This window comes from Anabrus simplex, chromosome 4, assembly GCF_040414725.1.
Source record: "Anabrus simplex isolate iqAnaSimp1 chromosome 4, ASM4041472v1, whole genome shotgun sequence".
Lineage (NCBI taxonomy): Eukaryota > Metazoa > Arthropoda > Insecta > Orthoptera > Tettigoniidae > Anabrus > Anabrus simplex.
Genome location: NC_090268.1, coordinates 306,140,378 through 306,284,556, shown reverse-complemented (window position 1 = coordinate 306,284,556; position 144,179 = coordinate 306,140,378). Strand labels below are relative to the sequence as shown.

Here is a 144,179-nt window from a genome sequence, read left to right as displayed (position 1 = left end):
TCCCTTGTGCACCTTCGTGTTCCCTTTCCAGCACATATCTAGCTGTTACTGGCAAGCGGAGATCTGCGTGTGTTCGGTGCAATAACAAAATACTTGAAGAAAACTGGTGAATATATTTAAAGAAACAAGTGTGTTTCTTCTTTTCGCGCTTTTCTAAGCCCTTTCCCTCATTTTATAAGCATTTTACCTTGTTATCCAATTGTTTTTATCCGATGCTGTAATACCTTATGTACATTGTTGATGGCCAAATGTACTAAGAACGAAGGTCATAAATAAATACAATTTTTAAAATTATGTCTACAGCGACTCTGGTATCCCTACTCCATCACATATAGCGGTGAATTGCCTTACAAATTAACAACTGCTTACCCCACAGCAACACAGAAGTCTGCATTGATATTGATAGCGCCCCATCGAATTCAGTTTCATTCGCTGAGTTATTTCTACGGAGTACGTGGCCTGTCAACAATCATACATTCATCAATGATCTGCATTTAGGGCTATCGCCCAGGTGGGGGATTCCCTATCAAGCCTTTTCTTCAGTGTTCCCACAGAACTTGGAAATTTATTGAACATTAACCGAGCAGCTCGTCTTTTTACTTCAAAATCTTCCTAGCACAAAGTTAGCCAGAATTTCGCAACACCTCTTTCGTCGGAAATCACCAAGAACAAATCGTGCTGCTTTCCTTTGGATATTTTCCATTTCTCGTATCAAGTAGTCCTGGTGTGGGTCCCATGCAACTGGTGTCTTACAAGAGACTACGTCCTCTCCTTGCATCATTACTACAACCCTTAAATACTCTCATAACCATGTAAAGAGATATGCAACTTTTCTTTACAACCTCTTTAATGTGATTACCTCGATGGAATCTTTATATTAACACCTATGAACACCTAAAGTGATCCCCCATGAGGTACTATCATCCCTTCAAGACAGAGAGGACTTTTTCTTTTGGTGAAACTTATAGCCTGACTTTTCATTCCATTCACATGCTGTTCATCTCACAACTTTGTCTAGGTCATTTTGCAGTCGCTCATAATCCTGTATCGTGACTTTATACCGTATAACATCGTCCGCAAAATGTCTTATTTGTGATGCCAGATCCTTACTCATGTCATCGCACATATACTTAAGAAAATATATAGGTCCAAAAATACCGCCCTGAGGGATCCCTCTTTAAATCATTACAGGATCAGATAATGCTTCGCCTAATCTAATTGTCGAAGTTCTATTTTCTAGAAATGTAGCCACTCATGCAATCATTATTCTGTCTAGTCCAGTAGCCCTCTTTCGTCAGCAGTCTTCCATGATCTACGCAGTGGCGGTGGGCTCTCAGGAGCACAGGAGCACGTGAACACCCAGTTTTATTACATATTTACGCATTCATTCTTTTCTTTCGACCTGATTTCGACAATCGATCGAAAGCATTCGACAATCGACTTATATCGAAGCTCCGTTACACCGACAGTTGTTCGTTTTGACTGACAGTGCAGCGAGCACACTGGATAATGCGCTATTGTGCTGAAGACTATACGCATGCGCAAAGCAGATGACGTCATGGTTTGCTGCACTGATATTCCCATTAGCGAGGAGCACGGTAAGGTACGTGCCTTGTCGTCTAGAGCCACCCTCAACCCAGTGGCAGTATTACAGTTGACCACAAGGGTCCGCCACCTCCCCTATTATGGTCAGCCACAGCCTCCCAGGAGCTACTATTGCATTACATTACCGGCAGATTTCGCTAGTACCCTAATTCTGAATAGGCATTTTGGTGTCTATTCAGACTCTTTTCCAGAAAGAGAACTGAATACAGTGGCGCATATGTATCCCTGCCTAAATAAGACACAGCTGAAGACTGAACTAGAAGTATTGTATATGAGAAATCTTTCAGAAAGATGATGGGGCCATTTTCATGTTGCAGTTTCTGCTTGACAATGAACTAGATAGGGACACATTTCCACAAGTACGGTATGCGAATTACTCCGAATTGTTGTCACAACCCCAATTACGACAGCGGAGCCCGAGAGGTGTTTTTCTACTTTGAATACGAATTAAAACATTTCTGAGGAACACCATGACTGGAGAAAGACTGTCAGCGCTGGCTATGCTTGCTATTGAGAAGAGATTTGTAAACATCATCAGTGACTTCAATCGTAAAGTGATTGAGAAATTTGCGCGATTGAAGGACAGAAGGATTGCTTTCCTGTACAAATAATCAGCATTTACGTGAGTTGCTAATCTAAATCCTATCATTTAAATAAGCATGATCTAGTATTGTTGGTTGTACTGCATGCTAAATTGTTTAGAGTAGTGGCTATAATTTGCAAAATGAGAATAATTACCATGTGAAACAGTAGAACCTGACTAACCGAGATAATGTGGAGACTATAGGGGTCAATTCGGAAATAATTATTTTTAAAAATTTACCGGTAAATGCGGTACACATTCCTTCTATGCTTCTCGTCATATCCAGGTGAACTTCGTGCTGTTTAAAAACCAGGAATAGTGCTCGCATCCTTCAGTGTTCGCAGTGCAGTAAAGCTATTATGAATTTTGCTACTGTTCTACACTAAGACAGCCTGCCCGCGGTGTAGGGGTAGCGTGCCTTCCTCTTACCCGGAGGCCCCGGGTTCGATTCCCGGCCAGGCCAGGGATTTTAACCTGGATCTGAGGGCTGGTTCGAGGTCCACTCAGTTTACGTGATTACAATTGAGGAGCTATCTGACGGTGAGATGGCGGTCAAAAAAGCCAAGAATAACGGCCGAGAGGATTCGTCGTGCTAATCACACGACACCGTGTAATCTGCAGACCACCGGGCTGAGCAGCAGTCGCTTGGTAGGCCATGAGGTTTGGTTTGGTTCTACACTAACACCCAGGTGAAATTCGTGCTGTTTGAAAACCAAGAATAGTACTCGCATCCTTCAATAATCTCAGTGTGGTAAAGTTATTGTGAATTTTACTTTTGTTCTACATTAACAAATTAGTCTCGTGTAAAATTTATCCTCGGTTACAGGGGTTCTACCAAAGTATTTGTGAAGAAGGAACCGTACAAGGAACTGTTAGTGAAATGATTTATGTACCTATGTTACTTTTTTGCTGATTTGAGATATGAACAAAAATGTTGTGAACCCCCTAAAAATTTTATCACGAGCCGCCACTGGATCTACCCTATCAAAATCCTTGGGTAGATAAATAGCGACACATTCCATCTGGCCCCCTAAATCTAAAATATCTGCTATATCTTGCTGGAACCATACAAGGTGAGCTTCATTGGAATAACCTTTCCTAAACCCGAACTGCCTTCTATCAAACCATTTAGTAACTTCGCAAACGTTTCTTATATAATCAGAAAGAGTATTTACCAGAGCTTACAAACAACGCACGTCAAGCTAAGTGGCCTGTAAATAGCCGCTTTATGTTTATCGCCCTTCTGGGGCTACTACTGCAACTCTCCATTCATTTGATATAGTTCCTTCATGCAAACAGTAATTAAATATTTCAGAGATGGTACTAAATCCCAGCCCATTGCCCAATTCCATATCCCTAGAAATCTTATCAATTCAGCTACTTTTCTAGCTTTCATTTGTATGTTTCTTGTAAATGTCTTTCCTATCACAGGTACTTCAGTAATTCGCCAGTGTTAGTCGTTTCCTCTTTGTTTTATTTCTTTATTTCTTAATCCGTTTACCGTTCAGGGTTCGTTTTTCCCTCGGTCTCAGCGAGGGATTCCACCTATACCACATCAAGGGAAGTGTCCAGGAGCGTGAGACTTTGGGTAGGGGGATACAACTGGTGAATGGACCAGTAGGGCCTACCTCGCCCAGGCGGCTTCACCAGCTATGCTGAGCGGGGCCTTGTGGGGGGATGGGAAGTTAGGAAGGGATAGACGAGGAAGAAGGAAGGAAGGAAGGAAGGAAGGAAGGAAGGAAGGAAGCAAGCGGCGTGCCCTCAAGTTAGGTGCCATCTCGGCATTCGCCTGGAGAAGTGAGAAACCACGGAAAACCACTTCGAGGATGGCTGAGGTGGGAATCGAAAATCCCCGCCTCTACTCAGTTGACCTCCCGAGACTAAGTGGACCCCGTTCCAGCCCTCGTACTACTTTTCAAATTTCGTGCCAGAGCCGAAAATCGAACCCGAGATTCCGGGGGTGGCAGCTAATCACACTAACCACTACACCACAGAGGCGGAAGTTTCCTCTACCTGAGGCATCCATTTCCAAAGGGTTCCTTGTCCACCTATATGAAAAATTCATTTTATTGTATTAATGGCTTCGTCTATGCATCATCTACTGATTGATACTTGTCTTACAGAACCAAAACGGCCCAAAACCATCGAAAATTGCATTTGAATATCCTATGCAGTTCCAAGGTGACCCTTGTCCAATGCCAGAAATCCAATATGGCAGACATAATAATATACAGTAACAAACGGTTGCTTGTCCCATTGCGAGGGTAAGCAAGCTGCACTACTGAGTTCCAAAGTGACCCTTGTCCATGTGTTTGATATCCTATTACCAAAATGGAATTATTAACTATTTGCTTTATTTCTATGAATAGGCTTAATACGTGTTTTCCAGTTGGCAACATTGCTTTCGTAGATAAATAAAATCAAAACATTCTATTTTCAACGAACAGGAAGCCTGTAATGTCTATGTGAATTATTGGTTCGAATTATGTGAGTAATTGCAATGTGCTTATGTGTTTTATACTTCATTCATTATTTAGTGTACTTTATTGGGTTCATAACGAGAATTCTGGTTTTACAATGTAAGTCAATATTAATTGCAGACATGATGCAAGAATCAACACGCAGTAAAAATGAGGTTAGGCGAGAAGGAACAGTGACACCGTGTCCTAAAGGAAAGGCCAGAAAAAAAGAACGAAATCCAATGTTATGAAAGAAGAATGTGCATAAAAGAACTCTTTACTCCTCAAAGTGCCTCCCGAAATTACCAGATTGCCAACACAAGGACTGCAAGGATCTCCACTCCACTCCAGGACTGATGAAGGATGTTGCTGATTCAGCTGAATAATTGTGGATATGTTGGTTTCTAAACAGCAATATAATCTATTTTCAAGTTTTATGAATAAATTACGTAACATTACACCAAGAATAATTGTTATTCTTATCGTTAAAACAGTAATTTTAATTCATACAGAAACAAAGTCTCCCTTGTCCATTTCATACTGTTCCAATATGGCCCTTGTCCATCTTGCAGTTCCAAATGGCACCTTGTCCAAGTTATATTTTTTATTTTACGAAGAATCGTTGAGTTCTATAAGCTGTGATCCCTCCAAAAGGCTTCCATGATCAAGAGTAAAAGGTGTGCAAAATATTATGAGCATACAATAAGCAGTATGTCTGAAAAATATTTTTCGCGTTTTCCCAACAATTTCATTTCTTGGACAAGGAACCCTTTGGAAATGGACGCCTCACCTGAACATTATTATCATATTAGATGGAAACATGACTCCGTCACTCACATAGTTACTAGGATCGCTAAAAGCGTGTGGAAACGTGTTCAGTAAATATCTCGAAGCAGGGTGCTAGCCTTATTAAAACCCGTGTGAAAATTTGTTAGTTAAGAGGCCTATATGAATTGGTTAGTCATACCTGCGCGCCACGGCTTATAAATTGTCCAAGATGTCCAATCCTATTCGGTACCTAGTATTCTGGAATCTACTTATTACTAGTCCAATCAACCGTTGCTTACGTTAAAAGTAGCGTGCGATTACAATAACCCACGGCACGAACCATATCATACTGGGCGAGTTGGCCGTGCGATTATTGGGCGCGGCTGTGAGCTTGCATTCGGGTGATGGTGGGTTCGAACCCCACTGTCGGCAGCCCTGAAGATGGTTTTCCGTGGTTTCCCATTTTCACACCAGACAAATGCTGGGGCTGTAACTTAATTAAGGCCACGGCCGATTCCTTCCCACTCCTAGGCCTTTCCTATCCCCTCGTCGCCATAAGACCTGTCTGTGTCGGTGCCACGTAAAGCCAATTGTAAAAAAAAAAGAAAAAAGAACCGTATCATTTCTCATACACTGTAATCAAAGCCTTGTTTCCGTCGCAGGGAGGATAGTGTAGAGACTTAGACTTATAGTCTAGTAACCGTGGTAGAGATAAAATTCGCTACGCGTCTCTAAAGGCTCATAGTTGATTAGACATAAATGTTGTATAACACCCGCTAGCCATCACCTAAGTCAGACATTCGTACCACTGGCTGTCTTTCACCGTTCATGTCAACTCTTCTTGGTCAATAGCAGTTCTTTACCGAACCAATGGTAGAAGAATCACAAAACCTAGCGAGTTTGACAGCTTCCTTCATATTAATAGAACGTTGTCCGACTCGTTGGCTGAACGGTCAGCGTACAGGCCTTCGGTTTATAGGGTCCCGGGTTCGATTCCCGGCCGGGTTGGGGATTTTAACCTTAATTGGTTAATTCCAGTGGCACGGAATTGTCTTAATCATCATTTCATCCTCATCACGACGCGCAGGTCGCCTACGGGAGTCACCTGGCGAGCCGAACCCGTCCTGGGATATCCCAGCACTAAAAAAAGCCATACGACATTTCATTTCAATGGACCGTTGGTCAAATCGGCCGGCCCGCGGTGTTGGGGTAGCGTGCCTGCATCTTACCCGGAGGCCCCAGGTTCGATTTCTGGCCAGGTCAGGAAATTTTACCTGGATCTGAGGGCTAGTTCGAGGTCCACTCAGCCTATGTGATTTCAATTACTGAGGAGCTATCTGACGGTGAGATAGCGGACCCAGCCCAGAAATCCAAGAATAACGACCGAGAGGATTCGTCGTGCTGACCACACGACACCTCATAATCTGCAGGTCTTCGGGCTGAACAGTGGTCGCTTGGTAGACGAAGGCCATTCGGGGCTGTTGTGCGATGGGGTTTGGTTAGATTTGGTTTGTCCAATCGATGTCTTCTTTCTTTGAGGGATGGAAACTCATCTCTCTCCTCAAGTCATGGATTTGATGACCTTAATTGTAACTCCAAATAAACTGAATCATCATTCACAATAATTCACGAACATTCCTGTCACAGTCTCCGATTGAAATGAAAATCCGCAGCCTGTTTCCAGTCATTCGACTCGGGCCAGGAATGGAATGAATGAATCTCCGTCTAGCGGCGAGGATAGGAATTGTGCCGGCTGTCGAAGCCTGTCGCACTCATCTGGTGCAATGATTAATGACTGACGGATGAAATGAAATGATTTTGGAGAGTGTTGCTGGAATGAAATATGATAGGGAAAACCGGAGTACCCGGAGAAAAACCTGTCCCGCCTCCGCTTTGTTCAGCACAAATCTCATATGGAGTGACCGGGATTTGAACCACGGATTCCAGAGGTGAGAGGCCGGCGCGCTGCCGTCTGAGCCACGGAGGCCCACTATCTCCGATTAATCTACCAAAATACAGAGTAGCACGTGAGAATACTTATCATTCTTCTTTCTTGGACCTTTCTTTCAGTTGTCTGGGGGTAGGCACTTATGACGTTAATTAAGCCCAGTTTTAAGACCAGGTGCCCTTCCTGATGCTGACTCTATATGGAGGTATGTACAGTATTCACTGCAGTGTGTTTCTGTGGTGGTTGATAGGGTGATGTGCTGATTGTAGAAGGAGATGTGCATTAAGACCATCACGAACACCCAAACCCCGAGCTAGCGAAATTAACCAAGCGCTGCTAAACTCCCCCAATCAGAAATCGAACTCGGGATTCTGTAAACCGAAGGCCACTGTGCTGATCATTCAACCAAGGAGCTGGACAAGTGAGAATATATCCCTTTCTAGTATAAAAATCCAAAATACACTATGAAGCACAACTTCCATTTCTCGACTCGTTGGCTCCCCACCCCTCTGCGCCAGCCGGAATAGCTACGCTAAGACTGCATGAAAAATATACTGTGGGCCGGAGTTGTTATGATGTAGGGCGCCAAGGTATCCTCTTCTGAACTACATTAATAATCCTTGCCGTGCCCCAAATTCAACTGGATTGAATCCACAATGTCTAACTATTGATGTGACAATAGAATTAAATTAACTCATTCACGTAGTAAAGAGCCGACTAAATTCACTGTAACTCGATTTAAACGTTCTCCTATCCCAAAGAAGGTGTGTTTGACAGTAATAAAGCACCTGTCTATACACTTTCTAATTGCACTATGTGCTCTTTAATTATTCCAGGTTCTACCTTCCACAGAACATTTTCTTTATCGTTATCTTCATTTCAATGAGCCCAAAAACACTTCCAAAACATTCTTTCTGTTAATATGAATCACGAAGCGTACAGATATTTCAAAGAAATCGTCGATGTAATAGATTGTGTCAATAATCCCCACAATCTCAGCTTTCTCAAAGTACTGATTAGATCAACAAAGGGAGATACCAACAACCAACTCAATCTTTGTCCTGAACTGACATTCCAATAGAAGAGCGAGAGAATTACAGATCATCACTTGATATGAACCACAATCGGGTCTATAAGGGATGGCTTGAGTTGGGTGATATTGGGAAACTTCAGACACGACGTACCATATTCAAAACGCCAACATTAGGCCTTCATTTTCCACTGCCTCTGTGTTTGGAAACTACTCGCCCGATGCAATCGCCACTTCCACTCGACTCGACCGACCAATTGCCATCGTAGGCTCAAGGCGCATCAAGCGTGTAACCACTTGGTTCTCATCAGCACGGCACGGCTGAGCTACAGAGAGGTTTATCCCTCTCACACTGTTGATAATCACGTCTTATTGTGACGTATTCCATCGATGTGACACCCCTATACAATTTATACATTAATTCAGTAACAACACAGCTATTAGATGTCACGTGATACAAGAGTTGAGCTGTTTATTTCACTTGTAGTACTAAAATATCCTATTGCCATATATATTACAGATATTCACGCCAGTTTATCGAATGCCGAATTATTAAATAAAAGCTCTTTAGAAGCAGAAGTCACGATAACACTGCAGTTTAAAGTACCAAAAGAAAACAATAAAAATGAATGATTGACTGCGGATTTGTATTTCCCGTCGTTGACTGTAGTTGGACTTACACAATCAATAATAATAATGGATAACACAGTCAGTTACTCCCAATCCCCAGTAACTTCGTGGTCACAATTAAACTAGTCACATTTCCAGCTGCATATACAAGTATTCTGATAAATTGTTACTTTATAATACTATGCTAAAATCAGGAATTACCTCAGATTATTTTCAGAAAGTACAGGCATGTTAATGAATACAGCTAAATAATGTGTAAAATTTCCTCTCGGATACCAACGAAATTGAGTAATCACATTACTATATATCTGTAATGTAATGCAATGCGGCGGCAACCGACGCACTGCATTGAAAAGCAAATCAATAGATAATTATTTCCATCACGCACAGGTAAACATGTTTGACAGTTTAGTAGGCTAGATCGCCGCTGTGATGGGAGCGCCATTCAGCGGCCGTGGGAATCATGCCAAGTTGATGGTGTCGTTTTCATGTTGCACCGACTATACAGTACTTGTAAACTGTCACGACAAGACCATAATTATAATAGGAAGCTCTCTGTAACTAACTTCTTCTTCCAATAAAAGAACTCTGGAAAAATCTTATTCTCTGCCAAGAAGAGTTCTGTTGACAGACATGCCTCTTGTCTTTTATTTCAATTAATTTTTCTAGCAGTCCATCGAAGCAATAATAACAGTGTTGTCTCAGGTGGCTCCACTAATAAAATTTTACGTTTTATGACCGCTTTCTTACAGTCATCAAAATAAGTACTTTCACTGCAAATAAACTCCCCCGGTTATCCTTTGCAAACGACTTCTTCTTCTTCTTTTTTCCCTCCGCTTTTCCCACATCTGTGGGGTCGCGGTTGCGAACTGAGTCGCACATGTGGATTTGGCCATGTTTTACGGCCGGATTCTCTGACACCAGCCCTATATGGCCGGTTGTAATTACCATTGCGTGTTTCTGTGATGGTTGGTAGTGTAGTGTGTTGTCTGAATATGAAGAGGAAAGTATTAGGACGAACAAAAACACCCAGTCCCCAGGCCAGAAGAATTAATCAGACAACCGGCTGCGAATCGAACCCGGGACCCTTCGAACCGAAGGCCTCAATGCTGACCATTCAGCCAATGAATTGGACTATCCTTTGCAAACGACTACAGCACATAAATACCCACATTCCATATAAATACTGCGGAGGAGTTTGGAATTGAATCGAGGCTTCAGGCACTCTGTGATTATAAATTGTAAACTACCATATCGATCAACATTCTGATGGTCATTTTTTCTCCACCAACAGGACTCCAACCGACTAACCAAGTGTCAGACCATTATGGCCACCAGGCGGGCTATATGGAAGTTATGATGGTTCTAGGACATTTCGTACCACGGACATTTCGTACCACCGGACATTTCGTACCACTTGACCGGCGGATTACTTACGAAATGTCAGCTAATGAATTTTAAATATTTAGAAGAGAATATTCCGTACCATTTGAAGTATGGAGAAATGAAAACGATGTCCTAATTAATGTATTCATTTGTACTGTATATCCATTGTTCACTACTAGCGCAGAAGCCTCCGCACGGTGTGACCACTACTGATGTTAACCTTTCTTCGGCCGCAACTGATCTGATTGGCACACGTGTTAATTCTTATTTCGTATTCGTCATTCGTGGGGACTAGCTACTTCCACCTTTCAGTAGTTTCCTGTTTCCGCGAGACCTTCAAGCCCATATCGGCCAGTTCATCAGAATCTTTTATTTTACTTACGTGATAATGAAATAATGCAATAGTTTATAAATATTCACAACAATGGTAATATTATCCATCCTTGTGCTCGTCAGGCACATTGCGCCCGAACACGATGTATATTTCTATTTATTGTTTTGTCTCAGGATTTACACTTTAAAAAATCGACTTCCTTATGATAATATTTACGTAATTATAAGTGATAGGTATAGTTCAAAGGGCAGTTGTTAAAATAATGTAGGCTAGAAGTTTTCTTCAGCAAATGTTGTAAATTATTTTTGTTTCTGATTTCTAAAGTGAGTCTGTTAGGTTCATTACGCCTGCTGGCGTGGAAATGGAATTCCAATTTGACATCAAATGGTAGGGATTGTTCTCGTGTAAATATTTGGGGATTACGGAGAAACCGTTCGCGGGTAGCTAACGACCTAGGTGGTCCTCAAAAAGTGGTAGCCTACGGTATGTCCGTGGTACCAGTTATGATAGTTTAAAGGTGTTACCTCTCTGTTTGATAGTTCGGGAAACAGAAAATTTATGTTTATATACAACACCGCGAGTAGTTCAAACAATAGCCACCATCCCCCAAATGCAAGCTGACAACTACGTAAACCAAACTACGTAGCAGCTGTGAGCTGGTTTCCTTCGGGGAATTATTTTGTTAACATTGCATTGACTGTTGTTTGTTGTGAGCCTTTATTCGGGAGATGGTAGGTTCGAACCCCACAATCGGCAGCCCTGAAGATGGTTTTCCGTGGTTTCCCATTTTCACACCAAGCAAATGCTGGGGATGAATTGTAAAAACTACGTAGCCACTCGCTAGTATTATTATTAACACTTCGATTATCTTCTCATGTCTTCATGATTTTTCTAAATCCGTGATTTCTTTGCAATTCAAAATAATCTTATAGACATTCTTTCACCTGTAAGAACTCCGTAAGCAATCGTAAATGACTAGGCGTTGCTGAACTTTAGAATGCTCGCTATTATTAATCTTTAAGTAGGTCAACATTTCCCTCGCAAATGAGGCACAATGAATTGCCTGATGTAAGAAATCTCAAGAGTTGAGTGATGTGTCTGCGCGCTTGGCTACCTCCACTACGACACCTTACTTCATCATGCACTCACACAGTACCAGGATCAGGACTAATTACTACTAAGCCTCAATCAACATTTTAGTTTCACTCCAGATTTAATGCTTAAGCTTAAATTCGCACATACAGTGAACGCCCTCTTGACTGAGCTGGTGAATAACGTCACTTGAATAAAATAACATTGGCAACCAGTTCGTTTCAATCTGAGAATAGTAAGACTAACCGGACATGGAACTGATCGCCAATGTTATTTTATTAAACGGCACATTTTATGAGGACATTTTAGACATTTCAAATGTAACTATTAATACATTTATTGGTGATGGAATTTAATTTCCAAAAATAATTTCTAACAAATTTTAATTTGTGCTGGTACAAACTTTATTCGTATTGGTTTACTACAAGCTGTAGCACCTAATGTTGAAGGGACAATCACTTAGCATGTGCATGATTACATTTTATCCACACCTCACATCGTTCCCCAGATTCTGAGGCACGTAAGTGGACATGCTTCTCCCTGTCAGCGGCTTCTCGTAACCTTTTCACTTCCTTGCTCTCTGTGGCCCTTTGCAGTTTTTTTTTTTTTTTTTTCATTACTGCTGATCTAGATTTGATGTCTTCCCGCTGTATAAAATAAAGCCAAGTATTGGGTTAATATTGAAGTCTGACTCATTGGCTGAATGGTCAGCGTTGAGGCCTTCGGTTCCCGGCCGGGTCGTGGATTTTAATCGCCTCTGATTAATTTTCCTGGCCTGCGGAGTGAGTTTTTGTGTTTGTCCCAACACTTTCCTCTTCATATTCATACAACACACTACACTACCAACCGCTACAGAAACACGCAATAGTGATTACATCCCTCCATATAGGGTTGGCGTCAGGAAGAGCATTCGGCCGTAAAACAGGGCCAAATCCACAAGTGCAACGCAGTTCGCAACCGCGACCCCATATGTGTGAGAAAAGAAGAAAGATTGGGTTAATATTTAAGCAATACTGACAGATGTACGAAGCCTTTAAAACGTCAACGAAACGATCTCCATAGCAACCGTCTATAGAGTTAGTTTCTGCCTCCTTGGATTTAAACACGACTGCCACCATCTTGCTTTTCACTGTATCGGAAAAAGTATAGGAGAAAAATTCTAAATAAATGTTGCCATGATCTATTTTCGTGTAATACCAACCGTAAAAGAAATACATCGAGTTTTTTTTTTTTTTTTTTTTGCTCTAGTCCCTTCTGAAACACCTCTCCCTGCTGATTTTTTAAATAAGATCCTACTTGACCTTATTCTAAACTAGAATAATAAGTTCTATTAAAATCCATCCATCAATTTTCCCGTGATTCTGTAACAGACACAGCCAAACATTAAACTAAACTCGACATAGATCATTATTCATTACAATAATGTCAGTATTCTTCTCAGAATACACAATTAACCGACTAGAATGACTCGGCCACAGACAGCGGAGAACACTTTTCTTCTGTCTTCCGTTAATTAAGCACACTTCCCATTCATCAGTTCCTCATAGCAGGGATCGAATAACTTGAATACTATGATGGACCTGTATATATACATTTTTTTGTTAGTGGCTTTACGTCGCACCGACACAGATAGGTCTCATGGTGACGATGGGATAGGAAAGGCCTAGGAGTTGGAAGGAAGCGGCCATGGCCTTAATTAAAATACAGCCCCAGCATTTTCCTGGTGTGAAAATGGAACCACGGAAAACCATCTTCAGAGCTGCCGACAGTGGGATTCGAACCCACTATCTCCCGGAGGCAAGCTCTCAGCCACGTGCCTCCAACCACACGGCCAACTCACCCGGTGAACCTGTATATCACGTACCAGCAGTTATCATAACATATATGAACCATGCTACCGTCTATCGGAGATGAGTGACAGCAGAAGAGACAAAGCCCATCACAACAAACATTTTTTTAAAAATTTGCTTTACGTCGCACCGTCACAGATAGCTCGTATAGCGGCGATGGGATGGGAAAAGGCTAGGAGTGGGCAAGAAGTGTGAAAATGGGAAATCACGGAAAACCATCTTGAGGGCTGACGACAGTGGGGTTCGAACCTACTATCTCCTGAATGAAGGCTCACAACAAACAGCAGTCAATGTAACGTTAAAAATGAATTCCCCGAAGGAAACCGTAATTTAATTTCATCTATTGCAAGTGTTAAAAACATTTAAGCGCTTTAGGCCTTTTCAATCGTGAAATTACCAGCTTTTCGCCCCAGTGTGGCTGAGGACTGCCACACCTTTCCGACACGCTGGCGGCTAGTGGGACGAAGAGACACCACAGCAAGCCCTTTTTGTAGGACAATGCGGTGACGGAACACTAGGGGAAATGTGTTCCTCCAGTTGTATACATGTCTGTCTTTGGCTTTTATATGAAATCAGGGCTTTTTTTCAGGGGGAACGCGGAGGTAACCGTAACCCTTTAAACATTTCAAGACTTTTTAAGAAAAAATTTGGTACATTTCTATCTAGTCCGGCAAATATAATTCCGACTTGCATCAACGCACTGTTCACAATAGCTGGAGAAGATTTCAAGTAATTTACGACTTAAATCGACCTACTGAATCAGTTTCTCTTTGTTGGCAACTCGGCACCATGCAAAATAAGTAAAATGATTTAGAAATACTGAGTGCAGTTACCACCTTGACATGTTGACCACAAATAAAACAGCGTAATCAATGTTTCTATAAACATGTCAGCCCGAAAAGTGACGACCGGACTGTGCGTAATTGCCGAAAATTGTAAGATCGTGATGTTTTGTCGACTACTACAACTGAAAGTACCCCTTTTTTATAGAAATAAAAACCTAAAAACCTAATTTCACGGCACTTAATCTCCTTGAAAGGGTGACCGCTGCTCAGTCCGAAGGCCTGCAGATTACGAACGGGCGTGTGGTCAGCACGACGCATCCTCTCGGCCGTTATTCTGGGCTTTCGAGACCGGAGCCGCCATCTCACCGTCAGATAGCTCCTCAATTCTAATTAAGTAGGCTGAGAAGACTTCGAACCAGCAGGCACGCTACCCCTACACCACGGGGGCCGGCATAGAAATAAAGCACTGCATAAAATAAATGAATTCCCCGAAGGAAACCATGATTTATTAATCGATTGCAAAGCTCTTTACGCGTGAAGGGGTACGACGGTCCTCTTAAAGGGTAACCCCCTCTCTCAAGCCAGGGGGATTTGGAGCGGTGAATGTGATGTATGAAGAAGGTACGGGGGTTGGCCGCCATGGCTTATCCCTATACTATAGGTATACTCGGAGTCAACGCCGCTTACATTACCCGCCAGGTTCAGGACGAGAACCGAGATTGAGAGGAAGTGTTAACACGCGGAAGGATATTTTCCATAGTTCTTCAGTTGATTACCAGTATAACATCAAAGGGGCCACTTAGGACTTGAGATGACGCCGCATTAGTACATGAGAATTAAAAACCACGGAAAACCATTCTCAGGACAGCCGACGGTCTCTCGAATACAGAGGCGCAGAACCACGGTAGAGCAGTGGCCATCGCTCCTTAGCTCGGATGGTCGGATGGAATGCAGAGCTGTCGGACCACGGACCAGCTGTGACCACTAGTAGGCCGAGACCTACTCTGCATTCGCCGACGACCGTAAGAGAAACGAGGAGTGTCGGAAAATATTATCCTGCGTTCAGGACCTCCGACAGCGGTTCAACATCCATGATACAACTCTGACAGGAGAAACATCACCAACGTGTTATGTGAGGAGATGGCACCAGATTAATAATAATAATAATAATAATAATAATTGTTACCGTGTTTTGGTGGTAGGTAGAGGTGTAAGAAGGTGCGGGCGTGAATGGGTCTCAAACTACGGAATCAAAGTTAATGTAAAAGTTAACAAGGTTATATTTCCTTTTCAATATTAAGTAATAACAAAGAACAGGTACTTAGTAGCCGAAACACAATTTGAAATGTACAATTACAGGGATTACAGAGTTTGGGCTTCGAGCCCTGAGTTCACAATTTTTGAGCAACTAGCCCAACTTTCCGATATACAAATTTTAACAAAGGGGCAGAAGACCCCAATCAAACCCTGGAGCACTTGCTCCAAATTACACAGTAAAGCCTCCTCGAGGCATACAACACTCCGTTTCCAAAAGAGCCACACGCTCTTTAATTTAAGCCTCTCCTAGGCCACACCAAACTCCACCTTCAAGTTGTCCTCAACGGACATAAACACAGGGGTAAAATACCCAATCTACTGAGGTCTGTTAAATGAAAAGCAGGTTAATTAAATGACCTCTAAAACAATTTGAGAGGAGGCGAACTTGCACTCCTAATACACTTGGTTTTTAAGACCTACTTTGGCACTAGGCCGTTATTACAAGGGCTAATCCCATACTACAGAGGTGACTTAATAGCAATTTACATTACATTACGGAAGAATTGGTTGAGAGAATAAGTTCACCTCAAGACGATGTGAGTGGGAGCTCGAGAGGGTTAAGCACTCTCTATCCCGATATGTCGTTTTAAAATAGAATAGATACCAGTTGTTTTTACATTTTAGGAAAAGGTTACATGGTTGAACGCTTAGAACCCGCCCCGAAAGTTAAACTGCTGAGCAAGAAAAGAAAGAATTTATTAATCGGCCATTACCTTATTGTTGACCGCCGCCGAGGAAAGAGGCGCTTCCCGCCTCCTGCTATGTACTTAATACACTGAAAGATGGAACAGAAGTGGCCCGGAGACCCTAAAATCAGCAGTTTATATACTCTCGCGGAAGTTTCTAGGCGTTAGGGGAATGAAAACACCCGCCCACAATGTTTTTATTGGATAGGACCCCGCAACAGATACAAGTTGGGGGAAGATACACCAGATTGGTCAGAAATTACTAAAAGAAATTCGGGATTGGATAAATCTAAAACAAGGGGAAAAAGAGGGGTATACAGCCAACTTAAACAATAACAGAAAGAAATTTAACAAGAAACAAACTTTTGAAATAAAAATTTCTCCAACAAAATAGTTCTTTGACTCCGCACTAGGGTGCGCTATTGTTGATCTTCAGTAGTGTCCTCTAGAAGAGAAAGTTCACACTTCTTACTTCAAGCGAAACAAAAACACATCAAAAGTGACACAGTTCAAAAACTCAAAATTTTCCACGTGGTGACATCTTCTGAGAAAGTAGAGAATTAATAGAGTAGATAAAGTTCAACCTTCCTCCAGAAGAGGAGTTTCAACTGGCGCAACTTTTAAATAAACGGTGTAGAGGTGTACCGCCCGGTACAATAATAATAATAATAATAATAATAATAATAATAATAATAATAATAATAATAATAATAATAATAATAATAATAACGGCGCGTTTATTTATTTTTAACGGGTGTATACATAAGTCTTTTCCAGTTTCACTAAGAGATGGCGCCAGTGAACCGCACGCAGCGTATGAATTTGACACATACAGTACGTGTTCGTTCGTCTGACATTTACCTACCAGCACACAAAAGTTGAGTCCACCAAACATTAGCGTCTGTGTTGTATCGTTCAGTGATCATGTGCCTGAAAAAGAACATCTGCGGCACGCATTGTTTTTCTTATTTAATCAAAAGGAAAAAAGGCTGTGGAAAGTCATCGTTTGCTGGTATAAACATATGGTGAACACGCTCCGTCGATTAGAACATGTGAGACATAGTTTCGACAAATTGCTTCGGCAAGAAGACCATGCTTTGTGTCTGGTGGGACCAGAGCGGTATTGTGTATTATGAACTCTTGAAGCCCGGCGAAGCCGTTAATGCACAACGCTATCGCCAAAAAAATTATTAGTTTAAATCACGCATTGATCGAAAGACGACCGCAATGGGCCAGAAGACATGGCAAAGTGATTTTTTTACACGACAATGCACCGTCTCACACAGCAAAACCAGTGAAAGACACCTTGAAATCGCTTGGATGGGACATCTTTCCGCACCCGCCGTACTCTCCCGACCTGGCGCCATCTGACTATCACCTCTTAGCATCAATGGGGCACGAGCTCGTAGGTGTAGAACAGCACTTCAGCAATTTCGAGGAAGTTGGGAAATGGCTCGACGAATGTTTGCCATAAAAGGCAAGCAGTTTTTCTGACATGGTATTCATAACTTACATGAAAGATGGGCGAAGTGTGTAGAAGCCGATGGCCAATATTTTGAATAAACAAAAAAAATGAATTTCCCTTGAAAATTACATGTATTCTTTACCACAAAAACCGGCAAAAAATTATGCATACACCTGGTATGTCACATATTAGTATTTATAAGGACGTAAACACCCGAGCCTTGCTACTCAGAGGGAGAATGTGTATAAAGGAGCTCTCGCTAGATGGCTTTCTAGTCATTCTAGCCGTTAGAATTGATTATTATTTTGGCAACATTGATCATGGTAGATGGGTGCATACTGCTAAAAAAAAAAAAAAAAAAAAAAGCTCTTGATGGCGATTCGTCCAACGGATTGAGATGTTAAGCCTTGAGCAGTACCCTTAGTGTTATTCGACAGGAGTAGACTATGTGCCAACACTGGGCTTCACGCACATCCTCCCTCAATATCATCCCACATTCAGACATGCAGGTCGCCCACGGACGTCAAGTAGAAAGTATTGCACCAGGCGAACTGAACATATCCTCGGACACTCCCGACACTAAAAGTGATAGGATAAATAAATAAAATAAACTTCCACATAATTAAATTACCAAAGTCAGTGTATGGGTGGAACAGTGGTGGAGTGTCGACCTCCAAATCCCAAGTTCACGGGTTCGGACACGGCAGAGATAATAGGATTTTTGAAGGACGGAAAAAATCAATTCGACACTGCATGTCTTGCGATGTCGGTATGTAAAATGTTTCTGGTGGCATATTTGGTGTTTACTCGCCCAACACAGGTTCACTTTACTCTGCCATCTAGTGGAGTAAAACGGGACGTCGAAATTCACGCGCAGGCAGCATAGATGGCGTAAAATTAAAATGCCCGCACACGATAACTGAGGCCATACTATTATAATTATTATTATGCCATAGTCGGTGCTCAGAATCCCCGGAAGTATTTATTTGAACATGATAGGGCCGATATGCCTCGTACGAATGCTTTTTTCGGGCTCAAGTTAATAATAATAATAATAATAATAATAATAATAATGAAGAGAACTCATGTCCCCAAATTCCTAATAATAATGTTATGGTTTTACGTCACACTAAATACAGTTACGGATTTCGGAGAAGCCGAGCTCAAGTCAAATTTGTAAACCAAACCGAATTTCGGTTCAGATTTTGAAGTTCAGGGGCCAGGTCGTCATCATATTTACGATCTACGGAGGTGTATGTGACTCCTTACTGCCCTTCCGAAGATATTCGTGAAATATATGAGTCACATGTAGAAGATTGCATTGAAGCAATTGGTGTATTGCTGTAGCCAATGTACACATCTTGAATCGTACACAACAAAAAACACACGATACAAAAGATGTGTACGTGGTCGGCGCAGCCCGCCATAGCGAATCCATAGAAACCATGTATACGCTCAAATATTTTTCCATTGCCATTTCTCTCGAGTTGATCCTGTTCAAACTTCAATGGTAGGCGTGCAACCTATCATTAACTGCTATCAGTCTGCCTGTTCCCCGTAATACAGACGCTGTCATTACTGATAAGTCCCTAGTTATGACAGGAAATTCTGTAACTATTTATTTTATCTCTGTAGTCTCTTCGATACCGCATAGATAAAACCTAAAGTTAAGTTAAGTGCACGACAGTCCGTGGTGTACTGGTTATTGCTAGGTGCTAGGAATATCTTAGACAATAAGCACGTTTACTTGTATGAACAGAACCTGTCGTTAAGTCTTCATTCCGGAGGCTGGTTGAATCCTCAAATAACAGCACCAAGGATTTTACGAATATAGAAAAACCTCAAAATCCGTTGACGGCGCCATAATGAGGTGTGCCGTACAGAGCATAATGAGGAGTGAGGTAGTTCGTCATTGCTTTGCTCACTGGGTCGTACAGTGTTATTGCAGCACGACTGCCCCAATGGGTGGCACATTTCGTAACATCCAGACGCACTAGTCGTGCTCAGAATGGCATTACTCAGTATTACCCATACCTCAGCAAGTCATAAATGAGACAGACTGCTGAACGAATTGGGCGCGCAACTATCAGCTTACATTCGGAAGACAGTGAGTTCGAACCCTATTGTCGGCAGCCCTAGGCATCTGCTGGGGTTGTACCTTAATTAAGGCCACGGCCGCTTCCTTCCCACTCCTAGCCCTTTCCTATCTCATCGTCGCCATAAGACCTATCTGTGTCGGTGCGACGTGAAGCAGATTGTAAAAAAGAGACTCAGAGTTCAGTAATAATAATAATAATAATAATAATAATAATAATAATAATAATAATAATAATAATGCCTCAGCTACCGTGTGCAGACATTTCAATTTGACGCCATCTGGCTGTCTGCTCGTCAATTTAGACGTTCCGTTTTACTCTAGGCCCCCACTAGATGGCAGACCGAGTAAACCGAAACTCTCTTGGGCGTCTATGGCTGAGATTTTAATGAATTTTGTCGGGTAAACACCAAATGTGTCACCAGAGATCTTTTACATGCCGACATCGTACGACATGGAGTGTCGAATGGACTTTTTTCCGCCCTTCAAAAATCCGACTACCTCTGCCGGGTTTGAACCCGCTATCTTGGGATCCGGAGGCCGACACTCTACCTCTGATCCACAGAGGCAGCTTGAGAGTTCAGTGCTCAGGCCTGTGCCAAGAGACAGGTGCAAAAATACTGCACCCGTCAAGAAATGGCAACAGAATCTATGTAAAAAATGGCATATGGCTTCTAGTGTCGGGAGTGTCCGAGGACAAGTTCGGCTCGCCAGTTGAAGGTCTTTTGAGTTGACGCGCGTGGGGCAACCTGCCCGTCGTAATGAGGCTGAAATGATGACGACTACACATACACCCAGCCCCCGTGCCAGCGAAATTAACCAATTATGGTTAAAATTCCCGACCCTGCCGGGAATCGAGCCCGGAACCCCTGTGACCAAAAGCCTAGCACGCTAACCATTTAGCCATGGAGCCGGACAGAACGCATAACGCATGACTCTCAAACAGAAACTGTACTTCAATCGATGGATGCATAAACACGAATCCACTTTTTGTCAAAATGGAGTTAAGGGCAGTCCAGCATTCTTAAATTGTGGGCGTATGATCTGACACAAAAAACACGAGTTATTTTGTCCTTTCTTCGTATTAACCTTTTGTCAGAAACAAATGTATGCTCACATGATAGAAACGATGTCCATGCATAGGATAGTATTGCAAAACATCTCTGAACCTGTCGGTACTTACGAGACGGCTTATTATCCTGACAACTGTGTTATTCTTATTCTGAGCGGGACATGCACCAGAAGAGTTTTGTAACACATTCCGGCAGCTCTGTTTTAATGTAATCAACCAAAAAAAGTACAGACTTTACCGAATCCTTTGTGGGGTGTACCTTCATGGTATACACAAACTTTAGACTAATTGCTCTTCAATCTGTGACGCAGAATGCTTTAATGGAAAGCTGGTGTAAATAAAGTGCTTCCCGGACAGGTTATCTTTGGAATTTGAATATTATGCATGTAATCGAAACATTAAACTGCCACAATCTTATTTTCTGCACACTTCTACTTTACAGTATCCGTTCATTTATCACTATTATGCAATTATACTCCATTACAAATTAACGTTCTGTAAGCAGTTACTGCCAATAAATATTCAATAGCTAAATAATAATAACACAGCTTTCTTGAAAAATATATAAATTTATGTCCTAACATGTAATACATTTTCATACCAACATATTGCGATAACAATATGAATCCGTAAAATGTTTAATAAAATATTTAACACCAACAGTAGACTGTATCATTTCGACCTTTTTTTGCAGAAAGTAAGTAGGCTAAGTACCCGGCCTTAGTATTTAACTACCGTACCGTAGTCATTAATGCTACACTGTCACAATCATAAATAATACTGGTTACTGAACTAGTTGGGCACGCAACTATGAAGATGGTTTTCCGTGGTTTCCTATTTTCACACTAGGCATCTGCTGGGGCTGTACCTCAGAAGAAATCTCGACTGTCCACGAGAAAGGCTTCTTAAGAATTTCACCTTATTTTCTTGACACGGCATAAGCCCAAAAGCCTATACAGTATAATGTCTTTACCGTACCGTAATTGAAGATATTCCTATGTTCGCCATTTTGGTTCCAAATTGTTTTAGGCTTCTATTGTAATATTGAGGTACATGCCCTATGTAAAGTATAATAATAATAATAATAATAATAATAATAATAATAATAATAATAATAATAATAATAATAATAATAATAATAATAATAATAATAATAATAATTGTACCAGGGGTACACCTTCCCCGGCTATTTACACTGTGCACCTTCTCTAAGGCCATTTATGCCAACGGATTTGAACTTGTAAACTTCCAAATATTTTGTCGTCTACCGTTAGATGGCTACACCATCGATTTGTAATTACTTGACAGAGTAATGTTTATTTTGAAGTTTATTAACCTGGTTCTGAGGATCATTTTTAAACACCGAAGTTGTACATTACCTACCTACCTATTTAATCTGGATCGGTCAAAACTGGCTAGAAACTGCCAAGAGCTGAATCCGGGCCTCTTAGACTAGAGAAACAAAGTGTAAAAGGTATGTCCCCAAGGCAGAGAAAGAATAACGTAGAGCAGACATCAATTAAAACGAAAAAGGTTTATTAACATAAGCTTAGCAAGAAAAGATTAAGATATGGGCATAGAACAGGCAAAATGGGAAAACACAGGGAGTCGAATACTCACATGCATAGTTTGTGAAGATACAGTATATCAATCGCAATCGAGTCGTTTGACTTATCAAACTGGATCCCATGAAATTTTACACTGTCGCAACGGAGGTATCATGAAAAGTGATAAAATGATATTCAATAATTACCAGACAGTGGTAATTAAAAAGTGATCCAAAGTATTTCTTTTTTAGGGACCAGATGTCATAAAGAGGTGAAAGTAGCAACTTTCACACAAGAAAAATATTATCACGGCTCCCTAGATAAAGTCAAGACTTTTATAAAAATAAACAGAATAAGAATAATGATAAAAGAAAATATCCATAAGATACTGAAAACTAACACAGGTTTGATAACCATACTACACCCACACACACTCTCTCAGAGACCAAACATGCGAAGCAGAATGAATAAATGATATAATATCAAGACACGTTAAGATAAGAATCGTAACAGCATGACAAGAATCAGTGGATGGCTCATGAGCTTGATCTGAGAGCACAGATGAGAAATCTGGGTTCCGCAAATAGGCCTGGCTCACCTAGTCAACACCATAACCAAAATATCTTACACGCCGCATGTCACGCATTCATATCGCACATCAAGGCGAACATGAATAGTATAGTATCAGGATTAAACCATATTACAGAATATAAGCTCAAGCCAGACGTCGAAGCCGAAGAGAAATAGAGGTTTCCAATCAAAAACCCACAAACAAACTCAGCACACAAACGAAACAATCGGATCAGTGCTACCTTTCGCTCAACGTAGGAATGATAATATACTAAGCAGACATGAAAAAAAGGAAGGACACTGAAATAAGTGTGCAGCAAATAGATAAAAGAATAATACACAGAACAGGGATCTCTCAATAAACAAAACCAGCATAACTATGGTAAGCCAAGGAAGGATAAATAGGATAAATACCTGGAGACTGAAGAAATCAATTGCATTGATTCTAAGTAATCATATTCACTGACCCTGAACTGAGAGAGCCATACAACGTAAAGTATGAATCTTTTTGAAACACCATTTATATGAGATGAAAATCATCTCGTAGACTAACGTCTCCATCTTTTTTATCCAAGCCATTACTGTCCCCAGATCAGAGATCACATGAATCAAAGATAAGCTAGAAAGAAATGCTTTGGCAATCCTCCGTTACATGCGGTGCCATCTGTCTAATCGGGATGAACTACACGTCAAGTTAGGTATAGAGAATACTAACCAGTCACAACTGACTGCTCTATGACATCGTAAAGAATCCGATATCAGTAAAGTAAGATATGAAGGTAATGAATGAGGTGCGACACAGTTGTCAACACTTCAGCTAGTTCCTTCTCGATCGTAATCAACCTATCAAATACTTGGAAATATGTTCTCTAGTCAATTAAAACCCGGGGTGTGTACAGGAATCCAGCCTATCAGTAAAGAGTTCTGGAAGTTTCCCCTTTATGATACTATAAAAGCAGGGTACCTTAGGGCCGTTTTGTCTGAATTGCTCGAGTACTTGGGAGTGTGACATGACCTAGGGAGACAGGGCCGAGGTCTGCGTGAGGAAGATCTAGCGGCACAAGGTAATGGCAGAATTTACGACATGTGATGGCTCCTACGGATAGTTTGAGGGGAAGGTTTTAACCTCTTTTCTTTTAATGTAATTTTGTAAACTGGTGGTTTCAATGTAGAATTTTCGGCAAGTCTGAGGACTCTGGTTCTATTCCGTACTGGGAAATACGTTATGTAAGGGAACAAAGAGCGACGACCATCTTCCGTTTTCCATTCAACCTTGCATTGGGTGACTAACGCTTTCAACCTCTAAATTTATTAAATCTTGTCTTGGCGTTAACGTTTCTCCTTTAGACACCCCCGTGTAGTATAGGAATAGCCTCTGTATTTTCGCCTCCTTGCATTTTGTTTACGGCCGGTTATGTGCAACCATTTTCTTTTTCCATTAAGGCCATGTAGTATGGACAATTACGCCTCTGTGTCTCCTGTATTATTTTTATGGTAACTGTTTCTTTGATTTTGGTTCCCTTTTGGAACAGTGATCAATGCTATTGTGGATCAACTGATGAAAACTTTAAAGTGAGGTCACACGATATGGCCTAGTGTAATTTCAGTGTATCAAAGGAAACTGACCGCCTCTGCGAGGTTAGACTAGTGTATTTCGGAGCTCAGACCTTCTTGGAGGAAATCGTGCTCTTGTAAAATATCGTATCTGTCAGGAGCAATACTCTTTTCTATGTAAATTTACTGCCTGGTAATTATCACTAGTTTTTAACTAATTTTCGGACTTCTAAGTCCCCGATATTGTTAAAGCTAACGAGCTCATTAATAAATTGTTATATTGTATGTTATTCATTCAGATCTTCTATCTCTCGATTTTAAACTAGAAAAAAGAAAAGGAAATAAATACAATTCCCAAATTTGTTGTGTTATGTTCTGGTCCAGAATCCAGGCGCTTCTTAACCCTCTGTGAATCACGGAAACCTCGGAAAACAACAACAACAATAATAATAATAATAATAATAATAATAATAATAATAATAATAATAATAATAACTTTGCTCAAATGGGAATTCGGAGATAGAAAAAGGGGAGGAAGATACGGAGAATTCTAGGGGATGGATTCACATTCCACCTGAGGTCAAATAAGGAGCTCTGTGAAATGTTCGACTGAGCATGAAAAAGAGAAGACTAATAAGGACAACAGGTTGGCGAACAAAATTCTCATCCTCTAAGAGAAGTCGAAGTTACAACCTCACTGGATTCAGGACTTGAAAAGTGCGAATTACATCGGAAGATGTCCGGAAAAGAGTGAGTTTCAGGACGCCAGACGCTGGGGTAACGGATCTCGATCTCCCACGAGGGAAACCTAAGAGTTCTGCAGAAGAATGGCTAAGATGAAGTCAGAGGCTGAAGGATCTCTAGTAGGAAAGTAAAAAAAAATATAAAAAAAGCAAAAAAAGACCTTGAAGAAGGAAAAACTGCTGTGCCTCCGTAGCCCATAATAATAATAATAATAATAATAATAATAATAATAATAATAATAATAATAATAATAATGAACTGGACAAAGAAACACTTTAGGAGCGAGTACGCAAACTGGAAATAGCCTACCAAACATCCCGGGCAATCTACAACAAAAAATGCCTTTCCCAAAACACCAAGATACGTCACTATGAAACAGTTCTGAAGCCAGTAGTTCTATATGCAGCTGGAACCCTGTCTCTAAATGCCAACAAAGGACTCCTTGAAGAACTGAAGAAAAAAGAGCGCAAAATTGTGAGAGGAATCTTGGGATCAAAGTACAGAAATCAAAGAGATCCAACGAAGAAGTCTACAGGAAAATAGGGAAAATTACTGACACAATCCCAAAAAGGCGGGCACGATTTTACGGTCATCTGAAAAGAATGGACGGAAAAAAGTTAACTAAGGAGATATTTCACTTTTTTTTATTCAAATCCCAAAGCCACAATTCCCTGGTTTAGAAATATCAAAGAAGACTTGCAAATGCTACATATCTCAGCAGAAGATGCCCTTAACAGAGATTGCTTCCGCAAGAAAATATTGACGAACGGGCTAAACCGAGACGAGCAACCGAAGAGAAGACACGGTGCCCCTTGGACAGAGGAGCGTAAGCAGGCCCACTCACAAAGAATGAGGGAAATTTGGGCTCTAAAGGCCAAGATCAGTGTCAAATGCGAGAAGACAACGTGGTCCATGACGGCCCCAGCGAATTATATATATAATAACTTCGTGTCTCAAAATACTATCGATCTGAAGAGACGGCAGGGGTGCTGTATCGGAAGAACTATAAATAGGTCTCCCATAAGCTAGCACTCTTAAATTGCGTAGAGCTATGAACCTATGACATGCAATTGTCCGTGTGAAATTAAAAATCTAAGAATACTTTGTATGTGTTTATACTAAAACACGAGCTTGTCTATCCAGTAACAAGTACTAAACAGCGACAGTGAAAGTAGGAGTACTACTTGCTGTGTATGCGTTCGGGCTGTGCAAGGTATAAGTGGCAAAGTGAACTTTGAAGCAATATTGGTGCACATGAAAGAACAATTAACAAAGCAAGCAGTTGTTTAATCGCGTGCAAATAGTCGACTAGTTTATCTGTAGTAATCAAACTAAAGCTCTAGAATTTGTCTTGAAGAGAATTTGGAGCTCGAGTAATATTTATTTCAACTATTTAGAGAATTACGTACAACGTTAAATAAGTAATAACAAGAGTGGATAAGTATAAAAATAGAAAAATCAAGTTTGGGTGTAACCTATTCAGAGAACAAAACTTCCCGCACGTAAATATACGGTTTAATATTTTTCATTTAAACTCTTTGGACCGAGGAGTGCGACAAGCTTCGGCAGCCGGCACAACTCCAATCCTCGCCACTAGAGGGGGGCTTCATTCATTCCATCCCTGATCCGGTTGAATGACTGGAAACAGGTCGTGGATTTTCATTTTCAAACTCAGTCTGTTAATATGTCGGCTGTCGTCTTCTTCAGAATAACAGTTACGTCCAGGTGATTGAGTGTGCTGTGATTAAATCCATTATTGTAGACACTGAAGAACTTGCAACACTAATTAAATGTACAGTTGAAGATCTCCAATAAGGATGTAACCAAAAAGTATTTAAAAGTGAGATTTCAGTGGAAATAAGGTGTATCATCATGCCTCTATGCTGTGGTGTCATCTCATCTTATGTCTTACATTTGAAATTCAAGCCGGTTCAGAGCCAGCAGAACTTTGTCCTCGGTGTACGGCTCCACAGCTAAACGGTTGGCGAGCTGACCTTTGGTCATAGGGGTCCCGGGTTCGATAACCCGCAGGGTCGGGAATTTTAACCATAATTGGTTAATTTCGCAGGCACGGAGGCTGGGTGTATGTCTCGTCTTCATGATCATTTCATCCTCATCACGACGCGCAGGTTGCCTACGGGTGTCAAATCAAAAGACCTGCATCTGGCGAGCCGAACTTGTTCTCGGACACTCCCGGCTCTAAAAGCAGTACGCCATTTCATTTGTCCTCGGTGGTGTAAGGATGGAACATCAGTCAAGATGGTGGACTGTGCTTGTGTTGGTTCATCACCAGGTGTAATAGATTTTTTAATTAAAGACCATAGACGAAATCACATCTGCATTTTCAAATATTTTCTTGACATTTTCATTGTTATTTTTATTACTACACTAATATTATTTACTATCATTTTTGTTCCAAGCTCATGTACAGGATTTCTCCTCTGTTATATACAAACGTAAGACAAACTTGCAGATTATTTTCTAGTGTATCACTTCCAATTCAAACATTATTTGTAAAACCTTAAGTTATAATAATGTCCTGCTCTGTGGTGTAGTGGTTAGCGTGATTAGCTACCACCCCCGGAGGTACGGGGTGGTACGAGGGCTGGAACTCAGCCTCGGGAGGTCAACTGAGTAGAGATGGGTTTGATTCCCAACTCAGCCATCCTGTAAGTGGTTTTCCGTGGTTTCCCACTTCTCCTCCAGGTAAATGCCGGGTTGGTACCTAGCTTAAGGCCACGACCGCTTCCTTCCCTCTTCCCTGTCTATCCCTTCGAATCTTCCCATCCCTCCACAAGGCCCCTGTTCAACATAGCAAGTGAGGCCGCCTGGGCAAGGTATTTGTCCTCCTTCCCAGTTGTACCCTCGACCCAAAGTATCACGCTCCAGGACACTGCGCTTGAGGTGGTAGAGGTGGGATCCCTCGCTGAGTCCAAGCGAAAAATCGACCCTGGAGGGTAAACAGATTAAGAAAGAAAGAAGTTATAACAATAAAATATTGCTTTTGATATATGAACTCATCTGTTCACTTGCATAAGCAATTGATCCAAGTAGTGTATACCATGAAATAAACCCCAAAAATAATTTTCGTCTCTCCTGAAAAATTACTGATTTGTTGCTTACATCCTTATTCCGGGGAGGTCTTCAATTTATTACATGTTTACTTTCAGTGCACACTGATGTATAATAACAATAATAATGTTATTGGCTTTACGTCTCACTAACTACTGTTTCGGTTTTCGGAGACGCCGAGGTGCCGGAATTTAGTCCCGCAGGAGTTCTTGTACGTGCCAGTAAATCTACCGACACGAGGCTGACATATTTGAGCACCTTCAAATACCACCGGACTGAGCCAGGATCGAACCTGCCAAGTCGGGGTCAGAAGGCCAGCACCTCAACCGTCTGAGCCACTCAGCCCGGCTCGCTGATGTTTAGACCAAGTAAGCTATTCAGTGCGCCATTCCAATGAATTTGCATAAAAATCGCATATAGATGTGGTAACATGAAAATAACACAAAAACGATAAACTTGTGGCGATAGGCAGCTGTGATTGGTTGAAATTACTTGTATTGTTATACCAGATTGGTCACTGATTCATGAGCTACAGTAAATTCGTGTTCTAACTGGTAACGAAACATGGAACTGCATTGTCATATAATATTCATAGCACAGCGTAGGATATGTTGGCCGGCCCCGCGATGTAGCGGTAGCGTGCCTGCCTCTTACCCGGAGGCCCCGGGTTCGATTCCCGGCCAGGTCAGGGATTTTTACCTGCATCTGAGAGCTGGTTCGAGGTCCACTCAGCCTACGTTATTACAATTGAGGAGCTATCTGACGGTGAGATGGCGGCCTCGGTCTAGAAAGCCAAGAATAACGGCCGAGAGGATCCGTCGTGCTGACCACACGACATCTCGTAATCTGCAGGTATTCGGGCTGAACAACGGTCGTTTGGTAGGCGGTTGCCCCATGGGGTTTGGGAGGGGGGGAGGTAGGACCAGTTGTTCGGTCTTTTGCTTATTCCACATGTCACTTTCAACATAATAAAGTTATACAGTTATTAGTTATATGCCTCCATGAGTCACGAGCGGCTACTGGTATAGTACTCGTCTGTCGGATGGAGACGTAAAGCCTGCCGCAGACCCCTTGGTGCCATTCGACAGGAGTAGGTTATATGCCGGCACCGGGTTTCACCCACTTCCTTCCTATCACGTCCTCTGATTATGTTCACGTCAGGAAGGGCATCCGGTCGCAAAAACTCGCAACGAAGATTTACTTAGGTCGAGTCATAAGTCATGGCAACTAATTTTTTTTTCCTCTCGAATAGTAGACAACACGGAAAATCTAAGATATGCATTTGGAAACGTACGGCATGTACTTGCGTTGATGCCACTAGATCAGGGATGGCGAACCTTTTCCAACTAGTGTGCCATTTTAAGTCCGGTTCATTATTCTCACCTGTTGACTGTGCCACTTGTTTTCCATTAAGGGATGTCTACAATCTACAACCCCCCCCCCCCGAGACTTCCTTTCCAAATTCCCGATTATGTTTAATAATATGCTATTTATTTTATTTATTTATTTATTTATTTATTTATTTATTTATTTATTTATTTATTTATTTATTTATTTATTATACATATATCTTGTAAATACATTTGATTGCATGGCTGTACCTCAATTATGGACACAACGGTTTCCTTCCCACTCGTAAGCCTATCCCATCGTCGCCACAAGTCCTATCTGTGTCGGTGCGACGTGAAACAAATTGTAAAAAAAAAAAAAAAAATATTAGATATAAAAATCAAAAGTACTAATATTCAGAATGGACTTCACTTCCTCCATTAGCTTCATTATCTTCCCATGTTGTAGTTTGTACGCTCAACAATTAAACTAATTTCTCCCTCATCACATTTCCATAAGGAAATCTTTTAAAAAAACCCAGCTATCCTTGTTTGTAAGGTCCCATTCATGCTTTCATCAAAATATTCTGCATACATGTGGGAGTTATCCAAATTAGCTTTCAACTGCTCCGAATCTTCTTCACTCATTTTTATTATTCTATCCTTGACAGCAGTTCATCTGGCTGGCATTCCTTTAATTCTGTTAATTATTAGTTGTTTGTTAGGGAAGTTTTCAAATAACGTGTCGGACGTCAATAAGAAACTTTCTTTCAACAACTCACCGTCAGAAATCGGTTTCCCATGCATGCTGTACTGTGCAGCCTCACCGATATTATTCCTAGGGTGGAAATATGATACACAAGAACTAGTTTGTTTTGTGTAATGTGCCATATTTTGTGAAACGAACTCTCTTCTTTCTTCATTTGAAATGGAACAAATATCTGAATGACCAGTCTTGAAATTGCGCTTTACATTAAATATGGGGGATAGAATTGTTTCCGAACACAGGCAACATATCTTTTTATCAGTCCGAATTCCCTTGGCCAGAGTTTTTGAAAAATACGGTCATCACCACGTTTGTTAAGTTTCTGTTCTTTTCGGCACTGAAAACATGTTTGCGATGCCCGTATACAAAACACCAGTAAACGACACTATCTCACTTGACTTTCGGAGCTATCAATGTAGCAGTGTTGCCATATTGCACGTCCGAATGGAACTAGTATTTAGATTTTCGATATTTATTTCTTACACGTGAAACACTATAAGATATGCATTGTCTGTAGTACGAGACGTATATGTAAAATAATATTATGTTCATGTGGCGTGCCACCGAAATCGTGTTCGCGTGTCACCTAGTGACACGCGTGGCATAGGTTCGCCATCTCTGCACTAGATGGTGTATGTAAACAACAGTGTGGGTCTAAGCATGCCCCCAATTTCAGTGTGTGAGTGAGAGCGTCACAAAATGGAAGTCAACAAGCAAGAGCAACGATCGTATATTATAATAGCAGTTCTCCGTGGCAGAAATGCACGCCAATGTCATGCAGAGCTGCGGGAAGCATTAGGTGTGCATGCCATACCCTATAGAACAGTGGCGAGGTGGGTGGAGACGTTCAAACGGGGTAGAATATCAACTACCGATTTGCTTCGCCCAGGCCGTCCAGTGTCCATGGACAAAGATGTTTATTACAATTCCTTTTTGTTGTACCAATTGCGCCGTGCAGTGCGAACCAAACGTCCAGATCTTGTGGACAACGCCTACACGATAACGCGACAGCTCACACAGCAGCCATCGTTCAGCTTTCAATGGTTGGGATGGAAGATTCTTCCACAGCCGCCTTATTCGCCTGATCTGAGCCCATGTGACTATGATCTAATCCCCAAAGTCAAGAAGCCATTACGTGGATAACGGTTTGCTAACAAAGAGTATATCGTAACAGCATGTCGGAGAGAGGTGTTGCACGTTAGCGATACACATGCAGCGAATGGTATTCAGCGCCTGCCCCATCGCTGGCAACGCACAGTGGAAACCTTGGGTGATTAATTCGAAGGTCTGTAACCAATGGAGACCTGTCCTTTGTACGTAGTCTTGTGTATTTGCTGTCTATACCGTAATGAAACAATGTTTACCAATGGCCTGTGTTCTGTCACTTCCGTACGAGAATCTTCTGAAGTCAGAATTTGTCTTCAGGCACTATGCATAAGTACATGCCCTATATTTCCAAATGCATATCTTAGATGTTCGTGTTGTCTCCTGTTCGCGAGGAAAAAAAATAGTTGCCATGACCTATGACTCGGCCCTCGTATCTCACCTCAAATCCGACTCCGTAGAGAAACGAGACAAGAGTTGGACATACGGTACATAAAAGATAAATCGTATATAGTGAACCGGCTCGTAATTGAGGAGTGTCTGTTGAAAAGGTGCTATTTCTACTTCAAAAAATTAATCAGTATTTCGTCAACATGTATAACAGTTGAATATTGCCATGATCAATCCAGACCACGAAGATGTACTGTAATTCCTTAAAAGTTGTACCAATCCCGATCATGGACACGTTCCATGTGCCTTTTGTTCTACGTTTCTTGCGCTTTCACCACAATTTTCTTAAGGTGGAAATAGCACGTTTTGAAAAGACACTCCTCAATTATACCTCCTTTTTCCACGATTATTACGAAGACTACACCTAGCAGAAAGGAATAGCGGGTTCGTGTCGATCACGCACAAGTGCACTTAGGCCATTTTCGTGGCAAACGTCATCGTCACAACGCTGTCGATACCTCACGAGGACATCACAACGTATTAATAACGAGCAATTTCCCACGTGTCGCAAAGATCTGGTGAATCCATATTTTAGGAATTCTATGAGGTAAGCTTTTCCAACTTGTCAGGCCTCTTCGCATGATTTGACCAAAGAGCTTAGCTGACAGCACTTGGAAACACGTGAATTCTCAGCTTTACGATAGAGTTCTCTGCGTTGTCTATGGCATTCCCACAAAAGCCTATCAACATCATGGATATAAAATTCAGTTTGTTCCGTCTTGTTTTGGACGTTATCAGGTATTAATAATGTTATTGATTTTAAGTCCCACTAACTACTTCTTGCCGGCCGGGTCAGGGGTTTTTAATTGTTAATGATTAATATCCCTGGCCTGGGGACTGGGTGTTTGTGTTGTCCTTAATGTTCTTTTCCTCACATTCAACACTTTACACTTCCGCCATTTACATAATACACGCAGGTTCCTCACATATGGTTCAAGTAGGGGCAAAATCTTCATAGGTCGACGCCCCGAAAAACTAGCATTAAAAAACTACTTCTTGAAGGTTTTCGGGGACGCCGAGGTGCCGGAAGTTTGGCCTACGGGAGTTCTTTTACGTGCCAGTAAATCTACCGACACGAGGCTGACGTATTTGAGTACCTACAAATACCACCGAACTGAGCCAGGATCGAACCTGCCAAGTTGGGGTCAGAAGGCCAGCACCTCAACCGTCTGAGACACTCAGTCCAGCATTATCAGTTTTAATATTATGATAATTATTTGGGGATATTAGGTCGTGTAATAATAAATAAATACCAGCTGACGCGTTTCAATCCTGCGACCAGGATCGTCTTCAGAGCAACAACAAAGCAAAATGGCCACGGTCTCTCCATAGTAACCAGACTCAAGATAGAGAGACCCTGTTAGAAATATCGTTCATTCCAGGGCCTCCAGAGTCACGGAGAAAGGTGTTGACGAGTTAACTATGGAGGGTAGCCATGATCTACTCAGTATATAGCCGTCACCTTTGTTAAAATCATTCGGGCGTTTAGCAATTTCTATCGCCTCACGAATGATTCTGGGAATAAAATGTTTCTCTTTACAAATGACAGAAGTTGCATCAAATATTATTTGATGGTCATTATGTATTGCATGTTCTGCCACAGCAGAATACCATTGCTGAAAATGAATGTGCCTTTGGGATACCAGCAACTTCCTATATTCCAACAGACTGCAGGAACCCTTCTTACAATAGCTTTATAGAAGTAGGCAAAGATAGAACAAAAAAGAAGGAGAGTTTGCCGGGATGTACCTTAATTAAGATCATTGCCGCTACCATCCCAATCCCATCACTTTTCCATCCTTGCGTCGCTGAAAACCTTCGATGATTTAGTGCGACGCTGAACCACTAGAAAAAGAAGTACGTTTTATTTCTCTCATCATCGATGTTTTTTTTTATCACACTTTCCTTCTTGGGGAAGCGGGGCGGGGGGCGTTTTGAGCAACGAGAGCGGTGTACGAGCAATCGTGATTTGTTGTTTATTTTTTAAAACAACTCCCAGTGCCATAATGAGCGGGCGGGAATCTTAAACGTATTGACGAGATGACAAGATCTGGAAATTAAACTGGACAGCGTGGACAGCACTGGTACGTTCTTAAATCGGAGATCGGATCGAATTGGATTGGAAGGTGTGTAGAGCCCTATGGGGAATTACACAATAAATGAATAATTCGACACAGATTAATAAACTCGAAAGACATAGTTGTAACATTCATTGACTTTAAAAAAAGCTTTTCACTCTGTTGATAGGGAAACCCTAGTAAAAATAATCCGTGAATTTGGAGTTTAAACTAAACTGGCAAACCTAATTCGTGAAACCCTTACAGACACTATCTCGAAAGTAAAATTTATGGGTGAAATACATCGACCTTTCAAAATAAATACAGGTGTCAGACAGGGCGATGGTTTATCCCCACTCCTTTCCAACTATGTCATGGAGAAAATTGTAAGAATTTGGAATGAAAAACTGAAAGAATTCAAAATATTGCCACTCGTGCTGAAAAAAAAGAACAAAGGTGTTGCAATAAATTGCCTAGCATTTGCAGATGATTTTTTCAGAAAGTCTTACAGATGCAGCAATGCTAGTCAATCTCCTTGAAAAGACAGCCAGCATGACAGGCTTGAGAATCTCTGCCGAGAAAACAAAATTTTTGACGAATATAAAACGTGCCCCGAAGTTTTTAGTAACAGATATTGGTCAAATAGAAAAGTTAAAGAAATTCAAATATTTGGGTGAGAAAATTCAAGAAAATGGTTTAGTAAAATCTGCTATAGAGGAGAGGATACAAAAGATGGAAAGAGCGTACGGTATAACTAAGAATACTTACAACAAAAAGGGCTTATCAACAAAACTTAAAATAAAGCTCTACAACACAGTAGTGAAACCAGAATTCCTGTATGCCAGCGAATGTCTAGCACTGAAGTACAAACTTGATAAATTAGAAATATTAGAAAGAAGAATTATAAGGAAAATATTAGGTCCTCTAAGAATTGCATAGTTTTGGAAATTAAGAGTTAACAATGAAATTGACCAGAGCATAGAAAACATATCAGAAACAATAAGAAAAAAAGGAGATTGCTATTTCTTGGACACATTTACAGAATGGATGACAGTAGACTAACTAAACGAATCTTCGAGTACCTTTGGGAAAAGAAATCTACCACCACTTGGATTCAAGAAGTCAAGAAAGACCTGGAAAGGAACAACATACGAGAAGAAAGAAATATTTTTAGGAAGAAAGTCTTACAAATGGAAGGATTCCAAGGGAGGAAGGAAAAGAAAACAATCACAAAGTGGAATGAAGACAAGAAAAAGAAGCAAAGTGAAACAATGAAAAAATACTGGAAGAAAAGGAAAGAACAACTAAGGAGGAAGAATTGAAATTGTAACGTGGTCCTTAGAAGGCCCGAACGCAAGAAGAAGAAGAAGAAGAAGAAGAAGAAGAATGCCAAATGCAAGTTACAGAAACAGTACAGTAATGAACGGAACAACAAGTGGTATCAAACATATACAGATACGGTACTGTGTAGGAACTTATCAGTAACGTGAGCTGGTGTAATATGGTGGACAGGCTGATAGCAGCGGCTAATAGGTTCCACGCGCAACATTTGAACAGGATCAACTCCAGAGAACAGGTTGTGGTAAATAGTTCGAGCAGCTGAATGTCTTACAAGACTGGATCCATGAATGCTTACGTAGGCGACTGAACCACGGTTATTTTTAATTTTATTTACGCCAGCCAACGACACGGGGTGAAGTAAATTGCCCCTAATGTAGCTGTTTACCTTTTCATAAGTACGTAAACCGCCTGCCGTTAATTACAGAGGTTATACGTAAACTTTCTTCCACTTGTCTATGATTTCAAATCTTCAAATCCACAACAGAGTACTCACACAGTATTACGTGTTCATGAACCGAAATGAACGAGAAACTGGCCATTTAAATGTAACAGCCTGCATACTTTTTGCCAATTTGCATTTAAGTACTTGTAACATCACTGATCTAGTGGTCAGTGTCCCACACGGGCGTCCCGCTTTTTCCTTTCTTCTTCCTTTCTCTGTTTGTTATCCGTTCTCTCTTTGTCCATACGAACTAGGAAATGCAACAGTTAAATACAAGGTATATCACAAATGAAATGAAATGGCGTATGGCTTTTGGTGCCGGGAGTGTCCGAGGACATGTTCGGCTCGCCAGATGCAGGTCTTTCGATTTGACACCCGTAGGTGACCTGCGCGTCTTGGTATATCACAAACTGCAGGGTTCGGAATAGACTGCACGAGTGCAGAACGCGCGAATTTAATGCCGACGTTATTGTTTTTTCATTATTGCCCAAAAAACGTGCGGAAAGTAGGGAAAAGTGACATAACAACTTAAAAGCTAGAACAATAACCATACATAGACAAAAACAGATAACAGATAAGAGAAAAGTATAATATTCGGGCGGTGCCGCACCTAGACTCACTGACGCTGACTGTAAGACCAGAGGTTCTACAGATAAGCATGCGCAAATTGCCAACAGGCATGCAGGCTGTTAAATTTTAAAGGTTATTTTCTGGTGAAATAAGGGTCAGTAGTATAAACCCTCGAACATGTGTATCTTCATTTTTGACGTAGATTAAACTACCAAAGCTTGAACGAAATAGGTGACCCCACATATGTGGCCTCTCATCTTTAGCTTTGACAGTACGAAAGTGACTGATTTATGAGCGATCGTACTAACGCCACTTATTTAGCCAATCCCAGTGCAGAATGATGTGAAATATGGCTTGTATGGTCAGTTGATGTAGGCTTATATATTTCAGTGAGCTTGCTAGACTAATATGTAACAGAATTTTCTGGCTGAGGAAACCAACAGTAAACCGCCTCACTTTGCCTGTACGTCTTTCCAGTTACACTCAGGTTTCCTATGACAGTTGATTACGGAAATGCTAGGAATTCAATCACCCTTTGTTTAAGGATGCGACATATAGAAGTACTTTACAAATATTAGTGTATATCAGTTTTTACATTCTACTAACTACGTTTACGATTTTCGGAGATGCCAAGGTGCCGCAATATTGTCCTGAAGTTCTTTTATATTCCATTACATCCACCGACACAAGACTAACGAATTTCGAAACCTTCAAATACCACTGGATAAAGGCGGGATCGAACTCGCTCCTTAGGTTCTGAAAGCCAGCGTTCTGCCGTCTGAGCAACTCATCCCGGCACAAGTATCCATGTATGCTGAGTACTCAGCCCGATAGATGGTTGGATCCTTAACAGCCCCGCCATCAGCTGTCATGGATGGCATAGGCGTCACTGTAGAGGCATTCTTAGGAAATGAAGAGTCAGGCAGTTTTCCGCTGATTTCCTCACCGAGTTAGAAGTTACTGTTACATATCAGTCTATCAAGCCCACTGAAATGCATGCACCAACTGACCCTGCGAGTGGCATTTTCACACCATTCATAGCAGGGACTAGATGCATAAGGAACTGCATTACTAGCATCGCTCATAGCTAGTGTTGGCTACTGAATGTATGATTCGAAGCAGTGTATCGATTCATCCAAGTGTCCGAGTGAATCGATTCACAGGAACGGCGAGCTCACGGCACATGATTCAGCTTACTCCCAGCGGACAGTGCAGAGTGGCGCACTCACTGGACGTTGACGGGGAGCCGAGCTTCCGCTGCAGCGAGACAGTGAATCAGTGAATCATGGCACATCGAAAGAATCGTGAACGACCGCGGCTCAGTGAGACACATGATACACACGGCTCCTTATCGGCTCACTGGACACGCGGCGAGCCGAGCTTCCGCTGCAGCGAGACATACAGTGAGCCATGGCACATCGAAAGAATCGTGAACGACCGCGGCTCAGTGAGACACAAGATACACACGGCTCCTTGGCTCACTGCAGCGAGACATACAGTGAGCCATGCTACACTGAAATAATCGTATGCTATAATGGACTCTCGAGCTCAGCTCATTTGAAAATAATACCCATTTGCATTCACTGTCCTCTTCTTACAGGGAGGTTTAAATAATAGATGGATTTATTTGCAGTGTTAAAAAGGTAGTCACAACATAATTCTGAAGTAGCTAGTAAGTAGGTAGGCTATTAGGTTATACTGTTTATTAGTTTAATGAATCTTAGTATTATAACTTAGTTGACATTTGACAATTAAATTCGACTCTAGCCTGCCCTATGACTATGAGTCATGCTCATGACCACTCAAACGTCCCTGTTTTATATTGGGAAGAATGGCTCAGTATTCTCTCAGTTCATATGTCACATCGTTGCACAAGACTTCAATCATATGTGGACAGACGCAATAACAGTATGTTGAATCAGAAAACCAGCGGGCTACTGTACATCTCGGGTAGCCTATACAAAATATGACTATGAAAAAAAAAAAAATCCTCAGCTGATAGAAAAATATTTTTAAAAAATGACTGAGCGAGTTGTCGTGCGGTTAATATCGTGTGGCTATGCGCTTGCATTCGGGGGATGGTGGGTTGGAATCCCACCGTCGGCAGCCGTTAAGATGGTTTTTCCGTAGTTTCCCCATTTTCTCACCAGGAAATGCTGGGACTGTACCTTAATTCAAGTCATGGCTGCTACCTTCCTAATCCTAACCTTTCCCACCCTGCGTCACCGGAAACCTTCGATGTATTAGAGTAACTAGCATTTTTTCTAAGAAAGGAGTTCAGAGTATGAAGACCAGATGGCAGCTGCGAGCACTGAATGCTGTTGCTGCTGTCTTACCAGCACATACTACACAGATGCAGTAGGAGCGGTGACCAATGAGCCGTGAATCGGATCACTGTATCGATTCAGTAACGTGAACGGAATCAAATGAATCGATTCAGTAAAATGAATCGAATGTCCCATCACTAGCTCATACCTCAGTCAATTTCATATCGTCAAAGATAAGCATGGGACTGAGACAGGTCAATGAACGTAACAAATATTTGATCTAGCCCATACCAGGAGACATAGTGTGCTGTAAACACTAGGTCTCGGCAGCTAAGGCATACAAGTATACATATTATTATTATTATTATTATTATTATTATTATTATTATTATTATTATTATTATTATTATTATTATTATTTTATTCCCATTCATAGAGCGCTCTGGAACGTGTTCATTGGAGAGATGACTTTCGCCTTCCTATTTTTCCAAAATCTCTTCACGAACTCACTGTGTTGCCTCTTCCGTTCTTCTGGCCACTTTGTGCAAGTACTGCTGCTTGTTTTCACCATAAATGTGTGTTTATTTACTGAGGTCCTAAGACTTTGCGATGTTTCATTATTGTTCATTCAGGTCGACTCTAGTTTCCTCTAGCCAATATTTATTCTCCTATTTTGGAAATTATACTGAATAATCTTCTTCTGAGTCTATCGTTATCCAGCCTAAAAATATGTCCAAAAAAATTCAAACGTCTCCTCCGTGCAGTACTGATAAAACTATCTGTGTGAATGTAGAGGTCTACAGTTCGCCTTCTGATCCAGATTCCATTTTATTATTATTATTATTATTATTATTATTATTATTATTATTATTATTATTATTATTATTATTATTATTTTGTTAACGTTGTATAAGGAGGAGAGCGCTCAGCTAAGCTGTTCATGCATTGTTAGTGAAGAGATGTTAACGCGGTGCGCACATGTTCACATCTTAGCACTTGCAGGCCGGTACGGAGTAGAACGCAGGACTACAGGTAATAAAACATGTTTTCTTTATCGTCCAACTAGGATTAGACGCGCCGATCCACCACTCAATCGATTGCTTTTTGGAGACGAAGGTTATTCTCGTTATAAGAATCAAATTGCTTCTTTAATTGTTGTAGCCCACTTTCTGAACCAAGAATCTAAATTTTAAATGACGCCTGGAAACAAGCATCCGGTTTAGCGGTAATCATTGACTCTAGGCAAGGAATAGTGTCAGACCACTTCTGAACACCTGCGATCAATATACAGTTAAGGGACGTAGACCATATTACAGAATTATGTAATCACCGTTTCTAAGGGCAAGTTACCGAGCGAGTTGGCCGTTCGGATAGGAGCGCGCAGCTATGAACTTGCACTCGGGAGATGGTGGGTTTGAAGCCTACTGTCGGCAGCCTTGAAGATGGTTTCCATGGTTTCCTATTTTCACACAGGCAAATGCTGGGGCTGTACCTTAATCAAAGTCACGGCCGCTTCCTTGCCACTCCTAGACCTTTTCTATCCCATCGTCGCCATAATGCCTATCTGTGTTGGTGCGACGCAAAGCAAACTTGTAAAAATAAACAAGTGACTTTGTTTTAAGAACTTTATGAAGTATCAGGGTTATTATTTGTGCCGCTTTATTCTGTTTTCTCTCAGAGTAAAGAGAGCATAGGAAACTTTTACAAGGGTGTATATAAATTGGTGTCCATAAGTTTCAGGATGTATTCCGGACACTAAAACATTACAGAAGTTCATATGAACATGTGTCCTAAAATCCTTCATCAGGAATTTACATGGGTTTATTGATAATGGTACATGCGATACATTTAACTGCATGCATTTATCGAAATTGCTCGAAGTGACCTCTGTTGAAAAGTCGCGGAGTGTATTTGGTCAAATCAATTTCGGATGCGCTCCTTCAGAACATCGACATTAGTTACAGCAAGGTTTCTAAATATCCACAGAAGTAAAATAATCCATTGGATTCAAATCTGGCGATTGAGCAGGCCAGTAAATGGATCCCTTTCGACCAATCCATCTGTTCGGAAACTGGGTATCGAGATACTGGCGAACTATCAGAGTAAAGTGAGGATGAGCATAAACCACATTCGTCGGATGACATCTAGAAGTACATAATCCCACGTACGTTTTAGTTTCGGCAGGCTGAAGAACCTAACAGTTATAAATTAATTGAGTCGAAAGTGAAGAGAGATGGCTTCAGATATCACAAAAACGACAATCAGACAAAACAAGTTGCTCTGAATAACATAAAAATGAACAGAAGACAATCAAACAAAAATCCAATGCCATTACCAACTAATTGTAAAGAAGAAACTGGAAAAAGTATTACAAGTTTGAGGTGAATTACATAATCATTGGTCACTACAGGGAATTACTTTGATAACTCCCTAACGAAGGACTTTTGAATCCATGTTCATACGAACTTTTTGTAATGTCTTGCTGTCAGGAACACATCCTAAAATTTATGTACACTAATTTATATACACCCTTTATTTCTCTAACGCATAAACTGGATTATCATTGGCCTGACGTGTACTAGCAATTAAATGCTGTACTTACAACTGTACCTTGGCCAATACTTTATTTCTTCTTCTTCTGCTTCTCTGGCCGATTATGTACATACTCGCATAGTGTGGACATTCCCGAGTCGGGACGGGCTCTTCTGATCCAAAGAAAGTATTCCGTCCGCTTCAGTAATATGGGCCACTGGGATGTCTTTCGTCAAGGAGGTTTCAGCTGTTTACCACCACATTGCTTTTGGGCGTCCTCGACCTCTCTTTGGTTCAGCGATGGCAAGAGCTTTATGCACATGCTGACTATTTGACATATCCGTACTAGCAGAATTGTCTTTTCTCCAGTTTCTCACTAATAGCAGTGATCCGCGCACGTACTGAATACGCACTCTGGTCGGTTGAACACACGCAGACCACCACAGCATTTCCATCTCTGTGGCGTGCGTTTCCCGGTCGTGCGTTTTCTGCCTAATCCCGAATTCGAAGCCATACATGAGGGCAGGTTTGATGACACTCTTTTAAATTCTTCCTTTAAGCTTAATGCGCATTCGCTGTCGTACAAGACACCTGTCAACGATCGTCATTTCATCCAGCAAACATTGATGCGCTTCGTGACATCGCCGTCGATTGTGGCATTGGTGTTAATCACAGAGCCGAAAGACCTGAACCTTTCGGTCATCAACAGTGATTTGCCGGCTAGGAAGACGGTGTTATGCGGATCAAACAACTCTGGCTCTGAGAAGTTTCAGAACGGTTGAACGGTTGAACCTGAGTCTGTTTCTCTCTGGTGATGCTCTCTATTGTTCTAAGGCTGCTCGACCTCTTCACGCAGTTCACCGACCAGAACAATATAATCCACAAGTATAGTAAGGTCCATGGTATCAGCTGTTCTGTCAAGTAGTTAGTGACAATGTTGAACAGAATTGGACCTAGTGCCGATTCCTGACGTACACGTACGTCAACAGGAAAACTTTCAGACACACCTGAACCAGCTTTCACTTTGGTAGGGTACGAATGTGCATGTCCTGAATCAGCCTTCTCCTCAGGAACGTTCTGGTGTCAAAGACTTTCTCCACATCGATGAACATCCTATGGAGTTAAATAGCGTTTCTCCATCAACATCTAGACTTAGAGAGTCTGAATAGCAGTGCTGGTTGTCATACCAGATGTGAACCCACACTCGTTCTTTCCCTGATTAGCCACGGCTATTGCAATAAAAAATATACAAACTAATTTATGTATGGTAAACAGCGTGGTAATAATCGTTCATGTAGCTTTTTTGTTGTTAACGATATGTACAAAACCTGCAAGAACACAGATATGCCATTCATGCACTAATTGCAAATAACAAAACAAGCGGCAAGTTCTAAATATTTACTCTTCACCCTTCATTTATTGCTTTCCTACAAATGTAATATAATCATCATCATAGTCCGACTCGTTGGCTGAACGGTCAGCGTACTGGCCTTCGGTTCAGAGGGTCCCGGGTTCGATTCCCGGCCGGGTCGGGGATTTTAACCTTAATTGGTTAATTCGAATGGCACGGGGCTGGGTATATGTGTTGTCTTCATCATCATGTCATCCTCATCACGACGCGCAGGTCGCCTACGGGAGTCAAATAGAAAGACCTGCACCTGGCGAGCCAAACCCGTCCTGGGATATCCCGGCACTAAAAGCCATACGACATTTCATTTCATTTTTCATCATCATAAGTCGTGTAACTCATTGCTGAGCGTCGTGACCCCATTTGACTTCACATAATATCCTGGATTAATCGGCGCCAACTTTGACGATGTTCAGCTTCTCTTAAAGCCTGCTGAAGAGTCAGACCGGTGGTACGCAGAACATGATCAATCCACCTGCTCGATGTCCTTCCTCGTGGTCTTCTGACGAAAACTTTGCCTTCCATGATACTGTGACCGTTCGTGGGACGCCTAACTCGGAGATGATAATAAATTTTATAATTTCGCTCGACTAGTATTCAGGGGTTTACATGATCCTCCACTCAGGGCATGGCCCTTCGGAAAGGAAGCGGTCACATCCAATCAATAATTAGTCCGATAATAATCTGACATCAGTTTCAAGATAATAGGTTCACTAAAACTAAGCATAAATGAATATTTGCAATGAGAAATTGGAAGTATAATAATTTTAATAAAATGAAATTAACTGGCTACAACTGAACAACTGAATATGCAACGTAAAAATATATTAACTTTGTGCATCAATACCGCACCGTATTAAAGAATCAAGTCCATCTTGAAAAATAATTGTCAGTCATTAAGTTAAAATCACATCATTACACAACACTGTTTCATTTAAATAAATATAAATTGATATAATGGAAAATCAGCAATTTCAGTCACAAATCGTTCATCTTGTTTGTTCATTTCTGACGTATTACTAGACGAACCTGTCCTCCCTGCTCTACTTCTCTTATTACTTCATTATAATTACCTAACTAACTGAGTAATAACTTGAATTTTCTAACAGCGCATGATAAACACCGAAAATCCATCAAATACATAATAATATCAGTGCTCCATAATCGATTAACTGCATGTCTCCGTCCAACCAACGGCATCATGTGGCTGCACCTGAAAAGGTACTATCTACTGACATAAATAAGCAAACTATCAAGTGCCAGACGATCTGCGTTGCATCGGCTCCATTCCATCCTGCTGAAAATACTTCTACAGCGCTGACTTACTACATCTAGCAATACCACAAGTTGATCTACAGTACAGGTGACAATAATCTCACAATATAATTATCGTTCGAGTAGCTTGTCGAAGATCCTATTCGTATATTCGTAAATACATTCCGCTACCCATGTGATACTAAATTAAACTCATGTCAGCTCGCATGCCGAACCAAACTCTTCGAAAAGCATTCAAACAACGCTACGAAACACGCTCATCTAATAAACTCAAATATACGCGGCGGAAATATCTCTCAATACTATTATCCTAACCATTGGCCATCTCAAAGAATTAAATTACTACCGCAATTCACCACAATAAATCATTCTCTGCATATACCGTCAACTATACCTTTAGATGACCCTACATATTTTACGCTACACAATGTCCACCACATAATGAGAAATCATCATTCCCTACATAAATGAGCTAAATATCTTTGAAGAGCTTCACTATTATTCATACAACCATCACTGAGTCGATCCACTAAACATATCACAACACTCCGCGGAATTATACATTATCATAAGATCACCACTTTAAATATCTCACACATCAGCACATCAAAACTTACCTGTGGCATTCAAGATCACACACGCCTTATAACTGTTCCACAAACACCGAAAACAACGCAGGAAAGATCGCCTAACCCTAGTATTCACCAACGGAAAACGATATTCTAATACACGTAGTAGCATTACATGACGTTACCAACACCGTTAGCACGTTAGAACATTCAAGTCATTTCATTTTATATCACCTGTGTGACATTAAAAAAAAATCTACTTCTACTATAAGCATCTACAAGTAAACAAGAAGGGCAAGGTTCGACTACTCATCTGACTTCTTCGTTTTTCCATGGGTATTGGTCGTCAGGTTATTTCTTCAGCCATCTCATTCATTTCGGCAGAGTGTGGATCCACCAGGATCCTACTGGTTTACTCGGACATCTCTTCTATATGAACTTCCTTATTCACAAATATAGTCAACATCTTGAGTTCAACCTGAAACTTGAACAGAATGGTTAGATTGAATTCGTACAGATTTTTTTAATCCACTGTTATAGATTAATACTGGCCTGTGTAAATTTTATATCGCCCAAAGCTATATTTAGTTTGTAAACGTATTTAGGCCTCAACTTCTTAAATTTTATGAGCTTTAATTCGCATGCAAGGGCTGAGCTTTCTATTGCTTCACGATCCTTTGTACTCTTCAAGAATTGACATTTAAAACAAATTCAAACCAAATACTTTAATACACCAATACCGGACAGCTGTATCTCAACAGCATTGAGTGGAGTGCGAACAGCGATGGTGGTGACATCTAGCGTGTTGGTGTGAACTACATACTTGTCTGTGCTACAGCTGAGAGGAATGCACTACACTCATTGGAAATATTTTTGTTAAAATAATTGAATAATCACAATAATTAAGAATGAAATTTTAAAATATGAAATTTCTCCTTCATAAACCTTCAAACGAGCATTGTGTTAGCCGTGCCTTTCGCTATGTCTTAAAAATTATAAAGCAGAATCTGTTTGAGGATCCACCCAGCCTCTGGGGAAATACTTAATAATTACACTCTCCTCTTCTTTCTAACCTTTTCTCAATTACCTAGCGCAGGATTTTGTATGGACTTAGCCTAGTTTTCCGGCCGGATGCCTTTCATAACAGCAATCATATGTGGAGGGATATATACCGTACTCACTAGTGTTTTTGTGGTTGTTTTTTGCATGTGTTGTATATACTTGAAGATGCGCATAAATACGAACACAAACCCATAGCCCTCGATCTACAGGAATTAACAGACGCGATTAAAATCTCCGACTTAGCCGGGAATCGTACCAGGCCCTCTGAACCGAAGGTCAGTACGCTGACCATTCCGTGGTGGTGATTATTTTAAAAGGAAGTACAACTGGACAGTCATCCTCTATTAACACTAATCAGAAGGGAAATGGGCCGGCCCTGTGGTGTAGAGGTGGTGTGCCTGCCCCTTACCCGGAGGCCCCGAGTTCGATTCCCGGCCAGGTCAGGGATTTTTGCCTTTACCTGAGGGCTGGTTCGAAGTCCACTCAGCCTACGTGAACTGAGGAGCTATCTGACGGTGAGCTAGCGGCCCCGGTCTAGAAAGCCAAGAATAACGGCCGAGAGGATTCGTCGTGCTGACCACACGACACCTCGTAATCTGCAGGCCTTCGGGCTGAGCAACGGTTGCTTGGTAGGCCAAGGCCCTTCAAGGGCTGTAGTGCCAAGGGGTTTGGTTTTAGAAGGGAAATGGAAGAAGTCCAACACTCAAAAGAATGAAGGTATCATAAATGGGGGGGGGGGGGGGCACGAAGAGCTAACCAATCAGCCAAAGAGCCAACGGGGATAGATAACCTAACAACATCCATGATTTATTAAGATTTTGGGAAAGAGAAGAAGCTGTAATTAAGAAACAGTAGTTTGGTCCATTATGTTGACTTCTTTCTTTCTTTCTTTCTTTCTTTCTTTCTTTCTTTCTTTCTTTCTTTCTTTTTTTCTTTCTTCTTCTTCTTCGGTACGGCCGATCTTTCCGAACTCTACAGAGCAACTCAACCTCACGCTGCCATCTCGCTTTTGCCGTTCTTTGAATTTTCTGTTTTACCTCTGAAGACAAAAATACATACCGGTAATATATAACACATATTGGGGTTACGTGAGTGAACTACGATGTTCCTGACAAGGATGAAGGGTCCAGAATTTCCTAAAGTGTCTTTCACAAATTAATGCATGAAGAATTAGCATACACACGTTTTAAGTTAATTGGACTGGTGCTCAAGCCTATGCCAATAATGCACTGAAATAATTTTCTTACGCCGGGCTGAGTGGCTCAGACGGTTGATGCGATGGCCTTCTGATCCAATTTGGCAGGTTCGATCCTGGCTCAGTCCGGTGGTATTTGAAGGTGCTCAAATACGTCAGCCTCGTGTGGGTAGATTTACTGGCATGTAAAGGAATTCCTGCGGGATTATATTCCGGCACCTCGGCGTGTCCGAAAACCGTAAAAGCACTTAGTGGGACGTAAAGAAAATTATTATTATTTTCTTACAGTAAAAGAAAAGGTGACTGGATTCGAAACTCATGGCTTTAAATTTTCAATTTCAAGACTACCACGATAACCATTACGCTACAGACCCGCAAGTTTTCGATTGTGAAATTTATGGCACTGTTTAACAATATGGACCCTCAAGCTTGAGTATACTAGAGTTGCATATTTGTTAATATTATTGGTTTTACGTCCTACTAACATTTCAGTAGGGTATTTGATTGAATTTCTTAATATAAGGGGCATAGAATGTAACCTCAACACAGATGGAAGGTCATTATTTTTGTAATACTTGCGGTCCTTATTTCCCACGCCCATTATCTTGCTGGGTAATTTGTTCAGCGCATAACACTTTTCTTGGGATATAACTGCAATGTAAGATTATTTAGTGACAAACACTGACACATTATAAACAACACGGCAGTGCGCCAAGAATCATGCAGATGGCAATATGTTTTTGAAGAGTTGGTCACACCAAGCCATCTAGGTAGCAGCACTATCGGCTTTCTCGCTGAAAACAGCAAGCTGTCCGGTATTATCATATTAAAGTATTTGTTCAAACTTCATTATTTCAATAAAAAACGAGGCTGCTTTTCATAAACTACATGACTACGATCCTGACTGACTTTGACATTGAGGAAACGTTATCTTAGAGATTCACAAAGGAATGCAGGCTACCATTGTTTATTCTTCTCCACCTGAAATACGTCATACCACACGCCTGTTAGATAATTAACTGTATATAATTCCGGCTCAATCCATGGCCCCCTTGACGTCTGTTATACTAGATGTAATGTCTGGCCTATCTTCTTCTCAGCTGTTACTGCAAATATTTATTGATACCCGCTTGTGACTACACGGTTTTTCACGCGGTCCGATGTGTACCACGGGGTTCCGAGCTTGATCTATCGATTCTCATCCAAAAGATCTAGTATCAATTCGAGAGTTGTGTCGGCTCATATCTTGCGAATATATAAATTCGCCGCACATCAATAGTTTATTTTACCACCATGCCGTCCACATGCATTTATCATTCCTATGACCTTCAATGACTCCCTGACATGTAATTGCACGTCATTGGAAGGTCATAATACATTTCTCCAGATTTTCAATATCACGTCTTACAATATGTCCTAAGAATTGGACGATTATCTTTATGACGCGAGAGGAGAGACGTTCGGAGATATTCAGTTCTTGAATAATGGATGCATTCGTTCTTCTGTAATATATTACATTCTAAATATATGTATTGAAATGTTAAACTACTCTTAATTTTTCGAAGTTCGGCTCCTTGACTGAATGGCCAGCGTAGTAACCTTCGTTTCGGAGGTCCCCGAGTTCGATTTCCGACCGGGTCGGAGATTCTAATCTTAAATGGTTAATTCTCTTGGCTCGTAAACTGGGTGTTCCTGCTGTCTCCAGCATCCGTGCAACTCACACACCACACACAACACCATCCTCCACTACAATGAAACACAGTTTCCCCACACACACACAGCAGACGCCACCCACCCTCTTCGCAGGGTCTGCCTTACAAGGGCTGCACCAGCCTAGCAATAGAAACACAGTATTATTATTACTTTATCGAAATTTTAGAAATGGTTGTATGTAAGAAAAATATAATAATACTGCATCGTTTAAATACTTAGGAATCATTCTTCAATCTACAAGCCCAGCTTTCACACTGCACATGAAATAAACAAGCGGTAGAAGGAACCAAAGCCATGTATGTGATCCCAAAGCTTCAGAACTTCTTAGTAAATATCATATTTCAATTGCACTATTTACTGAAAGCTTAAATTCACCCCAGTTCCGTGTGATATCCAGTTAACTGTAGTTAACCTGAGAAGACTGGAAAATATTAAGGCTAGATAACTAAAATGAGTGTTCCAGGTTTCAAAATATAGGGAAAACCGAGTGATGTACAGTATATATTATAATAGCCAATGAGTCATTCTTCTTGCAGGACATACAGTCTACATTTCGACTCCCTGATACTGCCGCATCGATCAGCAAGACGACAGAAACCGCACCAGATTCCAGAAGAGTTCTTCAACGCGGATGCAGTGAAGGCCAGTACCTGGACAGGGCCTAACTACAAGTTACGCCACATATACACATGCATCGGCGTCCATGGGTTTCACTGGAAGATGCCAGGTGTATGCATAAGTTTTTTCCGGCTTTTGTGGTAAAGAAAACACGAAATTTTCAATGGATATTAATTTTTGTTTATTCAAAATATTGGCCATCGGCTTCTACAGACGCGGTTCGAATTCCATCTAATGCATGTGAGATTTTTGAAATGAAAAGTCATTACCCCGTGGTTAAGATTCCGCTTCGAAATGGATGTCTCGTGGCGCAAAACTATACGCTCGCTTTGTTTTTTGCGAAGAACTTTGCCTGGAATGTCTAGACCCTATAGATGTGAAAGTTGGAGACTGGGAAAATGCGAAATGTAAAAGTTGGAAGCAGCAGAGTGGAGAAGAGTGACCCGAACAAGCTGAACACAGTGGAAATATAACGATCAGATTCTGAAGGAAGTAGATGAAATAGAAACCCGATCCATGAAATCGAAACACGGAAGGCACAGTGACTTCCTTCGCAACAGCGTGAGTTAAAGTCGAAGGCATGCACAATTCAATTATACTGATTTCTACGCAAATTATAAGTAATTTAACATAATCTGAATACTGTAATTAATTTAACATAACGTTAATACTGTAATTATAATGGTATAATTAATTTAATATAATTTTTATAAAATATTAATACAATAAAATAAGTTTATGTGTTAATGTTTAAGGCACAATTTTCAAAAATTAACAAATTATTTACACGTGGAATCCAGCTCCCACTCCTTTATCATGAATTCTTCAATTATGGCACTCTAAAAGTCTGTGATCACCCATTATCACAATGCCAAAATACAACTAATAAACTCATTTCTTACTGAAAACACTACGCACTTCACATACCAACCGGCAAGGACATTTTGAAGATTGCTCAAGACAGAACTTTACTGCATGCAAAAAAAAAATAAAAAAAGAATTCTCTGTTAATAACAATAACGCATCATTACAGTTTTAGATAGCTTTTGAAGGGAAATGAATCAGGGTGACTGAAACAATCCTTATCTGAAATATACTCGTAACTATTTCTCCTTTACGTGGAATATACGGGCCTCTTTATTACTGGACTTGTGTAAGGTTGACTCCATTTCCTTCTTCTTGGTAAATAAAAATGTTCCGCATATCGGAGACTTCTGCAGAGTTGCTTTCTTTATTCGTCTGCAAATATCTCACCTTTTTCTGTAGATAAATGCAAATGTAATCTGTATATATCAAATCAAGAGAACCGCTCCTGTATTTCGCTACTTCATCTGAGGTGCTCTTAATTTATCACGAGTTAAGTTCTAATGAAAGTTAATATTTCATTTGTACCAGTGGAGATATTTCTAAAGTGTGCTTTTTTGTTTGAGAGCAGTGTACTGTAAAGAACAGAAAAAAAAGATATTGTTTGCTTGTAAGCTTTACTCTCCAAAGTTTGATTGTGAGGCGGTATTTACGGTATAAGGAAAGTTTAAAGTCTACAAGACTCGTGTAGTGTCCGCTTGAACAAGAAAGTCAACAGCTTGAATCTGGTGTGCGAGTTCGTTCTTTCATCTCCCGCTCTTCATTATATCTTGAAAACAACGGGAAGGTAACAATGAAAGAATAAGGCATACAAATATTGATAATAATAATAATAATAATAATAATAATAATAATAATAATAATAATAATAATAATAATAATTTAATAGAGAAATTGAGAAATGTACACTCATGTTTGACCATGAATTAAATTTCACATTTCAGTCTTTGCTGTAGTCTGTAATTGTCCTGGTTCTTTTCGTGCATGTTATGATGTGATATCTACTACACTTCTGCCCACACAAAGTACACTTACAATCTTCGTCTGGCTCATGGAACTTCTTGTTTACGCATATATTGTGGTAAATAATGGCGTATGGCCTCCGGAGAGGCCTGGTGTGGATCTTTTTTTCGTAGACGGCCTATTAGGCGACCTGCATGTCTGTGAAGATTACGGCCCTACCTAGGATGATTTCTAATGCTGAATACGACACACACACATCCAGCCCCCGAGCCATTGGAATTAACCAATTAAGGTTAAAATCCCCGACCCGGTCGGGAATCGAACCCGAGACCCTCTGGACCAAAGGCCAATACGCTAACCATTCAGCCATGGAGCCGGACTATCTTGTGGTGAAACCCGCGGCGCTGCGTGTTGCACTCTCTAGTCCATCTATCGTCCGTCGTCGCTGGTGAGGCGTAGAAGTCAAGGTCAATTTCACTTTTTTTTTCCTTTCCCTGAGCCAACGGCCGTAGCCGTGTTGAAACACCGGATCCCGTGAGATCTCCGAAGTTAAGCAGCATTGGGCGTCGTCAGGAGTTGGATGGGTTGCCACGCGCTGTTGGTGGGAGGGGGGGGGGGGGTAAGGGAACGGAGGAGCGGAAAGGAGCTGGCCACCCTACCGCACGTAAACTCCGGCTCAGGAACACCTCTGCGGAGGTTCGGACCTGCCTTAGGGCAGAATTACCTTTCCCTGATGTTTACTAGTGCCCTGCTTGCTTCCGTTGATTGTAGGTAGAACTGTGATCGTATGTCTTCTATGAAATTCGTCTCCCGCATCATTTCGTATACCATCCGGGATGGCGCTGTCTTTCCAACTTCATGAACATTGCTTTTATTCTTTCTATTCTCGTCAGGTCTCCGATCTTCAGCTTTTCCCACACGATCTCAATTCCATATGTTATCACTGGCGCTACTATCGTCTTGAAAAGTCTCATCGCCTTGTTAATTGATAAGTTTCATATGTTTTGGATGCTGTATGAGGCTCTGATTGCTGCTGCCGTTCTTTCTTGAATATGTATACCAAAGGACGCCGCAGTTGTCTGTAGTGTTATTCCCAAATATTTGTAATTTCGTACCTTTCGTAATGGCTTTTGGTGTAATGTTATGTTGTCTTTGGGCGTTGATTTCCCACGTTTTCTGAAGGTCATTTGTACTGTCTTTTCATTTTTCTGTAGGCTGTTTTCCTCCGCCCAGGTCTCTAGTCTGCGGACTGCCCTTTGCACATCCTCCTTTTCTTTCGCTCCGATCACCATGTCGTCTGCGTATAGGATCAGCTCTGCTTTTGATCTTTCCTCTACTATACGGTTCACATCTGCTGTGTAAATGTTGAAAAGTGTGGGACACATGGGATCTCCTTGCATAACTCCGTTTGTCTGTATTATGTCTTCAGAAATTTCTACGTTGTTGTTTATTCGGATTATGTTCCTTTGTAGACATGCTTCAATTATTCTCACTAGTGGGGTCTTTCTCGCCGATTGTCCATTTCATTTTCTCGATTAGCTTTCGCCTGTTGATTGAGTCGAACGCCTTCTTGAAGTCAACAAAGACTGCGTGATATTTCCCTCCTTTGTGTCTCAAGGCTTCTTCTACCTGATCTATTAGGTATTTCACTGCCTGGACCGTGCTCCTGCCTTTCATAAAACCAAATTGATTTTCTGGAATGTGCTCATAGAAGGCTACCAATAATCTTTCATTTAGTATCTTCGTGAAAACTTTAAAGGATGCGTTTTCTAGTGCTACTCCTCTAAATGAGTCTAGTGATGTTCTGCTCCCTTTCCCTTTGAACAGTATCTTTAGAGTCGCTGTGTTCCATCCCTCTGGTATTTTCCCAGTCTGTATACATTTGTTCATTAGGTCTTTCCACAATTCTTCCATCTCGCCGAGTGAGTCTTTTAAGTGCTTCATGTAAATTTTGTCTGGTCCTGCGGATTTCTTGTTTCTCCCTCCTTGTATTGCTTTCCTAATTTCATACGTTGTTATTGGCTCAAGAGCATGTGTGGGTTCTCCTGTTTCTATGTCATATGCTTGCTTCAGCCCTTCCTTATTCAGTATGTTCGAGAAATGATGTTCCCAGTTCTGCATATGAATTTCTCCTGTTGCGATTGACGTCTTCGTTTTCAGCGCTATGTATGGGTCTGATTTTGCTTCATCGGCTTGTTTCCTTTACTTGGCAGATACTATTGTTCTGTTTAACTAAGCCTTGACACGCCTATGAACAACTTAAAGAAACATTTATTTATTTATTTATTTATTTATTTATTTATTTATTTATTTATGTATTTATTTATTTATTTTTCTTTGCGTTTAGGCCATCTGTGGACCACGGTGCTTGTGTTCTAGCTGTGTTTTTGTCGTCGTCTGCCCCTTTTGGCGTACTGGATTGTATTCTTAGTGGCCTCTTGAGCCTTCCTGTTGGCCCAGTATTCCTTCATTTTCTCCCTGAATTCTTTCCTGCGTTCCTCTGACAAATTCCCGGCTCCTTTGTGACTAGCTGATGTAAGGGATGTTAGGAAAGGTTCAGTTTTGACCATTAAACGGTATGCATTCCTGTCAGTTATGGCGGCTTAATTAATATTAAGCTCTGCAAGATCTTTGTCCACTTGCTTGGTCCAGGGGAATCCAGTAGCTTTGCCTTTGTTAGCAACCTTGAAGATCTTGTGGGATAATCTATTAGGATCCATTCTGTGTAGGTGTCCATAGAAAGTCAGACGTTTTCTTCTGATGGTATCTATGAGGTTTTCTTCAAAGCTGGTAGAGCTCATTGTTGGGTTTGTACTATCGCATTCCATCTGGTAGGATCCTTGGCCCTATTGTTCTGCTCAGGAATTTCCGTTCTTGCACTTCCAGGGCTCTCAGTGGGACCTTTTTAGTTAGGGATAGGCATTCTGCTGTGTAGAGGACTGATGGTCTGACTACTGCATTATAGTGTCTCAGTTTTACATTCTTTGATAAATTCTTTGAGGCATACAGTTTTCTGCAGGCATGGTAAGCCTTGTCTAATTTGATTTTTCCTTTGTTCAAGAGCCATCGTTTCACTTAGGTCCTACGATATGCACTCTCCAGGGTACTTCACATTTTTAGCTCTCTTGATATGCGTTGTATCACTGACTCCCATTGTTGTAGGGGCATCTTTGATGTTGGTGATAAACTCGGTCTTTCCAATGTTGATCAAGAGATCCGCTTTAGCTGCCGTAGAGTGCAGTGTTTGAAGCTGCATAGTGGCCTCATGCATGTCGTTTGCTAATAAAGTAAGGTTCCATATGCTTATGATCTTTTCCAGGACACAGTTAAATAATATGCATGAGATACCATCTCCTTGCCTCACCCCTGCTTTGATTGTGACGCTCTCTGATGATTGACCTCTAAACTTAACTTTGGAAGTGGTGTTGTGCAGGGTGGCTTGCACCAACCTATTAATTTTTTCGTTGAGTCCCAGTTATCTTAAGGTGTTGAGGAGTGTGATTCTATCCACGGAGTCATATGCCTTCTGAAAGTCGACAAAGATAGCTACCCAATGCATCTTTTCTTGCTATATTGAAGGATGGTCTTCAGATTTTGTGTCTGTTCGGCACAAGACCTTGCAGTTCTGAACCCTGCTTGATATTCTCCTCATTCTTTATCCAGTTGTCTTGTTATATGCCGTTCCAGAATCTTGGAAAAAACTTTTCAACATTTCTGCTACTATTCCGTCTTCTCCAGGGGCTTTGTTTTCTTGAGAAGTTGAATGGTCTCTTTTACTTCTTCATAGGTGGGAGGAAGAATGTCTTTGGTGTCCGGGTTAGTTGGTTCTCTAACTGGGAGGAGTTGCGCAGGTTCTTCAGCATTCAAAAGTCCTTGGAAATAATCAGCTAGGGTCTTGATGCAATCATCGTCACTGAGGCACAGTGATCCGTCTGTTCTCTGGAGGTGTAAAGTTTGGGGTGTGAACTGGGTCGCCTATTGTTTTATACCTTTGTATAAGTCTCTAGAGTTGTTTCTACCAAAATCCTCCTCGGCTTGTTTAATCAGTTCTTTGTTGTATTTTCTTTTCGCCCCTCTTATGATGCTGGAGGTGTTCTTTCTTTGTATAATAAAGGCTTGTAGGTTGGCTTCGTTTTTATGATGGTTCCATTTGAGCCATGCTAGTCGCCTGGCTTCTATAATGATAGATCCCCAGGTGGTAACCAATCCACCCCCGTTCATGACGGGACATATAGGTCGTCGGATTCTGGTGGACCTATACCTTCATGTGACCCAGTCAGAACTAAAAGAAAAAGGAACATCACATACCTAGCTACGATCAATATTAACTCCCTGATCAAGACCGGGAAACTTATTTATTTATTTATTTATTTATTTATTTATTTATTTATTTATTTATTTATTTATTTATTTATTTATTTATTTATTTATTTAGTTAGTTAGTTAGTTAGTTAGTTAGTTAGTTAGTTAGTTAGTTACACTTTTACAATCGGCGACGTTAGATCGATGATGATGATGATGATGATGATGATGATGATGATGATGATGATGATGATGATGCTTGTTTAAAGGGGCCTAACATCTACGTCATTGGCAATGGTACGATATGAGACGAAATGCAATGACAATTTAAAAGTTTAAAATTCATCCAGTGACTAGAATTCAAAACGTGATGATGAATGAAAGGACAAATATGAATTTAAAAATAACCAGCGGAGCCAATTCAAAATACTGAAAGTTAAAATAATTATAAAATCAATTCACTGACTATAATTCAAAAAGACTATGATGAACAATGATGAAAATGAAATGGCGTATGGCTTTTAGTGCCGGGAGTGTCCGAGGACATGTTCGGCTCGCCAGGTGCAGGTCTTTCGATTTGACTCCCTTAGGCGATCTGCGCGTCATGATGAAGATGAAATGATGATGAAGACGTCACATACAGCCAGCCCCCATGCCAGAGAAATTAACCAATGATGGTTAAAATTCCCGACCCTGCCGGGAATCGAACCCGGCACCCCTGTGACCAAAGGCCAGCACGCTAACCATTTAGCCATGGAGCCGGACATGAACAATGATTATGAACTTAAAACGATCAGTGGATCCGACCCACGAACTATAGTATTACAGACCAAGGGACTGCTTCCAAAGCACAATCCTGAATCGATGACTCTTGTTGTCTAAGGGGGTCCAAAATCCAGGTCAACGGCCCCTCATAATGGTACTTGCCGCTAATAAAGTAGAACCATGGTATTTCTGAAGTTGCGGTATTAATCAGAAGTAGAGTAGACTAGCGGTGTTCCAAACATTATGGTACTGTACTACTCATAAGTATTGTACGTCGCACAGGTAACGCAGACCTATGGTGTTTCTCACATAATGGCGCCACTCGTAGGCAACGCAAACCCATGGTGTTCCTCACATAGGTGTACTAATCATAGGGACTCGTACTATCCCGTGGTGTTCCTCACATAGTGAATACCAGTGGTGGCTGGTGGTACCTGAAGCTGTGTGTTGCACCAACATGTACAGTGGCACATTTGTATACCTTACAGAAATAGCAAGAAACTCTATTATCGATAAGTAGTGAACTACATTCCTACTAAAACTGCAATATATCTGGCAATTACAACCCAGGAAATAAGAGGCTAATTATACACTGTAACTACAGTTACTCTTAATAATAATGTCATTGGCTTTATATGCCAGTAAATCTTCTGACACGAGGCTGACGTATTTAAGGAACTTCAAATACCACCGGACTGAGCAAGGATTGAACCTACCATGTTGGGGTCTGAAGGCCAGCACCTCAACCGCCTGAGCCAACTCAGCCTGACACAGTTACTATTGGCTCACTTTAATTGAAAATTTGCCGTCCTGTTTTTCTCTGAAGCAATATTGTGGTCTGGTATGGCGTGGAAAAGAAATTATCCAGCAGGTTGGCCGTGCGGTTAGGCTCGCGTAGCTGTGAGTTTGCATTCGGGGTATAGCGGGTTCGAACACCACTGTCGGAAGCCCTGAAGATGGCTTTCCGCGGTTTCCCATTTTCATAGAGGTAAATGTTGTGGCTGTGACTTAATTAAAGCCACGGTCGCTTCCTTCCAACTCCTAGCCAATTCCTATCCCATCGTCGCCGTAAGACCTATCTGCGTCGGTGCAACGTAAATGAAATTTGTAAATTTAAAACATGGAAATTAATTACCTTTGCGAGAGGAGAGAAAGTAGGAACGAAGTAATCTCCGCAGAATGGCGCAATCTTACGGGGACATTTGGAACTGTTTCTCGGTAGGGGACTTGCTAGTCAAGTGCAGCTCCCTGAGACCGATACTGGCGAGCATGCTACCTGATGCTATGCAGGCCTAGGCTCGACCCTGCTGAGGTACATTGTACCACGTTGCCCGCTAGGGAGTTGCCGTAGGAAAGCAAACCCCCCGAGTTTGATTCGAAGCCAGCAGCGTCTGTTGGTCCGTTACGAAGCATTAGTACAACGAACGACCGAAGATGGTTGATTTTAACATGTTTTGGAGTATATGTTAGGTTTATTAAACTAAAACATTAGAAATACCACGACAAATTAAGTGCAAAATTATTGGGAATTGTGCAACACTGCAACAATACCACGCACCGTCCCTGGTGAATACTAATCAAAGGCAACGCAGACCAACGGTGTCGCTCGTATAGTGGTACTACTCACAGGCAACGGCCAGACTCGTGGTGTTCCTCAGATAATGGTACTAATCACAGGCAGGGTGCGAAATCGCGGGGAGGGGGAGGGAGGGATTTCGCCCTCACCGACAATTTTATCTCAAAGCTTCCCCCACTAAAATTGCCTGGGGGAGGGGGATTCTTTCATTATAACATAATGAAGAAAATGTAGAACACGTATAGTTTATCACAAATTAATGATTTTTACTGTGCATTTTTTCATAGAAACGTCAGCAATAAATCAAATGACTGCCAGACCTTAAGCAAGAAAACAACGCAGCAGTGGCAATCAGCATCTGCAGGCTATTTTCTATGTTGCATTCTGGCAAGTCCATCTGAAATGGGGGCAAAAATGTAAATTACGTAGGCTACTTGAAGCTCTCCTCCCTTGTCGTTGCTGTAAGTAGCTCGAGCTTACACCACTCCTGTACTTCTTGGAGAGGGCGTGTTTCCGATAGGTAGCCAATAGGACAATATTCACTTAAGGTGTGTACAAACCAACAAATGTGTTCCCTCAGCACTCAGCCCTGGTAGACGAAGGTTCCGCTAATAAAGCAATAAGTCAGGACAAATCGCTCCTCGTCTGACTTTTCATAAGAAAGGGACAGTCTATCATAAACGTCTCACCTGGTTGGAGTAAATTTCTAATGTTTATCATTCTTGTTATCACAACAAAATTCAAACAAACAGGTCTACAATTTACATTTTTCTGAGGGAGGAGGAATTTTATTTACAGGGGAATTTTATACCTCCTCCCCCGCCGGATACTATCTGAAATAAACACCCGTATTTAGGCCTATGTTCCTTCTCCCCCCCCCCACCCCCACCATTTCTTTCTGATTTCGCACCCTGATCACAGATAATGGAAACCCACAATGAACCGCTTTTGGCTGCTACTAATCACAAACTTATTGTGTACCTAACATAGTGGTAGGGCCTACTACTCGCAAGTGAAGGTGACCCATGGTTTTCCCCGCATGATGGTACTAATCACAAGCAGTTTCACGGTTCTAATTCAATCATCCCTTGGTCGCCCCTTTTAGTCGCCTGGTACGACAGGCAGGGGATACCATGGATGTATTCTTCATCTGCGTCCCCACCTACAAGGGGTCCACGTTAGATCTCTCGGCCCTCTCTTACGCTTAAATACAGAAGGTAACAATAAAAGGAATAAGGCATACACATACTGATAATAATAATAATAATAATAATAATAATAATAATAATAATAATAATAATAATAATAATAATAATACATTTAATAATAATAATTTGAATTCTTAAATACAGGTTGAATTAAAATAAATACGGTGATGATGATGATTGTGATGATGCTAATGGAGAAGAGGCTTTACCATTCGAACTGTAGTTACAAAACAGGAAATATGGACTGAAACATAGTTCTGCACGTAGATTACTGGGGGTAATAACGGTGATACTAACGATAATAAAAACACGTAACTTATAATATGCAAATTTCGTACCAGACTGATGGTCTACATGACAGTGCGTCGTATTACAATTATGTCATTAATGAAATGAAATGGCATATGGCTTTGAGTGCCGGGAGTGTCCGACGACAAGTTCGGCTCGCCAGGTCCGGTCTTTTGATTTGACTCCCGTAGGCGACATGCGCGTCATGATGAGGATGAAATGATGATGAAGACGACACACATACCCAGCCCCCGTGCCAATGATGGTTAAAATTCCAGAACCCGCCGGGAATCAAACCCGGGACCCCTGTGACCAAGGGTTAGCACGCTAACCATTTAGCCATGAAGCCGGACATGTCATTAATGAAAATACAGTACTTATGTACCACTGGTAAAAAATATATAAAAGTTATGACGCCAAATTCAGGCGAGAGAAGAGTAACAGCAAAGGCTTCTCGTTCTTTACGAAGCCATTTTCACGCCAGGCAAATGCTGGGGCTGAACGTTAATTAAGGCCACGGACACTACCTTCCCAATCCTAGCCCTTTCCCATTCTTGCGTCGCTGAAAACTTTCAATGTGTTAATGCGACGTTAAACCACTAAAAGAAGAAACTTACCAGGAACTAACTGTTTACGAGCAAGGTTCTGTCATTCGGCTCTGTCGCCAAGCCCAGTGTCACGCTAAATTTGACTGTACATTTATTGTTTATCAGTTCAGATACAGTGATTTCTTTCGTTCTAACGTGCAATTGAAAAATAGGACTTGACGAAAACTGGTGTAAATACCTAACGCAACAGGAATGTTTATTTAAAATGTTTTTTTTCTTGTTTGCTCTGTTCTAGGGCAAATGTCCTAAGGACGAAGGCCATAAATAAAGCCACTCGCTCAGTAGTAGTAGTAGGAAGTTAGTAGTAGTATCCCGCTCATGATTGAACACATATGCCTAAACGAGCTTCATAGAGACGGAGTGGGGAAAGAGGAAGACTACAGTCATATAAATCGGGAGGACGCGATCCAGCAAACCATTAACAATATTATTTACTTTTGAAGCACCTACGAATATTTATACAGCTCTTGTGGTAGATGCAAATGGGATGGAAATGGTCAAACATTTCTAATATAGCCAGAAATATACCATTTACTATATTCTGGTCCTGTACTGAGTTCTGTGTCACAATAAATGAATACTGAGATAATTGATCTGTACAAAGAATAGTTGAATCGTAAAATTAATGAAATAGTGAGTACAATGAGTTTCACTGATCTTCTGAAACTTCTCTTGTCGAGGTAGCCTCAGATTAAAATAAGAAATGCACTTTTATGTAAAAAAAAAAAAAGATTTTTAGTTGAAGCTCCCAAAATCTCCGTCCGGGTTGTACCGCGACAGGTTGATGACGTGTCGAATAACTTACAGCTGCGGTTTTCAACCGTGCTTAAGGTGTTGTCCGGTGGTATCCAACGAGGTGGATGGCGGTGAATGTCTTGAAAAGCAAGCTGCAGCTGAACACCATTCAGTGCCTTTCTTCCCACTCCTGATGTTCTGCTCTGAATTTTCAGATTGACATGCTTTGCCAGCAATACTGACAGAGTGTGAAAAAGAACATAGCCTATCATTGAATTTTCATGTGATACTATATTGAAAAAATATCTTCTAAGTTCTAAATGTTTGATTAAAGCACGATGTGACCACCCCGAACCCGCCAAGATGACAATCAAGTTCCTGATGCTCTTTTCGACGACGTATTTATGGGAGCAAGGATTTTCAGTATTTATATTCATCAAAGACTACTATCATAACAGATTGCGTATGGAGCATGACTTACGGCTAATTGATACTGAGCAATACCTAGTGTTATATAAATAAACTGGTTTGAGTGAAGCAATCTCATTTCAGAATTGCTCTCTGTTATACATATTCTACTCCCTTTTTTAAAATGACTTACCTAGCCATTAACAAAGAATATATTACCTCTCAGAATTCGATTCCGTCTTTAAAAATTCGTTTTTCTTTATTGTCTTTAGAATTTAAGTAATAGTGATACCTGAAAAAGACTAAAGCAGTAGAGGTGGTTTTTGAGACAAGAAAGGTTGGGAAACGCGGTTTTTCTTATTCTGTATCGAGGTGACTGATGTACTCCTACTCGATCCGCGGTAATCAGTCTCCTCAGGCAGCTAAAATCCAGTCGCCTCGATAAATAATATTTTAATGTATTCGAAACGTGCGTCCGCAACTTGTACATAAGAAGAATAACACGATTCAACCCTCACGTAATAATAAATATATTCGATATTTGACAGCATGGAAAAAAACAAATCCTTTCGTTATAAATTCTTTATCTCCAGCAACTCATTTGTTCGTTAATACAGTCTACTCCCTGTTACTCCGGTATAGGTCACGCAGCTTAACAGCAGACACGCAATAGATAGAGTAAACGGCCATCAAACCTATCAAAATATTTTCTTGATTTTCTTAATGTGTTTTTGTTATAGAGGGAGTTTCATCACGAGCAATTAATTAACGATTAGCTATGCACATTACTGTTTAAATCTACCATCGTGTGGCTAATTTTAAATGAACACATGGTTAAATTGTTTTTTCAACTTACAAAATTCTTAAAATGTCGTTTGTTAATTTATAAAATTTAAGTCTGAAAACTGAAACGAAACAAATTTTGCAACATTTTCGTAACATTACATTTTCTACTGGAAATCACTCATAAAAACCATGCTTCTCTCTTTTCGATCTTGTATAAAAATTCAATCGAGGAGATAAAGCAATTGTAAATTAGTAGTAATCAAAGGAAATCGTTTCGGAAAGGGTGCTACTAGATTCTCTTCCTTACCTTTAGGGGTAAAAAGTGTCATTTTCAATTATTTTTTATTCATAAAATATAATTTCTCCTTCAGGGTGGACGTGGTTATATTATCTCTGCTACTTTAAACGTTATGTTTGCAAAATGTCTGTATACGTCACTTGTTACTTCCTATTCTATCGTATGTTTGTTGTTCATTTTTAATCATAATTCAATGGAGATTGAAGACTTTGTCATGAAATTTTCCAAAATAATGCATTTATACATTCTAGGATGTATTAGTACTGAAAAAATAGAAAAATGTATATGAAAGTTAACGATTAAGAAAAAAACATTAGCCCATTATCTTGGATATGGTAGAATTTATTTTTGACATCTCTGGACCATTCTAATAAGAGATATATTCAATGAATTGTAATAACAGTGCAAAACACATTTAGCTGCAAACTTAACAAGCAAATTTGATAAAACTTTAACAGGTAATAACGAGGATTAAAAAATATTAACAATTGGGCCAAAAAATCAAAATCGTTTTATTGGTCGTTTTTGCACCTTTGATATATTATTAACATTATGCCGAAAGAAGGAAAGCACAAACTCAGTTTTAATGCTTAAATTTCAATCAGCTCTCAAATGTGACATTTTGTAGCCACGCCCCCCTCTATACTGTCAGCGACTCGATTGAAACTTAAAGGAAATATACTTGATCTATCTTGACCATCTTTCTGAAAGCACCCAATACTTGAAAAATAATGTTTTGTCCGCACTGCACAGTTCAAAAAAATTAGGGGAACATGTTTTTGAACGTATGCCATGCTCCACAAAACAATATCTCACACCCAGGTATATTACCAACTAAACCTTTATTCTTTACCGTTAATGTATACAAAAGAACACCGATGGATTCGCGTTCTTTTTCAGAACACACACGGAAATGCCCAAATAGGAATGAAAACAAAGTGATAACAGTCCTCCAGGGTGGGTTTTATCACAGTTGGAGAGCTTCAACATGGTATATGTCCACCACGAGCATTTACCACAGCTTGGCACCTACGTGGCATGCTCCGTATAAGGTAACGGAGGTCACGTTGCGGTATCAGGTCCCATTCTTCAATGAGAGCCTGTTCGAGGTCTTGGAGAGTCTGTGGTGGAACAGGACGCCCACGAACACTTCTGTCAAGCCTATCCCACACATGCTCGATGTGATTAAGGTCGGGACTCACTCCTGGCTATTCCATCTCTTGAATGTCCAATTCTCGCAAGACAGCTCCAGTGATGCGCACTACACGAGCCCTGGCATTGTCGTGCATGAGTACGAATCCAGCACCAACACCGTATGCAGTAACCAACACATTCTGTAGCAGTATCTGCTCGATGTACCCCGCAGCGGTAAGATTACCACGGACGACGACAAGATCCGTAAGGCCATCAATACTGCTGCCACCCCACACCATCACAGAACCTTGTCCGAATCGGTCGCCATCCTGTACAACATTTGGCATGTACTGCTCACCACGGCGTCTCTATACACGTTGACGTACATGACGCTGTGTCAGGAGAAATCTGGTCTCGTCTGTGAACAACACAGGTCTCCATTGGCGAAGTTGCCAGTTGACGTGGGTACAGGCAAACAGACGCCGATCTGGGCGATGTTGCTGCGTTAAACGGGGCACTCGAATAGGACATCTGGGTCATAAGGACACTTCTCTTAACCTGTTCCTTACTGTCTGGTCAGACACCGTGACTACAGTGACCCTCCTGAGGTCTTGTTGCAGTTCTCTGGCAGTTGCTGAACGACGCCGCAACGCACAGATGGTCAGATATAGGTCATCCTGTGGGGTTGTAATGCGGCCACGATCTTGTCCAACCCTCCTTGTGAACTGGCCTGTCTCATTGTAGAGATTCCACAAGTGGAATAACTGACGGAGAGACATTGAGATCCACAGCGACATGACAAAAAGTCCATCCTTCCTGGATCAAAGTGACAGCCCTTGCGACTTGAACCTCGTTAAGATGTCTTATGGGATGTGCTGGTTTACGTACAACGTGCTCAAATGACCGCAGTAGTCCGTGTACCTCACAACGACACAAGGACGCACCATTATTCACTTTGTTTTGAGGGGTCACCTGACAGTTTAATGCATGGCTACGCCTACAGATATAGTATAACTTCGATTTGACATACACTGAGTAGCTTAGGTCTCAAGGTATGCTGTACGACTATTGGAATCCCATCTACCAAATTAACGTTCACATACCAGACGTTAACAATCATGTTCCCCTAATTTTTTGAATTGTGTATTAGTAGCATTTGGAGACAATTGAAAGGCATATGGTGTCCCTAGCCTATAGCGGGAAAAGTTTTGTTTACTTCCTCCGTGTTTTGTTGTGCTGAAGTATTGTGCTTTTGCCAGTTGTACTGGTATTCTCCGAAGAGAAGAGACTGTTGCAGTGTTTCTAATCATCACTTGTGAAGTATTGTTCGAGTAAAAAAGTCTGATAAGTTCAAATTTCTGGAAACTACCGTACTGGTCTCTCAAGTAGGGAAGATGTCGATAAGGTTATGGTTACAGAGGCTGAATCTAAACCATTCGCATAAATAAAGCAGACAGAATGATGAAAGAAATTGAGAAGTGTTCAAGAAGGAAGATAAGAAACAAGAAGAGGTCCAGAGAGGATGAGGAGAACGAAGGGTATAGAGCAGGACAGTTTTAAAAGTAAGTTTTCTGTTGCAAAACTTTGAAGTCACTTTTCTCGGTTCGACATATTTCTAATTCTTGGTACAGATTTTTCCTACACTATTAACGCTACAGGAATGAAATTTCTACAGCTTGTTCTTACATTACAGAGCTACAAAAATAAAAAGTCTATTTTGTATAAAATATGTACTTTTCAAAATAAGGTAATTTAAGGAATTGTTTGAAAAAATATGACTTCGGGGAAAGAAATCATATCCGGGAAACTAATTAATATTTTCAAAACCTGCTTCTTATACTTGTCAAGGAATGTTCAAGCTAGTATTGGTAGGAGTTTCAGGTTAACATCATTGTTCAATTTTAAGAAAATGGTACCTGAAAATTGGAAAATGAACATGGGCGAGATAGGGCAAGCTTATTCCCCTTAATTCAGAATACGAAGAGATAACAACCGGACGGTGGATCGCTGCATGTTCCTCAGGGATACCCCTCTAATGCACCCCCTTGCGTTAGTAAGCCTCGTTTTCGAATGCTCAGTACTAGGCTGGTATTCGGTACTGCGCCATTCCTGCGTCCAGGTCAGGCCGCAAAGAAATCCAGACTAGCTCATTTCCAATTAAATTTCTAACTTTCATTGCTTCTTGAGGTCGTGGGTCCTAAGAGATAACCAATTCGCTGTGTTTGCCGGCTGAATTTCCTTCAACTAAGTCAGTGGACGTTTCCATCTCGCCGATCAATTATTCTCGCATCGTAAAATTCGTAATCCTTAACCTGAGGTTAACTATAACTATCTACTTATCCTAGTATAACATAAAAATATCAATAAGTTTGACTATCATTTATTATAATTGAAAATCTTGAAAATAAAGGAAGAATGAAATATCATTGGAAATAAGTATCTCTCTTCATTTAAAATTCGTTAATCAATGAGGTAACTCATCAAAGATCTTTAATTAAAACAAAAAATACATTATTTACAATTATGTATCGAAAAGTACAAAATAAATCTGAAATAATTCCTCGAATTATGTGCATGCTCAATTATTTTGTGACAAAATGAGATTACAATCCCTACATTCGTTAATGTTATGAAATTTACAGATCTATCTGGAAAATCATTGAGCCCCACCCGTTGCCTTGACTTAAATATCCTAATTTCATGTATTCATGTCTTCACATCTCCATAGTTAATTAATAATATTGAGGATATCAATACTTTCTATAATATCGACGATTTCAGTCATTTCAGTTTTCTTATATGTGGATACGTCAGGAAAAATATAAGCGATAAGTCATTTACTACATATGCACTCTTCAAAATTATCATCTATCATTATTACCAATAGCTCATGTGCATATCATCCCTCTCATAAATTCTATGAATTAAGTTAACTACATAAATGTATCATATACAATATATCAACATGTCATCACTAACTTACAACACCTCATTCATCTTTATTTATGAAAATAAGTATGGCATATCATTTAAGAAGACTCTAACAACCAATATCTTTAGAAATTAGGCCTACGTGTCAGTAACCTCACCAGTAGCATAATTGTAATAAGTAAGTGTGATATATTTTTATTTATTAAGCGAACATGACTGTGGCTGAAATCTGGGTTAATATTGGTTAATATTCTACTTAACTTCCCTTATATGGGCTTATCTCGATGATTCGTATGTGCCTATCCCCTATGTGAGAGATATATAACTCATATTCAACGTTGGATATGTAATACCTAAGAATTATTACTCATCATGAAGTTAAATATATATCATTAATCTCAAATTGCGTCACTCCTCCCTATATAACCCCTGCAACAAATAATTCTCTTCTTTATCGAAGAAATTATAACTATCACCATTATTATTATTCTTATTCACTCATTCTTCATATATATATCATCCGTTTCATATTACCTCATCATATTTCTTCTTTCATCTCAACAACTCTCATACACACGTTGACTTGATGCAGATTATTCCATGATCATCATCTATTTGCTTGAATATTCCATTTCTTCTTAATTCACTTCTATATCCTATCATACTACTAATATGTCTTCACATGATCCAACTATAACCTACGTAAGGTACTGTATCACCTCCATTTTATAATATACCAACAATAACTTATTCATTATATTAACCACAATGTCGATATAACTCATATAATTCACATATGCTAACCTCTATGTTAAACAACATTACGAACGCATTGGCAGGTTACATATATCACATTCACATCCTAGCCAAAGGATTGCTATTTCGTTTAGATGACTACCGATCATCCCTTTACACTGTCACATGTATATGATATCGCACAAAAATCCACTATTTATGAGCTAGCTCGAAGATTTCACTGTTCCACTATTTGTTTAATACACCAGGAAATAATATTTTGTTTCAAAAGATTTCTAATTTACTTACTGCATAGACGTATATGACTTATCCTGTTCCCTCTGCTCCAATGACGCTGGAATCAGATGTACTGGGCCATCTGCGATTTAGGTCTGGCTGCTACATCCTCCTGGTCTCTGCGATGTTGTGGGACAGGTCATGCTCCTTTCTCCGTCATCTCAGGTAAGCCTTCCCCGAACATCGGCCATGGTCTTCTTAGCTCATGTTGACGGGCATGTCTTGCGCAAATGTGACAAAAATGCATACAGACATAGTCAGTTTCGTCATCTTAGGGTCTTCACTGCCTTCTAACATTAATATAGGTGTTAAATAAAGCTTTTCTCTAAGTTTCAGTTCTGATATTCTCTTCTAGATTACCAATATGTCTGCCTAAAATTCAATGATATGTTTTGATATCTGTTTTATATGTTGGTTCTAATTGTCGTGACTTTAATATTTCTTGCTGGCGAGCTTTAAATGTTATCTGCTGCTGCTGTTCGGGATTTGTAACGTAATCCTTTAAGTAATCTTCTTCTTGATGTGTCACTTTGACTTCTTGGCGTTTATTTTACGCGTTTCAACGCAATATTCTGAAATATCGGCCTTCTTCTTTCAAATTATGTAATAATTCTCTCCAAGTTATAGTTAGCTGCTCGTAATATTCGCGTATTTTTATCACGACGGTATCTTGCTTGCAGTATTTCATGAGAAGTAGTAATAATAATGTTATAACAACCTTACGTATTTCTTTATTTTTCTCACCGCCACCTTGATATTTCTCGCCTCAGTTATACGCTATATGTATTACATTCTCGATATCGATGATTGAATTCATATGCCGTATCTCTTCTTCTCGTGGTAACTGCGTCCATTTTAGTTCCAACTGTCAATTTATGACAGTGAATTGGCGCAGTACAGTAGCACTACAGTTGCTGTCAATAGCTGGTGTGTTCAGCAACGACGAATACTCATGTATACTTTAAATCTATGGAGAAAATGGTCGGAATGCAGCCAAAGCTCGCAGACGGTATGCGCAGGAGTTTCCTAATAACCACCTGACTTCTATAAACACGTTTCGCCGAACAGAATTGCTGTAGTGAATATATTAAAATGAAAAGGGGTATCACTTCCGGTCAACTATGTGCTACCATTTTTATTTCAAAGAATCTATATCCTGGATGATACAACAACATATCCTAACAATGCTCCTAGACGTTCAGAGAGCACAAGTCACAGTAAGAGAGAATGCAAAAATGGATCAGTTTCGAACTCCCACATCCTCCCCACCCTGGTCGACCTCCAGTGGGATGACAGCTGCACTGGACGCGTAATCTGATGTTCGTCAGTCGTGCGGAGTATCAGCGTCCTGATGTGGTCGTCTCGCCCTTGTCGTAACTCTTGGATGAGTGCTTTCTCCACATATGACGACGGTGTGAGTCGTTTTTTTAGAAGAACCAGGGGCGGCCGTACCTTATGTGCTGAAGTGCTGCAGCACATTGCCTATTGGGAAGATTAAATTAGTTTAAAAACATTATCTACAATCAAATACTGTACTGTACAGTGCATTGAAAAAGACGTCAGCCAAAGAATAGGATATTATTCAACTCCCCTCACTACCAGATAACTACTGGTGCGCTCCACGCCGGGTGCTGTGCGATCACAGCTCACAGAAACCAGGAACTCTGCCTTTTGCGCATGCGTGACGAATTTTTCCGATACAAAGAGAATGTGTTCCGATCGGTTCCGACAGGCTGTGGAAACAACAGCCGAGACATCACATCACAGCGATTCTTCGTTCGACCTAGAGATGGGCACTATCGACTGAAAACCGCTATCGACTAGTCGGGCGATAGTCCCTTCGAACTATCGACTAAATAGTCGAATGTTTTCAGTCGAACAAAGGTATTCATTACTTCCTGTCGAGAAGACTGAACAGTCGAATGAAAGTATTCATATAACGCAAGTAGTCAGTCCATGAAAAACATTCGAATGTTTCCAGTCGAAAATCTCCGTAACAAAAGTGGAGAGTCGTACTTTTACGAATTCGACTCATTTTAACGTAATTTGCCAATAATTAGAAATCATTTGTATAGACACCCATTAAAATCCGATTTACGCACTCGTTCGTACACGGGGCTAATAGATAGAGAGATGCTCTTAATACGAACCAACATCATACGAATGGTCTTTCTTGGTGCTAAATGGACAGTGAAACGTAGAGAGACGACAATGAGCCTTTATTCCCGAACAATGCTAACAATAATAATATGTAAAACGCGTTGCTGTAGTACACAATCAAGATATACTGTATATGAGAACAGCCAAACACAATACTACCGTATTTTCTAGATTATTATTATAGTTATTTAGATTATTATTATTATTATTATTATTATTATTATTATTATTATTATTATTATTATTATTATTATTATTATTATTATTATTATTATTATAGTTATGCCTTATGTATGAATAGGGCTTAACGTGATTAACATAAACAAATATGCAACGAAATAAAGAGCATATAAACGACAAGAGAAAATCGCCATATATAGTAGGTACGTACATATGAAGTTAACATAATTATATATTACATATCCGGAGTGACCATAAACCGATAGTTCCATTCGCTTCCATGTTGCTGTGACTTGAGTACGACTGAATTCAGTCGACTTGTTTTGTGCTGACTGGACAGTGAAACGTGGAGAGATCCGTGGCGGGAATGCGACTGAATTCAGTCGACTTGTTTTGTGCTCACTGGACAGTGAAACGTGGGGAGATCCGTGGCGGGAATGCGACTGCATTCAGTCGACTTGTTTTGTGCTGACTGGACAGTGAAACGTGGAGAGACCCGTGGCGGGAATGCGACTGAATTCAGTCGACTTGTTTTGTGCTGACTGGACAGTGAAACGTGGAAAGATGCGTGGCGGGAATGCGACTGAATTCAGTCGACTTGTTTTTTAAAGCAGTCGACTATTACGATAGTTTAAACTATCGACTAGTTCGATAGTTATCAGTCGATAGTGCCCATCTCTAGTTCGACCACAGACAGGCAGCACTTGCACCAGGCACACTTGCATTACGAACGATATGAGAACGTGGCAGCTGGCACCCTCTTGACTCAGCGGTAGTATTTAAGAGAGGATCGCTCAAAGCAAACGGGAAAACGAAATACTATAGAGCTGTTCGCGCCAGGTCTTTTAATACCAAAGAGAATAGAATACTACCAACTTGCCTATTCCATAGCCACATTTGTAAATCGATGAACTATAAAAATTGTACTTTTTATGTTGTCAAAATAAGGACATGATATTGTGATTTTCTTTAATTAATATGTCTAGTTTATAAATTACACTATAAAAACATAACATAACATTTTGCATTACGACGTTGCTGGTTTTATTTCAATGATGTTGGTAACATTGGGAAGTTCTGTTTTTGCGCGCTCACACCAAGTGTTTGAGATCGTGAATATTTTGCCATTGCATGTGTTATTGTGTGTTTAATTATATAGTTTTATAGTTTTTTATGAGGAATGTGTATATGTGTTGGGATTGTTTGCGTGTTTGTTCAGTGTGGAAAACACAGTGGAGAGCCTCTTGAAAACCACATACCGGTAGCTTTCTAAATATTTTTATTTTTTGGAGTGGGGATGGGTTACAGCACACAACTGATTTTCTGCACCAGCCGCCACTGAGAAGAACTACATCTCCCACTCATAAGGGAACTGATCTTCCATGTGTCTGACATGATGATCGTTTCTCAATTCCAACAGATATTCTTTGGCCCATCTTTTCATAAGATTGTTTGTTGCATGTTGCTGAAGTCTGAATTGTCGTTTCAAGCCTTTGTGCAGAAGTGATTCAGATCTAGAGATATAAGTCAATCGTCTTCCGAGGTTTAGGAAGTGAGCAGGAGTTAAAGTGGTAGGGCCTTCATCCTGGAGTAATGGACGTGAATTTATTGCGGCCTCTACACTGACCAGAATTGTGTTAAGTGTTTCATGGTCCACTTGTCTGCGTCCTAAGACCTTTCTAATACACATACAACAACATATTCTAACAATGCTCCTAGACGTTCAGAGAGCACAAGTCACAGTCAGAGAGAATGAAAAACTGGATCAGTTTCAAACTCCCACAATTGCAATTAAGAGCTAGTGAATCATTCAAGGCAAATATCAAACACAAGTAACATTTTTATGTAGTAAAAGAACTGCTGTTTGTTTCACATCTGACATAATAACACGTTATAGCGCTCCTTTGTAAAGCTGCGATTAGGCAACCCGGTCATCATTGGTGTATGTTGGAAGTACGGGACTGAAGGGCCACCTGGTATAAAGGTCCAATAATACTGCCCTGTGGGAGCCCCCTCCCCCATCTTATTCATTACAGGATCAGATAACACTTTACATACTCTAATTCTCTGAGTTCTATTTTCTAGACATTTAGTCACACATTCAACCATATTTTTTGTCTAGTCCTATAATCCTAAGTTTCGTCAGTAATCTCCCAGATCTCCCATGATCTATCATACCAAAAGCCTTGGACACGTCAATGGCGATACAGTCCATTTGATCTCCTGAATCCAAAATATCTGCTATCCGGGCGAGTTGACCGTGCGGTTATGGGCGCGAAGCTGTGAGCTCGCATCCGGGAGATAGTGGGTTCGAACCCCACTGTCGGCAGCCCTGAAAATGGTTTCCCGTGGTTTCCCATTTTCACACCAGACAAATGCTGGGGCTGTACCTTAATTAAGGCCACGGCCGCTTCCTTCCCATTCCTAGGTCTTTCCTGTCCCCTATCGTCGCCATAAGACCTATCTGTGTCGGTGCGACGTAAAGCAAATAGCAAAAAAAAAAAAAAACATCTGCTATATCTTGCTGGAATTCTACAAGTTGAGCCTCACTGGAATAACCTTTCCTAAACCCCAAATGCCTTCTATGAAACCAGTTCATAATTTCGCAAACGTGTCTAAAATAATAAGAAAGAATGCTTTCCCATAGCTTACAAACAACACATGCCAAGCTGACTGGCTTGTAATTATCCGCTTTATGTTCATCACTCTTTCTCTTATACACTGGGGCTACTATTTCAACTCTCCGTTCATTTAGTACGGCTCCTACATATAAATAGTAATCAAATAAGTATTTCAGATATGTCACTAAAAATAAAATATCCCAACCATAACAATATATCTCCAGAAATCTTATCAATCCCAGCTGCTTTTCTGGCTTTCAACTTTTGTATCTTTTTGTAATTGTCTTTATTTTCACATGTAAATTGTTCGGCTCTATGGCTAAATGGTTAGCGCGCTAGCCATGGGCCAAGGGGTTCCTGGTTTTGATTCCCGGCCAGGTCGGGGATTTTATCTGTCACTGGTTGATTCATATGACTCGGGGACTGGATGTGTATGCCGTCTTCAACACCAGAATTCATCATAGGTACGGCCCCATCCTCACAGTCGCGCAGGCCGCCTATATGACGTCAACTCGAAAGAAATACAACAGGCCTCTTCAGGAGTCACACCCCATTAATTAATTACAGGTAAGTTTGAGTAATTCGCCGGTATTAGTCGCTTCCTCTACCTGGACATAATCCTTATATCGAACTACCTTTACATACTGCTGATTGAATACTTCTGCTCGAATTTCAATAACAATGAGAGATATAGGACGACAAATGTGGGCCTGTTAAGATGTCACATACAAAGACATCAAGGTAACTGCGACGGAAGAACAGGGGAGAATTGTACACGTTTTAAACACATGTTATGGAAGCCGTTCTGACCGGATTATGTTGAGTATTACTTTTGTTTGTGACGTTTGTTTGAATATATTCATTTTTCCGAGATTTTGCTTGTCGATTCTTCGTGGAAAAATCCTTGTGGCATGCTGTTTCTCAATTCTATCATTTTCAGGGTGTGTTAGGTAAGGCCCAACAGAATACCAGATTTACAGTTCATGAACGCTACGCGAGGTGACATTTTAATTTGTCCTACCACAATTATTTGAATCTGAGGAATCCTCTGGTGAATTCTGGCGCTAATTTCTTCGGTCATAATACGTAATTTCGGTAGTGAAAATGAAGGGGGCAAAAACTAGTGCCCAGCATGGACTAATGAAATTAATACTAGATACAGAAAGGTAAGAGAATTTCATAAATTATGTTATATTTTATAATTTAATACTTAGTATGTTCAATCATTCATTATGATACACTATACCTGTAATAATGAAAGAAGCATTCTGACAGATTCTGGAGGGAGGAGCATTGCACTTGCCAATGCACGGTGTTGCCACATTCCTGCATTCCTTTCTCCTTCCCCTCGGTTCCAGCTCACATCTTCGTTCGTTCTGACCGCTGTGTTAAGAAGTGAGAGGTTTGGCAACTCCAAGCAACAAAAGCTGGCCAGCAGAAATGTCTCCATGGCAACCGCAGTGGACCCGCCCACGTTTCCATGGCAACCATACGCCCTACTCCCTTATTCCCAACCAGGTAAGCAGTAAACGGACCTTCCTCTAAGAAATGTCAGAATGCTTCTTTCAGTATTACGGCCTTACATCACACTTTTTTCATTTTGTTCGCGTATATGATTATCTCGATAAGGAGGTAAAATATTTGCAGATCTGTCTTCAACAATGGAAAAGCGGCAAGGATGGAACAAAATTGTTGCCACGTGTTATTCAGGCATTGGTTTCGTTAATTCGAAACTGTCGTTTGTTGATTCAAAATTACATTATAGTAACAATAAAATGTCTCACAAGGAAACCTTTCCAACTGTAAGTCTCCAATCTGATTGAGATTTGGTACGACGACTTCAATAGGAATGTTTTATTCAGGCATATCAAAATTAGATGCCCACTCGTATATTTAGTACCTGTTTTGGGCTGTCAAAGTTTGCTCATTTAAGCACCGCGTAGACAGGAGTGAGTGGCAGGAAGCAGGCAGAGGTGGAGAAGTGATATCGATGTGTGTGATAGAGAAAGAGTGAAAACGTGATACGTGAATTGGCCGGCCGCTCCGCCTCTTCCTGCTTCCCGCCGATCACTTCTGTCTATGCGAATCCTATCGGATGCTACTGTCGGCAGTCCTGAAGATGGTTTCCCGTGGTTTCCCATGTTCACACCAGGCAAATGCTGGGGCTGTACCTTAACTAAGGCCACGACCCCTACCTTCCCTTTCCCATCCTTGCGTCGCCGAAAACTTTTGAATTGCAACTGCGATGTTAAACCACTAGCAAAAAAGCAAAAATAATGGCTTCTCGGCCACCATGAGAATGGTAGACAACAGGACTTTAAGGTGAGAAATAATACACCTCACTACAAAGTTGTCGACAACCCGGAGTCGAGAGACCGGCCTGCAAGTAGATGATCTAGATCGCAATACCCGAAGTACGGCATAAGGCACGTGGCGTCAGAGCTGCCGCAGAACACCACGACACGAGATCATGCACTCATATACACAGGACGCGTGCAGTGCCTTTTACTACACGATTATCTACAGCGAATTAACTCAAGTCGCTCGTTAATTGATGAAGCACGTAATCCGGACTTCCTGTTTAGTTGTTAATATGGGCGCCAACTATAATGGAGCGTTGGGATAGGATAACTTAAGCGGCCAAATTTGGAAGTACAATGAGATGCTACCAACGCGACGACTGCATCGTCAGATAATTCATATACCCCACAAACAACATCCAAATTTACTGTATTTGTGACGTTTATACAGTACCGTCAAGTACAAAATGGAGAACGCATACATACATACATAGGCCTACATACGTACCGTACTGTACATATATCTTCATTTTAGACTGTCATGCCTTTCAGCGTACAGTTTGTAAGCCCCCCCCCCCCGCCCCGTGCGAAATTACTAAACGCCTCCACAATCCTTTATTTCTCCTAAGGCCGTGGCCTCGTTTAGTTCCATACCTATTATCTATAAACTATCAGAAACTGAGTCTAACCATCGTCGTCTTGGTCTCCCTCTACTTTTCTTACCCTCCGTGACCGAGTCCATTAATCTCCTAGACAACCTCAGCTCATATGACCCCACCACCGAAGCCGGTTCATGCGTACGGCTTCGTCAATGGAGTTCATTCCTAACTTAGCCTCTCTCTCCTAATTCCGAATACCCTCCTGTCATTGCTTCCACCTGTTTGTACTGTACCCGCTCAAAGCCTGAGTCCCAACCAGCATTTATCTCAGGGAGTGTTACGGTCCGAATCCATCGCAACTAATACTCAATAAAAAAAATATTTTGAGATATAAGATCTCAAACTAAATGTAAGGGCGCCATCCAATCAGTACTACAGGGTTGAACGGGACACTCTAATCTTTAACTTTAAGGCTCATCATAAAACACACAAATTATATATATTCAGATCAAAGGGAAATCATGAAGGCTCCGTCCTAGGAATGGGGACGGATATTTAAACGGTCACCAAGGGTTTACTATGCTACAAGAACAAGAACCTGGAACTGTTTCCTTGCAAATGGTAAAGGAGCATTTATTTAAGTAAACAAAAGAAATTTTACACACAATCAAAATCTGTTGACCCTTGATTTGCCGGTAATTTGGCAAATTATTCCTGAAAATGATTACATAATATTTGTCACTTTTGACCACCCTTCCATTTGGGTGGTGGAACCGTTGATATCTGAAGGTATCAGATTTTCCTTCGTTAACACCATGACCCTATTTGATCATGGACCAATTACCTGTTGGCTAAGTAGGCGCGATCACATGGACCATGTTATCGCCTCCACTTTGACTGAGATGAGACCAACCCGGGAAACTACAAACTCTCCCCGGGTTCCTAACCAAGATATGCTAATCGTTAGTTGAAGGAATTCGACAAAGGGACTCTAACCTAATGGTCCAGATGTAGGGATTTGCCTTCATTTTACACATATTAACTTAACTTATTATTTACAACCAATTGACATTATTACGTTAATTCGCCAGCTGACTTCCCTAGTATCATCCATCATCAGCATCCGAAATAATAAGAAAAATAAAATAAAAAATATTTTATTAAATATGATTATTATTATTATTATTATTATTATTATTATTATTATTATTATTATTATCATTATGTTTCGTGTAGATCACGATTATCGTAACCCATAATCATCCTCGGACTAATATTTCAACTTTTCGCGATTTTATTTTATTTTCATCTGAAATAAATAAAAGTACCTTCTTTGATTATTCTTCTTCTCCTTCTTCAAAATATTCTCATTTTTATTATTATTAGTTAAAAATCTCAAATTTTTCATTTCAACTCCCAACATCATTATTATGTCCAAAATATAAAAAAAGTAAATTCTTCTTCAAAAAAAAAGTATTTTTTTATATTTATTATTATTATTAATTTTAAAAAAAATTTATTTCGCCTGTTACACGGTAGTCCACTCTTAATATGTTTAACGCATAACCCCTTTTACAACTCCGATTTATTTTGGCACTACTCAATCCAGATATGATTTACTTGGAATATTATTATTATTATTATTAATAATACTATTATTATTTCGAGAATCTTTATTTTTATTCCCCATCTTTATAATTTGGTCACATACGTTCTCTCCCAAACAGAAATCACCAAGATCCGAATTCACATCGGTCGGGACATAATAGTTTTCGAACCCGCAACCTTATTTTCGTACTGCCGTTAATTCATGGAGACCATATGCTCCTAAGACAATTCTCAAATCCCATAACACCTCGCAGTTGGGCAAATACCTCCAATCTCTGCAAGTGTTAAATTATACCTTCCTTTTCCATTTTGAAGTCCATTTATCCATTGGAACTCTTCAAAACATTTTCACAAATTAACCCTCGGTGTGTGGACTCTATTCTGCCACTCAATACACCGGTATATAAATACAACCTCTATGTGGGCCTTAAGATCCATCTATTTCTTCATCAACATCAGTACAATTCACTTTCATTTCGGGCCGGATTTCTGTCCCACAAAACTCCAAATCTCAACTTTTGGCTCAAATCCCTCTGGATCTCAAACATAGCGTGACCATATTATAAAAGTGCCTATCTCGTTTCTACCAAAATTATGATTATTATGGAGTCCAAAAACGTTAAATCAAAAATTAGTGTTAAATCCGGATTCACTGCACAAATTATAATTATTCACGGCACATGTGATCTCCACATTTAAATTACTTTAATTTGCAATCATTCTATCCAACTAAGCCCGTGCCTTTATTCTCAAAGATTATTATTAAACACGCCTTTACACATTACCAAATTTTAATGTATTACTTCGACACTTGTACATATTATTATTATTTTGTCCACTGGCGAACTTCGCGATATTTACAAACAAATCAATGGACTTCATTCCGTCCCACAACAATTTAAATCACTTGGCAATCCTACCTCTGGATTATCTTAACAACATGCCTTAATATCTATAAAAATTCCGATAACGGAAAAACACTTTGGAAGCACTCCTAAATGAATATTTACATTATCTTTACGTGAAACGTGCTTCATATCATAGCAAACAACTCAAGCGCTTGAATGAACAACTCAACCCTACTATACTCTATTTAATAATCAAAATTATGATGAGTGCTTGATCTAATCTACATATTAATTTGTCCCTTTGTCTATCTATCTTTGAACTTATACGAGCCGTAACGGCTCGTTTCACAATCAAGTTACCATGATAAAATATGATTTTCTCCCCCTAACGATAGCAATCTATAAGTATGTTAAAAGGTACTCAACTCTGCCATTGTAGTCTGCTAAAACCGGACGAGAAGCCATAGCCCCTCCGGTTTTTAGCAATGCATTCCACTGGTATTCATGCCAGCTTGAAGAATTAATCCTTGACCCTTTTCAACTTTACACATTTTGAATAAAAACAAATAAATTAGCTGTTGCACTTTGGAATAATTTCCACCCTAAATTCTATTCACAAATTTTACACTCTCGGCCTTGTATCTAGCCCACTTAATGTAAATATACATTCTTCATTCCTTTCCCGGACACTAGGAACATGGGATACCTCAGGTTTCCCTTTACAACGGCCCGTACGCGCACTTGAATTTCCCGTCTCACGTTCGTGTAGCTGACCAGGTATCAGTTTAGAATGGACTGTTTACTAGGTGACATAAACACTCGTGACCGTTCTCATGTAACGCACTTCCTAATCTGTTGGTAGAATCTCACACTCCGTAAGTTATGATTTACTGAGTCCTGTCTATTTGAAACACTTCATACTAGTAGACTGCTCAAGACTGTAATATGAGCTACAACACGTCATGAATCACTGTACTATGTAACAATATAATACTTTGAACTCTACTCCACGAGTAAGTACACACTCGCACCCCTGGCGTAGTCACGGCTCGAACGCTTTGTCAAAAGTAGTTACGCACCACTGGCGTAGTGACCGCCCGAACACTTTATCAGAAGTACTTTCGAGTCCTAGTATACGACCTCATATTTATACTTGTATCCCCTCTCTTCCGAGTTCAACGGAGGTCATCTTGTGACGCACAGTCCCGATATCTTCATACGACAGTTTGCGGTTTGGCCTGTGGCTTAAATATATGATCCAATGATGTAATTATGTTCTCAAATGCTCTATACCAATTCTCAACTATTATCGTTCGCTGGTAATGGATATATTCGCGAATTTAGCTGCCGTATCCCGGCTCGGGGTTTCGCGCTCTATTGTGGCGTCCTTTGATTTCAGCCAATCAACGAATAGCGTCCATGAATTCTCAGAATTTCACCATGCAATCTCCCGTAATTATTAACTTTATATGAGTTTTATGGTATAGTAAGGCTCCTAAATTCCACTTTATTCTGAATCGATATTTCACTTCTTTCTATCAGTTTAATCCACGGAGTTAGCCTCGCTAGTGCTTCTTACAATACGAAGTTGTCGCCTTGCTTTGGTCAAGTGAATTTTTCCATTGGTCCACCTTACCCACGTGACCGGGAAGGCTCATATTTTTTTCTTCCAGTGCCAACCCCGTGTTCCACTCCCGCTAGTTACATGGGGATACCTCGCCATCATTTCTCAGAAATTTGCACCCGGCTCCCTGCGCTGTTGCTACTACCAAGACTGCCCGGGGCTAGGAAAACTTTGGCAACAAGTTACCCTCTCTCTTTCCTTGTTGTTACAAATTCTGAGAAACCTAATTCTGTCCCTCATTGTGTTTGTTAATCTCACTGGAGACAACATTCTGTGGTATGGTGAAACCTGCCATCTCGGCCTGGCCTGTTCTTACTGTACTTGACAGCAAGATACTATTTATTCTGAACATGAAATATATATTCCTCAATAATTCATCATAATTACAATTGCATGACGCTTATCACACCCCCACCAGGGTGCAGTACCAGCAATCATTCTCACTACTTTCACGTCTATTACTTCAAATAAATGAATAAGATCCTGAGTCTTTCTTTCTTTCTTTCTTTCTTTCTTTCTTTCTTTCTTTCTTTCTTTGTTTCTTTCCCGCAAAGGATTAGTGGTCTGAAAACAGACCGGTGTAAAGATAATTTCGTCCGGGAGCTGATCTCCTTAGAGAATACTGTTGATCGCAACTGCGAGCTCACTGCATTAGCTTTGCTGCACCTTGTTTCATTGTCACTTCCTACACTGCCATCCTGGGGAAACACACATCCTAAATACTTGAAGTGATCTACCTGTTCCAGTTTTGTATTCCCAACCTGACATTCATTTCTCTTAGGTTTCTTCCCTACTGGCATAATTTCTGTCTTGGAAATGCTCATTTACACATCATACTTACTGCACCTATTTTCAAGTTCCAAGATATTGGATTGCAGGCGTTCAGCACATTCTGTCATCAAGACTAAGTCGTCGGCATAGGACAAACTGCTTAATACGTTTCACCTAAGTGAATCCCTCCCTGCCACTTTATACCTTTCAGTATATTATCCATGGAAACAATGAACAACACAGGTGAAAGATCATGGCTTTGTCCAACCCCTGTAAATACCTTGAACCAAGAACTCATTCTAACATAAATTCTCACTGCAGCCCAACTGTCAACAAAAATGCCTTTGACTGCTTTTAATAATCTATAATTCATACCATAACCCCCCAGTATGGCTAACAGCTTTTCTCTCGGCGCTCTGTCATAATGCCTTCTCTAGATTTACGCAACATAAAACATAACTGAAAATGGTTTTCCGTGGTTTCCCATTTTCACACCAGGCAAATGCTGGGGCTGTACCTTAATTAAGGCCACGGCCGCTTCCTTCCAACTCCTAGGCCTTTCCGATCCTATCGTCGCCATAAGACCTACCTGTGTCGGCGCGACGTAAAGCCCCTAGCAAAAAAAAAAAAAAAAAAAAAAAACATAACTGTCTGTTCCTCTCGTAGAATTCTTCAGTTACCTGGTCCATATTGAAAATTTGATCCTGACAGCCCCTCTGTCGTCTGAAACCACACTGGTTTTCATCCAACTTACTCTCAAATACCGATCGCATACTCCCTTCCAAAATGCCAGTGAAAACCTTGCCTGGTATACTGATCAATGAAATACCTCGAAAGTTGTTGCAATCCTTCCCGTTCCCTTGCTTACAGATAATAATAATAATAATAATAATAATAATAATAATAATAATAATAATAATAATAATAATAATAATAATACTGTTATTGGTTTTACGCCCCACTAACTACATTTTCGGATTTTCGGTTGTCGAGAATTTTGTCCCGCAGGAGTTCTTTTACGTGCCGGTAAATCTACCGACACGAGGCTGTCGTAGTAGACACCAGGGAATGGTCACATGAAAATAAATTCTTCTCACGTAAAAGGAAATATTCCTTAATAAAATCGTTTTTATTATTATTATTTATAAACATGTCTTGACTCCTTGACTAAATGGTCAGCTTTGAGGCCTTCGGTTCAGAGGGTCCCGGGTTCTATTCCCGACAGAATCGGGGATTTTAATCGCATGTGATTGTTCTTCTGGCTCGGGGACGCGTTGTTTATGTTTGTTCCAACACTCTCCTCTTTATATTTAGACAACATACCCTACTACCAACCACCACAGAAACACGTAATAGTGATTATAATACATTCCTCTACCAAAGATTGGCGTCGGGAAGGGCAGTGTACAACACTGTTAAGTACTCCGAAATATTTTTCTTGAACATTTCGATTCCTTCAATAAACTGAAGTCAAGTCATACTTTCCTTTCTCGTATAGTACGTATAAAATGGGTATATAGACGTCGATAACTGGACAAGCATTACCAAACCCTCAAAATACCTCATATACAATTCATACACAAAACATGAATAGGTTGGACATATTTGCCGACAGAGTTTTCGGAAGGTGGAACAATAGAGATCATGTGGAGAAGTATATATTTTTATTTGTATTGAATTGTGCATATAATACTCACGAAGCATGAAGGACCAATTCTACTATTTGGAAATCCAAATGTGACACGAACAACCGTACTGTCACAGTTCCATGTGCGTGCACGGTAAAAAAAAATGTGCAAGGCTGTGCCATCTACCATCCAAGATCGAATTTTGTGTAATTATTAGCAGCAGTAATAGTCTTGTAATGCCATCTAGTGACTTCACTGCTAAATTCATCATCGACCTATCGAGCTTTGGAGCGAGTCGGAATACGAGTTGGGTGGCTTTTGGTTTATTAACAAGATATTTATTGATTAGTAACAGAAACTAATACTTTTTAGTTAATCACTAATTAATTATACATTCATTTTCATCTGTCATTCTATGAATTCTCGTTGAGTAAGGGTGTGTAATGTATTCGTAGTGATTAATCGATGTTGATCTTATTCTTATCGACGTTTTGTTGTGGTTTTTGTCCATGGGAATTTGGGATCAGCTGTTTATGTTTGTTTTTGTGTGTGAAGGAGAGCAAGGAGGTGTTGCCTCTACTGTATTTGGTGTTGCCGACTGGTGTGGACGAATTGTGTCGTGCGTGTGTTTCTGTTCGTGAATTAATTTAGATTAATTCCTTTATTTGTTGTAAAATGTATGCGAGTTTAACGATTCTTTTTGTGCCTCTATCGTTGTTTGGTTGTTGTTACACGATATCAGTAAGTAACTCAATAGAATTAGTTTATAAATATTAAACTAAAACTAATTAAACGTGTACAGGTATATAAACAGTACTTCAATGTTGTTACTGCCTCAGAAGGCACAGAATTCGGTAGTTTCGAGGTTGTGATCCGTTCAGCGGATTACACACCGGTAGGTTATTGTACCCATTTACCAGATACTGAGTGATTTCCTTTTAACCTCTTCCACTTACTGTTTAATTTGCTTTGTTTTGTAGATATAGACCGTTTACGAAGTTAATCTCACTTTTTGAGTACTTTGTGCTGGAAGCTGGTATGGACTTTCTGGCTCGTCTTCATAGTGCAATTAGGTTATGTTCCAAGATAGAACTGGGAAGGTGAAAATGGTTTTCCGTGGTTTCCCATTTTCACACCAGGCAAATGCTGGGGCTGTACCTTAATTAAAGCCACGGCCGCTTCCTTCCCACTCCTAGCCCTTTCCTGCCCCATCGTCGCAATAAGACCTATCTGTGTCGGTGCGACGTAAAGCAACTAGCAAAAAAAAAAAAAAAAAAAAAAAAAAACTGGGATTCATTGATTTCAGTTTAGATTGCAGTCACTGATAGCTGTTATTGCGAGTGGCTCTTTTCCCACTTGTGCTCAAGAAGAATGCTGGTGAATATAGTATTTCTTTTAAAGCACAGAACACTTATGCTATCCTGGGTCCACATAAAGTTACACATAGTATCTTCAAATAACATAGTTACTTCCCATACTACATGGAGTATAGGATAAATGATCAAATATATCTTTCACTCCTAAAATCAGTCAACAGTGACTACAAATTTGCTTGCTCTCATTTCCTCTTTTCCTTAGCTGTCATTCGTTTGGATTTTGATCCTTAGTGACCTGTTGTTGTTGACATGTGAAATCATAACCTATGCGCTAGTTAAATAATGGAAAGGAACAAACAAGTGATGAATCAAGTCATGCAGAGAAAAATAGGGAAACTGGATATGAAGAGCAGAAATGGATGTGGAAGATTTGGGAATTTGAGGATAGCAGTGTACAAATGTGTGGAGATTGCCCTTGTCCTTTTGTGTTTTCATATTTTTCCTTATCTCCTTTTCTATTACTTCCTCTTCAGGTGCACATTCTGGCCTTCTTAAAAACAGTTATTGTGTTCATCCTATTGCATGTTCCTGTTCATTTTTCTGTCTGTATATTACTTAATAATGACGGATCCGTGTGGGAAGAGGGAGGAACAGAAAGAAAATAGAAAGACAAGCATGAAAACAAAACAGAACAAAAACAGTCTTCATTTACTGCCGTCGTCACATCTCATCTATTTCAAATGTTTTACATGTGAAGATGCTTTGCTCTGTGCCAAGGGACCCAAGTTTATTCAAGGAACCAGGCCCTTTTTTTTTTTTTTTTTATCGATATTGGACCATTCAAGAATGGAAGAATGTGATGTTCAATAATGATACTCTGATTGGCTTGAGAGCTGAAGATGCCAGACATGCAGTACAAAAGAATGGTACGTCTCTGGACAAAACCAGCAATACAACTAAGTTTATCCATTTGTGATAAAATGTGAAATGTGAGCTGAATTATGGTTGATTGGTGGACTCCTTTTGTTCCCATTTATACCATGCTGGCATGTGTTATGCTGCATATCATTATAGATGCCCTAATTAAGTTAGACACTACACTGACTTAAGCTGAAGACCAATTCCTTGTAACAGATGACAGTGTAAGATCTCATCCTACTATGATAGTGCATCAGTATCTTCAAGGATAGGGCCTACATTATCAGGCAAATAGACTGGCCTGTGCAGATATTAATGCAATCAAACTTTTATGAGGCATGTTAATAACACTACTGCCTCTCACCCGGCGGCCCCAGGTTCGATTCCCAGCTGGGTCAGGGTTTTTTAATTGTAAATGATTAATATCTCTGGCCTGGGGACTGGGTGTTTGTGTCATCCTTAATGTTCCTTTCCTCACTATCAACACTCTACACTTCCTCTATTCCAATTACACGCAGGTTCATATCACATGGTGCAAGTAGGGGCAAAAGATCTCTATAGGTCGACGCCCTGAACAAATAGCATTTTTTTTTAACATTATGCTACGGAGGTGAACACTGATGTCTGACAATCATTGTGGCTGGGACCTGTTCAGGTAAATCCTGGGAGACCGTGCTTAGCAAACAGCCTCTCGAAGAGAGTGTGGCACCACTTGTAAGGTCACTATTATATGGCAAACCATTGGTGTAATTAATAATAGCGCATAATTTATAGTCATCCTTAAGTATTGTTGATGACACTTTTGGTAATGAAACATATCTGTGTTGAATTCTGGGAGTGACACCATGCTGAATACATCAGCCATTAGCAGCATTCTACCATCTGCCTACTTTTCAAAATGTTGGTAGTTTAAAGATATTTTAATCTAAAAGTAAAATACTACTTAGAATGGGTTGATGTATCTTCACACTGACAATGAACACTTTTATCTCTCCTGTATGTTGTGCGAGGTAAGATTTATAAGATTTACCATAACTTATATACCATATATCCTGCCCTCTGAACCATGTGACCTTGCCGCGGTGGGGAGGCTTGCGTGACCCAATGATGAAGCAGATAGCTGAGCCGCAGGTGCAACCATATCGGATGGGTATCTGTCGAGAGACCAGACTAACGAATGGTTCATCGAAAGGGGGGTAGCAACCTTTCAGAAGTTACAAGGGCGGCAGTCTAGATGATTGACTGATATGGCCTTGTAATAATACTCAATATGGCTTAGCTCTGCTGATACTGCTGCACGTCTGAAAGCAACGGGAAACTACAGCCTTAAATAACTCCCGAGGACATGCAGCTCTCTCTGTATGAATGATGTACTACTGATGATGGCTTCCTCCAGGGTAAAATATTCCAGAGGTAAAATAGTCCCCCATTCAGATCTTCAGATCAGGAAGATGGATACTAACATTCTGCGAGTTGGAGCGTGGAATGTTAGAAGTTTGAATCGTTGTGGTGGGTTAGAGAATCTGAAAAGGGGGATAGATAGACTAAAGTTAGCTGTAGTTGGTATAAGTGAAGTACGTTGGCAGGAAGAGCAGGATTTTTGGTTAGGTGACTACAGAATTATCAATACAAAATCAAACAGGGGAAATGCAGGAGTTGGTATAATAATGAGTAAGAAAGTAGGGCAGCAGGTAAGCTGCTACAACCAGCATAGTGAAAGGATTATTGTTGTCATGATAGACACCAAACCAATGCCCACTGCAATAGTGCAGGTTTATATGCCTACTAGTTCAGTGGATGATGAGGAAATCAAAAGAATATATGAAGAATAGATGATTTAATACAGTATGTGAAAGGTGGCAAGAATCTAATTGTGTTGGGAGACTGGAATGCAGTGGTAGGCCTAAGAAGAGAAGGTAATGCAGTAGGGGAATTCAGATTGGGACAGAGGAATGAAAGAGGAAGTCAGCTGGTTGAATTCTGCACCAATTTAGTCCTTGCTAGTACTTGGTTCAAACACCACAAATGACGGCTGTACACATGGACGAGACCTAGAGACACTGCAAGGTATCAAATAGACTCCATTATGGTTAGGCAGAGATTCAGAAACCAGGTGTTGGATTGTAAAACTTTCCCAGGAACAGACGTGGATTCTGATCACAACTTGTTGGTCATGAAATGCCATCTGAAGTTGAAGAAATTGAAGATAAGGAATCCAGTGAGATGGTATCTAGACAAGTTGAAAGAAAAGACTCTGAAGGATTGTTTCAAGGAACATGTTGAACAGAGACTAAATGGAAAGGCTGAAGGAAACACAGTAGAAGAAAAATGGAGAGTCATGAAGAATGAGGTCAGTAGGGCTGCTGAAGAAATGTTAGGAAGAAAGGAAATATCAACTACGAATCAATGGATAACTCAAGAGATACTAGACCTGATCGATGAACGACGAAACTACAAGAATGCAAAACAATGAAGAGGGCAGAAAAGAATACAGGTGATTAAAGAATGAAGTGGATGGAAAGTGCAGGTCAGCTAAGGAAGAATGGCTGAAGGAGAAGTGCAAGGATGTTGAAAGTTGTATGGTCCTAGGAAAGGTAATGCTGCATACAGGAAAATCAAGGAAACCTTTGGAAAAAAGGAAAACTAGATGTATGAATATTAAGAGCTCAGATGGAAAACCACTTCTAGGGAAAGAAGACAAGGCAGAAAGATGGCAGGAACATATCCAACAGTTGTATCAAGGTAAGGACGTAGATGATATGGTTCTAGAACAAGAAGAAGCTGTTGATGCTGATGAAATGGGTGATCCAATTTTGAGGTCAGAGTTCGACAGAGCTTTGAGGGACCTAAATAGGAGCCAAGCGCCTGGAATTGATGGCATTCCCTCTGAATTACTAACTGCTTTAGGAGAAACCAGCATGGAGAGGTTATTCCATTTAGTGTGCAAGATGTATGAGACAGAAGAAGTGCCATCCGATTTTCGGCAGAATGTTGTTACACCTATTTCCAAGAAAGCTGGTGTTGACAAGTATGAAAACTACCGCACCATTATTTTAGTATCTCACGCCTGCAAAATTCTAACATGTATTATTTACAGAAGAATGGAAAGACAAGTTGAAACTGAGTTGGGAGAAGATCAGTTTGGCTTCAGAAAAAATATAGAAACACGTGAAGCAATCCTGACTTTATGTTTGATCTTAGAGGATCGAATTAAGAAGGGCACGCCCACGTACGTGGCGTTCGTAGACCTAGAAAAGGCATTTGATAATGTTGATTGGACCAAGCTATTTGAGATTCTGGAGGTGATCGGGATCAGGTACCGAGAAAGAAGAATTATCTACAATCTATATAAAAATCAGTCAGCAGTGATAAGAATCGAGGGCTATGAAAAAGAAGTAGCAATCCAGAAAGAGGTGAGGCAAGGCTGCAGTTTGTCCCCCCTCCTTTTCAGTGTTCACAGTCATCAGTGATCTGCATTTAGGGCTGTTGCCCAGGTGGCAGATTCCCTATCAGTTGTTTACCTAGATTTTTTCTTACGTAAGAACTTGGATACTGATCGAACATTTCCCTTGATAAATTATTCCAAACCCTAATTCCTCTTCGTATAGATGAATATTTGCCCCAATTTGTACTCTTGAATTCCAAATTTATTTATATTACTGTAAAACTTACCCAATACTTAATTTAATTTTGTGTGGCTATTTCTAGCCGAGTGCAGCCCTCTGTTGAGGGTGGGCGGCATCTACCATGTGTAGGTAACTGCGTGTTACTGAGGTGGAGGTTAGTGTTATGTGTGGTGTGTGAGTTGCAAGGATGTTGGGGACAGCACAAACATCCAGCCCCCGAGCCCTTGGAATTAACCAATGAAAGTTAAAATCCCCGACCCGGCCGGGAATCGAACCCGGGACCCTCTGAATTGAAGGCCAGTACGCTGATCATTCAGCCAACAAGTTGGACAATTTACCTAATTAAATCATTCAATAATCTATTTATATTAACCTAATAATTGATGAACTGTACCCTGGGAAATACCCTTGCAAATGGAAATTCCCAGTCCAAGGGTAATCGCCTTCCAAATATTGGTGCAGGTTGTGAAGCAAGGAACAGGAGCAGTTTATGACATTTAGTGACAGAGTGTAAACGTGTTATTGGGTGTTTGCTTTTAAGTATTTTAAGCTCAGCGGTTCAATATGACTTGTAGAAAATGAGATATTATTTGGCTTCCATTTGATGTTAAAAAGGAATCAAGGAAATGAGTGTAGGCCAATATAGAACAGGCAGTAAAGGAAATCAAAGAGGAATTTGGAAAGGGAATCACAATCCAAGGAGAGGAAATGAAAACCCTGAGATTTAACGATGATATTGTTATTTTATCTGAGACGGCAGAAGATCTAGAGAAGTTGCTGAATGGTACAAGATGAAAATAAATAAGTCCAAAACAAAAGTAATGGAGTGCTGTCATACAAAGTCAGGTGATGCAGGAAATATTAGATTAGGAAATGAATTCTTAAAGGAAGTAGATGAATATTGTTACACACTGGGCGAGTTGGCTGTGCGTGTAGAGGCGCGCGGCTGTGAGCTTGCATCCGGGAGATAGTAGGTTCGAATCCCACTATCGGCAGCCCTGAAAATGGTTTTTCCCGTGGTTTCCCATTTTCACACCAGGCAAATGCTGGGGCTGTACCTTAATTAAGGCCACGGCCGCTTCCTTCCAACTCCTAGGCCTTTCCTATCCCCTCGTCGCCATAAGACCTATCTGTGTCGGTGCGACGTAAAGCCCCTAGCAAAAAAAAAAAAAAAATATATTGTTACATGGGTAGTAAAATAACTAACGATGGCAGAAGTAAGGAGGACATAAAATGCAGGCTAGCACAAGCAAGGAAGACCTTTCGTAAGGAAAGAAATTTGCTCACTTTGAATATTGATATAGGAATTAGAAATATGTCTTTGAAGACCTTTGTTTGAAGTGTGGCAATGTATGGAAGTGAAACATGGACGATAACTCGCTCAGAAAGAAAGAGGATAGAAGCTTTTGAAATGTAGTGTTACAGAAGTATTGTGAAGGTGAGATGGATAGATCGAATCACAAATGAAGAGATACCGAATCGAATTGGTGAGAGGACATCGTTGTGGCTAAATTTGACGAGAAGAAGAGAAGTCTTCTGACTGTCAAAGATAGACCCATTCAAGCCCGCACCTTCTTTTACCTCTTCGTTCCACAGAATACGGACACATCTTAAGACATCCAGGACTTATGCAGTTGGTTTTTGAGGGAAGTGTAGGGGGCAAGAACGGTAGGGGGTAGACCAAGGTATGAATATGACAAGCATATGTAGGATGCAGCAATTATGTAGAAATGAAAAGGTTAGCACAGGGTAGGGTGGCATGGAGACCTGCATCAAACCAGTCTATGGACTGATGACTCAAACAACAACAACAAAACATACATTATGACTGATGCAGGACAGTATTGAAGTATTGTTGATAGAAAGTGCAAGGCATCTAAGGAGGAATGGTTGAAAGCTGAAAAGTGTTAGTACAAGCCCAGCATAGGCATAGTATATGAAAATCAAAGAACCTTTTGGAGAAAGGAAAACTAGGTACAGTTTTGCTTGCTATCAGCTTGCATACGGGAGATAGTGGGTTCGAACCCCACTGTCAGCAGCCCTGAATATGGTTTTCCATGGTTTCCCACTTTCACATCAGGCAAATGCCAGGGCTGTACCTTAATCAAGGCCATAGATACTTCCTTCTTATTCCTAGCCCTTTCCTATTCCATTGTTGCTGTAAGACCTATCTGTGTCGTGTGATGAAAAGCAAATTGTGGAGAAAAAACATTTTTGCTACAAATAAAACCTTGTTTGTTATATCACTCCAATTTAATGTGGGATGACCCACTTAGTAGGCTACACACATACAAAAAATGAATTACAACACTTTCCTAATTAGTGGCTATTTACAAAGTCTCTCTCCTCCTCATAGCAGGTTGCCAGCTTTGGTATTTACCTGGATAGATAGATAGATAGATAGATAAAGAATGGGTGAACCCTGCCTTCGCAGGGCTCCACACGTAGGTCTGTGAAGACCCTTTGTGTCCCTTAAACGGGTTTGCCTAGTCCAGACCTAGTGCTCCTATAAAGGATACCAGTGTCCGGATTTTGGCATTCCTGATGTCTTCCAGGCTCACGAAATGTGGTCTAGTGCTTGCAAGAGCCTCACACTGACATAACACATGCGCGGAGGTCTCCTCCTCCCTACCGCATCTTCTACACATCGGATCCTGACTGATTTTCATGATGTGTAGGTGTCTCTGTAAGGTATTGTGGCCTGTCAACAGTCCAACTACCATTCGCATTCTGGTCCTATTCAAATTTATCAGGACCTTTTTATAACTTTGGCTAGGCCCTTTGATAAGTTCACGTGCCTGCCTTGCTATAGTTAACCTCTTCCAAATGTCTAAGTGAGACTGGTTTGTCCACTGGGATATTACCAGTTTCACGCTTCGGAGTGACACTCCCAGGAAGGGCTCTGGTCCTATAAAAGGACCTTTTGAGCCTTGTTTCGCTAGTTTGTCAGCTTCTTCATTTCCACTGATACCTGTGTGCCCAGGGACCCATAATAGGGTAACTGAGCTAAATTCACACAGCTGATCTAACATCCTTTGGCATTCCCATACCATTTTTGATGTTGTTTTAACTGCACATAGTGCTTTTAACGCTGCCTGGCTATCGCTGCAAATAGTGATACATCTTCTGTGTCCAGGCATTTTCCGTATATATACAGCACAGGCCAGTATTGCATATACTTCGGCCTGGAAAACAGTAGCGTATTTACCCATAGGTAGGGAGAGCCTTGTCTTAGGCCCCCAGACCCCGGCGCCTGTGCCCGTCTCTGTCCGCGAGCCATCTGTGTACCATGTACAGCCCCCAGACCTAAGACGGGCCCCAGCATCTGCGGCCCACTCCTCCCTTGTGGGTATCACCACTGTGAATTTATAGTTCAAATTAAAGCTAGGCTTCATCAGGTCCCCAATCATCATTGTCATAGGGCAAGTCTGGTGAAGCCTTGTGAGAATAGAGGCATGACCTCTATTCGGATTCTTGAAGGACCATCCTCCGAGTGACCAAAGGCGGTAGGCACTCATTCCCGCTATTTCCTTAACATATAGATGTAAGGGGGGAAGACCTAGGATGGCCTCCATTGCACATAATGGTGTAGTATCCAGTGCCCCTGTTATTCCTAGACACGCAAGTCTTTGGACACTGTTTAACTTGGTGGTCACAGTTTTACTCTCCGAGCCTGGCCACCAGACTAAAGATGCATAGGTGATCGTGGGCCATACAATATAAATATAGAGCCACTGGACCACCTTAGGTCCTAGGCCCCAGGTCTTTCCAACGGCCCTGCGACAGGCCCACATAATCTTGCGAGCCTTATCCACCTTATGGTCTATGTGTTTCTTCCAGCTCAGTCTTGCCTCAAGGATTACCCCTAGGTACTTAACTGAGGTTGTCTTAACTAATTTTTTCCCAAATAGGAAAGGCTCTGACAGTCCGTCTAGCCTCTTCCTCCTGGTAAATGCCACGAGCTCCGTCTTGTCGGGATTAACCGACAAGTCCGTGTCGTGGCACCATCTTTCCACCCTACGTAGGGAGCTCTGTACGAGCTCTGAGACCGTACTTGGGGAAATTTCCAACCGCCATCAGGCTAATGTCATCTGCATAGCCTTGGGCGTAAATTCCTCCAACATTTAACCTGGTAAGTAGTTCACCCACTACCAGACACCATAATGTTGGTGATAATACTCCTCCCTGTGGACACCCCCTGTCTATATTAGCTCTCAACATAACTGCGTTGAGGGTAAACAGAACTTGACGGCCCTGCAGCGAGGCCATAATCCATTTTATGAGCATCCTGCTCACTCCTCTTCTCTCTAGACTAAGTTCTATGGAGCCCAAAGATGTGTAGTTAAAGGCCCCTTCTATATCTAGGAATACAACCATAGCAAGTTGCTGCTGATCCAAGGCACTCTCCAGCCTAGAAACTAGCTGGTGTAGTGCCGTCTCAACCGACTTCCCTGGTTGATATGCATGCTGATGAGGATGCAGGGGACAGTCTCTTAAAACTTTCTCCCTGATATGTCTATCCACTAGTCTTTCCAAGGTCTTAAGAAGAAAAGACGTTAGACTGATGGGTCTATAATCCTTAGGTCTAGTATATGAAGACCTTCCGGGTTTAGGTATATATACTACCTTCGCCTGACGCCACAAGGAGTACACGTACCCCATAGTGAGACAGGCTCTAAAAATTCTGACCAGGTATGGTATAAGGACCTCACCCGCTTCCTGAAGAAGCGCCGGGAAGATCCCATCCATTCCTGGGCTTTTGTAAGGGGCAAAAGATTCTAATGCCCACTTCACCCTTCTGTGGGTAACAATCTCTGCGGCTTCCTTCCAGCCACTTCTATCGGGTCTGAAGGATCCGCTCGATTCTACTTCACTATTCGTGACTGCTGAACCTGGAAAGTGGGCATCAAGCAGTAGGTTCATGGTCTCCCTCTCTGTGGATGTGTATCCGCCCGAAGGTGACTCCAGTGAGCCCAGCCTTGCCCTTCCATCCAAGGTTAGAATTTTATGAAGCCTTGCCGCTTCATGTTGACTTTCAATGGAGTCACAAAACTGTCTCCAAGATTTCCTAGAAGCCTTTTTGACTTCTGACTTATACCTTCTTTGTGATTCTTTATAAGAATCTAGGCTTTCTTGATCCTGAAGTTCCCTGTATTTATTCCAGAGCCTTCGTGTGTTTCTCCTCAGGTGTTCAAGATAACTATTCCACTTGAAACTTCCTGTTGCTCTTTTTGCCTTAACAACTGGGCAGTTTAATTCATAAGAGGTAACCAGTATTTGTGTGAGAAAGCTCACACTAAGCTCCAGCTCCTCTTTGTTCTTAATTATATTTGAGGGTCCTCCTTCCAGTCCCCTCCTCACGTCCTCCCTAAAAGACGTCCAGTTGGTTCGTCTAGGGTTTCTATAAGGTGGGATCTCGAAGGAGCCCTCTATATGGAACACAATGTGTCTATGGTCTGACAAGGAAGGTTCTAAAGAAACTTTCCAGTCTTTAAATTCCTGTATGATTCCCATGGAACCCAGGGTGAGATCTATGATCCCCTCACTCCTGTTATTGATGAAGGTAGGGGTATCACCTATGTTCATGATCTCAAGATCAGTTGTACATAGAAATTCTATGAAATGCTCTCCCCTTCGGTTTGTGTGTTTGCTTCCCCAAATGCTGTGATGAGCATTGGCGTCGCATCCTACTATAAGGTTTAGTCCTTGTTTCTTACAATATATCACCAGTCTCTTGAACTCCTCCGGCGGGGGTGGAGGTTCAGTCTCCTGGGAAATATGCAGAACAGACAACCAGATCTCTTGGCTGTCCGCCCTCTTCATATCTCACTAGAACTGCTACAAGGTCTCTAGTAATGAAGCCTGGTATAGCCCAAGCGTTATGATCCTTAACTAGTATACATGCTCTAGGCTTTTCCTCTGCTATTCCACTGAATAGAGTGAAGCCTGCACATCTTAGTCCCATGATATGCCCCTGTCTAAGCCAGGGTTCTTGTATCAGGGCGACCGAAAACCTGCCTTTCTGGATACTTCTAATAAGTACCCCGGAGGCCGCTATACAATGTTGTATGTTTGCCTGTATGAAAGTAATCATTCCTTACTTTCATGCAATACTTTACCTTATGCGGTCTCCGGAACGTGCTGCTCCGTCTCCCGCGATGAATCTTGAGGCTTGGCTGGCCCCGGTTCCTGTCCGGGCTCCCGCTCTTCGCCCCTGCTAGTCTCAGTGTTGTCTGTGGTGGGGTTGGTCCTGCTTGTCACGCTTGCCCTCCACCAAGGTGAAGGTAGCAACATGCACCCCGCAGAAGATCTTCTTCCCCACCACTTTCTCCACATCTCTGGAGTCCATGCTGACCACAAGTCGGACACCTCTCTTCTCCTCCTTGCGGTCATAGACCCTCCAGCTGTTGGGATTTAAGCCATGGTTCTGGCGTGCCATTCTTCCCAAAAGGACGTTATTGTCCTTTGGTTGTCCTGGTATCCAGACCATGACTCTCTTATAGGAAAGGAGTTTATCCATGCCCACAATTGTGAGCCTGGCTCCTTCCCACGGTTGTAGACCTGTAACAAGACTAGAAAGCCATGCTACAGTCTCATCATTCTCTGCGATAATGACGGCCGCACCTCTCGACAGATAGCAATCCAGGAACTGAGGCTTAATGGGCCCCTGCTCTGGAAGCCCGTCTATCAGATCGGTGATAGCCTCCTCCACAGATTCTACCTGTTTCTCGGTTAGCTGCTGGTCAGGATATCCTACAGGTACAATGGCCATCCTGATCCCAGCTTTAGCTATCCTAGCATACTCCACCTTGGGTTTTTTGTGGGTCGGCCGATCTTCTTCTGGGGTTGCCCCCGACAGAAGTCGTTTCCCCACTGGTGTCTTGGTGGGTGGAGTCCTCTGTGCCCTAGAAGCAGAGCCCTTTTCAGGGTCCCGCCTCTTGTGCCCATTGGATCCCCCCCACAGTCGTCGCTGTCATGGCAGTAGAAGGCCTCTCAGCTCCAGGAGTTTGGCCATCTTTGGCCTGCTCCCGGGCCTTTAAGGCCTTCTTATACCTCCTCTTCTCAGCGCCGGAGCGCTGTTTCTTCTTCTTCTTCTGGACTAGTAGATTGCCCACCTCTAGAGTGAGCTCTCTTACTGTCGAGGTCGTACTATCCGAGGGTATCTCCGAAGAGTCCCCATCGGTTGTTGAACTGGTGTTTCTCTCGGAGGCCCCAGAAGAGCTCTCCGGTTTATGGGTAGCTACAGTACTCATTTAGGTCCCACGAGGAGCTAGGGAAATATATGTCCGCCCAGGCAGAGCCCCGCATACCCGGGTAAGGCTACTTACTTCGAGAGGGCGCCAAGTATCTCGAAGGCTCCGTTCAGGACACATCTCCCATATGCCATGCACCCCATCGGCACGGGTCGCGTTACACCTTAGGGTTGGGTGGTGCTTTAGCTTCCTCCTCCTTGTATACCGAATGGTTACCCAACAGGGCTCCACTCGGCATCGCAAGAAAGGAGCTACTAGTCCCCCCCACCACGAAGAGGATCTTCAATTGAAGAGGGTAACCAAGGTTAATCCCCTACAATTGTAGAAGCACACACGAGGGGGTATTTACCTGGAACTACAATCCGTTTCATAATCGTGATTGACAACTCACCTGTCACTTTACTTCACGTACTCAGTCACCCCGTACAGATATAAACTCAGTCTCTTATCATAATGCACAATGACTGTTCCTTGTTTCGACTCCAGGGAACTATGTCATGCACAATCATTTCACATGGCCTCTTCACATAGTGAACTACTCAGCGCATATTACTCGGCAATAACAATAACTCAGCACCACTAAACAACAGTGACCACACTTTTAACATTACTCTCCATCATACTCCTCCAGTACATTGAGCGACAACAACCATAATGAGCACAACCACTGACTCACTCCAACAACAACAATGACTACTACTGTCCATCTTCACAACATAATGACAACAATAACATTCCATCACAGCACATCACACAACTCCCAATAACAACCAACACTACTGCTATCCAACTCCCCCTTGTTCATGGCTAGCCTCCTTTTATATTGTTGGTGATGGAATACTAGAATCTTCAGGATACAGCTAGAGAATGGAATGTTATCAGTTCATGTTTCTGAAGGCCCATGGGAAAACCAATCGAAGCACAATACAAGAAGAGGCTGGCCATGCCCCTAGGCTGGCTAGGAGGTCTCCAAGCTGAGTCGCTCATCCCTTCCAGGTAATACTGAATTGGGCTATAACAGGGCTGACAGTCACTTGAGCACATAACAGTATATTATGACTGGTGGGGGACAGTATTGAGCTACTGTAGATAGGAAGTGCAAGGCAACTAAGGAATGGCTGAAAGTGAAATGTTAGTGTGGGCCCAGAATAAGTGCAGTACCATATATGGAAATAAAAAAACCTTTTGGAGAAAAGAAAACTATGTACAGGGTTATTAAGAGGTCAGAGAAAGAAGACAAGATGGAAAGATGTCAGGAACATATTCAGTAGTTGTATCAAGGGAGATTAGTTGATGATAATGTACTGGAAATAATTTTTGCAAGTTATTTTTTGATTTTAGAAATCTCTCATCATTTTTTCACCTCTGCCACATTAAGTCAGGTGAATGAGCACAATTTAGAATGACTGAAGTTATGAGTAAATTATTTGTATTGTAAATCAGTTTGGAAGGATATATTTCTTAGAAATGTTCGTATTGTAAATGAGTTTCGAATTATATTGTTTATAGGCAGAATAGTTTAGGGATTAAAATAATTTATCAAGGCAGATGTTCAATACATTTCCAACTTCTTTGAAATCATTTAAGAAAAGACTAGGTAAACAATTGATATGCCACCTGGTCGACAGTGAAATACAGTTCAGTAGTAAATAAATAAATAAATAAATAAATGAAGGATGTCAAAAAAGGCTTTCACGGCCGCAGATCTTATAATCACAGCAATAGAACCAGCTTTTGGGTGGTTAGGCCGTGTGCATAATGCAGAGTTTGATGTTGTATCTCCAATGGGGGAGCATTTTTTTTGAACGGAGAAATCTTTTCTCCTTTAGCAGGTTAGCAAACTTGATTTGCTAACTCGGCGGGGCCACACAGTTTGGTCTGCCTCTGCTATGCAGAGTCCTGGAGGGGCGTGCCATTCCAGCTGATGAGTCCAAATGGCACATCTGGACGAAACTCTGCATTATGCACACGGCCTAACCACGCAAAAGCTGGTTCTATTGCTGTGATTATAAAATGAAGGATGTGTTTCTCATAGAAATCTTTGTTTAAATTGCAGGTGCCTGATGACTTCGCTCGTGCTGGTCACACAAACAACTGGGCAGTTCTTGTTGATACTTCACGATTCTGGTTTAATTATCGCCATGTAGCAAATGTGCTTTCCATATATCGCAGTGTAAAGAGACTGGGTATTCCTGATAGGTATGTGAATGTGTTACTATTAATGATCCTGGTTTGATATTTTATTTCCTTAAAGTTGTTTCCTGGCTCAGTTAATCCTTTGCTGCATGGAGCTTTGTATCCATGTTTTCATTTCTGTTAAAGAAAAATTTGCAGACACTGTGAGTTGCTGTTGTCTTTATTTAATTAAGCTGGTAAGTTATGCCCTGAAAACCTTTAATTCTCCAAGATCTACAGTATTTTCTAGAAATATGGCCACCCATTCAGTCACTCTTTTGTCTAGTCCAATTGCACTCATTCTTGTCAGTAGTCTCCCATGATCTTCCCAATCATATGCCTTAGATAGGTCAATCGCAATACAGTCCATTTGACCTCCTGAATCCAAGGTATCTGCTATATCTTGCTGGAATCCTACAAGTTGAGCTTTAGAGGAATAATCTGTATAGGCTATATAAAATAAGAGTTTTGTCTGTACATTGCTCAGAATTTGAAAAGAATGGTATTTCTGTACCAGTCATGTCCACAGTAACACTTTTCACTTTTCAGTAATTTCTGTATGTATGTATGTATGTATGTATGTATGTATGTATGTATGTATGTATGTATGTATGTATGTACACGCATCACAAGAAAACGGCTGAAGATAATTTAATGAAAATCGGTAGGTAAAGTCGGGGGATGAACCACTACAATCTAGGTTATAAATCATTTTGTTCACGCTGAGTATAATGGTAATTTAGGGGAAGGCCTGAAATTTAATTTTCAAATATTTATATTATTAGTGGTTCTATCGATAAATATTACATAACTAAAGTTATATAAAATTAAATTTCTGATAATTTATGTCTCATACATGTTTACCATACCGGCTATGATAACAGAGATATTCATGAATTTGTTCTTTTGTTGCTAAGCCCATATCAACGTCGAGCCAGGAGAAAATGGGTTAACAGAATGTAATGAAAATCAGTACATAGAGTCGGAGAATAAGAAACTACAGTCCAAGCTATAAACAATTTCATTCATCCTGGATAAAATTGTAGTTTAGGGGAAGGCACCTAAAATTTAATTTTTAAATACCTACAGTATGTTATTGGTCCTGTCGAAAAGTTAGAGAGAATACAATTTCCAATCATTTATGTTTTATTCAGTTTTACCGCACCGACTATGATAAGAGTCGGAAGAAAATTAAATGTGAAGGCCTACAATATCGAAAGTGCATAACATTCATCAGCAATAACATTATATTGACCATTGTTTGTTGTGATGTTATTTGTCATATGCTGCCACTCAACTCCGATAGATGGGATTACTGCCGCGTACCGAGTATAACAGCCTAACTGAATATCAGCGAGAAATAGTTGGGTAGTTAGAAAACTTTCTTCTTAAGCATTCCATTCCTCATGTTTCTGCATTCCTGATACTGCTGGTACGTAACACACTAGTTCATCATAGTAACCTATTCCAGCTAATCGATCCCTACTCTGACATGCTGTTTTGAACGAGCAGTGTGTTCATTTAAGTAGTAGTAGTAGTAGTAGTAGTAGTAGTAGTAGTAGTAGTAATTTAACCCTGAAAAGAGCCGTTTCTTAAGAAAAGTTTCTTCCGCTTCACTTTTTAAAAATCTCCATTCATTTTATTCCAAATTAGCAGTGAAGGGGGGCTTTCTCCTCTGGCTTGGAGGAAGAATTTGCCTCCAAGTCAGATTGTTCTTTCCGCTGCTAGTGTAGTGTATTGAGATTTTCCGATTCATCGAGCATTCCTAGGAAAGAGATTAGTGAAGCTTGCCGGAAAAAAAAAAAAAGACGAAGAGTGTTCACGGATCACAGCTGTCTGCAGCTCTGAAAATTTGGATTGTTAGATCGGAAGCGTAGTACTGTTCATTAAAAGTGAGGAAGTGCGTGTTTTTTCATTTGAACGAATATTTCATGTGAAAATATTTCTTTTAATCGTGTCATTCCTACTGACGTCATTGTAATGACCTGTGTTCATTTCAGTTGGGAAAATTACTAAGACAGTCTTTCTGAGGATGTAAAAAGGCAGGTGGAGTTTGAGTGTCTGCCATTATAATGCTCCCCAACTTGATTGTGAATGATGGTAGGCAAGCGGGCCTGCCGTTAATATTCCCTAACCCAGTCTTCATATTAGAAGAGATGTTTGGTGACTTTTCCGTCGTGTTTCTAGGGTAACGTTAAGAGCTATGCAATTTAATACAATCTTGCTCACAACGTGTACACTACCTAAACTAGAATTCTGTATACAATGTAGAATTCCATAGCGAAGCACAGGTGCATCAGCTAGTCTTTCCTAAACCCGGACAGCCTTCTATCGAACCAGTTATTAATTTTGCAAACTTGTTGTCTAATATAATTAGAAAGAATGCTTTCCCAAAGCTTATGTGCAATACATGTCAGACTGACTGGCCTGTAATTTTCAGATTCATGTCTGTCACCCTTCCCTTTATCTCTCATGCCTGTTTTATCAGCCATACGGTACTGCTACTTTTAATATCTTTCTTTCTTTCACATTTAATTTTAACTACTACAAAAACAGCTTCATGCTGCATCTATTACTTCGGTTTCTCTATAGAGCTCATCTGGTTTTACCAGCATCACGAGCAGAATATTCTTCCCTCTAGTTCGTTCCGTCACTTTCTGAATCAGCTGTCATTCCCATATTAACTTATTTGCCATTTGTTGGTCATGCTTCCTGTCATTTGCATTACCTTCCCAATTTACATTTGGTAAATTGAGGTCACCCACTACAGTCACATTCCTTTCCGTATTGTTTCCCACATAGCTGATTATCTTATCAAATAATTCCGAATCATTGTCAGCACTACCCTTTCCCAGTCTGTACACTCCAATGACATCAAGTTGCCTATTATCTTTAGAGATGAGCCTTATACGTAGAATTTCATGTTTGTCATCTTTAACTTTTTTGTAGCTTACAAATTCTTCTTTCACCAGAATGAATACTCCCCCTCCTACCATTCCTATCTTATCTCTACGATACACACTCCAGTTCCTAGAGAAAATTTCTGGATCCATTATATCATTTCTCAGCCAGGACTCAACTCCTATTACAATATCTGGTAAGTATATATTAAATTACTTAATTCTATTCCTTTCTTGGTCCGACTCGTTGGCTGAATGGTCAGCGTACTGGCCTTTGGTTCGGAGGGTCCTGGGTTAGATTCCCGGCCGGGTCGGGGATTTGAATCGCTTCTGATTAATTCTTCTGGCTTGGGGACTGGGTGTATGTGTCCGTCCCAACACTCTCCTCATCATATTCAGACACCATACTACACTTCCAACCACCACAGAAACACGCAATAGTGATTACATCCCTCCATATAGGGTTGGCATCAGGAAGGGCATCCGGCTGGAAAAGAGGGCCAAATTCACATTTGCGATACAGTTCAAACCCGTGACCTCACAGGTGTGGGAAAAAGCGGTAGCAAAAGAAGAAGAAGTAGATTCCTTTCTTGACAGTACTTCTACAGTTCAACACTAACACTGTTATGTCATCCCTACTTGACTTCCAGATCCCTGTACCCTTATCACTGCTCCCTAGACCACCCCGTTTCCCTGAATGTACCTCCCTATAACACTTCTAAACAAATTTCCTAATTTATATGTACCCTTGTGGTATAAGTGAAGGCCATCTGAGCGCAGATCCCTATCTCCTACCCACCCATTAGGATCTAGAAATCTCACTCCCAGTTTCCTGCATACCCACTCCATAGTTTAATTTAAATCCCCAATCACCTTCCAGTCAGTATTCCTCCTACACAGTATTCCACTGATAATCTCCGCTTCCTTAAACTTCACCTGTGCTGCATTTACCAGATCCCAATACATCCCCAACTTGCCTTACGTTGTTGGTACCAACGTGAAACACTACCACCTTCTCCTTTCCCTCCTCTAGTTGTGAACATTTATACACTTTTATACACTCCGAAAAAATGAAAAAAGAACACCATGAATTTGTTGACCAAGCAGAGAGAACTTTTATTGACACACTCTTGAGGACGTATACAACACACGATCACACTGACAGAGCCATACGTATCCGAGCACGGTCAACAGGGTGTGCAAAATATCAGCGCTAGTACCATGTATACCTTTGCAACAATTCCGGCTACAATTCTCCCATGCAGTCGATTGTAGAGGTGATATTTGTAGTCTGGCTGAATGGCCTGCCATGCAATTTCCACCTGGTGCCTCAGTTGAGCCATAATTTTTGTCATTCGTGCACAAGATAACGTTTCATCTGGTCCCAAACTTGCGCACTGGGGACAGATCTGGGGGTTGTACCGGCCAGGGTAGTTGACATACAACTTCTAGAGCAGGTTGGGTGCCACGGGATACATGTGAACATGCATTGTCCTGTTGGAAGACACATTGCCTTATCGGTGCATGAGAGATAGAATGATGGGTTTAATGATGGTTTGGATGCACTGTGCACTGTTCAATGTTCCCTCGACGATCACCAGAGGAGAACGGTCATTGTAGGATCTGTTTCCCCACACCATGATGTTGGTTGATGGGCCTGTGTGCCTCTATCATATACACTCCAGGCGTTGGCGTTCACCTGCACGATGCCACTCACGCGTACAACCATCATTGGCACCAAGGCAGAAGCGACTCTCACCGCTGAAGACGGCATGTCTCCATTCATCCTTCCATAAGTGCCTATCGCAACATCACTGGAGGTGGGCTGCACAATGGTGGGGCATGAGCAGAAGATGCCCCAACGCCACACAGGATCGTAGCCCTGCTTCACGGAGACGGTTGCGAATGGTTCTCGCTGATAACACCGGAGTAACAGTGTTCCTAATTTGTTGTGAAGTCGCGGTGCGGTCCAATACGGCACTTCGTAAGGTACGATGGTCTTGGCGTGCCTCTGTGCATTGCCACTGTCCGGACCCAAGCCGACAGGCATGTGCACCTTTCGCTGACCACCGGTGACAACATTGATGCACTATGGAGACCTCTCGCCACACGTGTTGCGCAGTTCTGCGGTATGACTGCCTGGTGTTCCGTAGACTCACTATACACCCTCGTTCAAACTCCGTCAGTTGCACGAACAGTTCACAGACATGCTGTCGCGATATTCTAATGATGTTGCAGACACCGATGGAGCTCCGTTTGCCACGGCAGATTGACTGCCACTAGCTCAGGCGGTGACCACTGTCGCGCAGCTTGCAACATTCAACGGTTCCTGGTGTGTCCGCAGTGCTGCATGTTTGATCAACACATGTACTGCCCGCTCGTAGTGTTGCATCAAGGTGTTCTTTTTTCATTTTCCCGGACTGTAATAAAGTTCATGCTTGAAAATAAGGATTCAGTGAGGTAAGTTGAAGCAAACAAGGCTTTCAAACGACCCCACTCTGTCCTCTCTTGAGGAAAAACTGCACATAACTGGTTCATTGACCACTGTGCACTTCATAAAAAATAACATCAATAGGGATATAGAAGTGATAATGTCATGGATTAAAATGACTGATATTACTGTATCCGTTCACACTGTGAAAAATCACAGGATCACTCTACATTATGCTTCATTCATTGTAGTTCATGATGTTTTAGATAATAAAACTGTGTCCATGCTTTGATTCACATTTGGCAAGTATATTGAATATTTTATATGTTATTTTGTAATTTTGGTTGTGTTGTGATATAGTATTTCTTCTTTTTTCTCCAGTCAAATTATTTTGATGGTGGCTGATGACATGGCTTGTAATCCGAGGAACCCAAGACCTGCCACTGTGTTTAACAATGCAAATCAACACATTAATGTGTATGGAGATGATGTAGAAGTGGATTACAGGGGATATGAGGTATGTTGCACCTCTTTTAATATTTTAATGCATTGGTTTTTTTTTTTTTTTCTTTTTTTGCTAGGGGCTTTACGTCGCACCAAAACAGATAGGTCTTATGGCGACGATGGGATAGGAAAGGCCTAGGAGTTGGAAGGAAGCGGCTCGTGGCCTTAATTAAGGTACAGCCCCAGCATTTGCCTGGTGTGAAAATGGGAAACCACGGAAAACCATTTTCAGGGCTGCCGATAGTGGGATTCGAACCTACTATCTCCCGGATGCAAGCTCACAGCCGCGCGCCTCTACGCGCACGGCCAACTCGCCCGGTGTTTTTTTTTTTTTTTTTTAAATACAGTATATGGACTTACACAATGTAAATACTGTAGTTCATAAATGATTTTCATTTGTAAAATTTTCAGGAAACTGTGCTCTCCATTTGTAGTAGAATAAGCCTGTTGCTGACCGCTGAGGATTTATAATATAAGAATTATAATAAATGAATAGGCTACATATTTGATATTTTGTTTGCAGGTTACAGTGGAGAACTTTGTAAGGCTTCTAACAGGACGACTACCACCAGGCACTCCCCGATCCAAACAGTTATTGACAGATGAGGGTAGTAATGTACTAGTGTACCTCACAGGGCATGGTGGTGATGGCTTCTTGAAATTTCAAGACTCAGAAGAAGTTACTAGTCAAGAACTGGCAGATGCTCTTGAACAGATGTGGCAGAAACGAAGGTACTTAGTCATATGATTTTGGCGTCAGGGAAGAGTAAGACTTCTTAACTGGGGTTCTGGTAGTTTTAAGACTGAAAATAAAGACTATGATCTTTATTAGGGAAAGTCAAATGATAGTGAAAATGATCTTTTCACCATGTTGAACGAGATCTTGATTAACACATTGCTGCTGATGTTTAGGAAGATCGCTGAATAGCATTGCGTGGACTGGCGGATGTGTTACACATCTTTCATGTTAGTGGATACATTATCGAGCATGGTCGCTTCTATCTAGGATGGTGTCGAGGTTATGAACACCTGAATAGAAGCAGGTTTGAGTAGAGCTGTGTCAAGAGCTTCAGTGTCTGATAGCGGAGCATGGGAAGGTCTGCTTGAATTCCATTATTACTGACAAGGATAGTTGGCTTTTTAGTAAACAAACAGTCCTAAAATCACTTTCTTTTTTAAAGGAACATCAGTTTGGTTTCAGTGTCAAGAAAGATGAAAATAACTTCCTTCTTTGACTGTTGTGGAATGGTTTACCAACATGAAGTGCTCTCTGTATGTCAGTTATTGGATATTGTTAGATGGCATGAAGATCCTAGTGGAGAGCATATCAATTAAAAGGGCTCTAGGCTGCATACATTTAGGTGGCACTCACGCCTCAGTAATTTATACTCTCACTTTTTCAATGTTATTAACAGCATTTGGCCCTATGAAAGATCATATATTATGTATACTGCACCTTCCATACAAATATTTAAGAAATTTGTACATTTAAAAAATAGTCCATTTTCAAAATCTCCCAAGTACTACAAATTTTTTGTATTTTTTGAAACTTACAAGAGAAGTGCCCAATATCTTATTGCTCAAATTAGATTTACGTTCAGGGTATAGTAGGTTTGAATCCCACTGTCTGCAACCGTGTAGATGGCTTTTCATGATTTTCCATTTTCACACCAGGCAAATGTACCTTAATTAAGGCCATGACCATTTCCTAGTCCTTTCCTACCCCCATCGTCACCATAAGACCCATCTGTGTTGGTGTGACGTAAAGCAAATTGTAAAATAAAATATAGATTTGTATTAGTGCATTTAGGAGAGAGGACATCTCACAAAATATTTAGGTATTATGGGTCATAACAACCAGAGATACAGGCCTTCAGAGTTAGAAAGGAAACCTGAATTTTTAAGAAAGCGATGGATTATTTTTTAATGGAATAGGCAATGATATGACTAGAGACGGGAATTTACCTATTTTATTCCTGTGTTCAGAAACGTAGGCTTTTGAGATATAAATCCGTTTTAGGGTCTTTTAGCTATATTTAGTTGGTTTTATTGTGTCTATTTCAGGAGTTTGTGCCTATTTGGAGTATAATTGCCTATACTATGCCTTTTGACTGTATTTTAAAACAGCCAGTTTTCTTCCAGTGCATTATATTTTATAATAGCTATAATAGCTAGTGTGTTCGACAGAATTATCTTCTCTTTTCTCAATACCTGTTTACCCCATGAACAAAAATGGGAATTCTGAGAAGTCATCAGAAATAGTTCTAGGGAAATTTCCATCAGGAAAAACAAGGAACAATTTGACCTCGAAGCCTTTAACCCCTCCAAACTCCTAAGACATATGCGAGAACCAGTCAACGTCGAACTATTTTGCACAACCCATATACCCTGTACCTCTCTCTCGATGCAAACTGGTGTACGTGTACGCTTTATGTTCAGAACGTGTTGTGATTTATTGTAAAGTGGGGAAAGAAGAAAAAGAAGTGTGTTTGCGGCAATGCCCAAAGAAAAAAAGTCCTACTGGCTGAAGCATTGGATCACAGGGCATCCCAATTTCACTACGGATCTGTCAAAGATTGCTGTAAGGAGGTAAGTTCGTTTGTTCCTTTTATCTTTTTTGTGATTGAGAAATATGATCGCATTTCGTTGTAGCATATATAGGCCTGTTGTATTGTGGCAAGTTGTTTTGTTGCAATGGTGTATTAGTCATGAACTTTCAATAATTTATATTGCTAAAATGTAAATAATCATTAAATTACTGAACGAGGAGTTGGAACGCCGGTGGTCTCTTGTCACAGAATGGATGAAAGTTAAATCGGTATTTTAAACTGTGATTAATTTCCTGTGAAAATAGAGATTTACAACTGAAATGCAATTTTTAAAACCCCCTTTAAAAAATCGTGAATTCTGTTACACTTCTGCCAAGCCTTCGCGAAACACAGGTTGCAGATCCAATGTAGCCCAGCTAGGAAGATGCCACAGCGTGTTTTACGAGGTTGCCAAGACTATCCTTATAAGACCAGGCCAGCGAAAAGACCGTTGGTCTGGATTGATGAGGTCCGGTAAGTAACCGTTGTGCTTGGAGGGGGGGACCAGGTTAACAAGCCTCTAGCATCCCCTCTAGAGTCTTGCTAAATTGTGACAAAAATGACGTTATGGGCTCTTGTCACAATTTCAAATTACGCTGTTTTTAATTGTCAACGAGGGTTGCGGCTTTGTGGGCACACATGATACAGGATCTATTGCAGAGCAAAGCAAAGTCATCTCCGAACAGGCTATGAAGGTCCTTGGAGGGGTGGCAGGTAAAGGCTTCCACCATTCGTAACCTCGGCACATGATAGGGTGGAGTGGTTAGTTCTACGCCCGGCTGCCTTTGCCCCCAGGAATTGACCTGGTACTCATTTTTTGTGTAGGCTGAGTGAACCTCAGGGCCATGTGCACCTCCAGAAGTGGAAATCTCGTTTCTTAAATTTTATGACTTTCTGACGGGGATTTAAACCGAGCACGCCTTTACCGCTTCAGCCAGGCAGCCCCTTAGAATCTGTTGCAGACAACAGCAAATAGTCTTCATATCAGCTGACCCGGCTGACCAAAGCCAGCAAATGGAAACAAAATGTTCTCATATATGAGATTTATATTGCCTCCGTTTTCATTCTTCTATATAAGTAAGAATACTGCTAGGGCCAGCTTGGTGGGTCCTTGGCAAACAAAAAAGGATGGATCTCTCCTTTGCGCAACTACGGTATCGTTTCACATCTATTTTATTATATTTTTACCCAGTGAACTCGACACGATACTGCCAAATTATAACTGAAAATCCTTGAGGACATATTTCCATGTAAATTACAAATTCCCTTGTTCCTACTTTAAAGTTTTGTACTTATAGAAACATCATCTCTTCTTCATCTTAATCTGTTTACCCTCCAGGGTCGGTTTTTCCCTCGGACTCAGCAAGGGATCCCACCTCTACCGCCTCAAGGGCAGTGTCCTGAAGCTTCAGACTCTGGGTTGGGGGATACAACTGGGGAGGATGACCAATACCTCGCCCAGGCAGCCTCACCTGCTGTGCTGAACAGGGGCCTTGTGGGGGGTTGGGAAGATAGGAAGGGATAGACAAGGAAGTGGGAAGGAAGCGGCTGTGGCCTTAAGTTAGGTACCATCCCGGCATTTTCCTGGAGGAGAAGTGGGAAACCACGGAAAACCACTTCCAGGATGGCCGAGGTGGGAATCGAACCCACCTCTACTCAGTTGACCTCCGAGGCTGAGTGGACCCCGTTCCAGCCCTCGTACCACTTTTCAAATTTCGTGGCAGAGCCGGGAATCGAACCCGGGCCTCCGGGGGTAGCAGCTAATCACACTAACCACTACACCACAGAGGCGGACGCATCATCTCTAATAGTTTTTTTTTTAATGAAACAAATGAAACAAAAGCATTATTGCCAATTAGCCCACCTGTAGAATATTAAGCTATAGGGACAATGTAATTTATGTCAACTTTATTATTTTTCAGATCAAATGTGAGAAAAAACCACATAGATCAACTTAGAAATACTGCGATGCATCTGATACGAGTACAGAAATCTGTATCAATGCAGCCTTTCTTCCAGTCCACTGTGGGCAGCGACCAACAACCATTTTCTTCGGATCTATGCACTGCAATGTTGGGAGCTTATATGCCTCTGCATAAACCGGAGCATCTTCAAATTTCAACAAGCTGCTGGGAGCAATCACCAAGTTGGAGAAGAGTAGCATGCCCCTGGTGGCGTCATTTGGGATTGTGGAAGAAGTCGGGGGAAGTTTTGACCGAACCTCTGGGAAGGCAGCCGCTGTCAGCGAAATAAAACCATATGAAGTGACTTCACTGAAGTTGTCCAATCACTTCATGTGATGTTGAGAGATCTTTCAGTACAAAAACATTATGCATAAGAGGAGAACAAGATTGTTACCAGAAAACATTGAAACGTTACTTGTAAATTCCTTTTACAGTAATTGAGTGAGTTATTAAATTTAATTTTTTCATGCCTATTTTGTTGCCTATTTTACATGTTAGTGCCTATTTAAATACCTATTTTGGGTAATTTAAGAGCCTATATGCCTGCCTCTTTTAACTGTTTTTAGTGCCTATAATTCTCGTCTCTAGATATGACATATAACAGTTTAGTTATATTATGTGAGGATTACTGGCAGAAAACATGCAAGTCAACTATCAAAGCGCATACTGTGAGTTTGCATTTGGGTTTGGACCCGACTATCGGCAGCCCTGAAGATGGTTTCCCATGGTTTCCCATTTTCACATCAGGCAAACGCTGGGGCTATACATTAAGGCCATAGTCGCTTCCTTCCTGGTCCTATCCCTTTCCTATCTATCCTATCATTGCCATAAGACTTGTCTATGTTGGTGTTGGTGCGACTTTAAAAGAAATGCTTTTAAAATATTGATGGAGTGAGAGTATTCAAGGAGTTACAACCGACAGGAGCTCTTCAAACAGGCTGATGCTCGTCCATGCTGGTTCTAATAGTAGGTTTATCAATGACACAAAGCTGAAGTTTAGAGCAGGAAAGGCCACAAGAGATTACCATGGCAAAATGTGAGGAATGAAGAAACTTTAGCTTCTTGAACTGATCAAGAAGTTCAAAAATCCAGAAAAGAATACTGGTTTGATGAATTACTGAGATTGCATGGACATACGGTTCTATGCTTGCCCCCATACATGTGTAAATTCAATGCCATCAAGCTGCTTGGGCTAAAATCGAAAGAAATGTGCGAGAGCAAAACATTATGGGTAACACCTCATCAATGAAGCTACAGGAAATGATGACAATCACATCTGTGACACCCGTCGACTGGGAAGAATTTGATCGACATGCCATTAAACTGCAAGAAGAATAGGTTGTTGGGAGATGCAGAATAGACAGTTTTGCTGTACTCTTACGAGCTGTAGCACAACAATATATGAATCAGCGTAGAGAAAAAATCAGATAAATTCGTCCATAATTCATCTGAGTGTTCTCGTGTCTGCATCAGTGAGACACTGAACTCTGCAAAGTGTGAGTCAGTGTTTTTGTATAGCAGATAAGACAAAAATATCTAAAAGATAATTTAATAAAACCACCTATTCAATACATACCATGTTTAATGTGGATTAAATCTACATGAATTTATATAGACTTATCAGGTACATGTTTCACCCTTTTTTAGGCATCTTCAGCCTGTAGACAACCTTAAGGTCAAGGTCCAGGACCATATTTAACCATATATATTATGAAATATGGTCGTTAATGTCACACAGTAATAACCTCTTAAAATTAACATTCCACAATAATATTTTTAAAAATGTGGGTAATACACAAATGTAAGTGACATAAATTAATGGTATTTTAACACAAATTAAAACTTGTCAGTCCTATTCTATCTTGTAGCAGATAAGAGGCGATCAGTCTGGGGAGAACAGGAAGTTCGTGCTTGCAGCTAAATTCCTCATCTTTGCGTTCTTCTGATCTTCACAGGAAGAGTAGCAGCTGTTGCCTTCAAGTGAGGCATAGGCACTCCAGCATTTACCTGATGTGAAAATTGGAAATCGTGTAGAACCATATTCAGGGCTGTCAACAGTGGAGTTAGAACCCACCTATCTCCTGAATCAAGTTCGCAGTTTCGCGACCTATACCGGCTAACCAATTTGGTCGGTACTAAGGATGGGAGTTACATATCGTAACATGATACTGTATCCTAATCCATAACAGTAAACTGTTCCAGAAATATTATGTTCCTCCGGAGACCCTAATACAAAAGAAACTGTCTCAGTGAAACCAAGGGAAGGGTAGGGAGTTTCTGATTGGCTTATGGGTATTAGGAAGCATAACAACTCGCTTTAAGCATGCACTCCTGCGCAGGCGCGAGCAATACTTTTGTTAACAGTTTAGTGGCAGTATTGATAAGTCTATCCTGTTATTTGCTGGTTGGTTACAGATATTCTTTAGTTATTCGAAGTGCTTTGTATTAGGGTTACTGGTGGTAATACATACAGTAGCGTAGTTGTTCCTCGGAGCAGTAATGCGCGGTCTTCCCACCTTGCATCTCGAGTTTCACTCCATGTTCTGGACAATGAGTGAGTGGATGTATTACATCGGATAAGATTTATCTAGACCAAAACTCAATTACAGGGAAATGGTTTCTTAGAAATGCATTGAAATAAAGTACCCAATAATAATAATAATCTTTTTAAATTAAAATTTCTACCGGTTCATATAGTTCTGATAATGTACATGTTACTCAAATATCAGGTCCTGAAATGCTATCGCAAGTGTCCCATCACGTGAATCTGTGCATCCTGAAATATTGTCATTGGCTGCAACCTGTGAGGAGTTGCAGCAAAAGCTGCTATCATAATTTTTACCAGGAAAAAAAGAAAAAAGCTGGACAAACCGCTTACACTGTTGTTGTTTACCACACACCCACAACCTTCTGTATATGACGAAAGACTATTTTGAAGCCTTTTATACTGGATTTACAGAGCGAGTTGGCTACACGGTTTGCGTTACATAGCTGTTAGCTTGTATTCTGGAGATGGTGGATTCGAGCCCCTCTGCCGGCAGTCCTCAAGATGGTTTTTGGTGATTTCCCATTTTCACATTAAACAAATGCTGGGACTATTCCTCAGTTAAGGCCACAGTTACTTCCATCCTAGTCCTGTCCTATCCTATCCTGTCGTCACCATATGATCAGTATTTTTCAGTGCAACGTAAAAGAAAGTAACAAAAAAAGTACTGGATTAAACTCTGCTTATATCTTGCCTGGTAGGGCTATTTCCTCATGACCCATTCCGGCGGCATCTGAAGTGTATGTGACACTCATTCATCAACATATTTTGAGTCTGGTCCTAATGTCTGTTTAACTACAGATCCTTGGACATCTACGAATGTACATAGCAGCCACGGCGCATTTTATACATGAAGGTTTCAAAGTATTGGTTCTCAGAATGTAAATGGGTCATTGCAGATATTTTTCTAGTAATAGTTAAGAATGTGAGTGACGAGCTGGCGGAATGTACAGTGCCACGAACCTACTACACTGGCATAGCAGGGGGAGAGGTGATACTCCCACGTGGTGTGTCCCAGGTGGCAGATAGGGGGGCCCTAACCGGCTTGCCGGCGGACTTGAGGGAAATAAAATGCCTCTCGCAGACCAAACACACAACCCCCTGTGGATGGGGGAGAGTGCACTCTCGGCTTTTACAGTACCTGTGATTAGTACCACTATATGAGCGACACCATGGTTCTGGCTTGCCTATGATTAGTACCTACTATATGAGGAACACCACAGGATAGTGTGAGTCCCTGTGGTTAGTACACTTATGTGATGAACACCATAGGTTTGCATTGCCTGTAAATGATGCCGCAGTGTGCGAAACAACATAGGTCTGTATTATATGTGCGAATTTCATTACCTGTGAGTAGTACCATAATGTGTGGAATACCGCAAGTCTACACTACTTTTGATTAGTACCGCATCTTGACAAATACCATGCTTCTACTTTTCTAGCGATAAGTACCATTATGAGGGGCCGTTGACTTGGATTTTGGACCCTTTTAGACTGCAAGCATCATCGATTCAGTATTGTGCTTTAGTAGCAGTCCCTTTGTCAGTGATACTATTGTTTTAAGTCAGTTTCTGTGAATGTGAGGCACTACGGGTCGGATCCACTGATTGTTTTAAATTCATATTCATCCCTTCATTCTTCGTCCTCACGTTTTGAATTCTGGTCAGTGGAAGATTTTGGACTTTTAATTTGTCATTACATTTAGTCTTATTTCGTACCATTAGGGGCCAATGACCTAGATGTTAGGCCCCTTTAAACAGCAAGTATCATCATCATCATCATCAAAGGGACAGTGGAAGAGAAGACAAGTTTTCTTATTAGTTGTTTTACGTCGCATCGACACTGATAGGTCTTATAGCGACGATAGGACAGGAAAGGGCTAGGAGTGGGAACGAAGCAGCCATGGCCTTAATTAAGGTACAGGCCCAGCATTCGCCTGGTGTGAAAATGGAAAACCACGGAAAAACATATTCAGGGCTGCCAATAGTGGGGTTCGAACCCACTATCTCCCGAATACTGTATACTGGCTGCATTTAAGCGACTGCAGCTATCAAGTTCGGTGGGAGAGAAGAAAGTAAGATGAAGATGAAGACTAAGGTGCAGTTAGGGGCTACAAGAGACAACAGGTATGAAGAATGTTCCGTCCAAAAGTTGACCTGCAACTTGTATTGTGTTACCTTTATATCCTAATACTCCAACCTAATACTACAGTGTAACAGATACACAGGAACATTTTACTGGAAAGTAACCATTTGTCCCATCCCTAGTTGGTACCTAGCGGTATGCCAAGGAAGTAGGTCATTTGCCAATAAAATTTGGTTTCCACATTAAGTGTTATATGACTTCTTTCTTTCTTTCTTTCTTTCTTTCTTTCTTTCTTTCTTTTGTCTTTTGTGTTCCACATTATCTTAACATTAATTTTGATCTCTCCTGAAAGTAATTTTGTACTTACATAATGTTTCTTGAGTAACAAGTAACTTCCACTCCCAGCTTTATTTCTCATTTGCTTCAAACAGATAGTAAAAGCAAATTCTAGTGTTAGAGGTATTAACTGTTTCCTGAAGTTCTCTTAATGGCATTGTCACTGAAGAAATAATGAATACATGATTATATGTTGATGATGTGTTATGTATGTGGATTGATTGTGATTTGGATTTTACGAACTGATTGATATTTTGACATTTAGTAATTAACATGTTCAGCTCCATGGCTAAATGGTTAGTGTTCTGGTTTTTTGTCACAGGGGCCCCGGGTTCAATTCCCGGCAGGGTCGGGACTTTTAACCATAATTTGTTAATTCCACTGGCACGGAGCCTGGGTGTATGTGTCATCTTCATCATCATTTCATCCTCATCATGACGCGCAGGTTGCCTACGGGAGTCAAATCAAACGATTTGCACCTGGCAATCCGAAGTCCTCGAACACATCCCGGCACTAAAAGCTGTACACCATTTCATTTCAGTAATTAACATGGTGTTATGAGAAGGATATCATTCATAGGGATACAATTCCACGAAGCCTCTTAAATTCTAATTTTTCATGATCTATTTTTGTTTGTGTGCCTCCCTTCTCTGGTGTTAATTTAGCTCGAGCCGGTCTCTTTAAACCAGGAATTCCCTCATTCGTTGTGTACACAAATCTTCTGATAAAATTGTTAAAGAGAAACTTGTCAAAGACTGAGATGAACTATATCTAAAGCCAGTCATCATTGTATTCATCCTTTGTGTAGGTTATTATCCCAGTTCCAGATCATGTAAATAGGTTGTTTCATAAGTTATGACAATGGTGGTATATCCTCTGAACATAGGGTAGCGCCGTAAGGCTGGAAACCCTGTGGCACGCACTGTCGAAAGCCACCAACAGATCATGTCTGTGGGGGTTCCAGCTTCCAACAGTCAGTGTGTGCATCAAGATGGATGTAAGTAAAGTGAAACAGTGATCATCCGTGGAAATTACAGTTCTCTATAGCAAAATTGCCTGTCAATGTCTTGTGGAGCTATGGGAACCTGTGGGCTAGTGTTCTGCATTTTACAACAGGACTTCCGAGGTGTGCAAGAAGTGTTCAAAGTTGGTGCCACATCAGTCATCAGAGATGCAGAATTGGATGCTATACGAGATCTTCTGTGTCCATCCGGAGCCATTTTAGCATGATGGAAATGACATGTACAATTACATTATTACAACTGATGAAATCTGGGCTTGAGTGTACGAAGCAGATCTATAGCATCAGTCAGCTGATTGGCATCACCATAATGACTCACGGCGTGACAGAATCCATTGTGCATGAAGGTCATGCTAATTTTGGTATATGACAACCAAGGTGTTTTGAGTGTCATTCTGTTCGTGAGGGCCACACCGTCAGTGGCCAGAACTACTGCACATTTCTGCAGGGCCACATGCATTGTAAACTTCATCAGAAACATTCAGTTCTTCTCGACAATGCCATATTCCTCCACGATAATGCTTCAGCTCACATTGCAGTTCCCATTAGGAACCTTGTATACAACAGTGAATGCAGGAAGTCTTAAAACAAACACCCTTCCTATTCACTATATCTCAGTCCATGCAACTTTAATCTTATTTCAAAACTGAAGAAGCTGTTGTGTGGGATACGCTTTGTGGACAGGGCGGCAATTGTAACTGCATATCAGCAGCAGATGGTACACAATGATGCAACCAACACCACTGATAGATTCAACAGGTTCCCCATCATTAGCAATGATGTCTTGATTCCCTGGAGGGATTTTTTGAATGATGTTGACTGTCTGTAATGCACATTGTGTTCACTTGCATTGTGTGGCTCCTTGGCTGAATGGTCACCATCGAGGCCTTCAGTTCACAGGGTCCTGGTTCAATTCCCGGCCAGATCAAGAATTTTAATTGCGTCTGACTAATTCCTCATATTTGAGGACTGTTTGTGTTTGTCATAACAAACTCCTCTTCATACACACACAACACATCAAATTATCAACCACCACAGAAATACGCAATAGTGAATGCATCCCTTCACATAGGGTTGGTGTCAGGAAGGGCATCCAATCGTGAAACAGGGCCAAGTCAACATGTGTGACACAGTTTGCATCCGCAACTCCACCAGAGTGTGGAAAAGGCAGAAGAATATTCGTGTTCTGTTGCGTATCTTTAACTGCCCCCCTTGGCTCCTGTACCCCTACCTCATTTGATGCTAGCTTTGAAAGGTACACTTGCCTTCGCTTCCAGTGCTCATCGTTTATTTCCTGTGGAGCAGCATTGTCAGATGAAATAATTCAGTTGCCATGCCTTATGAAATCACCTCTGTGTATTCATACTTTTAGTTATTCCACTTCATTTACACCTTCATGTTAAAATTAATAGCGATTTTTATTGTTTTTAGGTACCATGAAATCTTTTTTATGATTGACACCTGTCAGGCTGCGTCTATGTATGAGAAGTTTTACTCCCCCAATATACTGGCTGTAGCTAGTAGCCTGGTTGGTGAGGACTCGCTGTCGGTTAGTATTATCAAAAGAATGTCAAATGGTACTATACTAGACTTAACTAAAGTTGGCGTCTGACAGGTAAGGTTGGAGGGAGGAGCGTGCCATTTCACGATGTTCCCACATTCCAGCATTCCTTTCTACATGCTCTTACCCCTTGCTTCCGGCTCACTTGTTCCATCTTTTATTCTGACCGCTGTGATCTGTTGTAGACTACCTGGCCAGGCGGTGTCGTCCCATTTGCGATCACTCTTATACAAACAATCAGGTTCTTATCAGTGACATACAAACAGTCAGGTTGCTGTGAGGGAATTCCTTACTGAAGGATTGGTACAGGAAGATATCCCTCAAGTAACTGGCGAAACTGGGAATCTTACGAATCGTATGTTGAAAGTCATTAAATTACTTATATTTACTGTTTGAGACTGATGCGTTTATATCAGGACTGACAGGCAATAAACAGGGCTCAAATAAACCTTTTATTTACCGAGCTGGATAGCTGCAGTCGCTTAAGTGCGGCCAGTATGCAGTATTCGGGAGATAGTGGGTTCGAACCCCACTGTCGGCGGCCCTGAAGATGGTTTTCCATGGTTTCCCATTTCTACACCAGGCAAATGCTGGGGCTGTACCTTAATTAAGGCCACGGCAGTTAAATGAGTTTTAAGAAGTAGGACAAAAGATGGGCGTATTAAAACCGTTGAATTTTACACTTTCCGATTTCAAAACAAAGGATTTTGCTCTAACACTTAACACCTTCGACAGTTCTTTTGCTAACTCTAAGAGCTTTGGCAGTGCATTTCTGGACTGTCTGGAAGGAATTAAGGGAAGATTCCTTTCCGATAACCTCGTAGTCTCCTCTTCAAAGAATTCTCTTGCAGCACACATTATTGCTCTTCCTTGGTGATGAATTGTCACACCATGGCCGGCGGTATTTTTTTCACGAGGTGGACGAGTCCTGGGCCTCCCTCTCCCTCGGGGAGTATTCATTGTACTCAAAATATAAATTAAAATACAATTATTGTACGTACATATGTAAATAGTATATAAATACAATTAGAAACTTACTTACGGCCACTCACACTGAACTGCTTGCGACAAGATCTAGCTCACAAGTGAAGTGAGAGGTTTGGCAACTCCCAGCAAGACGAGCTGCCCTGAAGTTTTATCTCCATGGCAACCGCAGTCGCCCCACCTTCGTTTCCATGGCAACCACACAGCCACTCCCTTTACCCTGCCTCGGCAGGCAATAAATGGACCTCCCTCTAAGAAATGTCACACGCCAACTCTTATTATTATGTTATATAGGCTGGTGAATATATGGAACTCCATGTTCTCTTCCAGCATCATGTTGATCCAGCCATTGGAGTCTACATAATAGATCGCTACACTTACTTTGCTCTGGAGTTCTTAGAGCGGGTGGAGCCTAATAGCAGCAAGACTATGGGAGAGTTTGTAAGTAAATTAGCAATTTTTGAGTTGCAAACTGAAGTTTCCTCCTTAAAATTTGATACTTCATATTTCTTAATTATTGCTTCATAAGTATGATTTACATTTCGTGGATGACTCTATGTATAGTACCTTTCAACTCACATGCTGACATTGACCTGAGGAGAAGACATTAGTTTAGAAACTATTGTGTAACTGAATATAGGGTTTTCAGAACCTCACTACTTTTATATTTGCATGCTTATACAGTAAGTTGTTACTCTCTGGGTATTCTTCTTCTTCTTAAACTAGCTCTAGTTTCCTAGGTGCGGTGAATGAGCACTCTCCATTTACTTCTGTCATTGTAGAGGTTTTCTTCCATATATTTCTCTGAATATTCCCTATACGTATATAAGTACCCATCTCCCATAATCTTGGAAACCATCGATCCGAGAGAGTGTATTGTTTAGTGTAATCTTATGTTCCGATACGTGCAGTGGCGTTTCACGACACTTTACTCTGGCAGGGCTGTGCCGCCATCTCTTTCCCCTTTCCAATCAATCCAGTTTTCTCTGAACAGTACCATGATACTTTTAGATGGATAATAATAATAATAATAATAATAATAATAATAATAATAATCCAGTGACACTGGCTAAATAGAAATATGCTTGCACTAAAACTTTACTGGGTGAGTTGGCCATGTGGTTAGGGTCGCGAAGCTGTGAGCTTGCATCCGGGAGATAGTGGGTTCGAACCCCACTGTCGGCAGCCCTGAAGATGGTTTTCCGTAGTTTCCCATTTTCACACCAGGCATATGATGGGGCTGTACCTTAATTAAGGCTACGGCCGCTTCCTTTTCACTCCTAGGCCTTTCCTATTCCATCATCGCCATAAGACGTATCTGTGTCGGTGCGACGTGAAAAAAATAGCACTACAACTTTAATTAATTAACTGCACAACAATGGCATTTATGCACACACATTAACAGGCTAACAGCTAATACAATCCTGACTATTATGGCACTGCACTGTTTCACTGTGGACAGTCACAAGTCATAATAATGACATTCATGAAGATAAATAAACAGTGCACTCCTGAATTTCTCTCTCATTGTTCAGATTTCAAAGTATGAAAATGTATTTAACAATTTGACCACCCTACAAATAGTGCCGTCATGTTATGGTTACATTTTGAATCTTTATTTTAATTTTTTTATAGAACTGACTTGTTTAAATAGTCAGTATAATGGAATTCATTGTTTTGTAAAACGTTTTGGAATTAATCTCTAACAACAATTAATGTAAGAGTGTAATAAAGTGGTTGGCGATATTGCTGCTGAGGGCTCAGTGCTTACACCCGCTGCACTCTTCCTTCCCCTGACAAGCCCACATCATCTTTCCAAGCTCCTCCAGCATCCCGCACACTTGCTAACTCTACTAACCTACTGAGGGCTCTGCTGGACAGACCATACACCTGCCTGCAGTCTTCCTTCCCCTGACAAGCTCATATTGTCCTTCCAGGCTCCTCCCACACCCCGCACATTTTGCTAAAACTAGGGACATACTGAGGGCTCCCCTGCCATAGACCGAGCACTTCAAGACCAAAGAGAAAACATTGTGCTTGCTGGACAGCAGCCATAGTCTGAAAGCCTTTGCCATTTACTTGAAAATAGAAAAGCAAAATATTTACAGCTGAAATAATAAAGATAACATTGTATAACTGAATAGCACACCACATAAGTTTGACTTTACTACATTTGTCCATATCTTTATGTGATCAATTACAGAGTGAAATAATGTTGAATGGTTTTTAAAAGGCAGTGGGGCAGCGCCCTAAAGCCCTTCTTGCATGAACTGCCACTGGATACATGCAGTTTATTAAAGTTAATATCCTATAGCATAATTGCAGAACCTGTAGTAAAAGCAAAAATAAAGAGTAAGGTGTCAAGAAAACATCATTAACCTAAATTTAATTTTTCTAAGTGGTTTAGAAATTGAACAGAGAAAGAATGACCTGAAAGGAATGTTAGAAACATCAGAGTATGGGGTAGGGCTGTTTATCAGGAATACCATTGCTCGCAACATAGTTTCTGTTAGGTACATAAATGAGCGATTGATGTGGGTAGATTTGGCAGTTGGAGGAATTAGGACGAGAATTGTCTCAGTGTATTCACCATGTAAGGGTGCAGATGAGGATGAAGTTGACAAGTTTTATGAAGCATTGAGTGACATCGTGGTCAGGGTCAACAGCAAGGATAGAATAGTGCTAACGGGCGATTTCAATGCGAGAGTTGGAAATAGATTGAAGGATACGAAAGGGTGATTGGTAAATGTGGGGAAGATATGGAGGCTAATGGGAATGGGAAGCGTTTGCTGGACTTCTGTGCTAGTATGGGTATAGCAGTTATGAATACATTCTTCAAGCATAAGGCTATTCACTGCCACACATGGAGACTAGGGGTACCAGATCCATAATAGACTAATATTAAGTTGTACCGACAAACTTGCTAACGAGTGGGAACTTTGAAACTTAGCCACTTCGTTAACATTTCTACGAACTAGAACTTTGTTTATCTCCATATTACGTTAGTTAGTTAGCTAATTGAAGAATGAACTTTAGCTCGAAATTTGATAGGCATATCAAAATTGAACTTTATTTGCTCGTACCAGTTAATCATTTCAGAAAGGAACTCTAATTAATTTAGTTAGTTCCATTTTCAAGAATGATCTTTATTTTTCAAAGTGAACTTAATTAATGTTGTTATTTATGAACTTGAAGAATGAACAATATTCACTTAAAGTAACTAATTATTTCAAGGTTATCTTAATTAATGTTGTCATTTATAAACTTCAAGAATGAACTTTCTTTATCCAAGTTAATTATATCAAGAAGAGATTTAATATCATTGGTGAACTTCATTCTGAATATTTGTCGCTAATAAGATTGACACAATCTGTTATCATGTTATTGAGTATTAAGTGTGGATGAGAGTTCAATTTGACAAATATTCAAGGAAATGATAGGCCATTCGTTTACTTTGACTGATTTTAATAAAGTTTATGTGGCCAGTTTATGCAACCTTTTACTCCCTCTCTGTACAATCTCCTAACATAAGACCGCACACGCCCTGCGAAACCCTCATGCTCAATTACACGCGTCAATGAGTGCGTGTCAGTTATTGGTACACTGTGTACAAAAATTGTGTTAGTAGTGTGAAGACTAGTGTAGAAAAAACAACATGGTTTAAAGATGAAACTGGTCTCCAACAGGGAAGTGAACTATCCCCCATACTATTCATCATAGTCATGGATGAAATTCATAAGAATGTTAAACAGAGATTGGGTAGACAGGCAAAAAAAAAAAAAAAAAAAAAAACATTTTTGCAGATGACATAGTGATATGAAGGTGAGGATGAAACGGAAGTGCAAAAACAAGTAGATGTATGGAATCAAGAGATAGAAAAATTTGGGATGAAAGTAAGCACAGAGAAAAGTAAAACAATAGTGATGACAAGGGGAAGGAAGGAAGGAAGGAAGGAAGGAAGGAAGGAAGGAAGGAAGGAAGAGGAAAGATAAAACTGAATGGTAAAATTCTGGAAGTGGTTAAAAGTTTCAAGTACTTGGGAAGTATGATCACAGAAATCACAGAAGATGGAAAGATTACCGAGAAAATTACAACAAGCAAACAGCTTCTACCAGAGTGTAAGGGGCATTTTGTGGGACCAAGATGTCCTGAAGAAATGTAAGAAAGTATTATATTCAACCTATTATGAACCCATACTAACTTATGTGGCTGGATCGTGGATTACAACAAAACGAGAGGAGAGTAGAATACAGGCAGCGGAGATGAAATTCCTAAGAGGTATCGAGGGCAAGACCAGGAAGGATAGAATCAGAAATGAAGAGATAAGGAAAAGGACAGGAATCTTGAAACTTCAAGACAGGATAAGAACAACAAAGCTACAGTGGTATGGGCATATGATGAGAATGGGAGAAGAGAGAGTGCCAAAAAAAAGTTTTTTTCAGAGAAGTTATCAGGAAAGATACCAGGAGGAAGACCCCAAAAGAGATGGTGAGATTAAGTGTGGGAGAGCATAGAGAAGAGGGGAGGAAAACCAGAAGATGTACAAAAAAAAAGGAGAAGATTGGTGGAGAAACAGGCAGCGATGGAGGTCCTTGATTCACAACCTGACCCGGGAAGCTGGAAACAGGAAATGAAGATGATGATGACTTGCAATGGAAAAGGGTCTTTGGAAGGATCTCTCTCTATTCTTTTAGAGTTTTTCTTTACCTAAACACTTTATTTTTGTCTTCGGTTGGTTTTGCGTAATAAAGAACATAAAGCTACCAATGAGTTTCTAAAATCACACAGCATATGGATAAAAATTATACTCCTTTTTTTTTTTTTTTGTAAGAACCATTGAAAAAAGAGACTTCTTGTCTCGCATACTATCCATACAAGTACTGGAAAGGAATAAACAAGTATCAAATCAAGTCAAACATAGAAAGATAGGAACATGAAGAGGAAGTTATGTAGGAAGGAAAAAATGATAGAATGAGGAGGCAAGGGGGAAAAAGAATGAAAACACACGAGGACAGTCTCTACATCTTAATACACTACTGTCTGCAAATAGATAGGCCTTCTCCTCATTAATCCCAGTTCTTCTGCATCCATCTCTTCTCAGTCCCCGACAAGCTCATTTCTGCTTCCCAGGGGGGTGAATATCAACACTCACTGAAGGGCCATCTTGACAGACCTTCAGTCTCGTACGGCGAGGCTGAGTGGCTCATACGGTTGAGGCGTTGTTCTTCTGACCCCACCTTGGCAGGTTCGATCCTGGCTCAGTCCGGTGGTATTTGAAGGTGTTCAAATATGTTAGCCTTGTGTCTGTAGATTTACTGGCATGTAAAAGAACTCCTGCGGGACTAAATTCTGGCACCTCAGCATCTCCGGAAAACTTAAAAGTAGTTAGTGGGACATAAAGAAAATAACATTATCATTATTACTGATGATGATGATGTTTGTTGTTTAAAGGGGCCTAACAGCTAGGTCATTGGCCCATCAACATCATTATTATTATTATTATTATTATTATTATTATTATTATTATTATTATTATTATTATTATTATTATTATTATTAGTCTCGTGTGATATAACATCATGATCTGTATTGATAAACTTTCACATTAACAAAAAATTTAATTGAATAGGTGGACCTTCATTTTAATTTCTTATTAATGTGAGACCTTCAATCTTCATAGCATAAGTATAGCATAAGAAGAAAGCTGGATAAATACAGGTACAGGGAAGAAACATAAGATAAATACAGGTGGCTAAAGGTTAGGAACACAGGACAAACACAAGAAAGAGAAAAGGATTCCAACAGGATAATATCAGTATTCAGTGAGTGTTAATACCTGCCCTCTTCATGAAGCATGGAAGCAGAAAAGAGCTCATCAGGGGCTGGAAAAAGATGGTTGTAGAAGAACTGGGATTGATGAGGAGGGAGCCTGTTTGAAAATGGCAGTGTATACAGATGTGGAGATTGTCCTTGTTTCCTCTTACTATTGCTCCTTTTTCCCACATTGATCTGTCATTGTGTTCCTTTCTTGTTCTTATTTCTCTAGATACCATCCATACATGTATCCTTTATCCATTTTGTCTCTTCCCTTTTCCTTTGTTTATCTGGCTTTTTTTTATCCCACACTTCCTGCAAGAAGACTGAAAGTCTGTCAAGATGGCCCTTCAATGAGTGTTGAGCCCGCTGTTAGGATGAAATGGGAAACAGAAATTAGCTCGTTGGGAGCTGAGAAGAAATGGACCTAGAAGAATTGGGAATGATGAGAAGAGAGCCTGTCTGTTACAAGATGGCAGTCGTGTATGAAGATGTGGAAAATTATCATTGTCCCCCTTATTCCTGCCTTTGCATATATTATTTTTTGTTACTAATTTGGTCCTTTCCATTACTGAATTAATACTTCATTTCTTGGTATCTTAAATAATGTATTCTTGTTCTTTGGTCCTTCTCCTCATTTTAAAATAATGATTTAAAAGAAGCTATATAACTTTTTTCTTCTTTTCTTAAATAGCTTGCAGTGTGCCCAAAGAGAGTCTGCATTTCAACAGTGGGAGTTCGCAAAGATCTCTTTCCTCGCGACCCTCACAAGGTTCCTATAACAGACGTCTTTGGTTCATTGCGGCCTGTGGAGATTACTGTCACCAGTCTGAATGTTTCTGGGATTCCACTACAAGCTTCACAACAAAAGAAAAGGTATTAATATAATTGAATTATTGTGTGTTAAACAGTTGTTCCCTAACTGTTCTGCTCCATTATTTCCACAGATAGTTTTGTAATGAACTCCCCATTTAGAGTTTGAGAACCAGTTGTTATATACCATAAGTAAAGTGGTGATTCTTCATTCTGAGGACTGACTGAATCAGTCATGAGGTGTGAGATATTTCCTATTGTTTTTCTCACTGAGCTAGTTGGTGCTCATATATGCTATCTAATTAAAAGTATTTGGACATATACTTGAAACTGTTCTGTAAGTAATGCTCGTATATACCACCCAGTAGCGGACATTAATAAGGGGTACACTCAAACCCTCACTGTTACACGGATTCATCATTCCAAATCATTACTAGAATTATACTACTAGTGTTGGTCATATCTCTGTCACTTTCATATTGCCAAAACCAAATATGAAATTGAGACAACTGAGCAAGTGGCTACCCATTTTGGTTTACGTAGCTGTGCAGCTTGCATTCAGGAAATGGTGGGTTCAACCCCAAGCCTTGAAGATGGTTTTCTGTGGTTTCCCATTTTAACACCAGGCAAATGCTGGGGCTGTACTTTAGTTAAGGCTATGGTCGCTTCCTCCCCAGTCCTAGCCCTTTCCTATCCCATTGTCATATAAGACCTGTGTGTGTCGGTGTAACGTTAAACGTATAGTATTTTTTTAAAACAGAGAGATTGAGACAGAAAGTAATAAGCTTGTTGGACACTGGAGAAGCCAGATGGGTTGTTTACTCAGGTGAGGAAGGACACGCTGGAGATGCTAATGGCGTATCACTTTCTTGAGGCTGAGGAGATAACAGAAGAAGAAACGGTTGGAACAGAGACCGGAGCTCGAAGAGCAGACTGGAATTGTGCTAACAGAATAATAAAACACAACCCTGTAAAATGAGCAATCGACACATTTCGCCCTATAAAGGCTCCGGGGCCAGATGAGATACTTCCGATACTCCTACAGGAAGGACAGGAGATGTTCGTCAATGCCCTGACGGACCTCTTCAGAGCTAGTCTAGCTTTAGGGTACGTGCTGAAATCATGGTCTGAAGCTAAAGCATTATTCATACCTAAGCCTGGAAGGGCAAGCCATGCCCAAGCCAAAGCATACAGACCATTATGTTTAACCTCCTTCATGCTGAAAGCAATGGAGAAAATTCTTGGATAAATATATCAGAAGAACAGTGCAACTAAACTCAACGTTACATGAAAATCAGTTTGCATATAGACCTGGCAGATCCACTGAAGTAGCACTCCACCAGTTGGTTTGTAAACTAGAGGAAAGCCTAGAATATAAAGAAATTGCACTGGTGGCATTTCTAGATATAGAAGGAGCCTTCAGCAATACAACCTATGACTCTATGATCAAAGTATTGAAAAAGAGCAAAGTGTGTAAAACCGTTGTCAAATGGATTAAATCCGTGTTAGACGAAAGGAAGAAAAAAGCAACCCTGTTTGAAGAAACGCTGATGGTTAGGGCCACCCGAGGCTGTGCTCAGGGAGGAGTTCGTTCGCCTCTGCTGTGGAACCTCGTGGTGAACAAAATCATAACTATGCTCAACGAACAGGGTTTCTATACACAAGGATATGCAGATAACCTAGTGGTTGTGGTATGAGGTAAGGTGATGAGTGTTATCCAGGACCTCATGCAAAGATCACTCAACCTTGTGGAGAACCTAGGTATAGTGTTAGATAAAAATCTAACCTAGAATCCACATATAGAAAGGAACATAACCTGGGCCAAGAACTTGCTGTATGCATGTATAAGAGCCGTTGGGAAGACATGGGGCCTAAGACCATCATTGGTAATGTGGATATACACAATGATCATTAGACTGTTGTTGGCCTATGCTGCAATCATCTGGTGGCAGAAAGCAAGTCAAGAAAAAGTCGGCAGTAGATTGGATAGCCTACAGAGAATGGCATGCATAGCCATAACTGGGGCTATGAGAACTACGCTGACAGAAGCCTTGAATACTTTACTAGACCTCCCATCATTATGCAATTAATAAAAGGACAAGCACAATCAGAGTGCTGAAATGCACAAAGACCCAATATAGGACACTGTAAAATTAACAGAGTAATAACAGAGGAAGTTCTACACATGCCTTCTGATCATATGATACCAAAGTACAACTTTGAAAAACCATTTGAGATGCAGATAATAAAAAAAAGAAGACTGGGATATCAGCTAGTGGAATACTGAAAAAGAAGATATAGTGTGGTGGACTGATGGCTCAAAGACTGTGGATGGCACAGGAGGAAGGATCAACGGGGGAAGACCTGAGAGATCAATCCAGATGAGCCTGGGCAGACACACTACGGTTTTTCAAGCTGAAATGATAGTTATCACGTCTTGAAGAAAATCTGAAATGAACTACAGGAATAAGAACATTTTCATTTTTATGGACAGCCAAGTGGCCATTAAGGCACTACAGGCAGTCCGGATAATATCCAGAATTATCTGGTATTGCCACTCACTTCTCCTGAAGCTCTCAAAGTTCAACATTGTCAAAATAATATGGGTACCAGGGCATGCAGGTATAGAAGGAAATGAAAAGGCAGATAAACTGGCCAGGAAAGGGGCAGAAACACATTTTGTAGGCCAAGAACCTGTATGCAGGATTTCCTATGGACAAGCCTGACACTACATAGGAAAATGGGTACAAAAGAAACAAATGGAAAACTGGAAAAATACTCTAGGATGCAGGCTTGCAAAGGAACTGATAAAAGGACCAAACAAGAAGTATACTAAAGAACTGTTGAAACTCAGCAGAGAAAATATAAGATGGGTAGTAGGACTGTTGACAGAACACTGCCATCTGGAAAAACACCTACATAGAATTGGAGTAATAAGAGACAACATATGTAGGAAATGCAATGAAGCAGAGGAATCAGCTGACACATACTTTTCGAATGTGGGGCACTGGGTAGAATCAGACTCTCCACTCTAGGACTACCAGGTGAAGAGAGAAAAAATCCAAGAAGACCCAATAAGAACAACCTGCAGCTTTGTGAAGGGAGCAGGCATATCTAGGTGGGAATGAAGGAAAAACATGGTAGTAAAAGATCTTAGAGGTCGATGCTAATTAGGAACTAATATTTAGAGGCTCCATGAAGAAATGAAGAAGAATAAACTTGTTCTTGCTCATACCAGATGTAGTGTCGCTCATTGAGGAATATAAACTATAAACTACTAATAGCCTACAATTCTCATTCATTGAAATGTCAGGTTGCTTTGCAGTGGTTGACATTCTCTATTTAACTGCCTAATTACATAGAATCATTAGTGTAGTCCTAATTGAACGAGTATTTACATGTCACTGAGTCTCAGTCAACTTACACAACACACATTTCCTAGCTGAAACCTCCTTTGTAAGTTTAACACTGGTATTTTTTTATGTTCAATCATACTTCCCTAATCTTCATATGTGACACTCTCCAGGAAACCATACCTTAAGTCACACGATAAAATTTTATGCTACAAAGGAAAAGAGCAGGAAGGGAGAGATATCCATTTTTAGATTTCAGTGCCATCTGTCAGCCTGATCCTTGAACTACACGATGAAAGGAGTGGCATTGATGTTACCATATGGAAAAGTCTTCATAACAACCTTGGAAACAAGCTGTGCAGTCTAACAAAACCATACTTTAAGTTGCATTGGGAATTTAACATTGATGACTTAAGGTGCGGTTTCTTGAACTTAAATGAAATTCCTGCATTGTCTTCTTGTACCAAAATATGAAATAATCAGCTGGTGCATCAAAATAATGTACAGTTACAATTATAGACATTTATGTGACTGTATATTTTATAACTGATAATTTTAACTAAGTGTTATTTGTTTCATCATGCTGACAACTGCGTCGCACAAAATAAAAATAACATTATCCTGTGGAGAGTTATGTCAGATTTATATAAATAAATAGCTATTTATTTTCTGCCGGTGGGTCATACGAACTTTTTTGTGACTGGACTTTTGGTTTCATGAAAGGAAAGTACCGCATGACATATATTGTCTCGGTCATTTAAGACATCACTGCTGAGTCCAAACTTAACAAAGCTGTCATCATCCAAAAAAAACTGGTGAGCTATTAATACATAGCATAAGTATGACTGGAAACATGGTTAGAAAAGATTTCCTTAGATCACATCTTTCAGTCATTTTACTGTGAACAACGTGTCAACAACAATTGGACTGTCCAACTGTAATTCTGAAGATTTGTGAGGCAGATAATCTTCCTCAGAACATATCTAAGAAGTTTGAAGTAAAAGGCATGACTGCAGAAAGGACAACATATCTGTTCGACAACATTCGAGAGTACTGCACAGCAGAAACAGGGGATGTGCTTACTTTCATCCCAAATTTTTCTATCTCTTGATTCCATACAACTACTTGTTTTTGCACTTCCGTTTCATCCTCACCCCATATCACTATATCATCTGCAAACAACATAGCTTTTGTTGCCTGTCTTCCCAAACTCTGTTTAATGTTCTTATGAATTTCATCCATGACCATGATGAATAGTATTGTTAGAGACCAGTTTCAACTTTAAACCATTTTGTTTTTCCTATACTAGTCTTCACACTACTAACACAATTTTTGTACATAGCTTTTATCATTTACACTTCCACTCTGTTAACTTGTTTTTTCCTTAATGTGCCCCATACCAACTGTCTGGGCACATTGTCATAAGCCTTCTCAATGTCAATAAATGTCATCACTATGTCTTTTCCGAACTCCCATCTTTTCTTCATCATATGTCTTAATATAAAGATCAGATCAAACATTGATCTGTCTTTCCTAAAACCATACTGTTCTTCTTCCATTTCCCCTTCTAGCTTCCTCCTCAGTCTTCCATCCAATACTCTTAAATATTTTAGCTACATGGGCAATAAGGGCGATACCTCTGTAATTATTGCATTCCTTTTTATCACCTTTTTTAAATATTGGGAAAATTAAACCCTTTCCCCACTCCTCTGGGATCTCTTTCTTCCTCTAGATTATTTTAAATAATCTATACAACCACTGTAGCCCTATTGGCCGTGCTGCTTTCATCATTTCCTTAGTTACCTCATCCACTTCTGCTGCTTTACTGCTCTTCATCTCTTGTATGGCTTCCTCTGTTTCTAGCATCATTATCTCCTTTTCTTGTTCTTCTTCGTCTTTCCCCATTGTTTCTTCTTGCTCCTTCTCATCTCCCAGTTCACTGTATTTAATATTTAGCAATTTTGAGAAGTATTATTCCCATTTTTTTACTATGTCATCTCTTTGCATCAATATCTATCCTGATTCAGTTTTTACAAATTTTGTATCTTCCCTATTTCATAAACTATTCTTCACCAAACCATACAAAACCTTTTTACTTTCCTTTATATCCTCCTGTACAGTTTCTATGAAACTTTCCCAGCTCTTCTGTTTCTCTTCTTGTACTATTTTCTTACATACCATTTTGGCTTCTTTATATTTCTGCCAATTCTCTGTACTATTGCTGCCTATCCACTTCCTCCAAGCCATTTGTTTCTCTTTAATTGCTTCCTTTACCCTGCTGTTCCACCAACGAGTCTCCTTTCCATTTTTCCTCCCTGAATAGTCTCCCACAAGTGTTTACTGCACACTTTACAAATCTATTTCTGAAACATGTCCATTCCTCTTCCACACTGTTCAAGTCATCTTTGGGAATTTCTTTCTTCAGATCCTCTTGAAACTTTTCCCTTATTTCTTTTAACTTCCATACTTTTATTGTTCTTTCCCTTTTTTCTGTTAACTTTGTTATTTTACCAAGTCTTAATTTGGCTACCACCACTTTATGGTCTCCTTCGAAATCTGCTCTTGACATTGCTGTCACATCTCCCAGTTGTCTACGTTTCTCCTTCTCCACCAGAATAAGATCAATCATTGTCTTTGTCTTTCTATCTCCTCAACCATATCTAGTTATTTTTTTGTGAGTTCTTTTTTCTAAACCACGTATTGCCAACTTTTAATCCATTCCTTCTAGAAAAATCTATTATCAAATCTCCTTCTTTATCTTGGTTTCCATAACTATAGGGGCCAATTATCTCTTCTTTTCCCTGTCTGTCTGTTCCAGCATGTGCATTCATGTCTCCCGTTATTATAACCTCTTTGTCTTCAACACAACTTTCCAGTTTTTCTAGAAACTCTTCTAAACTTTCATCTGCATTCCCTGTTTGGGGTGCATAAACCTGTATAAAATCTTTGATTCCACTCTCAAGTCCAAGTCTAACTTTAATTATCCTGTCACTGATCTGGTCAATTTTGTCCACATATTACAATATAACAACACCACCATTTGTTGCCATCTTTCCTCCACTCCTATATAATCTATACCCTTTCTTCAATTCTTTTTGACCTTTCCCCTTCCATATTGTCTCACTTATTCCCATCATTGCTATGTCTTTCTTCTCCATATACTCTATCAGTTCTTCTACCTTGCTATTCAAAGTCATGACATTGATGATACCGATTCTGGTGATGTCTGGTAGCCCACTTCTCACAGTTCCCCCAGAGCACCAGGAACTGTGGATCACTTCAGAGGGACGCCCTAGCATTTTCCGAGGCCTCGATTTGCTCGCACTCATTTTATAGGCTATTTGTACGATGGGTTTGCCACTCCCAAAGACATTTTATTACCTTCTGCCATGTTCAAATTAGGCCGCCCCTAACATGGAGTCAGATGCCTTTTGTAGCCCCTCCTCTGGAGTACTGACGCTACGGGTTTGCCCCTTCCGCCATCTCCACCATACTGAAGTCCATTTTCTCCGCCGTGGATGCCGTTGAGGTCTCCACCCATAACCCAGGGCAAGGGCCCTCCATATTTATGACCCCTGGAGAGAGGGTGTCCCAGTATTTTAAAGCCCCCAGGAATTGGGCTACCTGATTGGTCCATGGGTTGTATTGGGTATTTCAACCAGCCTCCTATCCGCCACCTGGGGACGCGCTTTGTAGGGGTCAGGTTCCCCTGGTTACTTATTGAAAGTTAACCCCACCTACAAAGGCTGAGGTTATTTACGGAGAAATGTTGAACATGTTTACATATTTCATTTCCAGAGAATAAAACTCCTAAATATTTATGAAAATTATTTTAACATGCAAAGCTGATATTCCTTTATCCATTGAAATACAGTAGTAAGATTTTCTTAAATCCTTATATACATGGTGAAGCGAAATTCGCGCACTCGGGCGTCGCAGTGTGACTCCTCACATGCCAGTGATAAAAAAATGTCTCTCACAAAAGTTCGTCCTGCGAGTATATCAGGCAGTAAAAGGACGTTGAAGAGTGGCAATCTGGCAACACTGTAACCACATGTACGGTAAGTACCTCTGTCAGCAAATATTATCCGTGCTGTACAGTTGGTACAGTGGATGGAGTTTTGGGTTGGCATGCAGGAGGTTGAGGGTTCGATCCTGCGTTGAGGCGCAATTTTTTATTTGCTGATTTCCATCGGACATTACATACTGTAACACAGTAAGACACCATACCTTAGGTCACATGTATCATACATTTACAACATTTTGTACCGCTGAACATAACAAATACTTTGCTAGGCCTACTGGTAACGTAAACGAAATGTAATGGACCTGAACGAGGCAAGAATAATATTTGGTACTAATCTTTGAGACCATTGAAGGAGGGTACAAAGAAAACAGGTTTTGCATCTAGTATATGAAGTGGTGCGAATAAATTCACGTCCACGACGTGGAAAGGGCATCCTTCAAAGCTGACCAATGAAAACGATTGTTCGTCCATTTCTAGGAACGTAGTATGTAAGTGCAAATGGTTTCTAGAGGACCCGCTGCAATCGCTGTTAACAATTAAGTTGCCAGGTACCATACCACATGGACTACATTTACGAAATAAAAAACATACGCTTCAACTAGGATCGACCCCTCAACCTCCTGCATGCTAACCCAAAACTCTTTCCACTGCACCAACTGTACAGCACGAATAATATGTGCTGACAGAGGTAGTTAACCTACATGTGGTTACAGTGTTGCCAGATTGCCACTCTTCAACGCCCTTTTTCTGCTGGATATACTCGAAGGATGAACTTTTGTGAGAGACATTTTTTATTGCTGGCATGTGAGGAGTCGCGCTGCGACGCCCGAATGCGCGAATTTTGCTTCACCCTGTATATCAGAGTATTATAGCCCATTTTCCAATTGATTTTCTTGAAATTCAATAAATTCTGTCTTACAACTTCAAAGTTACATAAAGTGATCAGTTTTGAAGCTAGAGACTTCTGATTTTCACAAAAATGATCGCAAATCCATCTACCATCAAATTATGAAATAAACCAAAACTGTGATTTTTCAAAGGTATGGTTTCCTGGGAGCATCACATATATAGCTTAGTTTCTTCTGATGGAAATTATGAAGTGATAATTTTTCTGTTTTGTCTTATTGTTGATCAGACTGGGCACTATTGTCTCTCATTCTATAGACCAGCCCACTGGTGCATAGCTTGGGAAGGATGCAGGCAGCCTATAAGTGAGACAATTATTACTTAGAAACTGCTCTGGTGTTCTATCAAGTTTATATATGTCGAATTATCAGTCGATTTGTCGATACCATTTCTCTCTGTCTCATTACTGCTTGCCATGTTGTCATCAGACTTGTTGGAACTAGTCACAACTGGTGAAATTCTGTGTTTATTATTTTGTTGGACATTAAAGGTCCACAAGGCCATTATTGGAATCACTACAACTTACATCTTCAGTCATATTCACTATCCTGCAAGCTGCCATTGCCACAGCACCTCATATTGACATGGGATTCCTGCATGGTAGAAAAACAGTGTACTATACTTCATTTTCAGAATTGGAATCACCATCCTTGTGAAAATAAGTATGCATTCATATCTGTAAACATTTTTGTCCTCAAATAAACAATATTATTTCGTCCATCACTCAGCAGATTCCAGAATGATGTAGACAAGTGAAGCATGGTAAAGTAACAAGGTATTTGCTCTAGATGAGCACTTATTGTAAATTAACATAGCTCATCAGTTGGTCAGTATATTTTAATGTATTGAGGAGTGATGAAAAATTAAGGTAAGCAATGTACTGTGTTTTTAAGTGACTTCAGCTTCTGTAGAATTTAACAATGAATCTTTGGACTTTAGGTAGTTAAAGTATGTTATCTTAGATTCACAAGTTTGTGAAATTATATATTACTAGCTGTTATTCCTATCCTTGACAGTACAGTTGCATAGTATGTGTATAATCGCATAGTAGGTGTATGATTACATTTTTGTCAGCCATTTATTGAGAACTGGGACTTAGAAATGTTTGAATATTGTTTTAATATCTTCACATTTCAAGGAACATTGTTGTGAATACCGGTACGTTGCCTAAACCATTATAGATACATCAACATTATGGGTAACATTTGTGGTTTGTAATGAAGTCCTCATTTAGAGAGTGTCTGGTGAAGTGTAACATGTAGCATTAGAGCATAATGTAGTACATGTAATTGGTTATATTGTGTCAGCAGATATTGATCTATCGCAAAGACGTGTTATTTATCAGTTAGAATAATCGTGACATCACATATAAAGGCACTGGCAGATATACAAAGTATTTGCAATAAAATCACTCTTCATTTTCACACACAAATTAAAACAGATTCCAGTGTAGTCTATATTAGTGATTCCCAAACTTCCCAGTCCACAGACTCCTTGAAAAAAATAACAATTTCATGAACTCCATCTGATTTTTGAAACAAAACAAACAGTAAACATGTTAGAAACTTGTATATTTTAATTAAAATGTATTCAGTAAACTGCTGGGCTGTGTGGCTTAGACAGTTGAGGCACTGGCCTTCTGACCCCAACTTGGTAGGTTCAATCCTGGCTCAGTCTGAATACATGAGCCTCATGTCGGTAGATTTCCTGGCATACAAAAGAACTCCTGCGGGACTAAATTCTAGCACCTCCGCGTCTCCAAAAACCGTATAAGTACAGGGTGGGGCAGAGCAACTTGCTAATTTAGAAATTCAATTTAAAAAAGAATTAATGAAGATATATGTTTAATTCTTTGAACAGCATCAAGTACAACATTTACATTTTACGTTTACAGTTTTAAAGATGATATCAGGCAGATGGCGACCATTTTTCTCAATACACTGTGTTAATCGAACCCTGAAGTTTTGTTCAACTCTTTCCAGCATATCGACGGGTATGTTGACGACAGCTCAACGAATGTTGTTCTTCAGGTGAGCCAGGGTCTGAGGACGATCGTTGTAAACAACTGATTTTTGAAAGCCCCATAAAAAATAGTCAGAGGGGGCTAGATCAGGCGACCATGCAGGGCAGTGCAGATTGCCCCTCAAGGAGAGAAGACGTCCTGGGAAGTGTTGCTGTAATCCAACACTGCCTGTTTTTCTTCAAAAAACCAAGATCCAATTATTCCAACTTGTAAAAGTGCACACCAAAGAGTTAAACGTTGTGAATGTAGGGGACGCTGATGAAGTAGTCTGGAATTCACAGGGCTCCAGTAGCGCATGATCTGCTTATTTACAGATCCCGAAAGATGGAAATGAGCCTCATCACTGAAGAAAAAAGTGTGTCGTGAGCCATGCCAAGAAGTGCCTCACGTGCATTTTCTCAAGCAACAAAATCATGTGGATTAAGTTCCTGCACCCAACCATTTTATAGGGATGAAATTCCAGTTCTTTACTAAGGATTCACCTCACAGAACGAACAGACAACCCAACAGCAGCTGCATGTTTTGCGGGCAGAGCGCTCAGGGGATTGCACAATAGAATGCCTTACCATGGCAATGCTTTGGGGTGATCTTGCTGTTTGTGGAAGCCCAGGTTTTTTTTCTTCACATCACCAGTTTCCCCGAAGTTGTTTACCCATGAAACAATCGACTGCTGACCAGGAACACGACCACGGGGCACAATACTGAAATGGGAACAAAATGCACATTGCGTGGCAATGATTGAGCAACCGTTAGAAAAGTATGCCTCAACCAAAAGCGTGCTCCACCTTTGTCCACGCCATGATGCTCACTAAACCAAACAGAGCAACAATTTTACACCCTGCCCTCTCGAATGTGCCTACCCCCACCCTCCTTGGAGTAACCATCGCTTCAGGGTGCCAAATTCAAATAAGCAATTTCCTCTGCCGCACCCTGTAGTTAGTGGGATGTAAAGCAAATAACATTATCATTATAAAAGGTAAACTTTTGATACCAATGACATCAAGCAATGTGAACAATGAAGCTGCTTTTGAAGAATTAGTTCTGATAATTTCAATGTTAAATCACTCTGTTTCAAGTTTATTTTTTAACTTTGATATCAAATATATGAGGTGAAAGAATACTTTTTTCATACAAATAAGTAGTGGGTAATACAGCTAAGAACCAGAGCTTTTCCTGAGAGTTCAGGATCATCAGACAAGGCATAATTGTAAAAATGTATTTTTAATGAAATGTCAGTTGAAAGGTCTGCCAAGGGATCATCTTCTTACGGCATAATCCCTTAGCAGATGGATTCCTTACCCATATGCCATTTGAATTAATCTCCAGGAAATACTCGCTTAGCTGCTATTGTGATAAGTTTGATGAAGTTGAGATTCTCCTTTGAAAAATTTTCTCTTGAGATATGGATGAAGTAGGCCATGGAAGGAATTTGCTCCAATATTTCAAAGTCTAATCTCTGAATCGACATCTTTAGTTCTATTATGATTCCTTTGGTTGTATTTCAAACCTGAAAATAGTGATGATATACCTCTGAATGCTTAAATTGAGTGCTTTCAGATGGTTGATGGATACCAGCAGGACATGGTAACTTAAAAGTCCAATTAAAGTCATGGAACCTGGAACTGAGAATTCGAAGGACATGATTGAATAAATATACAACCAAACTACCTTGCCGAGGCAACTTTTGAGTTCTGGTGGCATCTTTTTTGCTGTTAATGCCTCTCTGTGGATACAACAATAAATCAACATTACAGATGGTGCTGCAGTTTTCATCATAGTAATTCATCCACTTTTTCTTCTACACATCGATCTTGCTCCATCACTGCAACATCCACAGATTAATTCAAAGAGACTGATTTCTGAAAAACAGAGAAAACATCAAAATACAGATAATATACACTAAAAATGCAGTGACTTGGCTTGTCATATCAAAAATAAGCTTTAGAGGTTCTTTTTTTGTTGATGTGATGCAGGATGTACACGGCAAATAGTGGGTAGAGAGAGAGAGTGTGTGATTGCCAGTGCTGCATCTGCATCTACATTTACGGTAGCTACATACGTCTGCGGCAGCTGCATGTACTGTACCTCCAAACTAGGATTTCCCAACAGTGACATCAAAGCAGCAGAATCTTTAAGGATCAGAAATGCAACTTTATTGGTCGACAACAACATACCTTGCTTGCTTTGTGTTCACACAGTACTTTCGTCACAAGTTCTCTGATGATTTGATATTTACAATGTAAATTGTCATGTGTTTCAATGAGTCCTTCAACAGGGTATCAAAACTGCTGCAAATGGACTTAGTTGTTTGCTTTTGGGACGAGTATAAGAACGACGTGCCTTTGAGGTATTGGAATCCTTATATGGGGCATTTGTCTGCATCTGACTTGTTGAGGGACCTTGGTTTTGGAGAGGAAAGGTGGATAAAATATGTATGGATGGGCCAAATATAAGCTTGACCTTCCTTGGAATCCCCACAAAGGATAAGAAGATGTCTAAAGAAGATTCAGGAACTTGGGGTCATATAGCCTACACATCTTGCAAGATGCATCCCAGGCAGCATTCAGGAGATCATATTGGAAAATTGAGAAGTTCCTGAAATCTGTCTACAATGTGTTAAGAGATTCTCCTGTATGGCAGACTGACTTTGTGCCTGAAACAAGGTGCAAAGACTTATCTTTGAAATTCTCCAATTGTTGCTGGCCTGAAAAAGTTGCTACATGCGAAAGAGTTATCAGGATTCTACCTCACCCAAGGACCTATTTGAGGAGCAAGAGTTTGCAACTGCCATACACATATTAAGTGAAGAAGTTAGCAGATATTCTTCAAGTCAGTCTTCTGCTCCCTAAATTACACTTCTTCTTGACGATTGCTTCTGCATTTGAATCCTTCTTGAGAGAGTTCCAAACATCAACACTTTTCTGGTATTCTACTCTATAGCAGACCTCATCCAAGGGCTAATGGAGAGATTCATTAAATTCACCATTATGGAAATCAGCAATACTGCATAAAGCAAACAATCATGGACATGGAAAATATAGATAACTGAGTGAAACTCTGACAAGTCAGGATTGGACCAGCTCCAAGACAATCCCTCACTGAAGCTAGTTTTATGGAAGATCGATATGGACAGGTACAGTCTAGAGGTGGAAAACTGATTGGTAAGGATTGTTGAGAAATTTATCAAGATTCTTCACTCTGATTGCTTTGCATCTCACACTGACAAGACTGAACTGTCAAAATTGACTGAAGAAAATGTTGACTCAATCATTTTTATGCCAAACAAATGAATGCCTTACAATAATATAACGATGTGTGGCAAATTGTCAAAGATATCCTTGTGTTCTCCCATGACAATGCCTTTACCAAAGTGTCTTTTTCTATTAATAGGAAAATATTAGTGGAAAACCTTAATGAGGTGTTTCTAGTAGCCTTAAGGAGATCATAGGATAGCATACAAGATGTGGGTGGAGATACCATGGTTGTGGATAAAGAAGTGCTTCATTATACTCATGGGACTACTGCTAAGAAAAAAGAAGCATTCTGTATCTTCCCTTGAATATTCTATGTTAATCACTTTAATGTAATAACCAAACCTCTGTAAGGTAAAGAATGTTGTTTATCCAACCCTTGTCCCGTTTCCCTACAGGGTCAGGCATGAGGTGAGATGAATCTGTCATGGCGGGTTTTTATGACCGGATGCCCTTCCTGACGTCAACCTCATCAGAGGAGTTAATGAGATTAAATGAATGGCGCGATATATGATAGCAGAGAGAGGGTGAAACCTGGTGCCGGCACATAGTCTACTCCTGTTGAATAGCACCAAGTGGTCTGCGCAAGGCTTAACGTCTCCACCCGACGGATGAATCACCATCAACAGCGTCATATGCCCTCACTCCATATGAGCACTGAGGGGAGGTTTGGAATTTAATCTAGGATTTTGGCATGCAATCTAGTGATTAGGAATTGTATACCACCACCTCCCCTACCCTGCCAGTCAACATTCTGATGGTGAACATTTTTTCGACCAATGGGACTCGAACCGGTTAACCTTGGTTTCAGACCGTTTAGATTTCAGCGCCTTAACGATCATGGCCACCAGGCAAAGGTAAAGAATATTCACACATAATTAAACAATAGACCTAATTCAAATGTGTTTGTTATTTAGTCTGACAGGGCGAGTTGGCCGTGTGGTTAGGGGTGCGCAGCTGTGAGCTTGCATCTGGGAAATAGTGGGTTTGAACCCCACTGTCGGCAGCTGTGAAGATGGTTTTCCGTGGTTTCCCATTTTCATACCAGGCAAATGCTGGGGCTGTACCTTAATTAAGGCTACGGCCCCTATACATGGGGGTTCGAAAGGAATGACATGAACAAATCATCGAAAATGACCAATATTTGTGTTAATTTCATACTTTTCAGGATAGCTGAGATGAGCAATGACACTCCGGATGCCGTTTAAGTCTTCATCAGAATTGGGGGTGAAGAAGAATATGTCCAAAATGACCGAGATTGTGTGTTTTTTTCCCAGCATAGTTCTCAACCAAACTTGGTAAACATATCTTACTATCTAGAGAAAAATACTGCGAGGGTGAGACGCCCCCAGCATCCTTACAATTGATAGCTGGGAAGGAGTGAATAATCATCATCAAAAAATATTAGTGTCAGATCCATACTTTTTGGGTTTACTGAGGTGAATTGTGACAAGTCCAAGTTCAGTCTCCATCGGCATGGGAGTCAGAAGGGTTGAAAAATACACTATCCAAAATAACCAAGATTAGTGTTGGATCCGCTGTTCTTGGGTTCGCTAGGCTAATTGGTGACAGTTGGAATAGTGTACATCATATCTATAGCTACGTGCAATTATCGTTTATTTTTATTAATTGTTTGAAAGGACCAGCTACTTCTCAGACAATAAGGGCTTCAACAACGACAAACTTCCATGCGAAACAAAATAATCTAAATCTAAAACTTTCAATTAAACACACAACAATAACTCTAAAATGACAAAATAGTTTGTAAAATATCACTCAACATCACAAAAGGAAATCTACAGAAATTCACTTGACACAAAATTAACAGGTAATACAAATCCTAATCGCCTTTGCTGGCGAGATGTAGTGTTTTCAGTGTGCTATGTCTTCTGGAATGGGCTAGAATAAATTTGTTACTTTCATTGACCTGTCTCAGTCTCATCCTTGGCTTTGACAATATGAAAGTGACTGAGGTATGAGCGATGCTAGCAATAACATTCCTTATGCAGCCAGTCCCTGTTATGAATGTTGTGAAAATATTGCTCATAGTGTCGGTTGGTGCACGCATTTCAGCGGGCTTGGCAGACTGATATGTGAGCAACTTCTGGCTCAGTGAGGAAAGCAACGGGAAACTACTTCATTCCTCATTTCCCTAGTATGCCTCTTCTGTGACACCTAAGCTATCTATGGCAGCTGTTGAGGATCAAACTAGCCTTTGGGATGAATACCCAACATACATACAAATCCTAAAAATAAATATTCAAGGAAGTACCCGGGCAACACATGCAGCAATTTCATCTCAAGACACATTATTTCACCTATTCATAACTAATGCTGCAGAGCAGCACGGGTCCTCTAATTCTAAATAAATGTTGTCGTGAGCAGTTTTCTTGTAAAACCAACTATAAGAGAGAGTTACATCAAATTTTGTTTCAGGCTTATTCTGAAACTCCCTCCTGCTGAATATTTTTGGAACAAAATAAATCTAAGATCCTACCTGCTCTTATCCTAAACATAAATGACAAGTTTCATGAGAATTTACCTATACAGTTTCTCCTGATGCTGTAACAAGCAAAAATTAAACTAAACCCAACCTAGATCGTTATTTGTACTATCCAAAAACACACCTACACATCATATTAATATTTTAAAAAGTATGGACAGAAAGACAATTTATATAATATATTTGAATTTCAAAAAATGAGTAACTTAAAATCTAGAGGTAAATTTTATGTAAGGATATTGAAATTTTCCTTCTTAAAAAAAAAATTAGAAACAAGTAGGAGATAAATGGTTTCAGAGGAAGCATTTCCTGGATGTAATATGTAATATTGCATGTGTCTTATATTATCATTTTTCCATGTCTGTTATTTTCCTGCTTACCAAGCTCGATAGCTGCAGTCGCTTAAGTGCAGCCAGTATCCAGTGTTCGGGAGATAGTGGGTTCGAACCCCACTGTTGGCAGCCCTGAAGATAGTTTTCTGTGGTTTCCCATTTTCATAAAAGACTGTACCTTAATTAAGGCCACGGCCACTTCTTCCCACTCCTATCCCTTTCTTGTCCCATCGTCGCCATAAGACCTATCTGTGCCAGTGCGATGTAAAGCAACTTGTAAAAAAATTCATGTTGTTGCCCTTTTTATTTTTCCTTTCTATGTCCTACCCCTTCCCTTCTCTACTCATACTAAAAATGCAGTATTATGGTTCAAGTTTAATTAATATGCTCGGACTTTGTTGTAGGTATAATATCAAGTGGATAATACTCATATGTGAATGAGTAAATGATAAAAGCATTGTAATGTATTTATTAGATACTTGTTTTACTGTAACATTTAGCTAATGGATTTTGAATGTTTTTCTTTGTTTGAATAAATAGGGTGGAGAGCAAAAACTTGGATGAAGAAGAAGAAAGATGCCTGTTCCAGTACGCAAAGCAATTTCCTACCACTGCATTTGAAGCCTTGTAATCACGTGTGTGTATTTTATGAACTGAAGCTAGTCATGAAGTTCTGTGTGTTGTGTATGTGTGGGCAAAATATGTTATGAACATTGAACTGCTGATTACAAAATGAGTTACATATTGTAGAGTCCAGTTGTGAAGCATTAAATGTATCAAAGTTTTTTATTACTTGAGAATATTTTATTTTCTGTCAAGCAGGAATAGAAAATATGAATGATATTTTAAAAATGAAATGTACGAAAAGAATTATTCATATCTTCATAAGAATCTTGGTTATTTTTTGTTGTTGATAATATCCTTCATATTTTCTGTGTTTCCACTTGTATTCTTCATTTGTGAATCTTTCTTTATACAGGTTTAAGGAGACTGAACAAGTGGTCGTGCGGTTAGACTCGCACAGCTGAGAGTTTGCATTCGGGAGATAGTAGGTTTGAAACCCCACTGTTGACAGCCCTGAAGATGGTTTTCTGTGTTTTCCCATTTTCACACCAGGCAAATGCTGGGGCTGTACCTGTCCCATCCCATTGTTGCCGTAAGACCTATCTGCATCGGTGTGACGTAAAGCAAATTATTTAAGGAGCTATTTTAAATGTATGATATTGTGATTTTCTGACTTTCTATAACTTAAGGCATGGCTTTTAAATTATGGGGTCTTGCTGAACATTTGTTTAGCTGCTGGCTTTCCACACAAATTTCCGATATTTGAATCCTGATGGATACTAAAGTAGGATTTTCACCTCAAAAATAATGTGGTTTCAGGGAGGATATCCATCCTTTAAAAATCTCAGGCCAAGATTGAAAATGAGCCAGAGCAGCTCCAGTGACCCCAGAAATCCCTGTGATAAACAGAAGAGAGTGTTTTTCTTAAATAACATAGTGAACTTTCAAACCAACTGAACATGCGACAAGAATTAATTTTGCGTTCTAATGAAATAAAATAAATTTTCTTTGCAAGAGTGATTGCATTAGATGGTTCATGGTTATTATGCTGTTGAGTAACTTTTTCTTTGGTAAGTTACAGCTGCAGAGGGCAGTATGACAGTGGCTGAACAAAGCAGTACATCTCATTACAGTATCAGAGTGTTGCATGAAAATGCAGTACAATAATAGGATTGCTATATTAAAATGGTCAAAATCCAGAACATAGAAACAAATATTTTAAAGAAAAACAACTTGAAAAACATTGAAAATGAAACTGATTGGTATCCTGTATCCTACTGATAATTTAAATTTCCAAGAAGTTCTGTTTTGAGAAACAGTTCTCAAACTATGTTCAATAAACGTGTCATCAAATTAAAACTATGATTGTGTTCGTCAGTGTGGAAAGAAAACATACCATCATTTGCTGCTAAACCATAACAGTTCCTGTCAAGTTTAACAGTTATAGAAAATGTTTGTAAGTTTTTTGGAGGTTAAAGCAGATTAAAGAGTTAATTTATATTTTTGAGACTGTAAATGATTGATTATACTTGACCACCTGCTATGAGCTACAGTAAGCACTGTATTATTACATTTCAAACACACAATTATTCCATTGTCATTGTGCTTACAGTATACCTCTTTTAAGTGTGGAAATTAATTTTGTAGTTGATCATTGAATTTGCACTTTCATTTAGGAGTTATTGCAAAAGTCAGAACGCATCAATAAAATCAAACCACTCTTATTTCACTTGCTACAACACCAGACCGAACGTCTTAATACTTCAACAACCGCCAAACAGCTGTTAACTGTTACCATTTGTTCTAGAGTTCCATTGAATTCAAACTGAAATAACACCTAAATCACAAACAAAGAGCCAATCAGTTTTAAGATTCTGTATTATGATAGATTGAGAATGGACTCGTTTATGACTTTCTTTGTTTTGACTTCTTCTTCTTTCTCCTCTTCTTCTTCTTCCTGGTGTTTTATCCATCAAGATGCAGAGTCCACCTTTTTTCATCATACTCTCCACTTTGTCCAATATGCAGCACCAACATGACAGACATCTTGCTTCAATGTCTAGTAATATATACAGTACAACAGAGATGTGCATAAATCCATGATCATTTTTAACGTCCCATTGCATGAAGTAAAATCTGGTATTTATTTTCAATTTTGTTCAAATGCGGGACATTTATGTATCCCAAAAAGCACATTTGGGGCACCGGGAAAGATTACTATAATTTGGGACATTTAGCGACCCTATACTATAAGGCAAAATTTATTAAGTTATTTACAAGCTGGCTATATAATGCAGGTTGTGTAGCTGTGAGCTTCGATTCGAGAACTCTTTGAGTTCAAACCTCACTCTTTGCAGCCCTGAAGCTAGTTTTCTATAGTTACCCATTTTCAAACTAGGCAAATGCTGCAGCTGTACCTCAACCCATTCTCATAATTTGAAGTGAATTGCATGAAATAAATTTCATGTTTAAAGCCTGTATTGACAACGAATATTTATATCATATAGTTTTTGAGAGAAGTCCATTATTATTTTCAATACTAAGCAAAATTATGTCAAGCAGGACATGTTTTGTCCCTTAATCTGGGGCATCTTCAGCCAGAACAAATTCCAAAAACATAGAATGATATACACAGAATAATAAAATTACATCACACAAGATGATGCTTTGACTGTACACTTACATCTTAAAAATGTAAAATATAATATTATGGATTATCTCACTCATATTGTGTTTGTTTGCATATATTGCATGCTATTTTTCCCCCCATGAGCTTAATTTCAAAAGGTTGGAAACTTCCACCCCTCCCCAATTCAATATTCGATGGTTATATTTCCTTTGTTCATTGGTTTGATCCTTATACACCAGTTTACACAATTCCATGGGGGATCGGATGTCACTGGAGCAGCATGTTGTGCGCATTCATATTCCACAACAAAAATGATGTGAGGTGAAACAGAGAATGACAAATTAGTTTAGAGGCACTGGCCTTAGTTTCTTTCTCAGGTAGTTTGTATTTTTTTTTTTTTTTCAAAATAAGTTTCAGCAGACTGAAGAACTGAAGAGTTATAAATTGTCTGAATCGAAACTAAAAAGAGATAGCTTCAGATATTAAAAAAAAGAAAAAAGAAAAAAAAAGATAGTTGGTGGTGCCTCGGTTGTTGTGTTGGACTGTGTGCCACTGTGTGTGTTCCAAAGTTAGCAAGTCTAATTGTTTTCACTAATATGGAAAAAATGGCCTGGAATCTTCAGGTAGTATTCTTTACTCCTTTGGATTTCTAAATTATAATCCTTAGGGGCATTGGGAAGGAACCTGGTAATATGGTGCAGATAGTCTTTAGATAGTTTCTGTCCAGATCAAGGTTACAAATTTGACAATGAAGAAAGGTGAGAATGGATACTGGAACCATCCCAGCACGTTGTCGGACCTGATTTGGCAGCACAGGGTTTTTAGCTGCTTCATCATAACCGATCAGGTTGAGCCACATGTAACCTGGTGGCAGGTGACATGGAGCCACGATGTCTGATGCCTTTGGTCCCAATGGTGCAATGCCACTGTTGGTTGAAGCTGGGTTGCCAGCATTCGACATGGGCATGTAAGCGATGGCAGTCGAGGTGGGTGGACTGCCTTCAGATGCAATGGCACGGTGTTTCTTATTGTTCAGGCTGGGAGTTCGATGGTCCATCATTCTCCTGGCCTGTTTGGTGCATTCGTCTTCCTTGGAGAGCCTGAGGTTGAAAGCCGTCATTCAGATGTCCTTGGTTCAGATGTAGCCATATCAAGGGATCTTGAAGTGCCCGGGACCGGGCGAGTTGGCCGTGCGCATAGAGGCGCACGGCTGTGAGCTTGCATCCGGGAGATAGTAGGTTCGAATCCCACTATCGGCAGCCCTGAAAATGGTTTTCCGTGGTTTCCCATTTTCACACCAGGCAAATGCTGGGGCTGTACCTTAATTAAGGCCACGGCCGCTTCCTTCCAACTCCTAGGCCTTTCCTATCCCATCGTCGCCATAAGACCTTTCTGTGTCGGTGCGACGTAAAGCCCATAGCAAAAAAAAAAGAAGTGCCTGGAGTGGGTTGGACAAGGATTCCCTGCTGTAGTACTTCCTCTTGCTGGAGTGTTGATTTCACAATGTTACATGCTAGGATGACACACTGTTCTTGATGATTTTACCCATGTGAATTTATCGGTTTAATGGAAAGATTTGACATTGTTTGTATGTGGAATGATTTCTTGTGCCAAATGAGACAGTACAGAAAAAAATGGATATAACTTAACTTTTCTAGATGAGACATGGATTAATGCTCACCATACAAAGAAAATTGTGTGGTTTGAGAGTGAAGAGTCAACACCCCTGGTTAAAATCCCATTAGGAAAAGGACAGCAAATTACTATTGTGCATGCTGGGAGTGAGGAGAGATTCATGCTGAATGATCTGCTTACCTTCTGCTCGAAATCCTCAAAAAATTATCTTGAAAAGATGGATTTAGATTGTTCAGACTGTGGTTTCAAGAACAACTGTTGCTGTATATTCCTGTAAACTCTGTTATTATCATGGACAATGCTTATTATCATTCAAAACAAATTGACTAGGCTCCAGCATCTAATTCTAAAAAGTGTGATTTGCAAGCTTCATTAACTATACACAATATTTCATTTTTCAAACACGTAATCAAACCTAAACTTTTCAATTTAGTAAAATAAAATTAACAAACATTTATTAAATACAGCTCAGACACACTTAGCAGCAAATGCAGGACATACAGCCTTAACACTTGAAAGACGGAATGAGTCACACCACCTACAAGGATGGAGGGGTCAAAAATGACCCTCGAGTTATATATATAAGTTTTATTCTA

General features: G+C 40.4%; 1 protein-coding gene across 1 annotated transcript; it reads left to right on the top strand.

Moving 5' to 3' along the window:
* Positions 1 to 82,043: 82,043 nt before the first annotated feature.
* LOC136872676 (putative GPI-anchor transamidase) lies at positions 82,044 to 139,622 on the top strand. Its single transcript, XM_067146488.2, has 8 exons — positions 82,044 to 82,267; positions 96,696 to 96,838; positions 102,527 to 102,662; positions 103,173 to 103,381; positions 114,620 to 114,737; positions 116,064 to 116,174; positions 122,242 to 122,423; positions 139,296 to 139,622. Exons 1-8 carry the CDS (start codon positions 82,202 to 82,204, stop codon positions 139,384 to 139,386), a joined length of 1,056 nt encoding a protein of 351 aa, XP_067002589.2. The 5' UTR covers positions 82,044 to 82,201; the 3' UTR covers positions 139,387 to 139,622.
* Positions 139,623 to 144,179: the final 4,557 nt, after the last annotated feature.

Coding starts and splice junctions, on each gene's coding strand:
- LOC136872676 (XM_067146488.2), top strand. CDS start 82,202: ATGTATGCGAGTTTAACGATTCTTTTTGTGCCTCTATCGTTGTTTGGT. Junction 102,663..103,172: donor TGGATTACAGGGGATATGAG/GTATGTTGCACC, acceptor TTTTGTTTGCAG/GTTACAGTGGAGAACTTTGT. Junction 122,424..139,295: donor GCTTCACAACAAAAGAAAAG/GTATTAATATAA, acceptor TTGAATAAATAG/GGTGGAGAGCAAAAACTTGG.